Below are 133,109 nucleotides of genomic sequence, written 5' to 3'. Positions count from 1 at the left end.
TGGACTCTCTTCTGTGCTGGCCGTGCTTCCCCAGTTTCTGCCAGCACAGCTTAGTCAATACCTTCTCCCCAAACATTGTCAAAAACTGCATAACAGCACAAGCAGAGCCCTCTCAAATGTATAAAAAATTCCCACTGGACTCTGCTGGAGTGATGGCCACCAAGAGTTCGTGTTTTTCCTGCAGTTTTTCCACACAGCTGCCCAGCACAGTGCACCCAGGAGTGGCACCACAGCTTTAAAGTGGGAAGAGGTGTCACAAGTTACACCTTCTACATCATTTTATGTAGGACATCTCTGTAAGGACCGGCAGGGTGGCATCCAGGAGCCCAGGTGTGCTCTGTAACCAAGAGAGCAGCTATGCCTCCATTGAGGACACTGCCAAGGCCATGGAGCAGGAGCACTGAAAAACGCAGACAATCCCTTGCCCTGTGTCCCAGCAGCTGCTCTGTCCCAGGGCCTGGCAGCCTCTCCAGGGCATCTGCCCTTTGGGAAAAGAGTGGTGTGATGCTATCTGTGTGGGGTTTCTCTGGCATCATGGGCTGGGTTTCTATGGCAAGGATTGCAGTGGAAAGGCTGCAGGGGCGGCTTCTGTGAGCAGCACCAGCAGCTGCCCCCATGTTGGCCAGAGCCCATTCCAGCCAGCCCCAAGACAGAGCCTCTGCTGGCCAAAGCTGTGCCCATCAGCTGCCTGCTCGTGGCTGTGGGGAAAAGGCCGTGAGGTGGACAATGAGGCCCTGGGCAGCTGGAAATGTGAACCAAGGGCTTCTCTCCTCTGCACGCTGCCCTGCTAGTGTGCCTCAGCGGGCTGGGGGTGCACAGGAGGCTGTGAGGGGACACAGCGGGGACAGCTGAGCCCCAGTGACCAGAAGGATTTCCCACAGCATATGATGCCATGCTCAGCAGTCAAACCACAGGGATGGAGGTTGGCAGGGGCTCCGCTTGCTCAGAAACTGGCTGGGCATCAGTTTGTTTTTTTTCTTGGGTTTGGGGTTTTTCTCCCTCTCCCTCTTCCTTTTTTTTTTTTTAATTTAGTTAAACTGCCTCTATCTCAACCCACTAGTGTTTTGCCTTTCCAATTCTCTCCTCCAGGGCTAGGAAGTGAGTGAGTGGCTGTGTGGTGCTGAGCTGCCAACTGGGGATAAATCATGACAGTCCTCTGTAAAACCATAACAGCAGCACCCTGTGCACACAACATCTGAATGATGGGACACAAGGAGCATCTGCATATCAGGATTGCAGCAGGAAACGGGAGCTTTAGCCATGGATGTTTAGAAAAAATCACAAGTATGACAAGAAATCTCCACCCAGCAAAACATGAGTATTAAAAATGGAGAAAGTCACAAATACAGGAATTGTGGTATTTACAAAGACCACCAAGTGAGTCTTCCAATAGCCACATTAAGTATGACACAACTGAGGCTGATGTGAACCTTTCCTCTGGAGAGCTCAGTCATGGAGTTATGAATTTGTGGGATAAAACATGCAACTTTGCCATTTTTGTCTTGTTTGGTTTGACAGACTGGCAAACGGGATACAGGTGATGTATCTCCAAGACTTTGTTCTTTCCAAATTCAGATCTCTGTATGGCTGTTGCATACACTAACTATTCTAGCAAAACCTGCTACTCATGGTAGAATTACTTAAAGCAAATAATATATTAGCTGAATCTGGCCAGTGTGAGGAGATCAATTAAAAGAGGCTGCAGGCTTTCTTCTTTGCAAAGTAGCAGATCATACTGCAAGCTGAATGGTACAGAACTGTGTTTGGTGCAACTTCACAGATTTACTTGTTTTTATGCTCAAAATTAAAGCTTTCTTCTTGTTTCCATAGTTCACAGTATCCTTGGAGGCTGTATCTCTGGTTTGGGGCAGTTTGAGTTGCAACCACGTAATTCCTTAGCAAATTAAAGTTTTTTCTTCCCTTTTATTTTTTAATTTTAATATGATTGATTAACTTACTTGAAAGATGGATTAACTGGAATGCAATCACTACTCAAGCAACAAAGCTGGCACTTTGATATTTTTTCTCCTTCTTTTAATACTGACTGTTGTTGTCTCAAGGGATTATTACCAGGATTTAAAACCCTTGATGATTTTTAAAATTAGCTATTTTTTTTGTTCGAATGATATAAATTCTATCAATACAGTTCAGACTACACTGCTTAGTATAAGCCCATCAGCTTTTTCCAAATGGTACATTTTACAATACCCACAAAGGAGCTTTTGCATGCCCAGATGCACCCTTAGTGGATGAAAACAGTAGAAAACCTTGGTTATCACAGAGGTAGACAACAATCAGTGCATGGTATGTTAGGTATGGTATGAATTTTGTGCAAACTTCACAGTTAGACCCCTGTGGCAGAAAGCACTTGCAGGAAAATCAGATATGATGATTCTAATCAAGGGTGGACCAAGAAAGATCAAGTAATTCTTGACAGGTTTGTTAAATTTGAGCCGTGTATCACTAGGTTTAGTCAGCCTGACTAAGGACTTCCTTGCTCCTGTATTTCAAACTGCAGAAACTTTTAAGTATTTAGGTATGAATTGACCAAAAAAAGAATCCACATAAAGCTTAAAATCAGATTACATGAATTCCTGTGAAAAGTACTGTAATACGTGGTAGATCCTTAGGAATATAAGAGGAAATTAATGAACAGAGAAAGGGGAAAATGTTGAACTCAAAGCCACACTAAAATTCAAACAATTTGCTTTTGGCAACACAGCTTTAAAAACCCCCATGCTGTAACTATCAATGGAAAATCCTTTTTACTGGCGAGGCAGATACAAAGTCTCTCTGCAGCTTCCACAGTGTCTTCTGTCTCCTGCTGAAAGAAAAAGTCTCCTTGGTAAGAAAACACTTTCTGGACAGAATTTCAGGTAAATATGACAGAGTTACCAAGTGATTGACATGTCCAAAATGAGCCATCAAGGGCTGTCACCTCATCCCCTCCACCAGCTCAGAGAATGTCCTGACCAACTGCACATGGGCAGCACAGCCTGTGGAGGTAACCAAGGGCATCCCCCTACAGCAGGAAGTCAGAGCCAGAAAAAACTGTGTGTCCCTATGCTCGTGCACTTGTAGGGAGATATCATTTACAATTTACACACACTTGGCTCTTTCTACCTGACGAAAGCACTCTGCCTGTTTTTAATATCATCGGGGATAACCACAACTGACATAAGGATTAAGTAAGAGATGGGGGTTTAGGTACTTTAAGAAACAAATAGACATTGCACTTGTGGCCATGGAGGTATTGATATTCCATAGCTACAGCAATAAACTTCAGATTGCTCTTCACTGCCACATGAAGTTGGGATGTATGTGCAGGCAGGTTTCAAGGAAAAATGGTGCATCAGATTGAAATCTGCACTGGGGCTGCAGTTTTAAATGATGTTATAGGAGGAAACCTTCCCTAGGATTTCGTATGTCCATCTTTTCTTTTGGATAAGGTAAATAATGCATAGTCAGGGTGCAGGAACAACTGATTTTGCAAACTGTTAATAAATAAATACTAATAAAACATGGAAATTTTTACAGATTCTCGAATGCCAATGAAAAGCTGTTCTGAACCCAGTGCTGGGCATGAATGGAACTGCTGAGGGACCTGGCCTGAAAAAGCTCCCCCTGCATGTTGCAAAAACCAGCCTCAACCATGACTGATTTTAATCCAAATGAGCTGGTATAAATAAAGCAGATCTTTTTGTTTTCTCTTCCCTCACAATTTTATTTTTCTCACTTACAGTTAGTCCAGAACTCAGATCTAGAAGAGCATGAAAAATTTACCACTGAATGAAAAAAAAAGGTTTAAATGGAACATTTGATTCTTCCTGGCCTGATTACCAGAATACAAGTAAGAAATGATTCCGTGGAAATCAATGTAGCTGTAGGAAAGTAATCTCAGCATAACCATGAAAATCTATCAGCCTGCAAGTTACAAGCTTGCCATAAATAAATGTTTGTCTATTCCACTTGTTTCCACTTTCCATGAACAACACTGAAATGTGAGGTTAAACTTGGTGTGTTCTAACCCTGCATTGCAAATAAGGCCTTCCTGGGGCTCCTGGACCCTCCGCTGTCACAGGCACCTACCCAAGTGTGTGTTGGGGGAGAGAGGCACAAAGCCACAAGGTTTCCCAGCAGGATGGTGCCCAGTAAGAGGCAGGGGTGCCATTCCTAAGCAACAGCTATGGCAAGTAACTGGATGTGGTGTGTAGCGAAAGCTAATGAGGACAACCACTCTGGCTGGGCAGAGCAGAGCACTTAAGGGTCCTTGGACACAGGGGAAAGCCGTTCTCTCTGGGGGGAAAAACAACCAGCTCAGCAGCTTTTATGATCTTATGTCAGCTGACCCTTTCAACACAAAACAGAAAATAGTTGAGCCTTTATGTGCATCTTTGCAATAGGTAACATCCCAAATTCAGCCTGATCCAAAAATGAGGTGGGGGGTCACTAACTGCATGACACTGTACAGGATTAACTTTGTCTAACCATAAAGGCCCTTTGGGAATGTAGGTGATACAAAACTCTTCCCAAAACCTGAATTCTAGAGCATTTTTCTGACACCAGTTCTCTGAAAGTCCCCAAAGTTCGTTGTTCTGTTGCAACACTCCTGGTTCTATTAAGCGGTGATTGCCTTCTCTTAGTGGTGTTTGCTGTTAGGCAATCCAGCTGGATAATGTAAGGTAACTCCAATTATCCTTTACTAATTCCTGCCAGTAAGAAAATAACCTGCCCTGCTTTGTTATGCTGCAAGACTGGTTATTGATGGCTGCAACAATGGTGGTTGTTCAGGACATTCAGCTGATCCAAGGTAAATCCCAGGGCCTCTTGAGGAAACACCTCATTAGATGTTCAACTGGGTGAAATTTTGTAACTAGGGATGAATGAAATGTGTGGTGGAGCTTTTCTAGCAATAAAATTCTACAGAAAAGATGGATTTTTTTTTAATGTGAAGATAACAGATTATAGACTTAGTAATTTTAAATTCAGTTTTCATTGCCTATCAATGAAGGTTTCTCAAAAGTTGGTGAAACTTGAAACTGTCTGAATCTGTATTTGAAGTCCTAGTTAGACAGTTTAACTTCAGAGAAGACTCACACATAGGCTCTTGAAATTTAAGTGCAACACAACTTCCCTGAAAGCCTGAAGTGTCAGCTTGTGCCAGTGTATGCTTTAAAGTGAATGTCTACTTTGCAAAAGTGATATCTAAAACTGGTGGTGTAGTTTTCCAAGATGTAGGTGTGATACAACTGAACTTTAAAACAGGACCTCAGCTCTGGCAGCATATACTGAGATCTTTCACTTGAGCTTGATTCTTGTCCATCAAATTCTATTCTTATTTCCCTTTAACAGACTTAAATTTGAACCTTTGATACATAAACCTATTTAACAGCAGGCTTACTTAGTTGAGGGAGTTACTTGAGAGGAAAAAGGGAAGCACAGGAGGCTTTGCAGTTGGGACTCTGTTGAAGCATGAGCCAGAGGTGAATGCAGCTCACCCTCCCTGCTCTAACACTGACTTCTTGCAGCTCTTTGCTGCTAAAGCAAAACTGGTTCATATCTAAAATGTAACAGCAGATTTGCTGCTGGTGCTCCACACTGTTGCTGTTTAAGATTAATTTTAACTGGTTTTTGTGGCTTCTGACACTGCAAATGTCTTGTTGCTATTCACCACATCAAAAACAGCCATTAATCATGTGATGGCTTATGTGATGGAGTCTCAGTGCAAGGTAAGTAGAAGCACTGGGACAATTACCATTTTTAAAGTGATCCTAACAGAAGACACCTACATTAGTTGCCTCTTATCTCATGAATGTTCTACTGTTTTATCTTCAGGAACACAGAGATGGTAGAGAGAGCTCTGAGAGAAATGACATGGACTTTTTTGCGTGACAAAAGACACTTTGGGGTACAGGTGTTGAAGATCAGTTAAGGATACAGTGGATTTCTCACAACGTGCTTTTGCAAATAGTAATGAAGTTTCAAAATGTGACCCAAAAAGCGTCTCAACAACTAAACACTGATTGTTGCTGTTCCAATATACCTCTGATTAAAGTAATTTAATAGGCTAGGAGTGAATTGTTACCCACTTGTGGCACAACACATCTCCTCCCTTTGCCTAGCCAGCAAGATTTTAATATGCAGTAGAGAAAAAAACCACAATCATGGAAGAGAAAAGGGAGTTTTGTGAGGAAGAACATGGCCTCGGTGGCATCTACTGCTTTATTTAAGCTGAAGAGACAGCTGGAGCTTGTCATCTGATTCCCATTAACTGAAGCTCTTGTTTTCTGCTGCATGGCTCTTGGACCTGTCATTAGCTGATGATTCTGAGCATGGCAAACTTTCTTCTTGGGGCATTACAAAGGAATTCAGTGTCCTGATGTCCCTAAATCAGCCTGCAGAATCCTCTTTTGGTCTGGGCAGATGCAGATTTTTTTTTATTTAATTCATCAAAGTAACCAAATGGAAAAAAAAAAAAGACCTTTGGCTAACGGAAACATGTAAAATTTACCTATATTCAGCAAAGCAAGCAGTTTAACATTAATAATAGTGATCTTCTTAAATCTTGCTCTCCAAATTCCTAATTTTTGTTGCAAATTAAAGTGTTGGTCAGTATTCATAAGGAAGGTAGATTTGCTTTCTAGATCAACTAATCTAATAAAAAAAGAGACACTTATCCTAGTTGATATGCTGCTGCAGTAATCTCCTATGAGGTACTGAATATTGTCCTAAGCTACCCTTGGTTGCACATTTTTGGTTGCTAGTATGCCTGAAGAAAGTGAGGGGGACCACTGAAGAGTGGATTGTGTAAAGTACTATGCAAGACAACTTTTCTGGACAATGCTTTTGAAGGGCTGTCTAAATTATGCTTTTCCCTTATATTTTCACGGTAGTTGAGAAAAAGCATGTCCAAAATTTGGGTTTACATGGGACTGTGTGGTTTCTGGCAAGCTAAACAGAATAAACAAAACTTTCCAGCCGCTGAGCTGTCAGTTGACAATGCAAATCAGTGTTAACACTGTTGCCTCCCCTAACTCTTTTTCCTCCTTTTTTTTTCTTTTTCTTAAAAAGAAGTCAGTTTGAGTGCAATGGTTTAGACCATGGGAATATTTACAAGGGTAATATATCCCCCCAAAAGCTGTTTTCTCTCTCAGCTAGAGAAAACCCAGACAGACATACAATCACTGAAAGCAGACATTTCATTCATCCATCCACATGCAAATCGCCACCATAAGCCATGCCTGAGTCTCACAGGAAAGACTGGAAGTGACGCAACCTTCAAAGCAAAACCGGGACCTCAGTCTATTTCTGCATAACGTGCTGTGAGTGATTGAAAGTTGTGAATTTTTCATCTCTCTCTCTCACCAGCTGCTGAGTGTCTCATTTCCTTGGCGTTTCTCGTTTTTCCTAATTTCAGAATTGGAGAGTGAATTTGTCACTGTTCAGCTCCTGCTGTATAAACCAGTGGTCACACTCAATAAGTGCTCCAGCTAAGATAGCACGCTCCACAGGCCTGTCTGCACTGCTGGATGAAATATTGAAACTTAAATTATTTCCATTACACAGAACCGTTGTCTTATGATTACTTGGTTGCATATTAAGTGTCAGGATTTGAGAAAGTAATTCTGTGGTCAAAGAAGTGGAATTTATTCACATAAGTCATTCCCTCTGTTTTTTTGTTGTTTTGGTTTTTTTTAAAATTTGACTTCTCTTTAGAATCATATGCCCACTGGAGAGACAACTTCTACAGCTATGCTGTTTCTTGTTCATGTTCTGAATGACATCTTTCACTGAGGGCTCTCATTCTTTTGTTTCAGGTAAGGCTGACAGTACTGTCTAGGGGAGACTACTGTCCTGATTGTAGCACGATAAACCTTGGGAAGGAACAGCTATTTCCCTTGTTAGTTTTGATGTTTCACTGCAAGGCAGAAAATGCCCACACTGCCCCTTTGCTCACAGAGCTGTGCTTGTTGTCTTTCTCCTGATTTCCTAAGGAAGCAAAGCATAACAGAACAGGCCTGTGGTCAGCCATTTCTGTCTGGGTCATATCCACAGGAGACTCCATTCCCACCTTATCCAGCTTTTGGCAGACTTGGGCAGTCTTCTGCAGCTTAAGGATTGACAGGTTGTCTCTGGCTACTGCTGAAAGACGGATATTTTCTAGTTGTTGACAAAAAAGAAAGAAAAAGAAATTCTGGATCCCAGGTTATGTCCTTGTTAACCATTTAAAGTGTTTTTGCTGGAGAACACCCAGTGCTCTTCCATGAAACCTGCAACAAGGGACTCTACTGTGGCATTCCAACAAGCCTGCGCTAAGTGCTTTGACAAAAAACATGCACGCTCTGAAATGAAATCTTATTTACTGTGGTGTTATTAAAGTGCTAAATAAACAGGCAAACTCAGAAGGGCTGCTACGATGTGGGCGGGTGAATAAATAAGCTTTGATGCTAATGTCAGTCAATGCTAATTTCTATCCTTTGAAGAAAGTGTGATAAACACAGCTGTCAGAATTGTGATCTGAAATTGCTCTAATTAATTTAGATTTTTAGTAGAATGAAAGCAGCTGAGCACCTTGTTTTGTTTCCTCTTTAGCTGGATTACTTCTGAGAATAGTGACTTTCCAGTTCTTTCATGGCCAGGTAGGGAAGGTAAATTACACACAAGGATCTGAATATACACAAGACTATTGTATAAAATTCTGTCTTTGTATTCCTTTTGTTGTATTTTCTACCCACTATTTGCATCTTAATTTAGAATCTGAGATCTTCAAGGGGGAATTATCTGCACTGGCCATTAAATGCTTTCTTTGCAGTAATACGGGTAGATGATGTAACTCCCTCGTGCATCTCTCAAGTTTATGTGTTGCAGTAAAAGACAGCCAAGGGTGTGTCAAGGTTTGTGGATATAAAAATGCTGCTAGCAAGGATTTTCTTGCTATTTTCTAAGTCCGTGAGAGACTTTTCTCTCACACAGAAGAGGTAGCAGGGAATGCAAACAACCAAGCCACCTGCAACCTTGGAAAGTCTTGTTTATGGTATAGTAGAAAAATATTTTGACAATGGATGTTTTAGGATTTTGGCCAATCACCCCAAGGGGTGGCTGGTCCTTTGTCCAATTAGACTATGAAGAAAAAAGTCCATAAAAGAGTTTGTAAAATAATTAAATCAATCAATCTTGCTGCACGATTCCTGCCTGCTGGATCTTCTCTCCTCCTCCTCCCTATGGCTGCGGGACACGGTGATATACCCTAGGGCCCAGGCCGGCGGTAATAAAGGTTAAGAACTATTTAACTGCTGATGGAAATAATAACTAGCCATCACTGCAAAGAAAGGCATGAAGGATCGATAAAAGATAACAACCTGAAGTCAGATGATCTCTGGATAACCCTTCATTTTTTGTCTCTGCCTTGTTTCGAAAAGCACGTTGTTCCGTTCTGTAGATGCATAGAAAGACCTGTTATTCCAAGCCTTGCAGATTTACTTTGTAAATTAAATTGCAATTTGGCTCAGATCTGGGTTGCTACTCCTTTTCAGTAGAGCTGAAAATGAAGCAAGGTAATAAATTATTTCAGTACTTTTTTTTTTTTTTTCTGAGACCACTATTTTCCAAAGCAATCTAATTAGTTACAGAGGACAGCACAGCCAAAAGTAAATAACTGATATATATATATATATGTTTGATTTGTGAGTGTTATTGATTTTAATTTAATTAATGTAAAAGAGATCTGTGTCAGAATTTAGTGCCATAAAATAAAAACATTAATTTATATGTCGCTAGATTTATATAGAGAAATATTGTGTTAATATACCTTCTACCTGTGCCATCTACCAATTTCCAAAATGTATTAATTACGGCAAATCGATCTGATTAGAAGAAATTCGATTAGTTACAGTATGTCTTCCATGCGTGGGCACTAGATGGCACTGAAAGACAGGAGCTGGAGTGTGGAAAACAGGTATTTTACATTTCTTGACGTTCGTGTACTTCAGTGGAGGATCACTGCAACATAAATGATATCCTGTAATCTATTATGAAGAGAGAGAGAGAGAAAGAAAGAACTCATAGGAATTACAGAAGCTTTATTGCATGACTCAGTTGTTACTTGAGTCTATGAAATAAATTGGTACAATTAGAGATGAAGTGGCAGAACATGATATTAAGCGACCAGGGCTGGCAGCAAAGTCCCTTTGAAGATGGAGGGGGATGGAGTTTTCCCTCTCTCACTTGCTCATGTTGCTTCACAGAAAAATCTGCACCCGAGTTCATGTGCTCCCTCCCAGTCACCGCAATGCTCCTTGAGCGCAGTTCTAGTCCCAGACTTGACACTGCTAAAAACGTCAACTTCCACAGCATTTCACGCTCTGCTTCTGCCCTGTGTGACCAAAGGCAAACCCTTGGGCTGACGCAGGAGAGACAGCAATGGCTTGCAGGAGGAGGCCTGGGTCAGAACTGGAGATTACAACGAGCCCTCGATAAAAACCACACCAAGTGAAACGCAGAGGGAGAATGAGGAGGGAAGGAGCGGATTGGAGCCTGACTCAGGCTGCAGACTCTGGCTCTCAAGCCATCCGCAGCCTGACCTGGGTGTTTCACATGCTTTAGAAGGGATTTTAGAGAGCAAATTGCCCTCACGACAGGATGAAAGTGAAACAGCTCGTCATGTGCAAGGGATCACTGCAGATTATCCCATGTGCTACTACGGTTTTAAAAATTACAAAGACGTACTTTTTTTTCCAACTGCGCTCAAAGGAAGCACTCAAAGATTAGGAAACTCCACGTCTGTATTTCGGCCCATTCTGTGCACTAAAAGAGACAGACACCTTTCTGGACGCAAAGCTACGCAATCACACAATTAAAAACTGAGGCCCATGAACAAGTTGGCACAATTATGGCTGGAGCAAGCTTTTCCTAGAAATTCAGCACCGGGTTTATCCATATAGGTAATATTGTTTCCTATGTGCAATTTCATATGCAATATTGACATGTTTTTAGAGATGAAGGGTGGTCCATTGCTTGGACTCTGATCTGTGTCACTGCCTAGGATGAAACTGCCTGGGGGCCACTGTGGCCTTCACGGTGTAATTTCCTTAGACTAAAGGGGAATCCTTTCAACCCCAGACACGACGTTCCCACAGTTTTGATATATTTTTAAAAGTCTGTCTATTACACTATGGTTCTTTGGGTTGCTTTGGACACGCTCCGTTCTTCGCAGCCCCAGGAGCCGGGAGTGGGGCAGGAGGCGGGGCGGACCCTCAGGCGAGCACCGTGCCACGCTCAAGATGGCGGCTGGCGGGAGCCGGGCCGGGAGCCGCGCTCAAGATGGCGGCGCTGGCCGCCCCGCCTTCCCCCGCCCCGCCGGCGGTGACTTCCGGAGGGAGCGGGAGAGGGCGTCCGTCCCATGGTAACTGCGCCACGGTGGGGACGCCGCGGCCGCCGCTCGCTTCCTGCCGCCGCCCGGCCCGCGACGACGGGCAGCCGCCGCCTCCGGGGCCGCGCCGCCGGCAGCCGCCAGGTCGCGAGGTGAGAAGAGCCTGCCGGGGCGGGCGGGCCCCGTGGGGCGGTCTCTCCGCGCCGCCGAGGTACCAGGTCGGGCCGGCGGCGCCGGGGAGGAGGCGGCGGCGGCCGCCCCGCGCTCGTGTAGCGGGGGAGGAACCCCCGGTCCAGGGGCAGCGCCCCGGGGAGCCGCGCCCGCGGGACAGCGGCGGCCCCTCCGTAGGGAGAGCCCTGCTGGGGGCGGAGGTGCCCTTGTGTCGGCTGAACCGTGCCATAAAATATCTTGTAAAAATGAATTAATTCTTCACCTTCACTTCAGAATCTTTTGTGTTTATTTTAATGGGACCTGGGGCCTTTTTTTTTTTTTTTCCTTTATTTAAAGGTAGTCAAGCACCTAACTTTTTTCGTTCGTTACGGACTGAGATGTGAGCAGCCTTTCGTGTGCTCCTGCCCTTTGTTCAGACATACGCTGCTGGTAGTTGCCTATTTTATTTGTTAGGAGCAAAGACTCCTTGAGAGCAGGTCTACCGGCAGTGGTTTCGAAAGGGAGCTCATATGGCACCCTTTTGTCTTGGGAAATAAGGATACGGTAATTCCCGACATCTGTCTGCACAACCGATGTTGTGATAAGGTTGCTTAAGCATTGCTTCCAGTGGCGGTGGAAAATGCTGGAGGTGTGTTGGAGAGACCATTAAGGCAGAGGTCTGCCCAGAGGGATGTGGAAGCCTCTTCGGTTTCTGAATTCAGTGTGAGCAGCCAGTTCCCACGTTATTTGTGGAGTTGGCACCTGCAGCCAGTGCAGGAGCTCTCGCTGTACCCCACTTTGGGAATGGGTTAGTTCCTGCATCAGGGACAGCTCTCCTGCTGGATTCTTCACATCCTCATTCTAGTAGAGGTTGATAGGCTATTAGAATTAATGGAAAACTTTTCTGTGAGTAAGGCAATAGGATACTCCATCTCTTATTCTCAGCCTCTGGAGAAGATGGAAAAATACATTTTAGCAGAATGGTTGATGGTTCACGTTGTAGGGATGTAAATGAGAATCAGCTCTTCAGGAGAGAGATGAAGAGCTGTAGTTACTCAAAGTGTGTCTGTAGCATGTGTGTGATTTAAATGAACAAAAACTCTCTGATCAGAATTGCAAGTAGCTTTTTATAGACTATCTGGCTTGGTCAAACCTGTGAAATAGTAACAAACACTTAGGACAAGGCATCTGGATTGTCAGTGGGTTTATAAAAGTGCTCAGCTTTAAGAGTGTTGACTGATGGAACTACAGGCAAAAATAGGTGCCAGGAAGCAGATGGTATGAATTGAGACTGGAAGGAATAAGGGTGTTCTTAACTGGAGAGAGGAATAAGAGCCTGAAGCAAGCAGCCTGCAGGGATGGGTGTGGAAGAGATCTGGTGTCGAACAGCCAAGGTGGGGCCAGGGAGGGGTGTATTAGAAAAATATAACTACTTCAAACGTTGGCATGGCACTAAGGCTGCCAGAGTTCAAGAAATGTTTGGACAATGGTCCTCAGGCACGTGATGTGATTCTTGGGGCTGTCCTGTGCAGGAGTTGGATTGAATGATCCTTGTGGTTCTGTCCCAACTCAGGAGATTCTGTGATTTGTAGTCTCTTGTGGCAGGTATTTAAGCTTGTAATCAAATCTCCACACTATATTATAATGTATATAACATTTACAAATTGTATTTATTTTACGTGTATTTATGATTTTCTCTGAAATGTGAAATAAATGACTTGTGCTTCTTTAGTTTTTTCGTAGCTCCCAGAAACTGCAGCTAGTACTGGGGGGCTGCTGTGCTGATTGTCCATGTAAATTGAAATACAAATTAAAGAAGCAAACAAACATCCAGATAGGGGCTTTTTTGCTTGAGTAATTAAATGTTAAACTTTAAGTAAAAAAACAAAACGGCCTTTGACACTCATATTCTGTTTCAGAATGGAATGATTGAACTGTACCGCGGTTGTAGTGTAGGACATTGTGGTGGTCATTAAATAGAAAGAAAAATCAGATTGCGCAGAAAGATTTGGTTTCCTCTTTAGATTGAGGGGAGTAATATCCTGTAGTAATATCATAGCCTAGTTTGAGGACACAGTTATTTTGAGATTTGAAGCTTAAACGTGTATGTTGGTGAAAAGCAGATGGGTGTTGAAGTCAGGACCTGATACTCGAGTGGTTGGAAGTATGGAATTAGGATTTGTATGCCTTAGGATTTGAAACTTTGTGGCATGACTCAGGAGGCATTATTTCCCCTTTTAAGGGACACAGTATATATGTAGGGAATAAAACTCAGTGATTGCATTTTCCACTCTTTTAGCCTGCTTTTGAACTCATTGTAGCAAAGTTAAGGTTGCTTGTAGGTTATGTGAAGTGATAAATAAAGCCACAGCAGTCACAACATTGCTGAGAATGTGGGCGTTTTTCTCTTCACGGTTTTTTCTTCTCACTCCTTCTTTCCTAATCTGCTACCATCGCAGATTCCTGGCTCTGTTGCAGAATGCCACGTGAAGCTATTTTTGACTGCTCAGAGAATTACTGTAGCAGGAACAAAGGACAGTGATGGGGGAGAAGCAGTCCCAAGGGGCCTTGAGAAGAAAGAGATGGAATTCAGATTAGTAGCCTCCAAAAAAATCTTGCTGTAGAAGAGGTGGAAAGTAAGACTTTGAAAGAACAAAGGTAAAAACAACATGTGAAAGCACTTAGTTCTCATAATGTTACCCTTTCCCATGAGGAGGCTTTTTGAATGGCTTTCATAGTAATGTTTCTCATATGTTGACCATAGATTTATTTGGGCAGTAAGCTTGACTTTTTCTCTAAGCCTTTAACAGAGATGATTGATATACTGGCTTTGATAGAGGGATAGAATTACTTTCAAACTTTGAAATACATAATAAGCACCTCAGGTAATTAGCAACCCTACATCTATCTCTCTTTAAAGTGATCAATGGCATTAATTTGGTTTGGTAACCATGGCTATTTTCTCGTTCAGCAGCCATATGGTATTTCTGAGTTTAGTGTGATTTCCTGTAGGTGGTTTTTACAAAGTCAGCTGGGCTTTGGTGTGAAGTGCAGCAAAAATTACATACTAGGGGAAGGTGTGAAAATGTTCTTATATTAAAAGAAATAAAAGCAGGTTGCTTTAATTTTGGTGTAAGAGTAGATTGTAGCCTCTAAATCACGTGTTCAGGGAGTCTAATGCTAAAGCAGTAAAAATTTGTAAATGCTGCTTGTTTGACACTGATGTTTTTAATGCAAATAATGATCAACAGATCAGTGTTTTGTTGTAAACAAAATACTTTTTAGCTTTACTGTAAAAAGGAGACCCCTCTTTCAGTATCATACCCTTTTAAGGGGTTTTCTTCTTGAGGTGTGATACATTAATGCTGTTGTTAAATGTGTCATGACATTAATAGAGCAGCCACAGGAAATTTCCATCTGAATTCTGATTTTTTGAGGCCTGCAGCAATCAAAAAAGTGTGAATTTTATCTGTCACATGAGAAGTGGCTGAGGGAACTGGGGTTGTTTAGTCTGGAGAAAAGGAGGCTCAGGGGGACGTTACTGCTTCTATGACCGCATGGAAGGACGTTGTAGACAGGTGGGAGTTGGTCTTTTCTCCCAGCTACCAAGCGGTAGGACAAGAAGAAACAGCCTCAGGTTGCTCCAGAGGAGGTCTAGGTAGGATATTAGGAAAAACTGTCTTAATTAAAAGAGTGGTCAAGCATTGGAACAGGCTGCCCATGGAAGTGATGGAGTCACCATCCCTAGAAATGTCAAAAAACACATAGATGTGGTGCTTACAGATGTGGTTTAGTGGCAGACTTGGCAGTGTTTGGTTAATGGTTGGACTTGGTGATCTTAGAGGTCTTTTCCAACCATAATGTTCTACGATTTGAAATCAAGAGCTTCTGAGAAACATTCTGGGCTTCAAGGAACACAGTCCAGCTGAGCCGGTGAAAGCCAGGATAGCAGAGAGGAGTCTTTGGTTGGGAAGCTCTGAGCTGTATCTGAAGCAGCCTTAGAAAGGTGAAAAACATTGGGTTTTTTTTAAGCTGACCTTTACTCTATGCTTATCAATAGCAGCTTAAATTCTCTGTGGAAGATTCTCCAGCATGCCACATTAATTTATCTGGGAGAGTTGTGGGAAGAAGGACCAGTGTCAGATGATGATCTGGAAGTGCAAGCATTCAGGTCAGGTGAGTGGAGCAAAGAAAAGCAACGAAAGGGGTGTTGGGAAATGGAATGGGGCAAAGCCAGAGATCACAGAAGACTAAAGGTTGCTGATGGTGTAGGGTAGTGTAGACCTTGCAAGCATAAAGTTTTCTGGTTAGTAAAGGTGGCACTGAGGAGAAACAGAGAAAGAAACTGTGTGGTATAGAGGCAGGAAAGTGACATTTAAGATTAGGTAGAAATACATCTGAAAGGCACCTGAGAAAGAATTAGTGTCTGTAAGGTGCGTGTTCTTGGAGTATGTGGAAGGAAATGAGAGTAGGGGCATGTGGAGCCCATTCCTGTGAGGGGAAAACCTGAGTGCTGAGGTGGGGTACCAGAGGTCTTGTGGTATGGAGACAGCTTAAGATGTGCAGCCCAAAATGAGAGAAGCTGTATGGTAACCTCAAGAGGGACCTGTTAGTGTGCCATGCTGGATGTCCTCAGTGGTGCAGAGCCCAGAGTGTTGGTCACAGTGTGCACAGCTTACAGAAGCTGTGAAAGAAACATTCTTTCTGCCCTCCCTGTTCTGATTCCTCCACCCATCTTTATCCTCTATGGGAGCCATGAAAACCTTGCTTTCTGATGAGTTGGTACAGCCAACATATGACTGGAAATAACATCAGCTTTCTGCATTCAAGTCTCTGAAGAAAGGTCTTGCTGTCTATCTTTATGTATAGCATTGTTGTTTTTGTAGAAACAGACAAACACAGCATGATAAAAACATTCTTGTGCTGTCTATACTACAACATAACTCTTGTGCTATGTAACACAAATTAATAAAAATGACTGAATTAAGCCATAACTATTAGCAGATGGAAACTGTGGTTTAGTCTTGTGTAGTCTCTCCTTGTTAATGAACTTCACATGCAGATAAAATGGGAGGGAGATAGGCTTTAATAAGGGAAAATGTTTGCCTTGTCATCTGAAAACACTTATACTCCTGGGTGAAGCCTGCGTGCTCAGCAATACTTCTTTCTTGTGCAGAGCTGGAGTGTTTAGAAGTTAAACTATTGTTATTCCTGGGTTGACAAGAATATCTCCCCCTTCCAGAGCTTTAATTCTTATCTTTCCTCTTTATGTAACCAAGGTTGGTCAGGGGCTGTAAACAGCCTTGTTTTAGACTTCCTGGTATTTCTCTATGGCATTGCCATCCTTGCATGTGATAAGACATGCCTGCTGGAGCTGAACCAGGGAGTCAATCTCAAAGGCACTAAGGTTTATTGCCACAGCTAATACTGGGCTTGTGCCTTGCTTTTCAAAAGTATCCTGTTTGCTGTTTACTGAGTGTTTGGAGAGAGTCTCGAGGAGAATTGTTTCAGGTTTCAAAGTGTTAAGTACAGCATCATCTTCCTGTTACTTGTGCATGTCTGGTCAATCAATATGCTTGACAAGTAATTCAGACATAAAGTGACTGACTTAAGAAATTGTTTCTTTCAATGCAGATCTCTTTAAGGTTTCTTTTCCAATACCAAATTTAACTGTATGCGTAACAATTTTTCTGTGTTTTAACGTAGAGAAGATGCATTTGCCAATGAGCTGCCTTTCGTGAAGTGTTTGTCTGTGATTAAGTATTTTTAGACAGGATGGAGCATCAGTAGTGAGATTTGAGAGGACACATTTTGTAAACACAAAATCCATTCTACCTGGAATGTGAGTGAAATGGTACAGCTCAGATTACGCTTGTGCTTCAGGGTAGCGTTGGAATTAAAGCTGGGGGTTTTGGAGTTTGTTGTTTTCTTCACAAAGCCTCATTTGTGGTCTTCCGAGTTTTGCACTTTCCTATTAGTTGTTGTAAGACCTAGAGGGTGCTTGACACTTACAGGTTTAGCCTGAAAATGCTTTTAGACTCGATGTGAACTTAGAAGACTTCCTTTGGAATTTTCTCCCTGTTGTGTTTACTGAAAGTAGTTGCTGTGCTCAGCAATACAGCTGATAGGGTCCGTTTCTAATGGTAAAAGTATTTAATATTGAAACACCCCTCTTGGGCTGCAGTTCTTGAAGTTGCATCAAAACTGGGTGATGTGGAGATATCTTTGAGTGGGAGGAAGGAAGAGGGGGATTTTGAGAACTAGGTAATTAATTCAAGATTGCTGTGGTTATCATGTTTTGGGCTTAGAAAATTACAGAGTGCTATGCCACATACTTTGAATATGCAAGTAAGTTAAAATATTTTCTTTCATATGTATGCTGTTCTAAATAATTATATAAAGCTGAAGGGAATTTTTGCCTTCTGGAATAAACTTTACCCTAGTCTTAAACATATGTTCTCACTTACTGTTGATAGCTTCTTTAATACTATAAAAAACTACAGCAGGTATTGCAAGAATTCAGTAACTTAATCTTAACCCTTTGAAGTTAAGTCATGTGAAATGTATGTCATGCTGATAGCTTTATAAAAACATAATGGAATTAAAACCAAAATCCATTATTAAAACTTAAAGTCAGATCGTTAATATGGTTTAGAACTCATTCTGTGACAGTGAAGTCTAAGATCCTGAATGGTCGTAGACACTTTTTGGGCCTGAATTAGTCATCATGTATTTTCTGTGACAGTGAAACTTTACGAACTGAAAAAGCAAGATTTGCTTTAAGGGTTTTGGAAATGTCATTGTGTAATAATGTTCACACACCAAGACAGCTGAAGAAAGTAGTTGTGGTTGACTGTGAACTGTAAGTGGGGGTTTTTTGTGTTACTGCTTAACTGTTGCATCAGTAAACTGCTTTTCTCTGCTATTTTTTGCTGTCAAGCAAAGCCAGTTTGATCTGCTGCAAACTGAGTACTTTGGCAACTTGTTCTCTGTTAAAAAATGGTAGAGATGGCATTAGTGGGAAAACAATTACTTGCTTTGTAAGTAGTGCAGTTGAGTTATGACTAAGTATATTGATTTGCCTGGCCAACACAAACTCCAGACAGATTTCTTATTTTTTTTCATGGCCTTTCCGTAAGAGGGTCACACGGTTGTTTGTTATTGCCCTGTATATGGTTGAGTTCTACAAACCAAACTGCTTTCTGAGGAAATTGAAAGGGGTTTTAATTATTTTTTTTTAAATAGATTTTGATCACAGATGTGCGATATTGAATGGATTGGGGAAGGCTTGTCCCTCTCTTAGCTTTTGTTACTTTGTGAAGCTCTTTAACTTCTCTTTTTTTATGGCTTTACTGGTTGCATACACAGTAAAGTTACTGACTTCCAAAATTACATGATTTTCTGTTGTTTTTTTTTTTTTTTTTTTTTTTACTACCTAGGCAGGAGAAACTGCCTCTGTTTGCTTGTGTCAAACATGATTTTGTTTTTTCTTAAATTGGCATCTTATCCTCTAACCCTCAAAGGCAATTTGAATATGCTGTTTAGAGTTCCTTGCTGATTTTAGAATTTAGGGTGCTAAGTCTGTAGAACCTACAAATTGAAGGCTGCTAAATCTATAAAACCCACAACTGAAGCCATAATAATGGGATTATGAGACTCTGCGATAACTTCTTAGTTTTGAGACCTCTCTTATCTATGGTACCTCTCATCATTGCCCTCTCTGGTTCAGGGAAGGCTCTGGTGGTCAGTGCCTTAGTGTCAAAAGTATTAAGGTAAAATTTAGACAGCTGATGGGTCTGAATGATAGCTCAAAACAGGTGTACTGCTTTACTCTTCAAGGCTTAATACCAGCTCTTCTGTTAGCCCTGCTAAGAGGATGTTCTGTGGTATCTTGTTTGTCTTTTCTGGAAATTTGTATTCATGTTTGTGTTATGAATTTTCCCCATTGTATTGCAGCTTTGAGCAGAATGGAGCAGAGTAGAAAACAGAAATGCAACAAGTGAAAAGTTTGAATAAATATTTTGGTAGTTCTTAGTAGGATGTAGTTATCTCTTCTGTGAGCTGCTTCTGGGTAGCCCTCCATGGTGTGCTGTGTAGTGTAATAAACCATGGGCCAAAACAAGCACTCGTGGTTATTCCATGGAGAAGGGCAGGTGCTTTGTTCCACTGTTTAAATTCTTCTTTTCTCAGAGTTACCTCCTTCCAGTGAATTTAGACATGTACAGACAGCTTCCTGGGAGGCTGTCTATAATTAACAATATCAAGTAGTTTTAGGTGTAGAGGTGGCTGCCGTGTGCAGCAGCTGTGCTCATACTTAGTCCTTGTAAGGTCCTGGCACAGAATGAGCTCAAGGTGTGGTGGGATGTGCACCAGCATGGTTGATACAGCTCAACCAGGACAGGAGGCAAGAGTCCTCCTTTAGCACCAAGGAGGTGTTTGGTGGTCAGTGAGACCATTTACATCTGCAACATAAGACTTTGTTATCCCAGCTTACCAAACTGAACTGTTAACTTGAATGTGAAATGCTGCTGGGTGTTTATAAATCGTGCAGACAACTAATAAAAGACTCAAGTGGTGAAAATACTTTAAAAAATCAATTGGTTGCAACATTTTTGGAAAAGGTTTGAATGAACTTTCTTGCCTAGAACACATTTAAAAATTCTAAACTGTATGTTTAGCACACTTGCTTCAGACATACCTTTATTGCAGGATAAGCTGTAGTTATACCTGACACCAGAAACAGAAGCATAGGAATTTTTCTTTTATAAGGAAGATGAAGGACACTTACAAAAGGGCTAATTTGGAAAGCAGGTGAAACTTAAGGATAATTTGGTTCACCTGCTTCCTGGTCACAGAACCATTATCAGTTTCCATGCAGACAGCTAAAGTTCTTTAAATAGGGAGAGAAGCCAAGCCCAGCACCTGTATCTAAGTGGGTCAGGTGGAAAAGAAGCACAAGAGATCTGGAGTCCACTTGCGAAAACATTGCAACAAATGTGAACCATTAGGTAAGTTTTACAAATAGTAAGTACAACAAGTGTTAAATAAACATAAATTTGAATTTTCTCAAACCCAAATTCACAACCAGTCAAATCTCCTTTTATGGCACGGTATCCAGTCTTTTTTGGGAGGAACAAATATGTTCTTAGTTTAGCTAGTTATTCTAATGGCTTTTTCTGTGTTATAAGCAAGGATGTTTCACTAAATACCATAAAGTTGGTGAAAAGCCTTAAATAGTTTCATGGATTGCTGTCAGACTAGAGGATGTGGAGACTGAATGGTCTCTGCAGGGTTCTGTCACTAATTTTGACCTAAGTGAAACGTTGAGGCTGTGCAGTATTAGCAGCAGATGGTATCAAGCTTGGAATTGCTGTGAGTGTGTTGGACAATGTGGATAGGGTTCAGAGTGACTTGAGGATAGAGAAGAAGCAGTCTGGGAGGGAGAAAACCATGCCTTTTGGATGAGGGCAAGATTTGAGATCCTCCATTTATCATCTCTGTACAAGAAGACTGTGGAGGAGTAGAATAAGTTTTCTGAAAAGAGTTCTGGGGATGTTGCAATTGAAAAGCCAGGTACGATTCTGTTAACGCAGCTGCTGCAAACAACTTGGATTTACTGTGATATGTAAGCAGGATGAGTTTCTACATATCACATGATAATCTTTCATGCTAGGCTTAAGCATTTCACCCCAGGAAAAGCTAGATTACAAGACAATATAGAGGAAAGTAAAGAATGAAGTATTGAAAATGTAATTGTTTTATTCACAGAAAGATTGAGAAGTGTTTCCCTTACAGAATGGAAGATTACAGAGGGAAGGAAGAGTCTTCCTCAGGTGAGATATAAACATGGAGAGCATTTTTCAGCCTAGTCACTCTGACAACTGAACCACTGGTAAAGTGCTTAAACTGCAACAGAGGGAGTGTAAATGAACACTAGAAAAGAACTGTGACCCACTGAAACAGATTGCTTGGGAAGACTGTGGTATTGCCATTTTTAGAGTGCCTCATAAGGCACAGATTAACTCTGTCTAGACCATCTTTTTCTCCCCCAGTCCTGAGAGTCAGGATTAGTTGATTTATTGAGCTCCTTTCTAACCATTAGAGTATTAGAAAATCCTAGAAGGGTTTCTAGAAAGCAGGGACATTCAAATTAAAAAGGTATCAAAGTGGTTAATAGCACTGGGCCCATGTTAATCACCTTCTCATTTTGTGATAATGGGTCTTGCTATCAAAATTGCACATCTGTACTCCCTCATTTCCACTCCCTGCTCTTCAAAGAAAGTAATATTGCACTGGGGGAGAGGGGGAAATACTTTTATAAATCTTCTGGCTCACTTTCATCTCATGTCTGTAAATATCTTCCAGTTGATACACTAAGTGTATACTGATGGCTACAAACTTCCAGAATCATCTTACTTCCCCAGCTATATGTAAAATTGCTTTGGGGATGAGGGAGAAATTAGACTCTTCAAACCCCATGGTAAGTTTGATACCAGATTCTGAGATTTCAGACTGCTTCACACATTCCTCAGGGTCAGAATTAAGATATAAAATAAACCATTCCATCATTAGCAGATAGCAGCCTTTATCTTGCATGCCTTTTTTTTCTAAACCTGGCAATTAAATTGCATGAATAAGAGGCGGTGTACTCTGGTAGCAGGAACTTGGGCCTGGGAGACAGAACTGTCAGCATCTTAATCTTAGACATGTTGTTGAATTATGATTTGCTGAAGGGCATGTTTAATTCCTGGCTCTGTTTACCACACACAGAATGTAATGCTGTAAGGATTAATTTTTTTGTCTGTCGCTACAGAATTAAAACTCTCAGACGTCTTTTTGCATTAAAAGTTAGTATGTAAGCCCGAGGTTTTCATTCATGAATTCCTAGGCTGTGTTTGAATTCTTCTGCTACAGTATCCTCAGGTTAAAGAACAATAATTTAAAATTTTGATAGGTTAAAAATATCTAACCCTGTGGTATTTTCCTTAGTCTTTATTTATGGAAAATGCAAACTTTTTTCTTCCTTTGCTTTTTTTGGTTCCACACTGTTATTGAAGGCAGCTCCTTTCTCAAAGGCTTCAGATGTATGGTATAGTTGTTTTACTTCATTCATGATTTATAAAGGCACAGAAAGATTGCAGAATTTAAATTTTATTGGAATCCCTGTTATTTTCTAAGCAAGAAGGCTGCATTGGTATAAGCTGGTTTGTCTTGGAGCATTCATACAGCAATACAGCCGAAGGACTTATTTTTTAATTTAAGTTCCTTTGGAGGCTGAGAGCAATGCTGTGTGATGTTGTTCTGGTTCAACAGACCAGCAGTGTTGAAGAGTGAGAGGGCGTGTGGGGTCTTCAGGGCAATGAAATACCTTTTCCAAAGCTGGTAGCATCGGGTTGAAATCCCTGCAGGCTTCTTCCTGCAGGTGCTTGTTTTAAGTTAGGCCTGCACAGACATTTAAATTTATTATTACAGTGTGACCCTACAGGGTTTATAGTTCTTTCAGTGAATTCTTTGTAAAATAACTGGCATCATTTTTGAAAGGTTATGTTGAATTTTCGTTTCCACAGCACAAGTTGCCATGGATATGTCAGGTTCTTAATGTTTGTTTACAGAGGAATGAGGTAGACAAGGTTTACGGTAGCTATTTTCAAATGAATGTTCTGCTTTCAAGTGATGCTGTTCTCACTGGAGCTAACTGGCCAGTGAATGTAAATTCTACTGTCTGCTTTGAGAATGGATTAAGTTCACTTTGAAAAGAGTTAATGCAGAGATGTTCACGTGTATATCTTTACTTTGCACTAGCTTGTCAGTTGTTCAGGTTGCTTTATTCCCTCTGCAGTACAATGACCCTGCTGATTTTGTGTGCCCCGTGTTGTGTGTTGGAGTCCTGTCAGTCATCATTTAAATGGGGGGCAATGCACCCACCCAGAACTACGGAATTGCTGCTGCAAAACGTGCTGCATCTCATGCACCTGCGTGGAGCAAAGAGGTCCTAGACTTGCTGTGATTGGGAAAAGGGGATGGTGAATTTTTTCCAGCTAAGAACTGGCATAACAAGGAAATCAAGCCTTAAAATTCCTCCATGCATAGATGAAGTGCCCATGAGAGAGCATTTTTATGTTATATTACATAATACAACAGTTGAAGTATGTTTCTGGTCTGTTCTCTGCCTTCCAAGTCATCTCCTTTGCTCCTTCCTAGCTGCACACTTACTTTTCTCCCCTTCCAAAATAAAGACCACAAAGATAAATGTGTTTATGTAACCTCTCAAATCTTGATTCAGAAATACAAACTGCTGACTTTGGAGCCCAAGCAAATGACTTGCACAGCACCAGACTCTGCTATCAAGTAACCACAAGGAAAAGTATATGATTAAACCAGAAGTCAAACATTAACTTGTTCCTTTCCCAGGTCACACTGGAAGAGGTGTGGGCAGGCACATTTGAAAGCTGAGGAAAATGAACTCTGTGTTTGTCACAGTGAAGGTGTCACTAAGTGCTGCTCATGTCTCACTGTGCACTCCTTAAGGATGAGACAGACAACTGCTGCAGGACACTTGGTTCAGTCTGGGTCAAATAGCCAAAAGAGTAGCAAAAAGTCAAGAGGCAACATAGTGGAAAAGAATGAAAAGGTGAACATCCTGTTGTGGAAAGTGAAAGATAAGAGAGAAACGCTTGTTAAAGAAGCAGCTGTTAAAAATGCATGACCGCTCTTAGTGGAGTAAAAGAATTAGCAGCAGTTTTCTTGGTAAAATTGACCTTTGTGTACATTTTGTGATGAACTTAATTGTGAAACTCCACAGCCACAATGACTCTGTCCCCTTCCACTTCATAATCAAAGGCAGTTTCTTGAGTGGGGGAGAAGCTTGGGCATGGTCAGTCTGTGCCAGTCAGTTCCCATATGAGCTGTACCATCTACCTTTTAAAGTTACCTCACATTTAAAGTTTATTAAAAGTGTTTTCTTGAGAAAAGTGTGGTAGTCTTAAACCTTGTGTGTTCCAAACCCCTGAAATGTCTCTACAAAGAAGTGTCTTGTGTATTTTAAAAAGAGTAAATGAAATACCCTCAGTGTGCTAATTTTAGTGCAGTAGATCTGAGTTTCCAGGTGAAGGTGACAAGATGTTCTCTGGGTTTAGTATCCATAGCAATAGCCAGAGGTGCCTTTGTGAAGTGATAGGTACAGAGATAGCTGTGTTTGAAACTATTTGTGTTTAGTAGAAGAGCTCTTTCATTGCTTATATAGATGTAGTGCAAAATATCTTGAGTGGTTCATGCAAGCTTAATACTACCCCCATTAAACATCTGCATTTTCCATTCAGAATGAGAAACAGTAGAGTCTGTACTTCCTGCACCTCTTTGGAGATAGAATTTAATTGGGTCCTTCCTTTTAGCCAAACATCCTCTCAGCAGTGTGTGCCAGGGAGGGAACTCTTGCAGAGCAGTGAGGCAAGCTGTAGTCTAGTTTTCTTTGACACAGGTTGAGCTTCTTTGGGAAGAAAGTGGGCATGGATTTGAAGACATGTCCAGGACTAAATGAAGTTGTGAGAATCTGTACTGGAATTGCCAAGAAGTGGGTTTCTAGCTTCAGGTTGTGAGGCCTGATGTGGTATTGGCTCCATGTGCTGCTCTAATATAGCCCATATCCCACAAATGTACAAACTCAGCAGGATGTTAGAGCATGACAGTGCTTGGGGATGAATGCCTCTTTCAGTCCATGCTTATTTCATTTTATTAGATGTTGTCTTAACAATACCAATCTGTCTCTTTTGGTGATAATCATCAGTGACCAAATGCTCTTGGGCTAGAACACTTCTACGGTAGTTCAATCCAAATTTCCAAGTAGATTTCTAAGTAAAAAGCCATCATGTTTTTGTTTAGGGTGTTGGGGTTTGGTTTTTTTGTTTTCCAATCATCCCATATGTTGATTTCCCATACCTGGAAATTGTGCTGTGCACAGGCACTTGGCCCTAGTGACAGGGAAGAAAATCTAAAGTGCTGTGTACATCTGTTTGATTACCTCATTGTCCATCAATCCTCTTGGCCTGGCCCAACAGCCAGCTTCCAGAGCTGACACTGCCAGCCATAAAGATCCTAAATATTCACAGAGTAATCTCTATTAAATGCTTTCAGTTTAACCCTTACTATATAGTGAGAAAATGCCCCCAATGCTGGATGTCAGGATAAAAGAAAAGATACTCAGAATTTTGTTCTCTTATTCCAAAAGGGGTGACTGTTCCTATGAGTGTGTCAGTATGAAGGAAGCTGAGCAGCTGCCTTGTTCTTCAGCTCTCCTTGCTTCCATATTACTCTTCTGGAGCAGGTCTTGTGATATGGTTGTTTTGAACTAAATAGCCAATTAGATGAGGCTTTCAAGTGAGAATGCTCAATATATGGCAAGTGTCAAGTTCTGTTTTGCTGGAAAATACTTACTATTTATCTGTTTTTCTTCAAGGTGTTTTCACATAAAAGATCCCTTGTCTCATGCAAGAACTGAAGCTTGTTGTACGAGCCATAAAAATTAGTCTTAATATTCTGAATTTACGAGACCTAATTCTTAAGTATTGCTGTTTCTCTGTAATCTGCTTTTGGTGTAATTATTTTCCTTTGAGAGAGGAATGAATGTGTATTACTGTTTAAAAGAGTCATATTTGAGAAGTTTGTCCCAAACCATAGGTTAGATGTAAAAGTTTCCCTTGTGTGCAGATGTGATGTGGGAGTCTCCTGAGAGTTTTGTGATTTGCACTTCTATGCTGCTTTGTGCAAACAGTACTTGATAGCAGGAACTTATCTCCAACTGTGTTCTTGCAGAAATTTGTTATTCTTGATCTCAGGGGGTATTTCTTGTTTGCTCCACATGCTCTTTATTAATCTTCTGTGCTGCATGCCTGAGAGAAATTGTGATAGGCAGGTATGGTCAATTTAATAAATGAAGGCGTTGTTGTATCTATTTGGAATTCCATGAGAGGACCTCTTTGCTGGCTGGAGCTGTGACTGTTCTGTAAGGCTGCCAGGGTCTGACAAAATTCATACTGAGAAATGGTATTTTTGAAGTTTTTTGAAGGGTGTGGTTGAATTCATACTTCTCTTATCCACATAAGAGAAATAAACAGTATGCCTTGATTCTTTCTCAAAGTAGTAAAGAGCAGGTACGTGGATTTACAAAATAAAGGAGTAAGAAATGTGAAATAAAGGAGTAAGGAATGTGGATTTACAAAGTAAAGGAATAAGAAATTATTCTCAGCTTTTTTCCATTCTCATTTAAATAGCTGAACTGTTTGATCTTGTTAGCTGTTGCTTTTAGTGATAATTTAGCTGAAACTTTGACAAAGGATTCTTTGCTTGTGGTGCTCTTGATGTGATGTCCATCATCTATAAAGTCGTGACCAGGTCAGAGACCTAAGTCCTTGGAAGCCTTTTATGTTGCATTGGGGTTTTTTGTGAAACATAAGTGTATTATTTTTAAGTATCCCTTTTTTCCTGTATTATTCCTTTCTTCTCTGTTTGGGATTAACAGGAAAGCAATTATCAGCTACTTAGTACGAGAATTGTGTATTCTAATTTCTGGGAAAGAAACCTCTTAAATAGAGAAATCAATTGAATTACTGTAAGCATGTGATTTTTTGTGAAACTCTGAATTAAGCATATAAAAAGTTACTCTTTTCAGTATCTTGCTGTGCAAGAAAGAAAGTTTTTTTTACACAAGGAGAGTTCTGCATACTTTTGAAAGCATGGCAAGAATGCCAGTGTTCCTAAGTAAACTGCTCTTTCAAATATACTGGCAATGCACTTAAAGTGGATGTTATAAAGTCTACTTACTGGCCCATCAGTTATCTGTAACTTTTACTTTCTTGCTATATATCAGTTTTTACACATTTTAGGGAATAAAAAATTGATGATTTGAGATTGATTGATTTAAAATTTCTTTCTGGGTTGGTATTTGTGCACCTGGTGTCACCTCTTGAGCAGGCTTTTTGCTCTGTTTTCTATGTTTCTGGCTAAATAGGATGGATGTGCGTGTTAGGGATGTGTACTGGGAAGGCTCTGCTAGGGATTCCTTAGATCTGTAGAACTCTGGAAGTGTACAAGCAGCCTGCTCACCCTCCTGGCCTAGAAAGAGTTGTTGCACAGAGGCGCCGGCATTCCTGCAGACAGAAACCCTTTAACTTTAGTTATAATGGTGGTGAAGGGGGTCTGTGAAGTGCAAATACATGTTACTGGAGTATTGTATGTGTTATAATGACTCATATTTAGCAAAAGATCGTGGCTTGCCTCAATCCCGCATAGCTGCTGTTAAACTTTTATTTGTTTTCCCTGATATTTTAGACTTTTTAGCAGCTGTCATTAATTGTGTGGTTGAACAGTGTGAGAGCTAGTTGGAAACAGGTGGTGCATGCTCCAAATATCTTGAGATACAAATGATGGTCAACAGGATTTGTTACTGCAAATGTAGATATTTGTGCCAGCTTGTGTTGGTTTTGTTTCAGCAGACCTTCCATATTCTTTGCTGTGCAGAAGTACGTACAAAGTGTTCAAAAATGAATTAAGGGAAAAAATGTTGCTGAAACATCAATTTATTCTGAATTGCTAAGGCTGTACAAAACCAGCATAGAATTTGCTGGCTTGATTGTAGAGGGTATGGATTAAAGCAGCAGCAGAATGTCATGACTCTCAGCTGAAAGACAGCTTTGTATGGAGCACTTCATTTAGCACGCTGCGATTCCCACCCAGAATATTCCCATGTCCGCTGAATGTGTCGTGTGTATAACCGGGAGATACACCTGCATAGCACAGTGATATCTTTCACAAGCAGACACTTTGGGAAGGCTCAAACTCCAGCCAGGATCTGTTATTTTGTACTTTACTTGGTTTGCAGTAGCCTATCCTGTAGCACAGCATTAGTTTTGGGTCTTAAATCTGTTTGCAAATTGAGCCTTGTAAAGTTGCAGCTAAAAGTGCATAGTTTTGAGCATGCTGTAATTGAAGACTTTAGAGAAGAAGAAAATTGAGGCGATTAATTTGGCCTCCTTAATTGAAACTGTGGCTGAAAGACTCTTATTAAACCTTTTAAAAATATTATCTGTATCTCTGTACAATGTTGTTTTGCTAATCTGTTCGGTCAAGTAAATGAGTGTTGATTCAGAGCTTTCTTTTAAGTGAAGTCCCTAGACCATTAAGCTGGCTAAAATAAATGTAGACATTTGGTTTTCATTAGTGTTGTAACTGAAACAAAAACATTTTAATGACTGATCCCAGAGTGTTTTGAAGTTTGTGCAACTTTGCTAGGAAGGTATTTAAACTGTAGTATCAGTTGCAAGTTGGCCATAAGCCAGGTTTTCAAAGCAAGATGTTGGGTTTCCAGAGTGTTATGAAACAGGAAAACTTTGAGAGGGAAGAAGTAGTGGAAGGTAGTTACAATAAAATTTGCACTGGTGAAATGAAATTATCTGCTGAAAGGAGACAGTGACAATGTTCATGCTGTACTACAGTTTGCTGCTTTGTTAAAGAGATGTTTCAGTTATTTGGAAAGAAACATAATTCTGAGCTTTAGTACTTACATTAACAAAGAATTAACTTTGCCCAAGAAATAGCGTGCATTTTTAGGTGGGTTTTTGGTATGTTAAACTTGCACAAAATGAGATCCTGCTTCTAAGGGAAAGAACTTAATATATTGCTTACAAGATCTAATTTAAAAAGTACCTTTTGGGAAAATATTTAGGTTGGTCTTGATAGATGATGGCAGTGAAATCTGATAAAAATTAGAATGTGGACTTGGTCTTGGACAAATAAAATAATCTATAGCTTTACATTTGTGGGAGAAGCTGAAGATGGTTAAAGTGCTCTAAGATGAAGATTGCTTATTCTGTATCACACTGTAGTCACAATAATGTCTGGGGGCAATCCTGCAGAAATTGTTGAAATGTTCTGAGTGAGCAGGGGTCAGTTGGAGAGGCAGGGACTGGATATCAAGAGCTTCATCGTGTCCAAATTGCATTCTTGTGGCTGCTGCTTGGCTTGGGTACCAAAAGTGCTGTTTACCAGAATAATCCTAGGTTTTGGTGTGTCTGTTTTATTTTTTGTGTCCTTATGACTGGTTTGGGTCTAAGGGGCAATTAGAAAAAGGGTAGATGACTTCATTTAGGCTATTAGAAATGGTTAGTTATTTGAGCTAGGGAAAACCAGTACTTCTAGTAAATAAACCCCAGAACTTCTCAGATGGAATTACAGAACTGTCCATCTGAACACATCTGAATTTTGATGGGTTCTTTTGCATAGTTATAACATTTGTGGTTTATCTGTAGTTGACTAAAACCAAGTGTTCTTACAAAAATCTCTCTGTCATAAGCAAGAAGCAGTGATCTGAGAGTTTCATCCCAGTTTTGCAGTTGGTATATTTATACTCCATTTTATATATTCACCTTTCAGGAATAGTTGTTCTTATGTCGAGATGTTGCATATCACGAAGGTTTTATTTGAATGCCTGAATTAAATGTTTTTACAAATGTCAAATAATGAAAAGTTGCTGCCCTTCTGGGATGGGTCTGAAAGGCAGCTTGCCTTTCCTCTTCTCCCGTATTCTGTCTCCAGGATATTTCTTTTGTGGTTTCACTATTGGAATGTTCTGGATGAATTTTCCCATCTCCTAAAGCTTGTAGAGAATAGCTGCAATTCTGAGACTGAATTAAAGGAATGGTTTATTCCTCATGTGTGTCCAGGTGCTGAAAACATTGGTACTTACACCTTCATGTTCTGCAAACAGAAATAATGGAACAGATGCAGATGAATGTTTACTTTGGTGCCTTTAGCTACAGGTTAGAAATATATTCACATGGAAGTTGGTTTTGCTAGGCCATGTAATAGTCCTCTGACCACAAGATGATAATAGAGATAAAAATTTTTGCTGAAGATACCTTGCCTCAGCTGAAGATTTTTGGTAGTACCAGTTTTGTGTTGTTCCACACCTGAGAAGAAACAATTTGTCATAATTCAGTTTAAGAAAGATAACTTCATTTTGTGATCATAAAATGCTAGAAGCTCATATATAATTACACTTTGCTTTGAAACCACTTCAGTCAGTTTTCCTTTGTATCTTCCCCCATTCTAATAGTCATTAGAGGTTTTTTAAAATATTACTTTTAAGTCTAATTTTAGAACTTAATTTCTTGAGAATATTTAGTGGAGATTTATTACTATTTGGTAGCACCATAATCTTGATACTGAAAGGAAATATTAACTTGGTGCTAGTACTAACATGAAGAGAAACGTCTGATCTAGCCTAAGGCATCAGAAACCTTAGTAGGGGGAGAGCTATTCAGTACCTTTTTGCTGTTTCATTTATTCCCTACTTTTAAAAAATATTGTGGTGGCTTGAGGAGAGATGAGATGGAGATGGCAGAGGGCTGAATAGCTGTGAGAAGGCAAAAAGAAGCCAAGTCCATATTGGTACAAGGCCTGTCAGAGTGCTGGGTGTGCATAGGAGCAATGGTGCTTTTTGCAAGTGTGGAGGAACAGAATGAGCAGGAAGAAAGAAATTGCACCATTATTAAGCTGGAGAAAAGGCAGGTTTAGAAGGAATGTGGACTCTTACCATAAGGAATCTTACTGTCTCAGAGAGTGTGAAGTTATTTGAGCCAGAGGCATGAAAAGCTTAACATCTTAAAGAGCAGATATTTACCTCTCTTCCCACAGTCTTTCTGTTGGCATTAATAGTATGAGCAGCTAAAAGTCCCTGACAACCATAAAAATTTGCAGTGCACTAAACTTTGCTGTATTCCATGGTTAGCATCATGTGGCAGGGAATTTTGAGGGCTGATTGATTTCAAAGACATTAAGGTGCCAAATTTAGATTTTTATTGAATGTTCCCTTGTCAGGAGCAGACAACTTGCTTTGCTTCTGTTGTATTTCTCTCCGCTGTTAGGCTGCAACTGGGAGCAATATTCTTTCTAATGAGACTCCTGAGCATGGAGCTGCAGTAAGAGCAGCAACATCTGTCTGTAATAAGGCTTTGCTCTTTCTCCTGCTTTGTTATTTCCATATGCCAAATGCCTGGTGGCTTCATGCAGCTGAATCTTGCTCAAAGCACGTGAGGTGTGGGGAAGAAAATGAAGGTGCTGTGTGCAAACCCAGGAGATGCAGGCAGCTGAGGGGGAAACAATGTAAGTTGGGAATATAAATTGCAAGCTCAGGAATGTGTGAGGCTCCTTAAGTCTTTGAGACTATGAGGACAGTGTTTCCCAGTTCTGGCTAACTTCTCTGTGTGGTTATTCTCCATATAACTTTTACTACAGTGCACTCTTTTTCCTTGCAAGGGAAATAACTTCTGTAACTTCAATGTCTTTTGGTATGGATGGGTTTGTTTTCCCCTCACCACCTGGGAAAGTCAGAATGACAAGACTGTTGTTTTACTAGGGAGAGTTAGGATGGAGGGTAGATGGAAATTCTGTGATTGGGAATTGTCTTCTCGATGCTGATAGAGAAGAAGAAAATCACAGACTTAGGGAAAGATGCTGCAGTACTGACAAGAACTTTACTTTGAGAGAAGGACTTCAGGAATCAATCAATTACAATGGTGAAGAGGTCTTGGGTGGCCATTGCATTAAAGGTAAATTTTACAAGTACAGTAATTGACTTTTAAAGAAGAACTGGTCTAATGAGCCATTATTGTCTTGAAAGAACTGGAAACAGCAAAGTTGAATGTATGAGATTTAAAAGGCAATTATGTAATTGAGGATTCTTTTTACGGAATCTTTTTATTTTCATTGTTCTGCTTGTAATTGTTATTATATCTGCTTTGACTCTGTTAAAAAGCAGGTAGAAGAATTAAATTATTTAAAATATAGTGCAAATACAAGTGTACCCTGCTGCAGAAGCACAGACCTAATGGATGTGCTTGGGTGGGATGGAAGCTGGGCACAGGCTGTGGAGGGTGAGGTCCTGCAGTGGGGGAGGGTATGCCACTAAAATGACATCAGTGCTTAACTTAAACATTGATCCCGTCAGTGGAAGCAAAACAATTTCTGTGTGATTCATGGAATTGTTGACTTGTTGGGGTTTTTTTCATTTGGTTTGCCTTATTGCTTGGGTAAGTAATGAAGTCTGAAGGTGACTATAGGAATATTTACTTGAAATTCGGAATGAACCTTTTTAATTTGGTGAAAGAATTGGTTTGGGTGAAGATCCTGGCATGGATTCTCTATAGAAATTGAAAATTTATAAAGTTTTTAGGTGACAGAATGGGGAGTGAAACTTGCAAATAGAACTCGCATGTGTGTGCTTTCCTGTTTCCGTGTTCACATTACCCAGTCAACATCTCTAAAGGGCCAGTGGCTGGAAATATTTACCTTCTGTATTTCCAAGCAGAATTGCACCTGTATAATAATACCTAAAGATTAGAGAGATACTGTGTGTTCATGTAAGCTGTGACAGTTTTAATCATTTAATTGCAAAGTAGTTCTATGACAGGGAAAGCAGCATCCACCATTAACTACTTGTGAAAATTTATCTGCTTTGTAGAAGTGCAGAAATTGCAGTTCTTTGGTTATGAGAGGCATAGATTGGAGATCAGACAATTTGGCTACATGGTGCAGAATTGATGATGTAGAGATAGGGCCTCTGCCAAACCTGGAACTTAACTTAAAAATGTCATGGACTCCAAATGTGAAACATTATTCAAACAGTAAAAAAATAGTGAATAGTTATGAACTTATGGCTCAAATAACTTAATAGGGAAAGCATTCCCTGTAGAGTTGTTCATTTTGTGGTACTCATACTTTTCTCTGGAGAATCAGATATTTTGTTGGTTTTGAGGCTTAAAAAGTTCTTATCTTGTGGATTGACTCAGCACAATCATTGCCATAGTTCAATCACAATCACAGAAATGTGAACACCTACAGTTGTATAGACTGCAGTGTGTGGTATTACAACTGCCTTCTGCAAGAGAAATGATTTCATGAGCTGCAGAAAGCAGGAATGCCTTTTCTAATCCATAAATACATATGCTTCAGTGCCATTGCTAACTTGATAAGTATTGGAGAGAACTGTGTTATTTCTGTATTGATTTACATGTGATTTCTCCTACTAAAGGTGCATGCCTGTCTAAAAACGTGCAAATGAAGCTAACCTGTCTCTAAAATCCTCAAGAAAAGAGACTTTTGGCTCGCTTTCCTCCAGCAAGGAAATTCTTAGTTTTATTTTTCTTACTGAATGTTCACTTTCAGTGGGCCACTGCTGCCATTGATGACATTAAAGATTCCAGAAGCAAAATTTTAACACGATTAACCTGAGACATTAAGCAGAGATTAAATTAGAGTTTCTTAAGCATTCTTGGTTCATGGAAAGTAGAGCAAATCAGCAGACTGTGAAACAGCAATCGGTCTGCCTTGAAGTTTTAAGCTGGGAGTGGGAGTGCTGGAATGTCAGATTTCTGCCTCCTCCCTGACTTTTACTTTTTGAGACTTTGCACTGCACTTTTTCAAAGAAAGGTCATGAGTACGAACATAGTCCTGCTATTCCTGAGTGCTCAGAGTCTTCTCTGGGAGGAGAGTGAGTGGGGTGATAAACGGCTTTCCCTCTTTCCATTACCTCATCCTTCCACCTCCTTGTTTTTTCAGTATAAGCCAGTGTTGCAGACACTACTTTTTTTCATCCTCTTATGGTGACCTGATGGGCAAATTGCATGTTTTAATGGCTTGGTACAAAAAGGATAATTCGTGTTTGCACTGTGCTGTAAAATAAAAGTATGCACTTTCTGTGTTTCTGCTTAGCTTAGCAGTTACAGGAGGAAGTGGTGTTTGTATTTGTCTTTTCATTTCTCAAAGCTGGATGAGTACCTGTTCAGAGCTCATTTCAGGAGATGAGGGGGGAATGACAAACCACCTTGTTACTTGCATTTACTTTCTGTCCCATCCAGGTCTGCTGCAGTCCATAGGAGCAGGTCCTGCCTGGGGAATGGAGCAGAGTTTCTCAAATGCATTTTAGCTCTGAGAGTTATTTAGTAGCAACAGCTGCTTCCATCTGTGTCCATATGCAGGAAGAGATGTGCAGCTGAACAGGCAGCTTGCCTTTTTATTGTGGTGTGTATAATGTTCACATGTGGTCTCAGTTTGCAAAGCTACAGAATATGGCACATTTTTTCTAAAGCTCATTGAGCAAAATATGAGTGTAAAAGAGTGTGTATGTTTACATTTTAAAACAAAACAAACAGCTCCAAAAAAACACCCCATATCTCATAGTGGTAATTTGAAGATATGACTTGTTTGGTCATCTCTCCAAATAAATTTCTGTTGTAAAAGGCAGGTACATTATTTTTCTTTGTGTATTCCATGCTAAAAGCGAAATTCTGTTTTCTACCTAGGTCTCCAGAAAGAGAGCCAGGGCTTTTTGGCCTGTGTTCCCAGTTCTGACAGTGTACCTAGAGTCTATTTGCAGCTGGCTGATGTTATCACAGGCAAAGTTTCAGTTCATTGAGTCTGTACACCTCAGTCTACAAAATATATTTTTGATGCAAATATATGTTTGGGCATTGGGATATGTATGAATAGCAGATTTAGTTATAAAAAACCCAAACCAGCAAACTGAAAAGTAGAAATTCTATTTTAGGATAACGACACGTGAATTTTCACTTTTCCTTCTAAAAAAATCTGGATGTTGTGTAACACATGGAAGTCTTTTTTAGCTAAAATAGTGGATAGTTGCCCTACTACTTGTGTTAGCTATTGTTTTGCAACATCAGCTGACTTGGAGCACAGCAGCCAGTTCTTTTCTCAGATACTGTGATTAAACACTTATTTTACTTGTGCTTGCAGACAGAAATCTACTGACAGTTTAGTTTTTGTGAAGAGGAGCTGTGACTTGGAAATCTTCTGAGGGAGTCAGTGAGCAGAGAGGAAGAGCTTATTAAAAACAATACATGTTCCAGGCAATTTAGGCATGGATTGTAATTGTACATGTATGGCAATATATATATGACCCAGTACAGTGTTTCCCCTTGATTGTCACAAAAGCTTGGAGTTTGAAAGTAGAAAATGGGCAGACAGAAGAAAGAAGCTGAGATGTTGGCACAGATCATGTATCAGCAAAGGTAGTACAGTGTGTGATGTGGAGGAGAGACACTGGACACACACTTGTGAGTTCCAGCAGGACAAGTTGAGCTGTGATGCTGCCTAAGGTCAGCAAGAGGGAAGACAAACTGATCTGCAGTCCCCTGCAGTCTGCACAGAAGGGTTAGGAAGTATGGCTTAAATGAAGTTTAAAACCATTCTAATTATGTTAAGATATTTGGAGCCAACAGCTAAGTTCTGGTGCTTCCAAAGAAGCTTTTGATATGGGCATAAGTAATGTTGGCTGAAAAACACGAAAAGCAGACCTGCTTAGCTATTCTCTGTCTGTTCTTATGTTTCTTGTAGAGTACAGATTTTTTTTAAAAAAGCCATGTTTTATTCAAATGTTGATGGAAGTACTGGCTCCCCTTCTGCAATACTATGTGTGCCAGTGATCAGTATAGACATGTCCCACTTTGAAGTGGTCTATACCTAATTACCTTGTTGAAATTCCAAGCAGAGCTCCACTTAAAATTTTACACTGAGATTCCCTTGTGAGGCTGATCAGTTCAGACGGTTTATTTTCAATCCAGGTACAACTGCTTTTTCACTTTTTTCCAAACTCTAAGAAAAATTGGATTTCTTAAAAAAACTATGTAGAAAGTGTGGAGTGGCGTGGTATTCTGATAATGAGAAACTTTGTTCTCATCTTTCTCATAAGTATCCTTTGCAGAGATGTGATTTTCCTAAATGAGCACAAATCCTTTGAACTAGTTTATTTTCCACCTCAAATAAAGAATAGATAAACACAAGATCATATTCCTGATGTAAATCAGGTGTTAAAAGTATTAGAAATCTGCCATCAGTTGCACATAAATATTTACCTTTTGATTATTTGAATTACACAAATTTGTTTACATTTTGGATTTGAGTAAGGTACTTTATATTCATGTAGTAGGCAAGATCAGCAAGATGCTTACAATTCCTTGGGCTGCTAATTCATGTGGCTTTCCACACCCAGCACAAACTGCATCATAGAGGCCTTGACTGGAATATCCCTGGGAGTCTCCTGCCCCAGCGGTAATCTCTGAGGGATGCAGAAATAATGTCAGGTCATTTGTGAAGCAGGTCTGGTTCCTTCCCATCACTCCTGAGGTTTCTACTGAATAAAACTTTTTACTGTAGAGAAACTATTTTTTTTCTATTAAAAAAAAAAGAGTCATCTTGGTGGTTTACTGCAGTAAACAGGCAACTCTGTGCCTAGAAATTCTTGACTCTTTGAGACTGTCAGTTCTGAAATCAAGTCATTCATTCAATTTGCATGAGCAGTCAAAAAGTTGTCCGATAACTTTTTTAGTGGATACTGTCTGAAGCTGGCTATCAAATAGCATGTTATGGATCTTCCTTTCCTACTCCTAATATCTAAGCTTTGTAGTTCTCTTCTGAACCATTTCCCATGCATATACTTCATGTTTGGTATCTGTGTGAGTTCTCAATCTTTGTTTTCAGGTTAAGGCATTTAAAATTTTCCTTGATTTTAATACTCAGCTTTTAAAATATTTAAATAGACACTTTGTTGGTAATTGTTCTGGGTCGCTGGTAATGTCTAAACTTAAATATGGAGTGTAGATGATGTCTTCTTTCACTGCGTCATTTCAGACCTGAAAATTTTTGCTTGAAGGTACTGTAGATGAACTAATAAATCCATACCAGTTACTTTGTGGAGAGAATGAGACTGTGATGATACTTCCTATAATCTTGTTGTGTGAAAATTGCATCGTGGTCTAAAAGTCCCAAGATAACACAGTTCTGACAAGAAGTCATCATCCAGAAAATGTAGAAATTACATTTTAATTGTGTCAGACAAACCAAAAGAAGGGGTTACTAGTGAAGCAGCGTGAAAGGGGAAAAAAATCTTTGTTAACCTTTTTGATAGAGGGGTCTGCAGGGCAAATTTTAGGGAGTTGTACAGATGTTGGGCTAGTAGTTGCTGGACTGCCTGTGTAATGGCAGGATGAAGCTTTGTTTGTTGACAAAACTGTGGCTGACTAAAAAAGTCTACAAAAAAAAGTTTTCTTTTTTCAAGATTGACAGGTAAGGAACTTGATGTGACTGTTATTTTCAGGTAATGGAAATTATCCTCACATCTTGTCACTGTAAGTGACTTCTCCAAGACAGTGGTTTTCTTTCATAACCTCCGTGATTTACAACCGTTTACTTGTCTGCTGCATCCCTACTGCCATGGCTGTCACCAGCCAGTGTACATCTGTCCCATCTGTTGGGCATTCCAGCTGACACTGTGCTGCTTGAACTTAGAAAGCATCATCCCAATAGAAGAATATTTGTACTGAGCACTTGCCAAAAGTTGAAGGTAGCTGAAAGCCCAAGACAGGCAAGCTGCTGTTGCCCGCCTGTTCAGGTGGGAAATTTGGTTCGTGTCACTGCTGTTAGAGAGAACATGGTATGAATAAAAGAGTGAGGTCAAGAGCTGCTGTTGGGATTGGATGGAAATCACTGAATCCAAGGCAGGACATGCAGCTCTCCAAGCTCGTGGTGTAGCAGTACAGGGGAAGCAACAGATATCCTTTGTTCCATCTTTGTTGGAGTAAAATGTGTAGGTAACTGGTAACTTGGTTTATCAAAATTTTATGTACCCATGCTTCTCTGTTCTGTGTTTATTAATAGGTTTGTTTCTCTTGTCTTCTCTTCTTTCCTCCCTGCTCCCTGACATGGGTTGTATGAGGAGAGGGGAGTATCTGCCCTGATCGAGGAATTTCTAAACCTCATCTTACACTTTTTCTGTCAAGAGGGCAAAAGTTCCTGCCAACACAAACAAGATGCTGAACTCGGACACAGAACATTGCATGTGACAGCAATCTTTGCAGCACGTGGATGCAAACAGTGAATCAGCAGTGCCCAGATAGCAGACACCAGCAGTCTCATGGGATTTCTTAAAACTGCATGTCATGCAGTAGGATTTATGACTTAAAATATCTCAGACAGGGCATTAAGGCTGTTTCTAATGTGCAAAAAAACATGTCCAGTTTGCATGTTCAAGTGGTCAATAAGTTCTCCATGTTAACCCTTCTCAGGACAGTGAGCTTCCATGTACAGCAGCTGAGACACACCACCTCACTCCATATTCTGATTTAACTTCTCTGTTCTCGAAACTAAGAGCAGTGTCTTTGGATGTATCTCTGTGTTCCCTCTGCCTCCTGATGTGTTGGATTTGTGCTGCTTGTAACTTTTCAAGTAAAACAGATGTGACTGGCTGAAGACCCTTAATTTTTCTGCCTGCTTGGAATCCATTTTGGATTGCCTGGGATGTAGGAGGGGAAGTCAAATATTGCAAAACATTGTTTTAAGCTGTGACAGTCAATGCCTGATTATCTTAAGTCTCCAGTGAGTGTACTGATTGAACCAGCAAAATCCTTCCACAAATACCAGTTTCTCTCAAATTGATTAAAAAGTTAACTCAGCTTCTTACCTGTGACAGGCTGCTTTGGGGATTTTGGCCTCTTTTTTGACTTTTAAGGAGGGAAGTAAGTTTTGGGATTTTATTTTTCCCTTGGGTTCTAACTTGATATACATGCAGTCGTTGCTCTTCTGTAATGTTACTCTGGCTCCCAGACTGATTCACCCTCTTCGAGTCCTTTAACTTTCTTCTCAGAAAGTTTGTCCAAAAGGCCAATGAAAGGATTTTCAGATGTTTAACACTTCAGATGCACACTTGCAGCAATGCCAAATCTTTGACCAAGCCCATCACGTTAAGGACAAGTTGAAATCCTGCTTTGCCATGAATATCGTCATTTTTATTTGTCTGATCTCTACCTGCTTCTGCTTATTCCTGTGGCCATATCGAAAGGCTGTCCTGTAGTGGGCATACCAGTTTGGGTTGTTCTCCTGCTGACCTCCAGTCACAAATTCACAGTGAATGTCTGAGCTTCTGGCTGGCAAGCTGTATTTTTGATATCCATCTTGGTGTCTGTTTTGTGGGGTACTTCATTGAACCAGGTGCTCAGAATATGAGATACTTGTACACAAATAGTGGCTTGGGCCAAAATCTTCCAAGTACCTAAACATGGTGTAGTGAAGATGTGCCTGTAGCTGAAATCCTACCATTCCTTCCTTGACAAGAATCTGTTTTAATCATATCCACCATTTAGTTACATTGATGTTTAGGGTTTTCTGTGTATCAAAACGGCAGTCCTCAATTCCACTATGAATTGTCATTGTTCAGATTGTTTCTACTTGCCTGAGACCTATTATAGAATCACAGATTCATTAGGGTTGGGAGGGATCTCTGGAGATCACCCAGTCCAACCCCCCTGCCAAGGCAGGGTCTCCTGGAGCAGGTGACACAGGACTGGGTCCAGGTGGGTTTTGAGTGTCTCCAGAGAGGGAGACTCCGTCACCTCCCTGAGCAGCCTGTTCCAGTGCTCTTGTTTTAAAGAATATTTTAAAAAGGAACAATTCCTATGATACTTTAAAGCAATGTTCTCTTTGATTATGTACTGAAAAATTAAGAGAGTTTGCTTATGTTGTCGGTAATAATATTGATACAGAAGTTGTGACATTTATTTTTTCAGTGCTAAATACACTTTTAAAAGCTGTTTCAGAATCATGTGGTGGAAAACTGCTAATGACTTATCTGTTTTCTTTTTCTTTTTTTGTAACTTTGCTGTTGGAAACACGAAACACATAGGTAGCCAAATTGCATTCCAGCATGACCTGCTAGCAGGCACGAGGATTTCTGCTTCAGTGCTGCAGTTCATTAAAGAGTTGTAAGCAGAAATGCTGGAAAAGTTTGCTGTGGGCATGTGACGGGAGATTTCTGATAACCTCAAGGCTGCCTTCCAAATGATCTTATTAATTCTGTGAGTAATCCGGGGAAAACCAGTAGGGTTTCTTTGACTTTTGCCCTCCAAGGTTGCAGTTTTTACAGCTCAGAGCAGCCATTAGTAACAATAGCTCTTGAAGTGTAATTTTAAAAGCCCCAGGAAGTGTGTTCCTGTTTTTCTTTCTGGTGCACTTAAAACTGACAACTCCTCTTCCTTTAGCCCCTAATTCAGTGTGCTGCTGTTCCTGGAAACCTGTTTGGAATGTTCTAATGAAGTTTTTCACTTGCCTGAAGTACATCAAATGTAACACACGAGCCTGGTTTCCAGTAGAGACTTCGTTCTGTGTGCAGTCAGCTGCTTCTCAAGAGTCACACCCGTGGCTGGGTAAGGAAGGATGGGGTTGCTTTTTGCAGGCTCTGAGGAGTTCATGATTTTAATTCTGCGGTATTGAGAAGGTGCTGTTACAGTTGTCAGCTCACTTGTGTTTAAGGTAACTAATCCAGACCCAGAAGGTGACATCTTTCTTGCTTTTAGTGAGGAGTATCGATGGCAATTTCAATTGTAGGACATACAGACCTAGAATGTCATGTTCTGCATTGATGATTGGAGGAAAGGGCAGTAAGTATTTGCATTTCTTCTTGTGAACATGTTCTCTTTTTTATGTAGCTTGTGGTTGGATTTTTTTCCAGTTTCCCTTATTTTCATTATCATTAAAATCTTCTGTTGGAGAGTGACACAAAGAGCTATTTCAAAATGCTTTTCTCCTTATGCAGCAGCTTTCAGAGTGTTATCATCCCACCTAAAACTGGGCTACTTCTTTCCAGGTACCTTTTCTCTTCCTGTTCCCTTTTGCCTTTGCTCTCCAGAGTAACATAATCCACTCTGCACTGGAGAGGGCAAGATTCCTGAGAACAGCAGACACTAACTATTTTGAAAGGATTGTATCTGTGACCTGTTGTCTGGATGTTGTTTATAATATATACAGAACTGCTAACTCCCTCTCTAAACATTTCCCATTTTAACACTGTTCCTCACTATGCAAATTCACCTTGACTGCTCTTTAAAACTTGTTTCCAGCTGAAGGTAGGAATCTTACCTTGCTAGTCAGAGTTAGCAATGTATTTCTTTGCTGCATATCCATGTAACTTTGATGCTATTACAGTTTTCCAGTTTAGCTAGTTGTCTTATCTCTGCTTTTAATTCAGAGTTGGGGAAAGCATATCTTTTAAGTTAAAGTTTTCAGCTTTTAAAATTTTTCTCATAATCACTAGTTTTGAAGCCAGCAGCTGTGTTACTTGATGCACCAAACCTTCACTGTTCATCTATGAGTTTTAAATTGTAGAGGTAAAGAATTGTTCTTTTATTTTTTTTTCTTATGAGTTGTAAAGCAACTGTTATACCTATAAAAAAAAGTTAAGAAAAATAAGTGCCTACAATTTGTCAATATCTACTGTTATTTTCTAAAGTTCTATTTTAATGATTTATATTTCCAGCACTGGTTTTCAATATTTTCTAAAGATAGGGGCTTCTGTGATAAGTAGCTATTGCTTGTTCAGTGGTCTTTTGAGAGTTTAAAGTAGTCACCTGTCTTAATCTGAAATTGGTGAAATGTAATTGTATTGTAACTTACCAATTAAGTTAGGGTTTTCTCAAGTATTTTCTTGAAGTCAGTCTGTAAAATCAAAGTCATTTTAATGAAGACTTTGAATGTTACAGTTTCTCACTAGTCTCATGAACAAAATTTTGGATTGTGTTTTCCAGCTCTTTCCTTTAAGGGTTAAATAGCTTGGAAATAATCTTACACTAAATTGGAGAACTCAAGGAACACCTCATGAATGAGCATTATGGTGACTGGCACTTGAGTGCTGTGTGAGGTGCAAGTGCAGTGCAGGTCACTGCAATGATTAAAAGGTGAAACTGGTTAATGGAGTCTGTAGAACCTGTGTGCCCACAGCAGCTCCTTGGTTACATGGTCAAACTGTCCTGCACATCTAAACTTCTTGCAGTGATAAGTGGTGGTTGTGCAGACAGGTATTCTACACGGGGAGAAATCTGCAGGACAGAGGCAGATTTCCCCTTCCCTATCTAGGCTGCTGCTTCTAGAAATTATTCTCCCAAGTTTCTGGTTCTGCTGATTTAGAAGACTTTGTAATTAGAAATTCAGGATGAGAGGAGATAAAAACAGAAGCAGGAGATGAGAAAGAAGCAAAGGTCCATGTAAAGCGAGGAGCAATGGTGCAGTACCAAGAGGATACGGAGAGATGGCTTTTGATAGACTGGTGGAACTGTGTGAAATGGATTTGGTACTAACAGCCATTCCTTTGAAGTATTTTTGTCCTGGTTTTTTAAAAATTATGACTTGGTTATTTTACTGCCTTAAACTGAAAAGCAGATTGGGACAGCCTCTGTTCTCTTTCCTCCTTTTGGATATGCCTGTGTGTTCTGAGTTCGATCCTGAGAAACTGCAGCTCCCCAAGGTGCAGAAAAACACTTTTATTTTAAGTTTCTTTATATTCCTCTGTTGATTACTATGCATTTGTATGGATTCTTAAGGAATTTGGTAATATATGGGAACCATGATCTCATTTAGATTCTTATCCCTCAAGTTTTCAGCATCCATAAGGGGGAAAAAAAATCCAACTATCAGATGGAATAGATGCACAAAGAAATGTTTACTTTGATGACAAAAGAGGCTCAGTGCTCACAAAGATTTTTCTGGAAGGATCTTCTTTAGTTAGAGTGCATAATTTGACAACTTGAAAATAAAGAATAATATATTGATACTTTTACTCACAACTTCAGCTAAAATGACACAATCAATGGCTTTAGCAAGTTTTAAATAGCTTTCTGTCTACCCTTAGCAACAGATTTCTGTTAAGTAGGACGATGTAAGTCAGTGTGTGCTTACAAAAATAGGAAATCTGCTTTTGTCTCAGATGACTCCGTAGTATCTTACATGTTTACATCTCCTTTAGATTTACTGTAGCATGACTTTTTAGACTATGGGGTTGATTTAATAAATAAACAGTGTATGGAGCATTTCTCTTGTAGGTCCCTTTGTTGAATATGTGATGCCAGCAAAGACCAAGCTGACTTCCCTCTTTGATACCAAGAACTAAGTTGCCCCTGTGGAGACTCCAAAAGATTCAGTAGAGATAAAAATGCAGTTTTCTTTTTCATGTTGTTTATGCTTGCATTTTGTTAGTATTGCCTTCACGTTTTTGATTAAGCTTTTACTGAATCCTTGTCTGTGGCAGTTCAATTTTTCAGAAGATAAATTGAAGTGACATATACAGAAAAGTAATTTTTCAGTTACTTAGTGCTAAACATTTCCAGCTTTAGATGCAGTTTAATCACATCTACACTTCATGAAAAATGTAAATCTGCAGTTCTCTAAGGAATGTCTCCTAATACCTTTAATGTTTATCGTTGTACATAAGGAAGATATACATAATCCCTCTGTGTTAGAAAGACCTTTCAATTTAAATTTATTAAAGATTACTTTACCCTGTCAGGAGCAAAGTGTCCCCTAAATCCAGTTCCCTCCCATGAAAGCGTGAGAATTTCTCCACTGCGTGAGAATTTCTCCACTGCTTGGGGTCTGTGCAAATCATCTGCACTACAAAAGAGCCCCGGCTTCTTCCATTTTAGGAATCTGGGAAGGGTAAATATTTAGAAGTGCTGGCATAACAATAGCAGAAGTAGAAGGAAATTAAAGTTTGGGATCCAGTGTGGAGACACATTTGGCTTAAACCTTGGGTGAAAAAATAAAAGCTTTTTGGTAAATTGGTGAAACGTTACAATTTTCAACTTTGGAGTGTGGAATAAGCAGAACTGTTCTATGTAGAGTAAAACACCCAGTTTCGAAAATGTGTCTTTTTTGTTCTTGTTTAGGCTTTTTTACTTTTTCTTTGGTCAGACCAGAGTGTGTTGTTGTTCAGTTCCTTTCTGACAGGTTGCAGGAACTAATATTTCACTGAGCAAATACCAGCACTGTTAAGGGAACCAGGCTCTTTATGGAACACCACTGCTGGTATGAGAACTTAGTGAATATAAAGCTTAGAGGCTGTAGGTTGAATGAATATATGAAGTAAACTGAAATTAAGACCATGGCATAGAAATTGATTTCATTATAGGAACTCTGGTGTTAAGGTTGCAAAGTAATTTGCTCCATAAAAGATTTTTTGTAGACTCTTAGAGAATTTTCAGCATCTGTTGTTTCAACAGCTGTTCGATATTGAGCAGAAGGATTCATCTGTCCTCTGCATAGCAAGAAAAATGTATTCTTTATCTTGATAAATTCAGTTGAGCTTGAGTAACTCTTCGGATATTAAAACCAGTTTTCCTGGTGTGTTTCACTTATCTTTGGGAGATTTTTGGCACTATGTTCAAATATCTGAACGTGTCTAAAGACTGAAGTCTGTTTCTGCCAGAATTTGCCGTGTGACTTATGAGCCTACATAAAGACCATTATAGTAACTTAAGCTGGTACTTGGCTTGTGTTTATGCAAGACAATTCCAAATAATCCTTTGACTTAATTTTGAGCAGTGCTATGTTTTTCAGGAGGAGACTACATGGAATTGGCTGGATAAAGAGAACTATACTTTTGGAAGGAACTTCAGTGTTTTGAAATTAGATTTCTATTTTTTATCTCATTTAAAAGCTAAATCAAAAAAATTCTGCATTTCATTCTAGAAAGAAATAGAGTTTGATCTCCACAGGTAGGAGACTGCTTGGGTAGCCTTATGTGATGCCTCAGGGCTCTTAGCTCTCAGTCAGCTTGCTCTAAGTTGTATGGGTCTTCAGAAAAGGCGGGTTTCCAGTTAGTTCTGTTGGAAAGTTGTCAAGCTTTACCGTCACCACTGTATTATTTTAATAGTATTTTTTGTGTCCCTTCATATAACTTTTATTTTTACAGTTTCCAGATGGTAGATAATTCAGCACAGCCCCTGACAGAGTTTGTTGAATTTTAGATCATCTAATGTCTTGAAGGCTAGCAGGAGTTGCACTGCAAGAGGAGCTAGAATCCAAATATTAAATAATATTTGGAGATAGTTTAGACCACTCCAAGACTTCAATGCCTCAGTTTCCTTGCAAATTTCTCAGCATTTTGGTTACCTACTTAAATTAATATTTGTTACCTCTAAGTTTCTTTTGCAGGATGAGAAACACTTCAGTATTTAAGTGTCAGTCCTTTCTTGGCTTAATCTTGCTGAGAGTACTCTGCAAATGCTGAATACTGAGAGTATTCTGCAAATTTTGAATTGGAACAATTCAAAGAAATTCTTATTTCAATGAGGTCATTTGGTCAACCTAGACACCTGGAGGGTGTGGTCATTTTTTCAATTTAGACACCCAGTGCCAGGAGGAAGTTGAATAATATGGTCTTACTCTCTACTACAAAGATACAGAGGCTAACACAGCACAGAGCATGTTTGCCTTCCTTTTTCAGAATCAGATGTGTCCTATGCAAAAGGTGATACTGAGTCTTACAGCTGGTTAATCAAGCTCTTTTTCCAGCCTTTTGCCCCATTATCTGTTATGGGTATATCTAGTTGTTGCATGAGATATATTAGTTATTAAAGCAAAACCCCTTACAGTAGTAAGCAGAAAAAAAGAAATTACAAAGGGAACTGAATTTAGACCAAGAAACCTGCACTCTGTGGTAGGTTAGTCTCTTAATTGCAAATTAGTATCAGTCTACTTCAGATTCAGGGTCTCTGGCAACTGTGGAATTTTGGTAATAGTTCCAGGGAACTCATGACCAGGGTCAGTGGGATTCTGTGATCTTTACACAATAGTGTTCCACTGGTAAAATAAATCATAACAGAGCACATTTAAAATTTATTTAAGGCTTGTGAGACTATGGGAACTCTATTAGGTTCTTGTTCAATACTAATGAATGTGGCTCAGTTGTGACAGGTGACCCTCATTTTAGTGTAAGATTTACCATGACCATTTCATGGGGTGTTCTATTTTTTCCCCAGTAATTCAGTTATAGCACCACTTTACCTGTCAGTTCTTAATGAATCATCAGAATTCAAGGTGTTTATTTTTGCACTGTGTAAAAATAGGCATTTCAAAATGGATTTGGCTAGGATGGAATGGCATTACTTCTTGGAGTTCTTGAAGCAACCTGTGACAAAGTAGATCAGAAGTTGGGAGGGAAGGCAGGGATGAAGGCTCTCATTGTATGTGGGAGGGGTAGAGAGCTTGGTGTAAGCAAATGTAACATCCAGTCCCCCTGTGGTCCCAGCAGCTGGGCAAACTGGTGTGCTGGGCAGCAGAGCTGTGCCCAGTGCTGCTCCTGCCAAGGCCCCAGTGTCCGAGTGCCACTGCAGCAGCATCCCACCAGTGTCTCCACATGCCCTGCAAAGCTTGGATGTAATTGCTGGGCAGCTGTAGTGATAACCCTAAAAAAGGGAAGACTTGGATTTAATGCTGAAATCCAGCTGAAGGATTTGAGGCTGAGGTTTCTCACCAAGTAGCAGACTCTTAACTACTCAGCTGTTTACTGGATTGGGATGAAGGGCGTCCTTTGTACTACCAGGAATGCAAAATTTACAGGACCAGAGCGACGGAGAGCACCAGTAAGAGAAACAGGACTTTATAATCTGGTGGTGAGGTCACTTCCTTGGAAGGGGGAAACACAGGCTGGACTTTGAGGATCTGTATGTACTTTACATGAAACAGTGCACAGAGTTTATGAACTGTCTTGGAAGATTAAGCAGAACTAAGTGTAGCCTGTAAAGTGGTGGGTTGAACAATTTCTGTCTAAGGTCCTTCATCAATAATTGAGCAAAACTTCAAAATGGCAGTACTAAGCATAGAATGAAAGTAAGACTTTTGTACATGTGGTTTCTTTTTTTTTCAGATTCTCAATACTGCAAAATTGATACATTTCATAACAGAATTTTACGTGGTGAAAGCTGTTGTTTAATCCTATTTTAAGCCTCTGTATAATCTTATTTTAAATGTGTTAATCAAGCTGTGTTTTGTGTACTTGCCAGAAAAATCATTCTTGATTTGTATTATAGTTCAAAGAGAAATGAACATGTTTAAAATCAATAGAAATTCTACATCCACATCTGTGGATATAAAATGTTGATGTAATAGTGGTGCATGCCAAAACTCTTGTATTTCTTAGTCTATAACTTCAAAGTGAAAAAATGAAAATGTATTGTACTACAGTGCATGACTAAATTAGGGTATTAAAGCAGGTTCTTTATTATGTTTACCTCTAATTTAGGTGGTTTCAAAAACTCAATTGTTATTAGCTAAATTTACAGTGGCAGTTTTAGGTTTCTAGGAAGCTCCAGTGACCTCTGTAAAGAGGTAATTCAGTGAACCTGTCACTAATAATTTCATTCTGCAGCTAATAGTAATGGGTTTAATCCAGAAATTATGAACTGGGCCCCCCTTCCCTGAGGGAAATATTTCTTTCCACCTTTAAATATGAGGAGTGGGCATAGGAAATTTAACAAAACCTGTTCTTTTATTTCTGAAGTCATGAGGCTTTTGTGAAGAACTGTGCAGAATCCAGTAATGCACAGCAGTTTTCCTTGAATTATGTCCCTCTGAAGGTTTCACCGCTGCCATTTTAATGGAATACAGCTTTGTCTGCTGTCACTCACATGTTTACCTGCAAACTAGCTCCTGATGGCTAGAGTCTTTTGGGTGTGTTCTGTGCACAAGAAGTGTGACTGTTCTTTTCTCAGTCGTGCTCTGACTGATTATCTGAAGAGCCTTGATGCTCCTGCTCAGTGTTTACAGTAGCCATGCAAGTAGCTCAGTAATGCAGCACTTGTGAAGAAAGTCATAGCAGATAATGATGTTGTTGAACTGTTGACTTGTTTTTTCTGAAAGAAAAAGTGCAGTCATTCAACAAGAAACCTGGGAAAATGCCCATCAGTGCCTTTACCAATTGTACCCCACTATGTTTTAGTGTTGAATTAGAATGCTAATCGCTGACTTGTTTTCCATCTTGTCCTAATGAAAGAAAGTCCTGTATGTAGGGAACTGGAATTTCAGTTTGTAAGCATTTTGAACACAGCCCTTTGTTTCTGCTTTGTTATTTTGTGAGAATTCAAAACTAGTTCAGCAATAACTTGTTTTACAGAAAACTTAGAGCCAGAGATTGTGCATCATGCTTATCCCTGTGATTTGCATTTCTGCCTTTTAGTTATATTCTGTGTACTGCATACTTTTTCTTAAGCATTTTTTTAAAGTTTCTCTTTAGTCTTGTAAAGCCTATTGCTTTTGCAGTTGGTACTCTGATATATACATTATATGCACATGTTCTCCTAAGTGAACCTAAGTGGTCAATGCCACTGAGAGAAATGCATCTCCCCCATCTGGTTATCCTTGCCTGCTGTAGCCACCATCCTTATGCCAGCAAACAAGCTCGTGCAAATATGTGGGGAGTTGCATTTAGAAAATTTTTTGGGATTAAAACTAATCTCTGAAGAGGAAGTGTGTGGGTGAGCATGATGAGCACATGTTTGCATGATAGGCACTTGCCTCTCAAAATTGCCGCCTAGCTCTGAAATTCTTTGTCCTCTGACCCTGGGCCAAGCATTCCAGGTTCCTTTCTCTCCTTTCTTCCCAGCCCCCTTCTCCTTGATACATGTGAGCAGCTTGCTCTCACCTCTAGTTTATAATGTGCCAGTAACCAAGGAGCTCGGGGTCACTTACTGTGCACAGTGTGTTGGTCCTGCTCACACTCAGCTGTACTGGAAAGGTGGAAAGAACACTGGCTGATATTAAAGTCTCTTCTAATGCCTAGCAATAACTTTGTGTGCCTTTGAGTACTGTGACCAGATCCATATGACACTGTTTTTTGTCCACTGTGAGGAAAAACATGGATGTGTCATTCAAGTATGAAGAACAAGTCACGCAAAATTCATTGGGATGGTTCCCTCAAGGTTAGATTATTTTTGGCTTTGTTTCTAAAGGAAACTCTTTGGGAAAGATTTTTTTGCTGGTAGATTTATACTTAAGTTGTTTTGGAAAGGGCATATGCAAAGATTAATATCTTCTGACAAATGGAGCAACCTTTACTGTGGCTGGTCTTATTTTTTTAATAGCTGGACTGTGAGTTCTTGCTGGGAAGGTCAGTATCTTTTGCATGCATTGCTCTTTAAAATGATATCTGCCAGTGACTGTTAAATCTGTAGACTAAACAAGGCTGTTCTGTGAAATAAGATTTAAAATTATAAATAGAATGTTGAGGTTTTAATATCTGAAAACTTGCTATAAAGGTTCAAAGGCTTGGTAGTAAACAGATTTCTCAGGTTCATTAAAATTACCAGTGCCCATGCCCTGGAACAGGTACATGGCCCAATTAAGGGAGCAGGAAGGGAGGGAATTGCAAAGGGACCAAACTTTCCTTGGAGCCTTGGAAGGGGTGTGCAGCTGCTGCTGCCTGAGGCTGTCAGGAGTCTTCCACAGCTGCTGTTTCCTTGTCTCCATGTCTGATATGGAGGTGCTTTGCTGGTGTTGACTTTGCACAGCTGTGGTACTGCTGGCATATACCAGGCACTCCTCTTCATCAGGATATTAAAAAAAAAAAAAAACAACAACTCCACAGTTGTAGTCTTTAAGGACCAAAAGTGACTAGTGTTCTCTCAATTTCCATAGCTTGGTTTCCTTTGCAGACTGGTATCAGTCTTGCTGCTTCAGAGTCCTGATCCTGAAATCCTGGGTATGGAAAGATACTGTACTCCTAAATACATTTCAGCAGCTGATCCTCTTAAGATTCCTTAATTCTTGTGCGAAGGGAGTTAATCTGATACTGGAGTTCATGTAACTAGAGAACCAAATCCTATTCCAATGAATCTCCTAGAAACTGAGCATGTGTAGCCTGTATTGTAATTGGATAAAATGGTAAAAGCAATATTGTCCAACTGAATTTTTACATGCATCACAGAATATGTAGTCTAGTCGAAGTCTGTTCTTGAATTCCATCTTTAAGTAGGTATCCAACTGTATTTATTGAATGTAAATCTCAAGAGGTACCCTTAGGTTTGAAGAGCACTCAAGTACATCACCTTAGATGTTTTGGTCAATACCGGGTCATTTTCTACATAAAAATCTGATTTGTTAAATGGACCTTATGCAGGGAAGCAATTTGTCTGGGTTTGTATTACAGCTGTAATGCAATGTTTGTGTACCTTGTCCTTTTCTAAAGGATTTCTTGATTTGAGCATTGATCAGGAAGGTATACCATTGCAGTTTTGAACTGACAGCACAAGTTTTGTACTGTACAGTCAGAACTGTGTGGCTCCAGGGAACCTGTGCACAGTAGAAAACGCCAGATCAGTTTTTTGAGAAGACATGCCTCAATACCGCTGGGCATGATACAAAAGGAATAGAGATAGCATTAAAAAAAGCAACATAGGGGAAGGTTATGTAGGTGTTTCATAGTTTAGACTTGTCTCAAGGTTTTGCCCATGGAGTAGCAAGTGAAACAGAAATGTGTCAAGCTTGGTGAACAGTTTTGGAAATTATGTGGCTTGCATATGATGGGCAATAACTGTATTTTAGTCAAAGTAGTGTGAAATCAGAGGCTCCCAGAGAAATCTGACATCTCCTTCTAAAGCCATGGAGACTGGGGCTCTGAACGGTCTGGTTCTTGATTTATCTGAGTGTATGAGGAATTCCCAGGCTCACATGTGTTTGCTAAGAGACAGCCAGAAAAGACTGACTTTGCATTTCAGGGGCTGTGTTTGGGTAAGCCTGTGGCAGGCAAGCAGCCTGGTGAGCAAACACTGAGGTTGTGCTCAAATACCATTTTCTCTTGCCTTGTCTGTCAGGCCTTCGTTCAGTGTGTCAGTAAAGCTCACTTCAAATAAAAGATCCTCTATGGGCTCTAGCAATGCTTGTTTACTCCAAACACTTAGATCTTTCTTTTTTTCTGGGGGAAAAAAAGAAAAAGATCAGCTCTGGTGCTTGTTCCACTTTCCTAATGAAAAAGGTGAAGGTGTGATGTTGGTTGAGCACAAAAGGACAGGGAGCTCTTTCATGTATTTGTTTGAAAGTTTCAGCAGTTAGTTTTGAAAATCTTCTAAAAAAAAATTAACAACTAAGAGGCTGGTAGGGATTCCCTCTCCTGTTAGTTTTACTAAGCCAAGGGAGCGAGGCTAGGTTGGAAGCTGAATGTGCAGTAGGTAGAAGAAATGTTTCAGAATTACTATTGTTACCTAGTTTGCTCTTAAAAGAAGAGCAAGAACCTTCTACTTAGATGTGTAAGTGAATGAAATGAACAGCAAAATGAATAGTTTTCTGATATCTGCAATATAAAAGTTTATTTTGCACACAGCTGTTTATATTGCATAAGCATTATATTGCATAAGCATTATATGGCAATACTTATGCAGTTGCAATAAATGCAGTAGTTACAATTTTAGTTTCCCTAAATTAAGTTCAAAACAGTGGTCCCTATCTTAAAAATAATTGATATCTTCTGAAAGAATCCCATACGTTGCAAGACTTTGCTGTTTCCTGAACTAAGAATATGAATCTGAAAAAAGTGACTTTTCCTTTGCTTCCCTAACTGAAATGGAAATAGTGGTATTTGTGGTTTCTGGACTGTTGCTATATGAATTTCTCCAAATGATGGGAGAAATGCAGTTCCTTGTTATTTCTTTGATTATAGATAAGTTAATGTGGTGGTTATTAAAACAGTACTAGTAAAATACATTTCTCCTGTCCTCAGAAAAAAAAAGTTACACTGCAATAGTGGCTTTCACTGCCATCAGGCTGGTGGTTGTAATTTAAGTGCTGGTGTTGTACAAGTGGTAGAATTACTGCTTTTTATGTCACTTGTTTATTTTATGTTCAGATAAAGCATTCTGTTAGTTTTTCCCCCTGGTCAGTCTGGACTATTTTACAAGTGACATTATACATGTGTACACTTATATAAGATACACTTAAGTTCAGTTACTTCATAGTGGAAAAGGTACACCTGTGAGAAAGGAATGTGAATGAGAAAATATAACTGTGTGTAAACATGTTTATGCAGCTGCATTTTAATGTAACTTATTATTGGAGCACTCTGTTTAGAGAATGAAAGTTTTACAGCTGAAGACAAGCTATTAAAAATTCCTTCAAAACATTGTAAGCTGTAGATAAATCAGTAGTATAGATATGCAATTCTGCTTCCAGATTTATTTGGTTTTTTAACAAGTGTTCTTCATATTAGTATCTGAAAACTATTTGAGATGCTAATAAAACTGTCTAATAAATTTTCCATATTAAAGCTTTTTTGCAGAGTATTAAATCTAATGCTTTTTTCTGTTTTTCATGATTAATACACAACTTTCAGTTTTATTTTAGTAATGTAAATAATTTCATCCAGTGTGGGGAATTTTAAAACTTAATAGCTTTTCAAGGCTTTTGTGTGATGTGGGACTTGAGTTACTGCGGAGCCTCAGATATGCATTTCAATTCAGAGTACGTGTGGTTTGAAAACATGGGAAATAAAAGGTTTATGTCTGTTAGATCTCCACCAAAAAAAGTCATTAAATTTATGTTAGTATTTCTGCTCTGTGAGTAGATAAAACAAGACAGTCTTATATGTCATAAAACTCAGTCTTCACATGATGTGATTTAAAATCTCAGGATCTCAATGAAAAAAAGTTAGAGAAATGCTGCTCGTGTCTTGTTTCAGTTGGGGGAGGAGGCACGGCTGTAAAATGTCATTATCATAATTTGAGAGCTTTTTAAAAAAATCAATGAAGGACAAAAAAATCAATAAAGGAAACAGTTTAGAATCAGGCTGTATTTGTTTGCAGATTCATACTGAACTGACTCTTTTATTACACTTGGGACTGAGAGGACATTGTTCTAGGCACTTCATGGACAATGAAAGACCCTCTTTGCCCCCAGAAATTTATTTCTGTGCTTTGACTTTCAATGTTTTTTAAGCCAGTGTGGCCTTAAATGTCCAGTTTCCAGCATATTAAAAAGAATGCATTGGTATCTGGTTTACTGAATGTAGTGTGTGGAATTTAAATTTTCCAAATCCAAGCCAGATGTCCTTTGCATATCTTAAACCCAAACAACCAAAACAAAAAATCCAAAGCCCAAAAAACAACCACAATGAATAGAGCATGAGCAGAGAGTATGTCTTAACTTCTCCCCTGTCACTAGTGCTGGAGAAAGACTGCTTTGCAAGGCTTAAAGAATTTTCAGCCTGTAAATTCACTTAATTCTCAGCCTTTCTCCAGGTTATCAATTATGAAAGATTTTGTGATAAAGTCTGGATGAGTGGAAGCTGGAGGAGGATACTCAATTTACTTCACGTCCTCTATTGATCAGACAGTATTTCATCTTTGTGGAGGCAGCAGTCTGTAAGTGGAGGACTCTGCTTAAGCCTTCTGCCATAGATATATGATGATACTGAATCAGTTTTGCTTATATTGCAACCTATATTTATAAGAAGGTCAGTCTTCTATACTTCAAGGGGGAGAAAAAAATGTATAGAAGAATAACAGTGTAAGAGGATGGAGATTTTAATACCTTGAATTTCAATCACTTCCTTTTCTTCATCCTGTATCTCAGATAAATAAACCTGCAGACTGAAGTGCCATATTTTCATTGCTGTGTGCTTTTGTTTTTATATTTTGCAATATTTTCTTTCATCTCTGGATGGGTAACACAGGTTGTGAATTAACTGCAGTATTCAGAGGCTTCCAAATGCCAGTTTTGAGAGTTTCAAACTCCATTTCCTTATGGACACAGCCATTCTCTTTTCAGGTTCAGTTTATGCTTAGGAGCAGACAGCTCACGTTTGCATGGCTGCAGTCTCAGGTAAGTCACTTTGTGTCTTTGCCTCATATTTCTGGAGCCAAAAACACTTGGGAACACCGTGTAGGCTCTTGGATCTCTCTGCAGGTTGTCAGGTGTGAGGATCAGTGGCAGTCTAGACCTTGTAATCTCTGATGGATCAAGCTGACTCAGCCCAATTAACTTCCTCAATACGGTGCTGGCATGTCCCATGTGCTGCTAGAAGCTGGAAGCTCCTGATCTGTGCTCTGTGTGCCTCTGAATAATTAAAGTAGGTGCTGCTATCTTAGTATTACCTCAAGTGTTGCACAAAAATGCACTTTAGTATGAAAAGTAGTAAATGAGTGGTTGGTTCCTACCATATTTTTCCTGCTACGTTGTTTATTTTAAAAGGCATTTGGTAAATTGCCTACTGTAAGTACTGTGCTATGGCATCTGAAAGGCAACAGAGACTTTTGCATCCAAGAAAAAAGAAAACACCAGCCAGGAAATTCTGTAGGTGGATAGGAATTGTAATAAAAATTCAGTGTGGCTGTAATAAAATATGTGGAGAGTACATGTGCCACGTGCAGAACTCATTTTGCCATTTTAACCTCTAATTGGCTCTTTTATTCCATATTCCTTTATTCTCCCCAGTTCATTAGCAATTCACCAGAACTTCTACAGTACCTCTTGTGCCTTCTGTCTGGCTTACAAGGATTTTGGAAGCCTGTGTACTTTTTTCCTGAGCTTTTGCTTAGTCCTTCATCCCCAGAACACCCAAGACTGCCACCAGCTCTCATATTAATGTTCAGTGCTCAAAGTCTTTCAGCTTCTTCTGAATCTTTCTCTTTGAAGGAGTGACACTGTGACAAGAAATTTGATTTGTGATTAATGTCAGATTAAGCTCAGAGAGGCAGGTGAAGGCATCCAGCCAGGAAAAGGTACAAGGTGTAGTTGCACCTCCTGTGGTGGAAGGGTGGCAGCTCTGTCACAGCTCTTGATCACAGGCAGCCAAAGGTTGGAGAAGTGGCTGGCACTAAATGGCATTGCCCGATGTCTTCAGCTTAGGAAAGGCTGTGAAAGGGTCCCAGCCAAGTATTTCAGGTCTTTGTATCTTGTGTGAAGAGAGAGAATGGTCAAGCTTCATGCATTACAACACACTGTCAGTTCTACTTCGTAAATACAAGCTTCAGGCTTTTAGGCTCATCTTACACAGACTACAGCTCTTTTGAGTCTCTGACATGGTTATCTTTGTAACAGTATTTACCTTTTTCCTGAGTATTGTATACAGAAACCTGGGAACTGTATTAGTATTTTTACTACTACTTGATTTTACTCATGAAGTATACCGTGAAAAATGTTACTTTAAAATCTCAGTTTTAAAAGTACCACTTATGATAGAAAAATGCACAAAGCATCTCTTATGATAACTAAGTTAAAGAACTTTTCTTTGGTTGGAACATACAAAATACTTATGAAATGTATTGGTAGATCCATAGGTAGGCAGAACTTCCTGATGCATCAAGGACCATACTGACTTAAATTAAGGCTGAATTAGTAGTGCAGATGTCCTCCAGATTCCCTGCATAGACACATTTCCAGGCAGTGAATAGAGCAGAGTGTTGTTCATTTATCCTTTTGAGGCTTCCACAGATCAAATCTGACATTCCTGGTCTGCCTTGAATCACTCTAAATTCTTCCATCCTTTTTCACTTTGCCCTGGTTTTTCTGTACCTGCATTCCATAAGCTGTAGGGCTCAGTTGTATTTTCTAATCACTTGCAAGTAAAGAAGTCAGGATTTGTCTGATATTGCTGGAGATGAATGGTGGGATAAGTAGCAACAGTAGAAGTGATGCAGAAGGGGATGTTAAAGAGTGGATGATGGAAGTGTCCAAACCAGGAATATGCTGGGGGGGACCCTGGGCAACCAAGGCTCTGCAGGGCTTGAGGGTAGCATAGTGAAAACTCAGCACTTAGTGTTGAGTTTGGTTTTCAGATACTGTAAAGGCAATAATCTACTACAAGTCTGTAATTCAAATACATGATACACTATTTAAATCCCATTTGGACAAATACTTTTATCAACCATATCTATGAACATGCATTGTTCATTTGTTTTACTTCATCCTTGGGAACAAAGTATCTGCATTAAATTTATGTGCTAACAAACTAACACTATTTTCTGCAGTACATACCATCTAAGAGTTTTAATGGACTGTAATCCTTCAGATTTTTATCATCCTTTTCCTCCTAGATATAAAAGCAATGAGCAAATATTATATGCCTTTTGTCACTTCTTTGAGGTGGTTAGCAAATACAAGGGATACAGTATCTGCAGTGAATTGATACACAATAATATTTACACATTTCAGAAATACTTTTATTAGTAGGTATGTTTTTCAAAAACACATGGAGCTGTGTGACTTTGGAAAAGTAAATTTGAGATTATTCTTCTGGTGCTTCCAGGCTGTATTATGTGTTTCAGATATTCAGAAAGTGAATACTGTATTGCAGTCCTACTTTCATTTTGAATTATGGTTGAAAGTTACCTGCTTTGTAGTAGTGCTGTTTTGCTCAGTAAAAACATTTGAGTTTCTTAAATAAAAACTGTCCTAGATCATTAACGCTGACTGGTTCTACCTTGGATGGAAAGCAAGTTTTCTGTTATAGAATCCATTAATATTAGGAAACTGATGTTTTAGATAGGATGCTGATGGTGTGGGGGGAGGTGGAGATGGCAGCTGATGCCAGTGAAATTTCCCAGTTGAAGCTCAGTGAGAAAGTCAAGGAAGATGGGTTTTTAAAAAAAAGTTTCCTCTTAGAGGTGAGGAGGCAGCAGAGTTTCTCACCACTTGTTAAAGACCAGATCCAATTAGCAAGAAGAGCTGCCTTGTGTAAAAACTTGGATAGCAATTGGAATGCATAATTCTAACATCACACTAAGGGAAATTGAACCTCAGTGTTTCCTTTGGTTAAATCCTTTGCTTTACAAAGAGTAAAGATGCTTATAAATGAGGAATTCCTTTTGCTTCAACCAGTTCAGCTTGACCCTGAAATCAGAGCTCCTGTATTTCAATAGAGAGTAAGGAAAGCACTTCTGTAAGCCAGTCAGACAGCTGTGAATTGTGATCTACTTTGGATTTACAGGCAACTGATTCACAAGATCTGATAGGAAGATGCCAGTTCTGAGGTTTGTATCTGAGATACCCAGAGCTGAGGAAAAACCAGGAGTCAGCTCCCAAAACACAAGGCTTTGTGAGCACATGAGCTTTAGAAATGAGTTTGAACATAATATAATATTCTGGTGTACCACAGATTGAGACCAGTTCATAGCACTTCCTCTGGTAGGGTTTTAAGCTCCTCACAGAACAGCTCTGCTGAGTACCACGTTTCCCACATTAGTACTGAGCTCTTTCAAAAGTCAACCTGCTGCTTTATTCTTGAGGTCCTAGAATTGAGGGGTTTAGATATCCCCAGATTTTGGTAATCTCTGTTTTTTCATTTGGAGTTGTGAAGCATGAAATTTTCAGGTTTTTGCACTGTCTGTAATAATTACGTTTGTATTTATAAAGTCGTACAAAAAAATATTACCTGAGACGTATGTGGAGATGAACTACCAGATCCTCAAGTACTCATGCGTGGAAGAAGCTTTTTTAGGTACAAATATCGTAAAATCTGGTGGGGTAAAAGCCCTTAAATCCCAGCAGGTATTTTGTTGCTGGAGACCTGTTAAGATTTGTAGCCACGCAGCAATATTTTGTAAGAAATGCCTGACAACCAAAGGATGAACTAAGAGCTTGGTGCTGGGGGACAAGCCCTTTGCCAGGAGCTAATGAGGGCTGAAGTGAGTTTGAAAAGCACTCCGAATGACCCCCGGTGCTGTTTTCAGTCTCCCGCCTCCCTCGGCTCTTTCCCTTTCCAAAAGGCGGTGCCAAGGTGATGCCACTCGTGCTCTCCACGTGGAAAGGCTGGCGCGGAGCCCGCGGTGGCGCGGCCCCGGTAGGCGCCGGCAGGTGAAGCTGCGGCGCTCGGCTCAGCCCCGAGCCCGATCCGCGGGGGCCGGGAGCGAGGGCGGGGAGCGGCCCGGGGCTCCCGCGGCGGCAGAAGGAGCAGGGAGGAGCCGCCGGGCGCTGCCGGAGCCCGGACCTGCCGCGGGGAGGGGCGGCCCCGGCTCCCGGCGCTCTCCGCTCGGGGCCAGTGTTGGGGCGAGCGGAGCAGCGGCTGCGGGAAGAGCGGGCGCGGAGCCGCGGGATACTTGGATCGAGACAGGGCTGCCGCCTCCTTCCTGCCCATCTGCCCCGGCTGGTGAGTGGCGAGGGGCTGGGTTGCTTCGGACCTGGCCGTGCCTTCGGAAAGCGTGAGGATGGAGGTTTAACTTAGTGTGTATTAACACTGCAGTGCAACTTTGTAATGCAAGTGGGCTCCTGGGCTTGTGAGAGACTTTTCAGCTGGGTAGAAATGCCGGAGAGCTTAGCGCAGGACCCTGCTAGCGCTGAAGAGCCTGGTGAGAAAGCAAAACACCCCGGGCTCGAGATCCGGCTCTTTGAGCAGATGCGCTGTGATAAAAATGCTGTACGAGCTTTATCATTTGACCTTCAGAGCGCGGCTCATGCTTGGGAAATGAAGCGGCAAACAACAAAAAAAATTACTTCTCCCATGTTCAGCTTTCAAAGAAAATTATTGCTGGACCAGTAGGGTAAAAGTGCTTTGCTGTGTTTTCTGTAGCCAAATGCAAGGAATGCTCTGTGTTTATCAAATAGGTGTGACTCCCAATGTGTACCTGCCTGATGTGCCCTGGCATTCTCACTCTTTGCCTTCTGTAATGTACTGTAGTGGTACAATTATATTAGTACTTCTGTTAAAATAGGAAGAAAAATGCTAATATTAGTAACAATTCTTGTTACTATGTTTAAACATAGCTTTTAAATTTGGACAGAAAAAAAATTGATTCTAAGCAGATGGTGGAGAGGTTTCTTAACCTCTTATGCAACACTGATAGAGCCAGGGTGATGGTAGGTATAGTTGGGGCTGTAGTTAAGGAGTGTTGCTTTTATGTCCCTTTACAGCTGTAATAATTTCAGTGTTAATCCCACGGCATGATGAAGTAAAAACCTGTGAAACTTTCAATGCAAGTAACTCTTCTTACAGCCAGAAAGAGACATATTTTATTTTTTCCCCCTTCTGCATGAGCAGGATTAGAGCTATTTTGGATCAGAATATTTGCAATTACAAAAACTTTAAAGTCTTTCATATGGTAATAGAAGTCAGTAAGTAGTATGAATAAGATTTAGGGTGATGACAGTGAGGCAGTTGTAAGCAATGTTTGGGGTTTTTTTTAACAGCTTTCTGGGCTCTTAAACTGTGCTGAGGTATACCTGCTTTCCAGCACTACACACATTTTTTCTTGAAGTAGTATGGTTCCAATAATTTCTCATAGTAGCTGTGTTTCATTCCAAAATTCAGAGTATTTGAAGCTTTTTCAGGCTTTAATACATTTTTTTTTTCATTTTCCCTAAATAGTTATGATTTTAATTTTTTTTTTTTAATTAAAACTTTAGAATCATACAAAACTTCTGGAAGAGAATTCAGAGCTTCTTGTTGTCTTCTATCTATAGTCTAATTATATCTGTTGTAGATTTTTACTTTAAAAGGACTTTGTAGTTAAAGTACTGCTATTGATATCTATACTTGAAGCCCTGCAAATGATTTCTGGGAATGGTCTGCTGTTGTTTTGCTGTCTGTGCCAGGAGAAGTAACTTTAGCTTAAAAGCAAAGCAAAATCTGTTTCTGAGGGTCTGAAGAATCCTTGTTTTCCCACCCTTTGCAGTCTTTCCCAGCTCCATTACCCCATAGCTGTCGCTGCTGGGTCCATTCTTGTGCCAGCTTGGCGACGCTGGTTTGCCAGTGCCCATCTGTACGTGAGCTGTGGTGCTGGCACGGTGACATCTGGAAACTCCCTGTCACAGGAATTGCGGTTCCCGAGCCAGCCTGCGACACAGGAAATGAACTCATGGAGTCTCAGGTTCAGGACAGGACAGCTTCACAACCTCACAAGCTGTGGAGAGGGATGGCAGGGACAGCTGGCTCTCAAAACACTTGGAGGAGGTGAAATTTCCCTTCTACAAGCCTCTTCTGCTTCGTAATTGTCTGCTAACTACTACCTCAGGGAACAAGGACTTAGATTGATGAAAATCTGCTTGTTAATAGGGTGACATTACTTGAGAAAGTGGGTATTTATAGACTGTGCAGAAAATAAGCTGACCATAGTGGCATTTCTCAAAAATAGGAGCTGTGTTGTACCAATCCTCGAAGTGAAATGGCTGATAGATTAATAAATATAGCAGGTAAACTTGCTTGCGGATGAAATAAGAATTTGAGACTTCCTGAAGCCCTGAAGCTGAAATGCATGTATTTAATATACTTGAAATACCTGGGGGAAAAAAGGAAAGCACAGGGATGGCTCGTTCTGGGAAGTGCCTGTGTTTTGTACAGAGAAAGCTTTTCAGGGAAGACCTAGGGGTTAACAGCTAAAATGGAAAAGAAAGAATCAAGGTATTGAGAGAAAACAAGCACCATGTATGATAGCATTGGAGTAAGAGCTGGAGAATGTGAAAAATGTCTAGCTGAGAGCCAAAATGGAGATCAACAACCATAAAACATTAAAAAGCAGTTTGACTTGCTAAAGACCATTGCAGTGATAAGTCGACATCTCCCATGAAATGCAGTATCAAACACCAGGCACCACCTGTTACTCCTCTGAGCACTGAGAAAAAGCAAAGATACAAAGAATTCTGGTAATGTGAAGGAGGAGCAAACCCTCCTTAAGAGTGGCTGTGCACTGGCTGGCACAGCAGGCGAAGCCTGGAGAGGATTTAACTGAGTTTACAGACTGTAAGACCATACAACCCATCGGCCACATTGGAAAACTTCAGCATCTTAAAGGACTTGCATGGCCATTATAGTATTTCATCTGCAAGGAGCCTTAACAGGTAGTACTGGGAGTGTTAAATGTTGCTTATTTCAGAAATGCACTGCTTCTAGAATCCAGGTGGTTTAGATGAATTTTAACGAAAAGATGTTTTTGTTACTTTGGACATCATGTTCATCTCAGAACGATGATGCTTTGTAGCTGACAGGTCTGCAAAGTCAATAAAGCCTAGACTGGCCCAGCTGGCTGAGTGATGCAATGCTGACTACAGCTGAAAAGCGTTAGATAACTTTGAAATGAAATTGGAATTTTGTCCTACCTTAAATGAAAAATATAAAGCCTGACAGCAGTTTAGTTTTGGTTTTGTGCATGCTGCATATTTTGGGTATTTTTTTTCTTATATGGTTAAAACAGCCCTCAACACTTGGCTGTTCTCTGTTGTCTTCTAAAGATCTATAAATTATCTGTACTAATATACTAGGTTGTACTAAATTTCCACTACGTCATTCCTTCTTGGATTTGCACTTCTGTCATTCCCAGTTGCAGGCATTATGAGTCCAGATGGGATTTGTTGAATCAATGTTTTTTAAGTCTGGTTGGGGGTTTTTTGTTGGTGTTTTTTTTTGTTTGTTTTGGATATTTCTTTTTAAGAAACTTAAAGAAAAATTCTTTCAGTTGCAGCCAAAGGAACAGGTGAACTTAATCCAAGTTTTAAAAGAACATGCTAGTTGGAGAGCACCAAATCCTACGTAGTTTGTGTGGTACACCATTAATTTATTTCCTGAAGGGCTTGCAATGCAGATGGCAGCTGTCTGCTGGGTGAGTTGTGTTCACTGTTAACTCTACAAATAATAGATGGATTACTCCATAAAACTGTCACGAAGGAACATCGCTGCTCAGACCATGGTACACTCCAGATATGACACTCTTCCAAGACTTGTTTTGAACTGCGTGGCTCAAGTGCTTTCTGAGCAGTTACTGCTATCAAGAGTGCAGTAATTAAAGACAATTCTGGTTTTCTTCCCTTAGCAGTCCAGCTGGCATAATTCCTAAAGAGATGATCATGTTTAAGATACCTTGTGTCTAGCTGGAGATGTGGGTACCTAAGTGGGATGTATTAAACATGTAGATTAACACTTTTTCTAATTGTATTTAATCTTCTGTTAAGTAGGGCTGCCTGCATTAAAACCTGTATTTTCTACAACTTCATTATTCAGAATACCTGTCCACTGCTTCAAAGCTTTTCAAAGCTTCAAAGCTTTTCATTGTCATAAATCTGAAAACCCCGTTCTCCTGGAGAATACCAGATCCTAAAGCAGTGTGAGGAGTGCAGCAAAAATAAACTTCAACATTGAAAGAATTCAGAATTTTAAGACTGAATTTTCGAAGATTCTTGTTTTTAGATTTTTTTTTCATTATCAGCATGTTCTTAGATTTCCCATGCCCATGTCATTTTAAAAATTGTACTATGCTTTTACGTGTCACATTTTAATTGGCTTATTTATTCATCCTCTAAAAAAAAGACTCAGTTAACTATTTCATTGGGACATTATTACATCTAAGTTCCCAGTCACTGCGATTATGGCAGAGGAGACAAAATGCAGTGGAGAGATAAGAATATATTCTAAGAATATATTTTGGTGTGACAGCTGCAGGTGAAGTTTTGCTGTCAGTGGTTCATAGTCAATTCTGTAGAGAGGGACACAAATGAAATACCACAGTACAGATTTTTTAATACCCTCAAACCCGAGTGAAACAAAACTCAGATGCCATTAGCCTTGTCAAATTCAATGACTCTCTTACATTTGTTTAAAAAATAGAAAAGCTACCAAAGCAAATGAAAATGTACAGCCCCACTCACATTCTAGACAATTGGGTTGAGTCCCAGTTCTTAGCTATGACTGAATAAAATATTTAATCAGATGTCTACCTTAGCATGCAAAGTAGTCTTGGTTTAATGTGTCATTGAAAGAATTTCAAGGCAAGCAGGTGCTTCCATTGCCTTTCTCAAAGACTCCATAAAAATGGACAGAACTCAAAGAGTTCCTCAAGCCTTAAGAAAAAAGAAAGAATCAGCTCTATCTGTTAAAATTTTTAGAGTTTGAAATGGTTCATGAATTGCTTGTTCAACAGGAGAACAAAAGCAGAATTATATCTTGTGGTACTGATGATGATGTTTTCTTCAAATGTAGTAGTTCTAAAAAGTTTCTGAACAAAAGGTATACAGGTAGATATTGTATCTGTGGGGAAAAAAAGCATTTTATCTTAGATCGTATTAAATGGAGGCTGCTGAGCTGTCTGGACAGAAGTTACAATTCCCATGTCATTCCCTGTTCTCAAGGGGCACAGATACACTGAAGGGCCAAGCCTGTGTGTCTGTGCTGGGATTGCCCAGCTGCTGCGGGCACAAGCTTGGGCATCTGTGTTTGGCACATGTGTGCCTGGCACAGAGATGTGTGGTTTCCTTCATGAAGTGGTTGAAAACAGCTACTAAAAATTATGTTGCAAGTGTAGTAAAGCAAAAGGATGGTATGTCTGTCTTCCTGAAATGTCAGATACTTGCAGTCTTTCTGTCCCTTCTGTTCGATTACCACAGTAGACAGTAACTTTGATCAGTCTAGAGCAGTTTCAAGTGATAATATGGATGGGTCTGACTAACGTAGAAACAAGTGTAACAGCATCACTGTGCAGCCTCTTATGTGAGTGAATGTGAAAATAAGCTGCCAGAAATTCCTGAGATGTTACCAGGCACCTGGAGAGGAGCTTTCTCTGCCTTGGTGTCCAGCTCTCGCTCTGTCCACTGAGGTTTGACGTTGACTGCAGTGGGGGAGAAAACCAGACTGCTCAAACACAGTGGAATTTCACATAACTAGTATGTCTCTTCAGACCAAACTGAAGCTTAGCCAGCCACTTGAATTTGCTCTCTGTGCTCAGCAGAAAGTCCTCCTTGGGCTTGACTTGCCTGGGCCAGGGGAGGGGGTACCCAGCAAGAATGTGTGGAATTGAAGGCTGGAAAAATTTGCTTGTCAAAGCAGCATATTCTCCTGTTCTGAGTGGTTATCTAAATGCAAGTCATTTCCCAGGGCATCTGGCTCTGCACATGATCTAGAACAAATAGCAGAGGATTAATTTTCGTTTCAGAAGTGGAGGATTTAGCTCTGTCTCAGGGAGATGCTGCGCGGGGGGCTGTCAGGGGGAGCATTCCAGTCAGCAAAGCACTTTCTGCTCAGAATTAGCATTCAGGCAATTAAATAGCTCAGCTGGCTGGGCAGGCTTAACTCTCTGGGCACTCAGCAAAGGTATCAGGGAAGAAAATGAGTTAGAAACTTCCTTGCTTATCTGCTTTAATCTGTATGTTGTGTCTTTCTGCAAAGTTCAGTGTCTGTAATGTGAGCTTTGCAATTTGGACTTGCAATGCTGTTAATTAAATACGGTATTAAAATGTCAAAGCAGTTGTAATTAACTGATTCTGTTTTTTCAGCAAGTGTTGATTTATTCTACTAAGTAGTACATAATTAGTGTTTTACTTCCTCTTTCTCCTCCTGCCTCCCCCAGGCCCATGTAAATTGGGTAGGAAACTCTTATCTGAGTGTGGTGTTTGACCTTTCATGTTATTTGTCAAAATAATGATCTCCAACTTACCTTTATATCTTACTAAAACAAGGTTATGGTTAAGATGGGAGAAATTGGCTGCTGTGAGCACCTCACACAAGTTTTGATCTTGAGCTGTGGTCACTGCTATGATGTTAATAGTTCTCATTTACCTACATATTGCTTGAAAAACTTTAGGAGAAAATCTTCTAATATCCTTTATTGACAGCATAGTACATTATGTACTGCCTTTAGAATACGTGTCACTGAGAAGCAAGAGCTTCTCAATCAGCAGTAACTTAATCCCGGGATTATTCTTTTGTCAATTTGGGAAAAACATGTGGTTGTAGTCCATCTCTTTAGTATTTATAACAGTTCATTTTGAGCTTCTGCTAAAGATCTAGTCTACTATTCAGATTGATATGTCTGCTGAAGTGGCTTGATTTATTCAAATAAGGCATTTCAAAAGAATTTCTTTATAAACATGAATATGCCTCGTTTTCAATAGAGATTGGAAAGGAGATTACTAAAACCAGCACATTAATGGTTATTAAACTGTGTGGGCCTGTCTCCTGCAGGTTTGCAAAGCACACAGGTAAATTGCAGTGCAAGGTGTGGATGGTTATGCCGTTTACACCAAAATCTGTTTTTATATATAGTGGATATAACTCAGTCCTGTGCACAATGAGCTTGTTCTGTGCATCTCAGCCATTACATGTAAACTGTGACACAGACACTGTCAAATCTCTGTTCATTTGACTTACAATTTGGTTTAATCACTGGGAATTTACATAACTTCACTCTTAACATTTTGTTGAACAGATTTAAGTACTTTGAAGCATTCCTGGCAGTGTGTGTGTGACTCCTTTCTGGTCCCCTGTGTTGTGAAAGGCGAAGCTCAGAGCAGAGTTTTACTCACTTTAATCTAAAGTTATTTTTGAGCATCTGAGAACACTGCAGCTCTCTAAACTTTGCTTTATTTGTTTCCTCAGGAACATCACGTATCCACTGAGAACTTGGAGCATGGCTATGAGCAACATCACTGACTCTGTGGTCCTGAGCAATGGCAGCATCCTGTCAAATGCTGCTGGCCCAGGGGTTGTTGCAGCAAATGACGGAGACATCACAGTCCAACAGCTCCCATCCAAGGAAACACCAAGAACAAAACCAAGTCCAAATGGCTGCCTGCAACTTAATGGTACAATCAAACCATCCTTTCTGCCTTTAGACAACCAAAGAACTCAGCAGATGTTGTCGCAATGCTGCCACCCTTGTCCATACCATCATTCTTTAAGTAGCCATAACAGCAAGCAAGAATGTCATTCAGTGGTTGGCAGCTCAGCACCATCTCCTATGACCTCGTGCTGCATGCAGCCACACACTGAGTACTCAGCCTCTATTTGCCAAAAACACACCCCTGTCTATCAGCCTGCCTGCTGTCTTCAGCCCTCCCCGTCCTTCTGCCTTCACCATCAGTGGCCTGACCATTTCCAGCATCAGCCTGTGCAGCAACACATGGCCAGGATAAGGTAAGGAGGTTGCATTATTTCTTAGTTGTCAGGATGGGTAATCTTTCCCAGAACTATTCCATTTTCTTACAAAAGTAGAAGATCTGAAAGGAAGATGAACCAAATTTCTTCCCCAGTGATTTTACGGATTAATCTTTGATGCATTACCATGTTATTATTTCCTTAAGAAACCAAGTCAGATTAATTTTGCTGGGCTCCATTAATATTCCTGAAGTGAATTAGTTCTTTCTTGGGGGACAAAAAAAAGGCTGGCTTTTTTTTTCTTCATATTGGGGATTGTTTGGTAGCTCATTAGCTCTTTTACAAGACACAGAGTGTACCTCTGTTGTGTAAAACAAACCAATACAGAGATAGCTAAGAATACACTGAAAGATCTGGTATGTCTGCATAGTCCAATGAAAACACGTATTTCCTTAAAAAGATGCATTGAAAAACACTTGCAACAGTCCTGTTCTCAAGTGTACAGGGTGTTTTTTCTCTGTTGGGTCAGCAGGTTCAGTGGGTTGCCCTCATGTCTTTTCAGTGTAGGTCATCTGCTAAACTTCAAATTCGTGTTCAGATTCAGAAATTCTGGATTGTTACACGTTGTAATCCTTTCTCTTCTCCACTTCATATGAACCTGCCTCTTTGTTAGCTTTGGAGTTCCAGTGACAGTAGTCCTAGCTTCAAGGAACAACAAACAGAAGAAAAGCCTTCTACAGCCTCCTGGTCCTGGGCAAAATCAGTCAATTAAGAGGCAGTTTCTAAAATCCAAATTCCCCATTGAAGGAAGATACTTTGAAGCTTTTAAGCAAGGTTAATTTCTTTTTTCTGAGTTGCAGCTGGGCTAAATGGGGTGGATTTTCATGGGAGCATTAAAAACTACCCTTCTCCCTGTTCTCCAACATCTGCAACCTTGTTCAAGAACTTGGAGCTACAAGTGTTTCTCAGTCAGTTATAGTGATTTTGTCTTGATAAAATATATGAACTAATTTTAAACTCCTAAAAATATCAGACTAGGAAAAGCATCTAATGTGGAAAAACTCAAAGTGAATAAAGCTTTTTTCCCCTAAGGTAAAAGCAGATGAAAATAGGGATGATGATAATACAGAGTGCAAATCAGCTTTCTCCTGCCAGTTATTCCACTTACGAATGGAAAAAATCTGAGTTGTCAGAACTGCTTACAATCAGAGATGTTTTTTCCACCCCATACTTGTTTAACTGTCAAGCAAAGATACTGTATAATTTTGTATGCAAAGGTATGCAGGAAGTTGAACTATTGTAGGATCAGCCATACTTTTCAAACTGTCGGAATGGCTGCACTGATTTCACGGTTTTTCTCCCTGTGCAGCAGGGCTGTTAAACTTCTGTATTCCAAAGTCATGAGGAAGGGAACAAATGCCATCCATAGTCTGGGCTTCTGGTTTTAGTGTAGAAATAAAAACAGTGAGAATTTCTTCTGGATACGGTAAAATAATGTTTTCTGTCATGCTTCACAAATACAAAAACTGTTTGAACTGCTCTGATTGGGCTCTTGAGCCAAGATGCTGGTTTTTAATCTTGCACTTCCTTGCCATACAGTACACTTCTACAAAAACATACAGAAATTATGAATAGTGACTTATGATAAATGGTTTGTCTTACTGCTAGCAGTCAAAACAACGATGCAATAAGCTATATAAAGCTATATGTGTTAGCAAACTCTGCATATCCCTATCAAATGATTACTGGACTGCTTCCATACCTTTTCACTCCTTCAACTGCCCATGGCTACATTAGTGGACAGTGTATGCATCTCACTGTGACTTAGCATGGAACCAAAGACTTATTTTCTCTCTCCATACTCAACAAGGTATGTCTAAATCAGTCGTCTCTCATTGCATTGTGAAGTTATCACCCAGAGAGGCCACTGTCAGTGTAGACATGTTGGGAGATGGTAAAAACTGGGAGCAACTGCATGCAGCATTGCAGGTGGATGGATGTGCACTGAGGAAGAAGCAAACTGCCTCATTTGTAGCTACTTGGCAATGCTATAAAGGATAGGTGGTAAATGTGTATTCATTTTTTACATGCTCAGGTGAGTTCCTGTAAACAGAAAAGTATCACTTAGATGTGTGATATTTTAATGTGATCGTTGTTCCACACTCTAATTTTATTGCAGTTTGAGCTTAAAATATGCACATCAGCTTCTTCTCCAGGTATTTTTATTACAAGGTTCGTTGGAAATCATCCAGCTTTATAAAATGTGCATGTTTTAACAGGGTTATTTTAAATGCAGGTTCTGATACAATACATTAATTAAATTCAATATGTAGTCAAACAGCACTTAATTTTGCTTCCTTGTATTTTTAAAAAATGCATTCAAATATTGTTATGATTTTAAGAAGGGAGAAAATATGTGATTAGGGAGAGGAGGATGAATGCTCTTTGCAAACTGTATCACTGATGCTTATAGCTCTGGGCAGGTAACCAATTGTTTCAGCACAACAGGTTTTGTCAGGTTTTGAAGCCCAAGGCTTAACATTTGTCAGTGACCTAATATTAAAGGAATGTGGCTCTGGTATATCATTGCAGATTGGAGTGTGTAAAGACAGACTGAAATAATGCCACACTTGTCCTATCCTCTTAAGTTGGCTGGATCTGGAATTTTGTAGAGGGTTCAGCTTTGAAGTTTAACTAAATTACATGGAAACATCATCTATCCACCATATCTTGAGAGTCTGGACACCTGTTAATTTTTTTAGGTTGGTGAAAAAATCCTGTAGTGTAAAAGAAAATATTTTTAATGGTTGGTGTTTCGCAGCATGATTGTGGTCAAAATTCTCTTGTAGAAGTAGGTAAAATAGTTCAACTATTCGTCGTAATGATTATGATGATCTTTAGAAGTTTTGCTGAGGTTGGAAAATCTTGAGTAAAGTTTCTTGTGTTAATGTGTGCACATATTTAAGAAGTAGTTCATGTAAACATGTTCATACCTCTTTCTTCAGTGGCCATAATATCTTGACGACACAAACACTCCCTGGGAAATTCTAGCCATCTCTCCATATCAGCATGCAGTTGTCTGGGGGTTTGATTGCTTTCTAACCATTTCTGAATTTACCTGTTTGGAGCATGGCATGTTTAGTTCTTTTCGGTAGTGTTGGATGATTTTTTTTTTTCCCTACCTCACCCCTCTGGAGAGCTCATGCTGAAGTATCCCTTTTTGTTGGAATGCATTTATGTATCTCAAGAAACCTGGGGGCTTAGAGCTGCTGGAAGATGGGTAGTTATTGCTCTTCCTTTGCTGCCCCCTACTTCTGTAGTTATCAGCAGCCTTCACTAGGGTGGAGTAGAAATGGGGAAAAGTAAGGCTGTGAAAGAAGCATGAAGATTGATCCACAATGACTGGAAGCATTGAGTTAGGAGTCACTAGGGAAAAGTAAAACTGTGCAGCCCAGTAGCACGCTTAGTGGATTGAAAGGAGGATAAAATAAATAGTGAACAGTTGCATAGTTCTCTAGGAGAACAGAATATTATTTTTAAAAAAGCCAGAAAACTCTTAGAACCTTTCCTGGTGTTTTTCAAAACTTAATCTTTGTATAGGAATGTATGCATATAAATAGGAGTGGAAGAGGAAGGATGTGCAGAGTTCATTCAGGAAGTCGTCTCAGGATTGTGAAAGGCATGGAATAACAGTGATGTTGTCTCTGGTACCAAATTGGATTGCTTCCCTCAGACACGTATGGGAAGATTTTAATGGGAAAACACCAGTTGAAAGCTACCTGTATGCTTGTTAATCTTGACGCCAACTCTGCTGGAATCTCTCTGGGGTGATAAAGTTTAGAAAACTTAGGTCTGTGGACTCAGAGGCAAAAGGTAGGGCAGAAGAGGTCAGGGAGCTGTGAAAGAACTGCTGGTGCTGCTGCTAAGGCAAGTGCTCCAGACTGCCAGTTTGTGTAGTGCTTGCACTTTTGCAGTATCAAACCAATAAATTCAAACAAGCACTCTTGGCTCAGGGTGAACCTGCTTTTTGTCACCCACTGTTATTTACTTTTTTAGACTATACTGTTAATGCTTTTGACTAAAGCAGACAAGTAAGGAAAACAGTTCTGAAAAGCATCTGAATTATCTGTGGTAAAAAAAACAGGCCGAAAGGATATATGGGATGATCTCTCCCGGATCATGCACTCATCTCAAGCTGGAACAGGAGAATAAAATCTGTTTAAAACCTCACAGAATCCTTACTTTGGCTAAAATTTAAGACTTTGGGATATATGTAAATTGTTCCTGTCCCCCACCAGCCTACTTTGGAGATTTTAGCTCCAAAGCTTCATTGGTTTAAATTGCTGGATTCAAAGTTTTTGCTTGCTAGACCGATTTATATTCTAAAGAAGGCAAAAAACAGCATCAGGAAACTGGTAAAGCATCCAGACTTACTGTACATCTTCCTTTCAGTTAGATTTAAACCTTCTTTTGAAGTGTTTTGGCACTGCAGATTGATGTGGTGGTTCTGAGATTCTGGGTTCTGCTGTGTCTCAGAGTTCTGTGCCACACACTGTTTAAACAGTACTGCAGATATACATGAATACTTACACTTTATTTAATACTTTAAAAAGAAGCTCTATAAAAATGAAAAAGCTGTGAAGTGAGGATAGAACACTACAGCTGCCTCTTACCCATTTTGTATTTTTCCTTCTAGTTACTTGGCATTTAGATTAGAACCAGGAAAAAAGAAAAGCTTCTGTTTTTTTCAAAAAGCAAGGGAATGTTTGCCAAATACCAATCTTAATAACAAGACTTTGTTATGAAACAGTTCCCCGCTTGATTCCAGGAAAAGGATAATTGTTATCTAGTACATTCTGCGTGGCTTGCAGAGCTGATTATGTGTATACATGTGTATAAAATATTTTCAAATATCCTCATTTCAGCAACGTGAACTGTTCACAAAAGTTTTTCCGCTGAGCTTTTAAAACAGCCTATCCTGTTTTGAAAGTTGTTAGCTTCTGCTTTATTTGATGTATTAAAAGATTTTTGTTTTCACTTTTTATATGAATTGTATACTAGTGTCTTTTGTACAAAATACATATGCATATAATTACTTAAAAAGTAGTCAAGGAGACTTTCTGCCTTCCTCTAGGAAGATTAAAGATAGGAATCTTTAGGAAGAAACCTTCAGTCAGGTTTCTGAAAGTGGGATTTCTGAAATGTTTTATCAACCTTAGCAGCTAAAAGGTGAAAGCTGTTAACCATCACTTCATTCAGTGTTCAGGCCATTGCAAATCTCTTGGTTCGTGCTATAGATCATGAGTTCCTGAAACAATACAAATTCTGCCTCTATTCTCATTTAAGCCATTTATTCTATGCCAAAATAAGAGTTCTTGTCTTCTTATTATGAAGCATTATCAACCCAATGGCATACTTGGGATTTTGATGGAGTTGCAGAAAAGGAAAAGGAATGCGAAGCTATCTCATGCATCCCTCTGAGTCCAGATGTGGGATTCTCTGTTGTGCACATGTGGAGAAGTAGGTTTTCCCTGTGACCAAATGAACTGGTTCTTTTTCTTTCTTTGAAATAATTTTTCATGTCAGTCTAATTTGAGCTGTGCTTCCTCATTTTCACATATTTTTATTTTAGCCCTGCATTATTTCTGAGTGTGATACCTTAAGAGTTACATTCTGGTTTTGTTAATTCATTTATTCTTCCCATGATAAATATTGTGCATTGTTGGCTGTGCAAACAACTTGCTGCACTTGCTGGAGCTGAAAGCAAAGGGCTGACACACAGAGACAAGAATACAAATAAAAATGCCATTTATAATTCAGTGGCTGACCAAATAAAACCAGCACGGTTTGGAAAGTATTGCATAGAAGTGCACTTCAAAACACCTGTCTTTCTGGGCTGTCCAAGGGATTTTTGCAGGCTTTTTAATTGCACTAATTAAACATTAGTTTGTCTAGACTTCAGGTTGTTTAGAAACAAGCATTTTTGCCATAGGAAGGAGGTGCATGGAAGGTTCCTGCTTTGGTCTGAGTGCAGCTGAGTACCTGCCTGGCCCTATTTTGCCATGGAGATTCTGCTCCTGAGAGAATTCAGGTCCTGTGTGTGCTTGAAGATGAATTTCCCATGCCCTGTATCCTTCACCTTTCCCTGAACAACAGAAGAGCTCACTCATAACTAGCAATCTGCTGGGCCTTTGAACTGCCATCTTCAGAAGATGTAAAGCTGATAATGGGAGGGAAACCATAAAAAACATGGCTCCTTTATTTTGTACTAAATTGACTGGAAAACCAGCATCAGCTGTGCTCATTCTGGAAAAGGACTAATTGGTGTGGGGTTTGAGATGACTTTTAAAACTGAGCATTTATGTACACTTAGAGAAAAAAACCACAACATCCAAAACTGTCAGTTTGTTGGAATGTTTTGACAATGTATAGTTGTTTTCATATACTTTTAATTTAGTAGGAGGTTGTAGTATCTTGTTGACTCCGGGAAGGGAAGACATGCAGACTATCAGTGTGATCGATAATGCAAGCTTCAGTTTATTGGAATTAGGATTCTGCTTTTATACACTCAAATATGCATACTTGTCACTTCTCTATTGTCTGTTGATGCTGGGTAAAAAGCTACACTTTACACGTTTTGCTAATGTTGCGATTCAGGGTTCCTCCTCATTCCTCATGGTCAGTACATGTTGTCAGCACGTCCTGTTGTTTATCTATAACAGGATTGTCAAGAACACTGCGTTTGTGTCCTTGCCTTCTTTCTTTGTTCTCATGATTTCTGTTCTCACGATTTCCTTATTCTGCAGCTAGCAAGAGGCTTACAAAGGCCTGCTGATTTCTGCAGTTAGCAAGAGGCCTACTTATGTCAAGCTAAAAAGGTGTTTGCTTGTACAGCTCTTCCAGGGACCCATGTCCCTGATCCTCTAACCATTCTTCAACAGTAGTAAGATTCAAATGTGGATAAGAGAACACCAGACAACAAAGAACAACAGTCTAAACTATGCATGGTGAATGACCTGATTTACATTACTCTTAAAGAGATGGGTTTTGAGAGATTTGAGTATTCCAACTTAAAAGTTTTGAATCTTCCTTATGGTGGGGGAAAGTGCAGAATGATGAACACTGGCTTTGGAAAGCTCTTTATGAGTTACCATTGCTTTCTCTGTCTCTAACTCCTTCCAAAATCACGTTCTTCCTCTCTGATATTTCAGTGTTGTCTTCATCTCCTAGTGGATAATAATTGATGTGCATGCTTTTAATTAGTCAGTGGTGCTTGAACAGCAAAACAAAACGCCAAACACAGTGCAAGAGGGAAATACAGAGGGTGCCTGAGAAGTTTGGCATTGATTTTGCTACACAAAAATTGCAGTGAGATTCTTCTGAATAAAGAAATCTCTTAAAGCCTGGACTATCAATGCAAAATAGAAATGAGTTGGTACCACTGACAGATCAGTGCAGGTAAGGGAAGTTACAGGTAGAAATCCTGATGATATTTCAGAGAGCCTAGCCTCACTATTTGCAAATTGGGGTGTGATTTGGTTCTTTTCTACTAAAATCATAAAGAGATTAATGTACTGGACTAGAAAAGCTTACTTGCATCACTTCTGCCACTTCTTCCATATTTTCCAGCACGTTAATGGGATAGCTTCCCTCAAAATTCTTATGTTACATTTCCAGTTTGTGGGATGTTTAGTTTGTTCTGTCAAATGGATGAACTTTTGCAAATGTTTTGCTGAACAGCTTTGGTTATGTTAAATCTGTTTCATAGTCTCTTCAATCTTAAGAGTGTTTCTCTGGGGTCTTAGCTACAATACTCTAAACCTTAAGTGTTCAGTAAATATTTCCTTTTTTGCTTGCTTTTTACTGAGCATACAAAACAATTTTCATGTCAGGAGTTACAGAAGATAATGTTGCATTATATATGTGCAAGTTTTCATTAGCATCAGGAAAAGCTAAAGAGCCTTCATTGTGCAGTTAAAATATTAAATCCTTTAAAATATATTGTGTTGACTATACATTTGTTTTATATCACTTGAAAGTTACGAGATTCTAAATGACTAAATTCACAGATATTGGAAGAGTTCAGCACTGAAATATATATGTTTGAAGAGAGATACTTGACTAAATTTATAACAAAGATGTTAAGTAACAGTATTTTCATTTGCTGCAAGAGATTAAATATGGAGAAAGATAAAAACTGGTGCTTATCACCATAGTTGAATGAACAATTTGGAGAACTTGTAAGTGCTTTTAGTCTATCTTTAGAAAAGCTTTCTGGTCAAAGGAGGTTTTGTGAGAGCAAAACTGAACCCCCTGGTGACTTACAATCACAAATTCTTCCATCTGCACAGGAAGGAAGACTGAAGTACCAGTTGAGGTGTGATTTATGACAGTCCAAGTCTCCCTACTCTAGAGCCAAACTTTGTGTGCTTAATGTCAGTCATTAATGCCTGTAAGAACATGCACTTCAGCCTGTGTGGAGAGATACCATGATAAAAATAGGCACTCTTGGACATCTTTTTCATTCTCCTTGGTATCATGAGATGGGGTTTTTCTTCTGTGTATGTTGTGATTCCTTGGGTCATGTTAATTTCCTGTCTGTCAGAGAAATACAAGACGTGGCCATGACCTTGTGTTGCTCCATTCAACTGGGAAGTGTAATAAAAACAGCTTTGAAATAAAATATTTCTAAGGAAGGGACTTTTTGCCAGTAAAAATGTTGAAAACTACTCTAGTCATCATTTAAATCCCAGAACATATCTATTAATTTCACTGTAATTACCAAGAAAAGAGAAAAGACTAATGGTTTTAGACTTGTGAAGGATCTTGAAATAATATTAGTCTGCTCCAAATTAGCTGTTGGCTTGTTTTCAGATAATGATTCATGGTGGTATTTCTCACAGAAAAGCTTTTTTTTATTCTCTTAAATAGTTCAGAACTTTTGTTTAATTTGCCAGGCACTGCTCTATGTGGTCCTGCCTGCAGTGCTTCAAAAGTTAAAGGAATATATATATATAGCCTCAATTAAACCTTTTGAAGAAGTATATACTTTAAATTGTGTATAAACTTTTCCATTTAAAGCAGGGAAAATCCAGTTTAAGTGTGCTTGATGGCAGTTTTCTTATTGACAGTTTTGGAGCAGTGTTTAAAAGTGGCTACACTCGTTGGAGAAAAGTTTAGGGAAAGAAGAATACAAGAAAAGTGTTTGGAGGGTCTTGTATGACTTGGCTCCTTTATATGCTCTCAGATTTTCCTACAGAGATGATTTAATTCCTTTTCAAGACGAGTGAACCAAGTAGATGCTGTAAAGGAAAAGAGCCAGCTTTCCCAGTGGTTGATAATATTTAGTCAGTTGTTGAAGATGAGAGAGGAAAGACATTAGAAGTCAGTATTGCAAAAAAGCATTTCTAAGGAACCTTAAACTGAAGACTCGGTAAGTCAATCCTGGGCTCTTATGTGGATACCATCCCTATGGAGCAGTGAGGAGAAGGAGAGGGGGGGAAAAACCCAACAAACCTCCAGCCCTGGAGATTATTATAGTAGGATCATTTCAATTTTAAATCACCTGTATGTTAGAGATTTATAGAAGTTTTATTTTTAGCATATGATGAGTTATATAGGGATAGAATAAAATAGACTATTTCAATTGGAAGGGACTGGCCAAGGATCACCTAACCCAACTGCCTGACCTATTCAGGGCTGACTCAGTTAAAGCATCTTGTTAAGGGCATTGTCCAAATGCCTCTTGAACACTGACAGTACTGGGACATCAGCACCTCCCTGAGAAGGTCTGTTCAGGTTTTGACCACCTTCTAGATAAAGAAATGTCCAGTGTAAACCTCCTCTGGCTCAGCTTTGAACCATTCCCACATGTCCCAGCACTGGATCCCAGGGATAAGAGATCACCTCTCTGCTTCCCTGCCTCAAGGAACTGTAGAGAGCAATGAGGTCACTGCTCAGCTTCCTTTTCTCCAAATAAGACAAGTCCAAAGTCCTCAACCCATCTTCCTAGGACATTCCTCCCAGTGCTGTTACTAAACTTCCAAATGAAAATACACATATGTAGGATGTTAGTAGGATTGTATTGACCTTTTCCCATCTCTGGTGCCTTAATGGAAGCATACTTCCCTGTTGTACTCTGGCACGAGCCTCAAGTTTTTCTGTGGGAGATGTCAAAACTATCTGTTAATTTGCAGAGTAGGTTAGTAAAGTTTAATACTGATTTCATAGCAGAAAGGAAGTGAGTGAAATTCTTAGTTAAGTCTATAGGGTTTGCCCCTTTTCATAGGATTTTATCCAGTGGGCACGCTGTAAGTCAGTAAAGCTTACACTTTCATGCTAAATCTAAATCAGACAGAGCAAGAATCACTCAGACAACGATTTTATAGTTTTTAACACCTTCCTCACAGTTGCTTTCCTCACAGAAAGGCAATGTTATTTGCTCACATTTGCTGTGAAAATAGAGCAGATGCTCAGTTGGAATTGAAGAGGTAGGTAAGAACACAGGAAAAGCAGACAAGAACCTTTATAAAGCTTGATGTCTGAACTGTAAAAATGTGAATTGACATCTGTAACACAGTTGCCAAATAGCATATTGATTTTTAGTCTGCTAAATTGCATTTTGCTTAATTTTATGCAAAGGATAGTCATATGTACACATTAAGAAAAGCTGCAATATTGACATTTCACACATTTTAATGGGATGAAACAGAAGTTAGTTTCAGATGATTTCACCTTGATAATCTAGAGATTAAAAAATATAAAATCCTTTTGGATTATTCCTTGATATTTTATGTGGGAAAAAAACCCATGAAAATTAATTGCATTCTTCTTGCTTTTAATAAAACCTTAAAAAAGCAATTTACCAGAAAACTGGATTCTCTATCTCCTTTACAACATTATTTTGCTGTGGGTTGTCCTATTCCTTAGAGATGTAAACAAGTAAAGCTAAGTCCAGACAAATTAAATTAACACTGCATGTTTAAAAAACATCTAGATAGAGTTCATGGTTAGAATCATGGGAAACTGTTCATCGTAGCAAAAAAAAATTTAATTGGGAGGCTTATAAAGACTTTTTTGGCAACTTAATCTCTTGGATTTGTTGTCTGAGTGTTAAAGTGATAAAGCACATAGGTGTTATATCTGATATAACAGCAAAAGCTAGCTTGATATTTAGGAGCAATTCAAATTGTTCTCTTGGGTCAATAACATTCTGAAAACATGAGGATTTTCTTCCTGTGCAAGGATTTAGGTTGTATTGTATGATCTGATGGAGAATGTACAATTTGATGCATATCTCATTCTATCCTGCAGGGATTTAGCTTATGCAGGCATGTAATAATGACCAAAAGCTATGTTTTATCACTTCTGGTAACCAGATCTACCGACAAAGGGAATAGTTTCCCTCTGGCAAAGTAAAGCATTGAGTGTTGAGGTTAAACACCTCATAATCCTTGGACAGGAGAGTCTCTCTCTCTCTCTCTCTCTCTCTCTTTTTTTTTTTTTTCAGTAAATACAGCTATTTATTGCAACTGACCATTTTTTACTCCAGTGAATCTTTAAGTGAAAAGTGAGAGTGCAAAATGAATCTGTTGTCCTGTGCGGGGCCAGAAGTTGGACTCCAATGATCCTGATGTGTTCCTTCCATCTCAGGATTCTATGTTGTATAAGGCCTTTATGATAAATGTCAGTAAGGTATACATTTATTTTCTAATTTTTGTGCAGCTCAGCACCAAAATGATGGAGATCAGCTACCTGACCAGTTATCTCTGAATGATTGTTTGGAAAATTGAGCTTTTCCCAAATTTCTCTCAGTGACTATTTCCACGTTACCCTTGTGCCTGGGTTTGAGCCCTGAAATTATGGTTGGCTGTCACTGTTCATATCCAAATGTCGCTGAGCTTGGATCTCAGCTGGATTTGCTGAGGGATGGCATTTGTCCAGCAGTCAGTACTTTTTTTCTGTCTGACACTGGTTCCTGCAATTAAATAGGAAAAATGGGTCAAGGACTTTGAACCTTGCAAAGGTGTCTGTGTTTTTGAGATGCTTCTGGTCCAGTCAGCTGGAGGTTCCTAATAAAGTGTTTCATGGCAGGCAGTGGTGTAAAGAAGAGCAGAACTTCTCTGTTAGTGCTGGTTTCAGCTGGGAGATGGTCCCAGCTGCAGCAAAGCACCAGAATCAGCTGGATATCACTGCTGGGGGAGCAGCTTCTGCTTCCCCTTAGCTCCTGTCTCCCAGGAATGAAGCAGAGGAGAAGCACTCTCACTGACAGTTTTGGGTTTATCCAATGCTGTTTATTGTTTCCTTACACCTAAAAATAGGGCACAACAACCCCAGGCAGTGCCTTTGTGCTGCCCCATGTCAGGCTGATAGGCATTAATTTCAGCTTAAAGTCTAACTGGCTTGTTCCTCCCAGGAAAAAAGGAGGAAAAGCCCTTCTATATCTGAGTTCCAGTCTCTACCATCTGCATGTGGTGAAATAAAAATTAATTGCAGTTAAGTGGCATGAAATAAATCAGAAATCAAATGTTTAGCCGGGGCAATATCCAGAATTGTGATAGGAATTTTAGCAAGGTAATGTTTGGATAAATTAGTGCAAAGATATGATTTGGAATGTGTTATTGCTTTTTAGCTGACTCGAAAAAAAGACCCCCAATGAACGTTACTGTCAGTGTAAGCAGGAATGTTCCTATTTAAAATCATATTAATATCTCTTTCAACCTCCTAGGTTATTGATAGCTGCCTTTTTAACACTTTTTTGAAATGGTGGGTGCTTCACAACAACTAGAAAACTCTCCAGAGTATGCTTCAAAACACAGCTTGTTTTCCTAGTTTCCTATTTCATGGCTACGTTCTGCAGGGTTTCTTGCACCCACTAAGAAAGCAGCAAATACTGATTCCTTGGGGTTGCTTACTTTGGTACCTTTCTCACAGCCGACGTTTGTGAAGAAAGCCTGGAAAAGTGTCTTGGAATATCTAGATACTCTTATTGTCCTCTGACACATTCAGGTTTGTGTTTCCCTGAAATACATTAGATTAATGAAACACGCTGCATGTGCAGTAAACCAGCCATAGTGTTATTATTAAGTGTTCAATTAATTTGCAACAGTCCCACGCTGAGGAACATGTTATGAAACATTGCTTTGTGCCGTGTGATGTCCAGGTGACATGAAGGTTATAAACTAGATTTAATACTACATAGGATTTCCAAAAGCTTGTTTTCCATTATGATTCTTGAAATTAGGACCAAACTCCCCTCTCTGATATACCCTGTCCATGAGAAAACTCATTCAGTGCTGTAATCAAAAGGAGACTTTGGCTTCCCTGGGAACCCAAAGTCAGGATATTGTCATGTGGCACAGCATGTTCCTCTCCAGAAAGCTCAAGCACTGATCATTGTCTTTCTCAGATTGAAAAATATGTAAAGCGATCCTATTTTTTATACCTGTGAACTGCCCCTATTTGAGTAGGCATGTACACAAAGGAACAAATTACCTCACTGTTCAAAATAATGGTAGAAACACTGAGGTTAAGTGCTTATTTAGGATGGAAAGGTGAATAATTAGAGCTGCAATAGTCCAGTCCAAACGTGATCAATCCTTCTGATGCTCTTTTATTTCCTGGAGTAAACTTGCTGGTGTTACAGCAGCCCTTTTTAAAGACACCGCTCCTCCTTTTCACCATGTTACACAGAAGGATGCTGGTCATCCAAAATACATTTCAGGCTGAGAAACATCTGGGGGTTTTAACCAATCTATTTATCTTTTCTTTTTGTGTTTCTTAATTGTGTGATGTTCAGACAAAACTTGCCATTAGGAAAGGACAAGATGAAGCAAAGCATCTGTTGAGCAGGGTCTGACACTCACAGTGAATGGACGTAGAACAGAGCTGGTCCTTGTCTTCCTCTTTTCCTTTTCCCCTCTTGGTGCAGAGTATTTATTAGATTTTAATCAGTGACTGCAGTTTATGTAGTAACTTGGTTGTGCTCGTCTTGTCACAAACAACTGTAATAGTCACTTTTGCTATCAGACTGGTGAGAAATAAGTACAAAGGTAATTTAATACGCAGATCAACTTGGCTTTTGTCCCAGCAAAAGAATGGAATTCACCATTTCTTTCTCATGAAAACTGATGAGGACTCTTTTGTCCACACTTTTTTTTGGAGGCTGATGGTGTTACTTAAACTTGTTCAATGAAAGCATAATACTTCAAAAATTAGATACAGCAACATTAATTAAGTGGGAAAGATCAGGTTTTGCCATGCATTTCTGTATTTTAGAGCATAACTAAAGAATTTTGGGGCATAGTTTTCAGGGATAACTTCTCCTACTGACCAATATAATAGAGTCATCACAACAGCTGCAAGGGATTGGTTACACTGCTGGAATTCACCCGGGTGTACCCAGGTTTTTTCAATGCATGCTTTTCGAAACAAAACAGTTTGATAGCAGGTGTGACCTTTAACCCTCCTTAACTTTGAAGAACTTAATCATCGTAATTTGTTCAGCCCTGAATATTTTTTGCAGGTGGAGGAAACAGAGGGAAATGTACTTTGGTTTTGATGGGAAAGGGGAGGATGAGGAATGATTGTGTTGGTATTTTTACCCATTTTGTGTAAACCAAATTAGGCAAGTTTAATTTTAAAGTAGCCCCTGATGCCTTGAGAAACAGAGACTAGACCAGGAGTAAGGGGATAAGGTAGGTATTTATTTGAAAAAAACAATTTTGCCTGCTAATATAAACCGGAATTGTCGCAGAAACCTTTATAAAGTCAGCACAAATACAAAGCCTGCATTAGTCATTGTCATTGGGTGGCTTTGCTTGTGCCAAAGAGTTGTCTGATGTTATTGCTCATGGCAGAGCCCATTAAAGCATAGACAAAAACAAGTGACTGAATGTATATGGAAATTCAGATCTTTACAAATGAAAGCTAGAAATCCACGTTTGAATCACAATAGTAACAGTAAATATATCTGTTTATATTTCTCTCTCATCTGTAAACCCAGGAGTGTATGCTGCAGTTTAAAAAATTGTTATTCCCAACTCTGTGGCTTTGCCCCCTTTTCCATACAGTCGGGAAGGCACATTTAGTGAGTGCTCTGTGTTGGTCCAAGTCTGTGAAAGGGACTCTTCATCCTGAGTCCTGTTACTAACTTGAGATTCAGCTTGAGTGAGTTCTGACTTCAGCACGTGGTTTCTTACCCTCCAGTCTAGGCTGAGTTGGGAAAAGTTGGGTTTGTGGCTGAGGCTGTAGATCAGACAACAAGCAGTCCCCCGAACCTGCCTCAACTTCTTTTCAGCCTCGAGGAACTTACTGTTCAAAGTCATTTCAGAACTCAGTTTAGTTGGATTTCTCTACATTCTGGCTGCTGGTGAGTCTTTTGTAGTGGTACCAGCAGTTTTTGGGATTAGTTAGGGAATTGGGTATGTTCAGTAGATCTGAAAGTCAGATTTTTGCATCTTGTGAGCGTTGGTGACACTTTATAAATTTAGTCTTAATTTTTGTGGCTGAATTTAACAGAGAATCATTGTCTGTACCTTTCCTTAATCCTTGAGTCACTGCAACTGCAGATTGGTTATTCTGCTTTTCTTCAACTTCCTCATGGCTGTAAGGAGCAAATCTTACTACTGTGTAGTAGTAAACAACTCTTACTACTTTGAAGAACAGCAAATTTCATTTCTATGAAGTGGATTAAGTTTTTCTGAAAATCTCTGAGGAGTCTGAAGTTTGAACTGTTTATCTGTGTGTGAAGGCATACAAATCTATGCTTTTGGCAACCTTGGTGTGATGTTACTAAATGGTCTGTTTTATGCAAGTACCTGCTTCTTAATTCAGGGCTTTCTGTACTTCTTTAAAGAAATAATATTAAATATGTCCTTGGTGGTAAAACAAATCCATAACTTAAGTGAAGCTGTAGTATGGTTACGCCTTTAGAGTGATTCTATGTCACATTCTTGAAAGGACTTGCAGATTCTTCATGAAGTTTTTTTTTAAGTGGAATTTATGGGAAACTTTGTGGTCCAGTAGCTAATAAATTGAAGTGCCCACTGAACAGTGTCAGATAACAATAATTTTCACTTGGGTTTGCTATCTCCTCCTCAAAATAATATACTTTATATTACATTTTTAAGAAGTAACAAAACATTGCATAAAAATATTTTATAGAGGTGCCCTAAGTCATTCTGTTTCCTTTATTATGGCAAGACAGAATTTATGGTCAAACTAATTCTTTTTAATGGAATTAAAAAGGATAATTAAGAGGTTTTGTGAATTACAGTCAGAACATGGTGTTGTGGTTGTCTGTTCCCATCATATGCAAACTTTGTCATGATTTTCAATAGTATTGAATTTTTATCACATTAGTTTATTTGGTCTCTTGTTGAAAACTGGAAAAGCCTCTGGAGTAGTAATCCCAAAAATTAGCTGCATAAAATTCCACTTTTGAAAACCCAGCTGTCTGTAGCTGTAATTATTCTCTGAACTACTTGTTTGCAAAGACTCAATTGAATATGATTGTGGGCCTTTCAAAATAATTCATATCCTAAAATATCTGATTTTTATAATTTATTTGCTTACCCATGTATGAGAATAATTAAACAAATTGATGTGTGCATGCGTATTTCATGCATTCTCAATTACTCTCTTTTTTTCCTTCTTTCAGACCAGCCAGACCATTCAAGTTACCAAAAAGGTAAGATGCAATGCTGTCACAGCTGAGGTTTGTGGAATTGTAAAGATGGTAGATGACATGATGGCAAAGCTGTTATTCTCCATACAAAGCAAGAATAAGGAATATTCAAAGAAAATAATAAGCATTCAGTTTAAAGCAGATTTTAAACATATTTCTTTAGGCAGTGAGTAGTAAACTTCTGCAACTGCCACAGGAGACTGGGGAGGCAGGGTCCCTCTGCAATGGGTCCCTAAATCAACACTGAAACAAGGAGCCAGGGATAAGTTCTTTACCATCCCTAATAACTTATCTGTGAATCCTGGGGGAGCAGGAAGGGGATAGAACGCACAAGACAGCCAAACTCAAGCTCTATTTACAGACAGAAAAGCAGTCTTCTCATTAATAATAGGCCCGAATTTTAAAATCTATGCAGATTTCAATGCTTCTTGTTTTCACCTATTTTATGGCATTTTTATTACAATCTCTGCCATTCTCTTTGTGTGTATGTACACTACCTCCACAAGCGTGGAAACTCCATGCCTCAGTACTTTTTTGATTAAGGGTTGCTCTGAGAAGTGGCTTGGTTGTATCATTAATAGTGATAAACAGACCTGACAGACAAGTTAAGAAAATTTCACCATAGTAGTTTTTAATTCTTCCTAAAACCCCATGCAATGTAGAACGCTGGGTTTGGATTGTATAGGCTCTGTAGCGTGGCAGGGTCATAGAAAATAACAGAGCATTGTGTCAAAAACTGTCGGCGCATCAGTAATGGCAACAAGAAACCATCTCAAGTGAAATATGTTAAAAACACAGTCCATCTTTAGCATTTGCTGTCAGTAAAGAGCAGGCCTGTTTGTTAAGTATCTGTTTTGAGTTACAGAAGTCTGTGTGTTGATGCGATTTGGGTCACACAAATCTCTCTTGCTCAGAGTGAGCTTTTTGCAATACAGAAACTGTATATGGTACATTTCTGTCTCTGTATGAGCCTGAGGAGTGGTTGAACCTGAGGACATCTGTATATAGGAGCTGAATTGAAAAGTTTAACTCTAGCCACACATTATACTGTAGCTTAAAATGGGAAGAAAAACTAAACACTAGCTTTTTTACCTTCTCCTTTTGAAGAAAACATCTGAGGTCTTGGATCACCTTTGGACAAACTGCTTGAAAACAGTGCTGCTTTTAGTGGTGCTAAATATAGATTGAATTATTGTATCTCCTAAGCATTTTGAATTACTTAAAACATGAAGGGAAAAAAACTAAAAACAAATCAAACCTCTTATAGGTGTGTGGAAAACATCAGGAGGAAATAAATTAATGAAAGCTATATGCGTTTTAATGGTACATAGCTAGTTAAAATTAGTACCATTCTAACAGACTGAAAACAGGGCAAAATGGCATAAAAAAGTGGTATTTCACTCAGTGTCAAACTTACATGAGTTCAGCATTCAGTACTGGAATAGTTTGGATGAAAAAGAAAGAAGAAAAGGTATCAGTGTGGATATATGTCTAGGTCACTGCACAACCAAAAAACAGTTTTAATGAGGCATCCAAAAGTGGGAGGTTTTATCCTGATTTAGGAAGGATGTGCTTAGCACTAAGGATATCCTTTCTGAATGTGATTCCTCCACTGAGGAATTGATTTAAGCATTTTCCCCTTAAAGTCAGGCATTTTGAGGCAAGTGGTCATTTATGCTGAATCTATCAGGGCAGTGGCTTCCTCTTCAGAGGAAAGAAGAAGTAATTAAATTCATGTAATAGCTTTTTAAAGGGTAAAAAATTTAAAAACCTGCCATCTCTTTAGCCATGTATGTTGGGTTGAGATTGAGGCTGCTTTTTAGGCAACTTGGTGGGAGCCAGAGCCCTCAGCAGCATTAAATGATGCTCAGACAGGTAAAATTAAACATGGAGTGGTCAGTCCTTTTGTCAGCCCAGGTCAGCTTTGCTTATCAGAATTTCAGTCTGTGGTATAAGAAACAGAAGAAATTTGCAGGTGTAAACAAGCACTTACTGTGTTCTGTATGTGGCTTATTATCACTTTAGACACTTAGGACAGAGTTTCTTTTACAGCTGATAGAATTTACCCAATTTAAGACTGCTCATCTGAGAATGGAAGTGTAGAGACAACATGTCAAAGCAGTAAATCTGGCACTAGTGATGAATAGGAAAATAAAACTTTGGGGTATAACTTTTATGACTTCAGAGCAAATGTCTGTAATGGCTAGTCAGTCTAGCTTGGTGTTTATAAAAACATTTAGTCCTATAAATAGGAAAATTCTATTAGGTCATTTACTTCCCTTCACTTCTACTTTGTACAATTGCTCATTTGGCAAGCTGCCCCTTTGTGACTGACTTTAATGAAAACTTTGACTTCAGATTGCTTTTCAAGCTTTTGCTAATTAACCTCTTGTGTGAACATGTCAGAGTTTACCATGTTTACCTAATGGGAAATGGTGAAACACCCAGTGCTTTGGATTTCCTTGCTCCCTAAAGCTCTACTTAGACCCCTAGAGGTGCCTATTTCCACATGCTATGGAAAAACAGGAATAAGCTTGCTCATGCCATGGATTTTGCAGTCAGAATGTTGGGAAACCACTGCTGGGGTGTGGAGATGGACAATCCCTCTCTTCTTAGCAGCAGGACAGAAAATTCCTGTCGAGCTGACAATTGTAATGTGATTAGTTAGGAAGTTGCTCTTAAAACTGAAAAAGAGCCATAATCTTTTAAGACAGTAGAAGTAAGTAAAGGAGCTTTCTGCTATAAACTTTCATGTTATGCTGCTTGTTAAGTTGAGGAAGTAAGAGTGGAGATCTTCTTGATCAATATTTAGTGTGTACAGAGGCCATTTGTATAGAAGGATTCATAGCCTGTAGTTTCTTTTCTAATGCCTCTGTGAGGCTTCCTGTACTCTCTCTGCTCCCAATATTAGACAATATTGCTTTTGAAACATAAACTCTATGAATTCGAGTCTTTATTGGAAGAAAAATAATTTAGAAATGAAGATTTCTTGGTTTCACTTAATTTTCTGAATTTTGCTGTCGAATTAACAAAAATAAGAATATTTTTTAAAAATAATAAAAATTAGCTTTGTATTTTTAGAATATAATTTCTTCCACTCATAAAATTTAGAATGAACTAGGTGTTAAAATCCAAGGATGGATGTTATGCTGTAAAACTAGACAATTAATGTTGATCAGTTTATGCATCATGTCGCCAACCCCTTGCATCTTTGAACTACAAAAGATTTCATGGATCATAAGTACGTAGGGTTTGAATTTTTTTTAATGGCTGTTTCAAAAATAGAGTAAATGTTTTCTTTGGGTTCTACTTTAAAAGTGATCTTTTTCTTTCTTTGATTTTTTTTTTCTTTAAAATACTTAAGTTTTTAAAAAAAAGAACTAAGGATGTTTTTTCTCATTAAATTTCTAACAAAGCATCTTTTTCTAGTGGTCTGCAATAATGGATAAGCTTGCATTTTTGTCAGAATCCTGGGGAAGAATAATAGTCTGCTATGAAAAGCTCTTTAGAGAAGTATAGATTAGTTTTGTGTGTGGCTTTCGTTGCTGTAGCACCTGTCCCTGTTCCTCTCTCGTAGCTACGCCGCGCTCATTGCCGACTGGCCCGTGGTGGTCCTGGGCATGTGCACTGTGCTCATAGTGGTGTGTGCTCTCGTGGGAATATTAGTTCCAGATCTTCCAGATTTCTCTGATCCACTGCTGGTAAGTCAATATTAATCAGTTGTACTTTCAAATAAGTATTTTTTGTTTGCTGTTTTTTCAGTGGAACCAGTAAACAGCAAATGCAAGTACAGCAGTTGACACAGTGTTGACAATTGCCCAACCTTGACATCGGAGCAGCAAATGATAACACAAAGCTGCAGTTGCCATCAGAGAATGTTATCCACTAGTTTCAATTCCCTGTGCATTTTTCTAAGGTCATGTGTCCTTCAACAGAAGTGCTTCAGACTGAATAATGTAAATTCATCTGAGTTGTAGATGTACAGCACAGACCATACATTCTAACTCAGGTTTCAAAGGGTGAAGGCCAGGAGCTGTTAAAGGAGAAGGGGATTCTAAGGGCCTTCTGGGGATGAAGTGATAGCCATATTGAAAGACTAAAAGTAATTTTTATCAGATTCTATTAAATGCTGCACTTATTTTTCACTTTCCATGAACGCTCTTAAGCATGAGTAACTTTCAGGACTTTTTTATTGAAAATGTGGCATTTAATTATTATCCTCAAATAAAAATAAACTGTTTCTGTAAGTTATTGTTATAGTATAGTATAGTATGTGTATCTGTACATATCCATATGTAATGGATATTTCTTGAAAACAGCCAAGTTAAAATTGTTTCAAAGTCACTTTCAAAATTATTTAAAGATTTGCCTTATTCTTGGAGAAATAGAGAAGATATACTTGACAGTTTTTAATCATATTTAATCAATAGAGAGTGATAATTGAGATACAGAAGAGGACTTCGTAAAATGCCCTTCCTCTGAAAACCAAGTATTGAACATTTGATGGACTAAATCATCATCTCTTCTCAGAGAGAGCAGTAGGACGTGCAAGAATTCTTAATCCCTCGTCACTCTCTACAGTCGGTCATTATTTTGTCTGACCTGTCATAAAGCATTTTACCTCTAAAAGTAGATGCCTGGAGTAATTATGCTTCATAATGAAAACTATCCATCACTTTGATCGTGTTTCCGCTCTCCCGTTGGAGCCGAAGAATGAAAAGCATCAATGGAATTTTGTGCTTCTCTCCCCTTAGGGTTTTGAACCGAGAGGGACGGCCATAGGACAGAGATTGGTCACATGGAACAACATGGTGAAAAACACAGGGTACAAAGCAACACTTGCAAACTATCCTTTCAAATATGCAGATGAGCAAGCTAAAAGGTAAGACTTTGTAGTAAAAATGCACTTTCTTTTATTGGTGGTTTTTGTAGGTACATCGTGCTTTCACCAGGACCCTCTGAAATTAATATATATACTGCCACTGATTTCAATAAACACACAATCTAATAGTCTACAGCCTTTCATATCAGGCTAGATATTTCCCATTGCAAGCTCTTTTAAAAAATGTATGATTTTACTTTTCTCTATGGATATTTTCTGTACTGGACTCAATGTCCTTTCATTTGAAGTCACTTAATTTAAACAAAAAATTAAATTACTGTTTCAGTTATTGTATACCAAAATCACATCAGTAAAAATATGTTTTCTCATGTCTAAGAGCTGTTAAGGTGTGACTTGTCTGGATGGTGCCTCTTTTAATAATTTCTTTGCTAAGGTAAAGTAAAACTTTATTCTGGTTTAGTCATCAAGATGACAGATGGTCAGATGATCACTATGAAAGAGAGAAGAGGCAAGCAGACTGGAACTTCCACAAGGATACCTTTTTCTGTGATATTCCAAGTAAGTGGGGAAATGATGGAAGGAAGGCTAAAAACTTCTGCCAGTTCAGTGTTTCCTGAACTGTTCTGTATATTGTAGGCCATATTAGGAAGATATTTTTACTTAATATATACACACAATAAGCACCTTCTTTCTGTGTGCAGAAATCTTGAGAAAATTGGGCTGAAATGTTGTGTTCTATTGGTTCTTTCTCAAAATAAACTGTGTTTACCTTAAAGTGCTTCCTTTAAGCGTTTCCATTTCCTGTAAGGAATTTTACTAGTTCTTGGTAGTGCTGAACATTGTAAAATCAGTGTTTTGTGTGTGACTAGAGAGGTAGTGCTTAATTCACATTAGGGAAGAAGTTGTATTTTATCTGGGCCGTTAGCTGAATTCTAAAAAACCTAAATCAAAATACTTTTCCTGTATATGTCCTAAAAGGCATCCACTGGTTTTATTTTGTACAGAATTTAGGGGTTTGTTTAGGGAAAAAAAAATACACACCAAAAAAAAAACCAACAAAGAAAACATCCCCCTCAAAGAAACAAAAGTAAAAATTGAAAATCCCCACCTTAAGGCACTGTAGGCTTATGAAGCTGACTAAGTTAAACTTGAGGACAAAAAAGACCAAGTCTTTTGACTTTTTACAAGTCACACTGCAGAACTTTGATAAGTGCTATTCTGGCAGAAAGTGCATTTGAGATGTAGATCTTGCCTCTATTCGTAGAATGACCTGAGCTCTTTTGTGGCTACTTCCACATGTGAGGACTGATAACAGAGCACAAAAACACAATTATGAAATTATTTGTTTAGATTACTTGGTCTAAGAGAGCAATGACCAGGGGAAACTGGGGTGAAGAACAGATTTTTATTCTTTTTTTCAATTACAGTATGGTCTTGAGGAGGATGGGAGCAAGGTCATCATTTCTGCTCCTGTGAAAAGAACCAAATTAGACTGAGCATATCATGAGTAAGGAAGAGGAAATGTTCTGGGAACTCTGCTGAGCATTAACTTGAAGCAGAATTAGCTCCTCTTATCCAGGCCACTGTTCCTGCACAGTCTCACTATCATTCTTTCCTCTAGTGTTTCTGTGTAGTCTCAGTTGCAACAGGCATGAAGGAATCGTGCTTTTATGGGAAAATTTGCCAGTCCATTATGTAAAGAAAACAGTTGATTTCCTCTTGACCCACTTTTGTCATTCCTGGTATCTTTCTTTGTCTGCTCCAGGATCTCTACATTTCAGTTCCCTTGATCCTAAGGCATGGCTGGAGATCATAAAGCACTATCCCTGAGTCTTTTCATTGCTGTCTTGTGAAAGGCAAAAATTCTGCAGCTTCACAGCAGTGGGAAAAGTTCAGCTTTTTGGGGTTTTGGAATATTTTAATTAATGTGATAATGTTTCTTATCCTAAAGTACCATACTGCATTAGGCAGTACTGTATATTTGTGTATTTGTTTCTCTTGTGAGCTCTGCAGACAGATCTCACTGCCACTAAGTAATTATTTCCTTTCCTAAATCTGTCTGCTGATAAATGCGATTTAATTTGTAATTTAAGCTCCATGTGTCTGAACTGTGGAATTCTTGAAAATGGCCTCAAGGATATCACAACAATTTCCACTCCAGTCATTTGCTTCTAAAGCAAAAACATTCTTGTAGAAACAGCTTTATAATTATTATTTATATTCCCAAATGACTTACTAAATCAGCCTTTGATTACTATTATCAGTGTACTGCCATTATGCTGTGCCAAGAATTTCATAGTTTGCTGATTAGATCTTTTGATTTTTGTTTGTCATATTTCAGAAGATAGTTTGCTTGAATAGAAGTCTGTAGAGCTTCTGAGTGGTATATAGTATTGAAGATGCCATATTTACTATAAGCACTTTAAGGAAATAGAAACTTTCATGTGGAGTGAGTCTTACAGATAAACAGCTCATGTTGAAAAGGAGGTGAATTCCCATGACTCGACAAAGATTTCGTGCGTGTCATTGGAGTGGTGGGATTTTGCCTCAGCCTTTGATACCAGGCCCGCCCAAACAATCAGTGAAAACCCCCTCCTGTAATTTCAGGTGATCGCTATTCACGAGTGGTGTTTACATCAACAGAAGGAGAGAATTTATGGAATTTGAATGCAATTAAGTCAATGTGCAATGTAGACAACTTGAGGGTAAGTAAATACAGCATTGGTTTAACTTGCAGATACAGGGTGTGTATTTGAAACTTTGTTTTGCTGCCCACTGCCATCCAGTAGCATTTGAGAGGTCTTTATGTGGTTCACCTCCTGCCAAATGGTCATGCATATGAAGTTAGAAAACAGCTTTCAATTTGTAAATCAGATTGTATAGGGGGATTTCTGTGGATTTTCTAATCCTAGCATCCAGAATGGGGTAGAAGAGGGTTGCCTCAGGAAAGGACTGTCTTAATTTTTACTGTGTGTTTCCTCATAGAATATTATTCCATGGAGTTTTGTTCTTGTTTTCCAGCAAATAATTGATTTTTATTGCTTTTTCACCTTCAGGTGAACTAGCTGTAACCTCATAGTATATGCAGTTTTCCCTGACACCCAGTGGGTCACTCAAATTAGTTGGGTTTTTTTTGTTAGTTTAGGCTGCAAATGGACAGCAAAGGAACATAGGTACAGTAGCTAGAAATACAGCCCAGTTAACTATATGTGGATAATGATATTTAAAGAGTAATAATAATTTTCTATTTAAACTTTATTTGTAAAATACAAGCTTGTCACTTGCTGGAGTGAACTCCTTTGAACTTCTGAGTATGAAGCAATATGTTTTTCTTCTGTTAATACTGAATGATTTATTTCTATTTTGCTCTCCTCCAAAGCAAAAAAATTGTAAACAATTTAATTCATATTATACAACATTTATTTAATGAGAAATATCTTCACTATTAGATTGATCATTTTCTTTTAGACAACTGTATTAATTGAGCAAATTCCCAAACTGTTTTCTCTACAACAGCCATCGTTGGCTTGCTTAAAACGTTGAGGTGTAGTGGAACATTGTATAATGAATCTTCCTTGGCAGTCTGCTGACAGGCATTCTGTCCTGGTTGGCCTCCCTTGGTGGAAGTGGGTTTTGTCCTCACACGCTCATGAAATGTTCCTTATTTCCCCATCAGAGATGATTGCATGATGGCTCATGTGGTTATCCCTTATCTCTTGCAATCAGAACGAGCCAGGTGAGCAAAGTACAGTATCTGAAGCAGCCCAGCTCAGTTTTGAATGAGTCCTCACATCACCAGTTCCATCAGGAGATCCAGGGGAGAGTAACCTTTAACGAGGGTAAAAATTGGGACTGAGGGAGGAGATGCTAATCTGTGCATTTAACTGTAGAGGTTTAGTCACACAGGCAGCTGATGCAGCTGAATCCTGGGCAGTGTAGGTCATTGCAAAGCAATGCAGTCTGAATTAAAAACATCATTCTGTTTACCAGAAGACAGTTAATTACCTCTGAAGAATATCTCTGCAATGATTGCATTACTCCTGAGGAATTTTTCTTTTGTTCCTCCCCATCTGCTCACCTTGATAATAATGTGTTATTTCAAATACTGCTATACTTTGTGAGGGAAGGATGAAACTACTTTACTGCAACAAACAAGCCCCATAAAACCAGCTCTTCCTTCGAAATAAGAACACTTCAGAAAATGAAATGTTGCTGCATCACCTACACCCACAGTTGTGTAGATATTTATAGAGAATGTTGTTGTAAATAATGTTTTTGTAGATCTTTATTTGTAATTTACTTAAGAATAAAGTAATTGAACACCTCAGCTGGGTAGAACAACAGTGCATCATGGTAGCAGCATTGATTTTTAGTTAGTATAGAAAACAATATGGTTAAGTTTTGCTATTACTACTGGTCCATGCATGTAAATTTATTATCAAAATTAGGTATTCAGGGCTCAGAAAGGGATGAAGTTTTTATCATGGTTTATTTTTTAAATGCTTGTTACTTACAAATAACATTTTGAATTATTTTAACACTTTCTAGCAGTTTTTAAGTACTTCTAACACTTCTTAGAACTCACAAAGTGCTGTGCCATGTCCCATTTCTGAATGCTAAGTTCTGGTAGCAGCCAGTCCCTAGGGAGGGAGAGGATGCTGACTTGCACTGCAGCCATAGCAAGAAATCCATGACTTTGGTGACCTCCTGAACTTACAAACTCTTTTCTGGCCGTAGTTATTTTTGGTTTTGAGTTCATGCTTGCTTAGGGCCACAGTTCTGGTGAATTAAGTGGCAAAACTTTCTGTATTCGAAGACAGGAAAATCAGGCAGTGCTTTCTGGAAAGTCAAACCTTAGAATTTAAGTATTTTCCTGGTGATAAGCAGGATATCAGCACCAACTACTGTTGGCTTTAGTATGGAACAAACAGCATATCCTCTGTGTGTTTAATTGTTTTCCCATCTGCTTGTAACTACTTTAACTATAGGTTTTACTGACACTTAGGGGCTCTATCCTGCAGCTGCTCAGCATATGCTAGTCCTAAAATCTTCATGGAAACTTTATATACAAAATAGTTATAGGAGGTGTTCTCATTTTTTACTACTTGGATAAGAAGGGTTGGGTTTTTTTTTACCTGTTAATTGCAGAATGTTTTCCCTATAAACTGTAAACAGTTATTTTATAAACTTCAAAGACTGTATATTATGTCTTCAGAGTGCTTCCCCAAAGCAGTGGATTTGTGATTTTCTGTTACTGCAGAGACCCATTTGGGCAGATCTGCCCACAGATGTATGCAGGTTGTACAGTTTAGTTTCCTTACTTGTTCCAAAATAAATTAAAATGGTGCCAGTGGCAGACCAGGTCTGGAAACACCAGAATGACCTTTCCAGTTCCTTTGGATCACCAACAAAGCCCAATGCTACAATCTATTAACATTTTACGTAGTATTTTAATGAGCTATCAGGAGCTAAGTTTTGTATTTTACTTTCTAATTTCCAGCTGCCAGCTCATGTTACTTTATCTTTGGCAGCAGTTATTTTGCCAGTGAATGTTTATGGCCTGCAGCAAGTGTAGAAGAACAGTATATAAACCTCATTGTCCCATCTTGAACCTGAATACATAGAGAAGACAATACAATCCTCTCCTCCCAGTTTGCCTATTATATCCTCATAGGGCTAACCTGGAGATGTGCCATGAAAAACACCCATATGCTATTCCAGTGCTTCCTTTTATTTAGTGGGTTGTTCCGTTTTTCCTGAGTTTGCATGTGTGAGTGTTTTTATCTGGAAACAATCAAATGTGAATTATCCTGTTTTTTTGGAATGCCAGTTTGTTATTGTTCAGAAACTGGTTGACAAAATTTGGTCCATATTAAAGCTTTTATAACTGCTGAGAGAATCTCCGAGTGGATTTTTTTTGTCTGCATTATGAAGGATTACTAATAATAAACCTGTGCAATTTTGCTGAAGAAAAAAAATGTAAAAAGAGGCTAAGTGGTTTCTTACAGATCACCTAAATTTAAAGCATACATGGACAACTGTTTCAGGGCCCAGTCCTATAAAATCTGAAGCACATGGCTTTATTAATGTGACTGTATTAATATGTGTTCATTCTGTGTAACTTGATTAAAACAGAACTTTTACATATATAACTATAATATTTGAAGGACTAATTCTACTTTGTCACATATAACAGAAGTTCTGTTTTTTGAGACTTTTATTCCTTGTGCTTTCCAAAGATTGAGTTTTCTCAACTTGAGAAAATTTCCCTGATCTAACCTTGTTACTTAAGAGTTTTGCTTCCGGTTTACAGTTACTTTCAGTTTGCGTAGAAGTGTCTTGTGGAGATTTAGCGAAGTTGTGCTCTTGCTGTCTTTGACTAAATCTGGAGTATTCTAGAAGCGAAAGAAAAATATCCCCATAAGGGATTAAGACTCATTTAGTTCAGGAGAATCTTTAACCAGAATGTTAAAATTGCTATCATTTCTGTAGTTCTGGGCTTTGGGCAGTTGGCTTGAGGTGACAACAGCAGTGCTCCCCCATGTCCCAGCTCCGTCCCCTCTGCGCTTGCCACTGTTGCCTGCTCATCCCTTTGACTTCTCTGGCCTTGCTGCTGCAGCTGCCTCCACTCCACTCCTGAGCAACTCTTGGGACTTTGTCCCACCGTGGGTGCAGCATTCAGAGGCGTGACCTGTTGTTCTGGGGTGCTTTATGACAGTGAATCATCCTGTGCTTGCGCTTTGGAAATCCTGCATGACTTAGGGACGTGCAGTGCCTGGGCGGCAGGCAGAGCTGTTTGGGGACAGCGCCTGTCACTGTACAAGAGCTAAAAGAGACTCATAAAATTGGGGTTGTAGAAGAGAGGAGAGGTGATGGAAGTCATTGTAAAGCTATCACATCCTTCTTTTCTGGATGGTTAGTTCCTACCTCTCCTAGGAACTTCAGGATATGATTCCAAGCAGAATGAAACTTCATTCATGTATGGCTGATTGTTTATTCTCAGGAGTATAGCTTGAGATAATAGAAGAGAGTTAACAGTCCTCAGTCTGGAAAGAAACAAAACACCTCAGTGGATCTTCAAATAACGCTCTTAACGCTTCTGCCAATTCTGTGCCACTGTGACAAGTCTGTATACTGACTGGTATAGTCTCCTGCATGTAAGAGGATGCTGATCAAAAGGAGTGTGTGTGGAAGTAAGAATTTAAAATGTTGACACCCAAAGGACTGTAAACTGAATTTTCATAATTTTAAGTCATTTTTTGGGTTGGCTTTTTTTTTTGTTACTGAATGTTTCAGACTTTAAATTGGATTTTTCTCCCTGCCTGTCTTTATATAGATCAGATCCCATTCCCAGTTTGGTGATCTCTGCCAGAGAGCCACTGCTGCTTCGTGCTGTCCCAGCTGGACACTGGGCAACTATATTGCTATTCTAAACAACAGGTCATCGTGTCAGAAAATTGTCGAACGGGATGTCTCTCACACCCTAAAGCTGCTTCGCACATGTGCCAAATACTACTACAACGGGACCCTGGGGCCGGACTGCTGGGATATGAATGCCAAAAGGAAGGACCAACTCAAGTGTACTAACGTGCCTCGCAAATGTACCAAGTACAACGCTGTTTACCAGATCCTTCACTACCTAGTGGACAAGGATTTCCTAAGCCCAAAGACAGCTGACTATGTCTTACCAGCTTTAAAATACAGCATGCTCTTCTCCCCGACCGAGAAAGGGGAAAGCATGATGAGTATTTACCTAGATAACTTTGAGAACTGGAACGCTTCCGATGGTGTAACAACCGTCACAGGGATTGAGTTTGGAATAAAACATAGGTTGTTTCAGGATTACCTGTTGATGGATACTGTGTATCCTGCCATAGCCATTGTAATTGTTCTGTTAGTTATGTGTGTGTACACCAAGTCCATGTTTATCACGCTGATGACTATGTTTGCAATAATTAGTTCCTTGATTATTTCTTATTTTCTCTATCGGGTAGTATTTAATTTTGAGTTCTTTCCGTTCATGAATCTCACAGCATTGATTATCCTCGTTGGGATTGGAGCAGATGATGCTTTTGTTTTATGTGATGTGTGGAACTACACAAAGTTTGATAAACCTCATGCTGGAACCTCGGAGACAGTGAGCATCACATTGCAACACGCTGCTCTTTCCATGTTTGTCACGAGTTTTACAACCGCTGCTGCCTTCTATGCTAATTATGTCAGCAATATCACAGCAATCAGGTGTTTTGGTGTTTATGCTGGCACTGCCATTCTGGTGAATTATGTTTTGATGGTTACATGGCTGCCTGCTGTAGTTGTATTACATGAACGATATCTTCTCAATATTTTCAGTTGCTTTAAGAAACCTCAGCAGAGGGTATACAACAACAAAAACTGCTGGACAGTGTTGTGCCAAATGTTCCACAAGATTATTTTTGCAGTCTCAGAAGCATCCAGGATATTTTTTGAGAAAGTTTTGCCATGCATTGTTATCAAATTTCGGTATATTTGGCTTTTCTGGTTCCTTGCCTTAACAATTGGTGGAGCATATATTGTGTGTGTAAATCCAAAGATGAAACTGCCGTCACTGGAGCTCTCTGAGTTTCAAGTTTTTAGGTCTTCTCACCCATTTGAACGATATGATGCAGAATACAAAAAACTTTTTATGTTTGAACGTGTCCACCATGGAGAAGAGCTCCACATGCCGATTACAGTAATTTGGGGTGTCACACCTGAGGATAATGGTGACCCTTTAAACCCTAAAAGCAAAGGAAAGCTGCAGCTGGATACAAGTTTTAATATCGCTAGCCCAGCCTCACAGGTTTGGATTTTACGTTTCTGTCAGAAGTTAAGAAATCAAACCTTTTTTTATCAGACAGAAGAACAAGACTTCACAAGCTGCTTCATTGAAACATTTAAGCAGTGGATGGAAAATCAAGACTGTGATGAGCCATCTCTTTACCCCTGCTGCAGCCACTGGAGCTTTCCATACAAACAAGAAGTTTTTGAATTATGTATCAAGAGAGCTATAATGGAGCTAGAAAGAAGCACAGGGTACCATTTAGATAGCAAAACCCCAGGGCCTCGCTTTGACCTTAATGACACCATCAGGGCAGTGGTGTTGGAGTTCCAAAGCACCTACCTCTTCACACTGGCTTACGAGAAAATGCATCAGTTCTACAAAGAGGTGGACTCGTGGATTTCAAGTGAGCTTAGTTCTGCTCCTGAAGGTCTTAGCAGTGGTTGGTTTGTGAGTAACCTTGAATTTTATGATCTTCAGGACAGTCTTTCTGATGGTACTCTGATTGCCATGGGCCTTTCAGTTGCCGTTGCATTTAGCGTAATGCTTCTTACAACTTGGAACATAATCATAAGCCTTTATGCAATAGTTTCAATAGCTGGAACTATTTTTGTCACTGTAGGTTCTCTGGTTCTTCTTGGGTGGGAGCTGAACGTGTTGGAATCTGTCACAATCTCAGTGGCTGTTGGCTTGTCAGTGGACTTTGCTGTTCATTATGGAGTGGCTTATCGCTTAGCCCCTGACCCTGACCGAGAGGGGAAGGTCATTTTTTCTCTAAGCCGTATGGGTTCTGCTATTGCAATGGCTGCCTTGACTACATTTGTAGCTGGGGCAATGATGATGCCCTCGACAGTGTTGGCATACACGCAGCTTGGCACTTTCATGATGCTTATAATGTGCATTAGTTGGGCTTTCGCAACGTTCTTCTTCCAGTGCATGTGCCGATGCCTTGGGCCCCAGGGCACTTGTGGTCAGATCCCACTACCAAAAAAACTGCAGTGTAATGCCTTCTCTCAGGCCTTTTCAGGAGCCCAAGGGGGCAGAAGTCAAAACAAATCACATCCTGTTAGCAAGTATCAGCTGGACTCCAGAAATCAGAAACCAGAAATGGAGCATGAGCACTATGAGCTTGAGCCTCTGGCATCACAAACCGGCATCTGTAACCCTGCAGAGAAAGTGACATATGAAGAAACTCATATCTGCTCAGAGCTCTTCAGCAGCAGGCCCCAAAACTCATGTATGCCTATGCATCCAGCCTATAATAGTGAAGTCAGTAAAGGCATCAAAAATGTTGCTAGTTCAGCTGTGCTGCAGACATCTATTGACCAACCCACCATATGCCCAATTTTCTCTCAAAACAGGCAGTGTAGCTGTCCTGATGCATATAAGCAGGTGGCAGTGAAGTGGAGTCCGCACTCCTGTCAGCAGTTAAGCGACACCTTCTGTTACCAGTGCTCTCCTTCCCCGGGCACCGTGCAGATCCAAAGCTCTGTAGCTCCGATAAATGCTTTACAGCAAGCTGCTGAGGGTTACGTGCATCCAGTCCAGCACGTCCTCCATTGCAGCTGCCTTCAAGGAAGGCTGAAAAGAACGATGACACAAAACTCTCTGCCTAAAAATTTTTTCCACCAGTCCATGCAACAGTTCCAGGCACATCAGAGAATAAACAGGACAGATACACATGCTCATCAAAACCCAGAGGAAAACGTAAGAACTGTTCCAAAGGTGATGAGCTCCTCACAGTTCCTCTGCCGAAACGCAGCACCTCTAATAGTGCGTTGCTCTGAATGTGAGAACAGTGTCTCAAATAACCAAAAGGGATTCTGTCAGCAGACAGACAAGTGTGATGAAAAGGGTGGTACAGAAGCGAACGGGGTGGAAAGCAAGAAAGCCTCTCTGTCAAAGCAGAAAAAAAAAGCTGAGAGCAAGATAGATCAGCATTCTTTGCAGAATGAGCGAGTTTTGAAGGCTGACCAAAATGATAAAAAGCACCTGCTGACCAGGTCAGGGAGAGAGGCTCGCTCCGAGGGTTGCCATGAAAGTTCACACTGTTGTGGCAAGGCTATCGCAGTGAAGTGCAATTCTGTTGACTGTCAAATGCCAAACATCGAAGCCAATGTGCCTCCTATGTTAATGCGCCCAGAACTTTCCAATGAAAGTTTGTTAATAAAAACACTATAATAAACCTTTAATTTGGCAATCCTGCGTCTTTCTTTTAAAAGTAAATTTAAAGCACTAGAAAGGAAAGTCCTGAATAAATATGAATTATAATTTGCCTCTTGGAATGAAAAATGTATTTTATAGAACAATAACATTTATACATTTCATAAAGCCATTACATGTAGTAAAACCTGATGTTGTCCAGAATGTTTTTTTGCTATAACTCATAAGGTGGATTATGCTTCATTTAGGTTTTGTTCCAGGGCTTTAGTGTTTGATTTCTCCTTATAAACCATCTCAAGAAATAAAGCATTACGAAGAAACTCTCCCTGTTCTGAAGCCAGGGTTCGTGAGATCAATATCGTTTGGGGCAGACTGAGATTGCCACATTTCCTGAGTACATAATTTACCTTTATTCTACTGCTGCCTTGGCAGGCTTCTGCACACCTTGGAACAGCAACAGGACTGTAACTGTGTTCTTTCAGGATTGTTTGACAGACCAGCTCTGCAGGGTAGCCTGTTTGGGGAATATTTTTAACTATTAATCCTAACAAAATCTTAAGCTCCTGGAGGTCTGCAGCATTTACACTGCCCTTGTTGCATTTCTGTGTGTCTAGTGCAGTAAAACATTTTAAACTGCCTTTCTGGCAGTTACTGTATAGACTTTACCATTAAATACCAGAGAATACAGGTGGAAACAATAGTCAGTGAACATTACTGACTTCTCAGTGATGACAACAAAAATACAGTTTGTACAGCTGACAGATGTATGTAAAATCAAGAGTTATAAAATTGGGCATGAAGTGGCTTGCAATACTGAACTTTTTCCCACAGAGTTAATCTACTGTGGAGAAAGGCATAGTTAATGCACAGGTTCTAGATTTACTGCCAACAGGATCAGATTAAGTCAACTCAGAGGGCTCAGAAACATAAATTAAAGTATTGTGTTCGGAGTGTTCCTATCTGGAGAAGTTCCAAGATGAGTTACAAATACTGAGCTAAACCATGTAACCAAGACATTGGATTTCAGATGATGTATCTGTGTAAGGACGGGGTTTAGTCACATGATAGCTGTGGCTAGTCATGGGAATACTTGCTGGTCTTATCATTCAGGGAGAGTGGATTTGAGAGCTGGAAGCGTGTAGCGTGTCATCATTGCTATGTACCTTAATGACAAATCTCTCTTCATTTCATCGCTTGGTTGTGCTGATGACGTTGATTTATGAAACACAGAAGATAGATTTCATGGGTTGACGTGATATCAGGTACTTGGCGTGTAATGAATCACTGGAGGGAAATCCTGGCTAATTCTGTCCTGGTGTTCACGTTGAAGGCATGCAGAAGGTTCACATCATACCAAATCACTTCGGTTTGGCTGGGAGTAGTGATGTTTGTGCTTCCATGTCCCATAGACTGGAAGAGGCTGAAATCTACAGAAAAGCCTAAAATAGTTTTACATGGTTTAAGAAGAGTATCATTCTTTCTTAGTTATGAAATAAAACTTGGATTTAGTTACCTTGGAACTTGTCACTCAGTGTAGAGCCTGATTCTTATGTTTGTAATGAGACCTATGCAAGGCTTTTCTGTGCACTAGAGTCTCCATTAATTGTAAGCTAAGACTTGCAGTGCTAGCAATCTAAAGAAATTTAAGGGAATAAGAAATAAACTGGGCTCTTGCTGTTGTCCAGCTTTTTTTCTGTCTGCCACATCTGCTTGCGTGCAGTCTATCAGACTTGTCAAATGTAATGCTTACATAGTGCCTGTCACATGAGCTGTCATTCACAGCTTTGAGACAGGGGCCTTCGGGGAGGTCCCCAGCCAATGCATCTCAGAACACAGGACTTTCTCAGCTGATGGGCTCAAAATTAGATTTTTTTCCTAAACCAGTTTTCCATCCTGTGTCCTGCATAAGGAAACCACCTTTGACTGCTTATATTAATAACTGGTTTTGTAATGGTGATGTGACAGATTAATGTTATGCTTTCATTATGATTTATATGTTCTTAAAGGCTGATACAGTGAGAAAAATGGGGCAGATAAGGAGTTGGGGTGTAATGTGCTCTTAGGAAAGATTAAAATTAACTAATGTGCTTGGCTAGTGAGCAGGATCACTGCTGTATCTGCCTTTTGTGACTTTGCTATTTCCTCCCTGCAAACTGCTTTATCTTTCCCAAATCAGTTAGCTGACAAGGAGCAATCACTGACTTACCTAAGTTTGATACTTACGGATGTAGCACCAGGTGTATGTGTGTTGCATCTGTGTCAATTCATGTGTAGACTCTCAAATGCAAGCCACTGCAACTCCTGGGGAGTGGAAGAGATGTGGAGTTGGTTCCAGTGACAGGTGAAGGCTGATGAGGCTATGCATTATTCTATCACCAGAAAACTCAGGAGAGAAATAAATAAATACTAATAATTAAGTTCTTACATACTGTTGGGAGCAAGTGAGGATAGGTGGAATTCTGTTCCATTCCAGGAAGTCTTAACAAGAACCATTACATCCTCCTGAGACATCTCTCAAAGACTTGCCAGTGATGGCCAAGTCCCAAGGGAAGCTGATGAGCCTAAAATACTCAAATTTCCATTAAGTAATTTGCTGTCACTGAGGTCCTCCCTTGCTTTGGGGCTGCATGAGGGATGTGGATGTGCACACACCACACAGGTTGGCTCAGTGAGGTGCTTCTCTTACAGGCTGCCCAGGTAGGGGGAGGGCCCTGCCACTGGCTCGTGCTTCCTCCAGGAAGCAACGTGATCCTGGCTTTAGAAGGTGCAGAGCTTTATTTCTATGGATAATCCATGCTGGGCTGTTTGGGAATTGTTCTGCCAGTGATGACACGTGTAGCTTGAGACATGACAGGTGAGCCTTCTGCCTTTCCAAAGTCTAGGAAAGACTTGACAGTAACTTGTACATGTAGAGAGTCTTTAAAGTGACATCTCTTCGCTTATTCAAGGAAGGAAAGAGACTTTATGTGAGAAGACAGTGGTCTCTTTGTGGCTTTTAAGTTGCTGATATGCTTTCTTCAGGAATAAAGACTACACGGCAGAATTTTCCCTAGAGTGGGGCTTGTATCTGAGACCAACTCACTCAAATTTGCTTCACCCAGGGGGAAAAAAAATTATGTTTAACATAATAGATACCTTAGTTGTCTGTCTTGTCCTTAGGGTTTGTGTTTTTCAGGTCATAATCACATTTATAGTGTGGGTAATACATTGATTAGTTTAACAAAAAAGATTAAAAAATTTACAGTAAGTCCCTTAAAATACTAAACCCGGCTCAGTAGATAGTCACTGGAAATGCAGCACCTCATACAAAGAATTGGTGGGTGGATAGGTAGCTGACAAAGTAACATAAAGGAGTTTTAAATTACTGTTTCATTGTTTGTGTTTTTAAAGAAAATTAAAATTCGTCTTATTACAGTCACCCATAATCACTTTAATTTGATCTCTTTGAACTGATGTGGGAGAATTGCTTTGAAGTGCTTTGAATTAGGAACACCCCTCATTTTGCCAGATGGAGTCCTGGCAGTCAGTCCAAGAGGGTTCTAAAAATACAAGTTGACAAATAAAAATTTTAGCACTGTAAGAAATGTCAAACGTGATAAAAATTGAATATATTTTATTTATATAAAGAATGTTATACTACTTAATATAGGTAGTAGATAGGTGATTCAGGCCAGAATCACACTGACTTCATTGAATTGGGCCTTAAATTTTTTCCACATGCTGGCAAGGTGTATTAAATTTTACTTCTGCCAATAAGATCTGAAGTGCCTATACATGCAGCATTTGATTTATGACGGTGAGCTGGGACACCGTCCTACGGAGTGTTGCATATTCCCACAGTGTGAAACAAGGCTTGCCTTTGCAGTAAAAAGCTCAGCCTGTAGGAGTTACAGTCTGGAAGAAAGGTAAGAGCTTCTCCGAGTTCACAACGGATCTCTGCAGACTCATGAATTTGGATGTGGTGTCACCATTGCACAACTACCCTCACTTTAATGGTGTTATCCTTTGACTGTTTATTCACTCAGATTATCAGAAAAAGGTCTCTGAGGTCTGCAGAGCCTGGGGCATAGATCACGCACAGCTTAGAGAGGCTGCACGCTTTAGGCACTGCTGTTTGAGCACTAGGTTGTCTGACACACCAAGGACTGTTGACTTTGCTGTTTCCCTTTACTTGGCAGCCTGTGTTCCAAGAGTTTTTCCTAAGATCCCCACTTCAGAAAGTTCCATGGAGTCAGGTGTTTCCTGGAGACATGTAATTTTGGGTATTTTGGTACACCTGAAATGTATTAAAGGTAATATGTTGAGCTTGGGTTTGGATTCAGTTATTTTAGGTTTTGATCAATGTCACCGTACCTGCAAATGGATAGACATATTCCAGAGGAGCAGCTGCTTGTTGCTTTTATTTAGGTTCTGTTAGTTAGAAATGTATGTTGAGTCTAGTTCCCAAGCTGTTAATTTAAAACTGATGCCCATCTGTCTTCTTAAAAGCAGCAGGATAACACTTGCTCTCTTGCTGAGGGCTGGCCACAATGGTGGCAGTGTTCAAAGCTGAACCCTTACAGCAGTGAGTCTTTAGAGCAGAGGGATGGCTTTGCTTTGAGGCCTAAACAAACTTACTTAAACCCTTGTAAAGCCTTAACCAAAATTGTCTGTAGATTAATCTTAATAGCAATTCTAGCATGTTTCTCCATGGCTTAGGAAAGGAGCAGATCATTCATGGCTGACTAGTTAGTAATGCTGGCTTTATTACAGTGCCCTGATCCTTGGAAAACAGTGGGACTAAAATACACACTCAGTAATGGCAGACCCTTAAAAATGTGACCTAAGCTATGTCTTCTGCGTACAATAATATTTTTACAGTATTATTCAGTAATTGGAAATGTCGTAGTTTACATTGTAAGATGGATGGCATACTGAAATTATTACTGAGTTTGTGCGAATTTGAAGTCATTTTCAGGACAAGTGAAGGACAGGTGAGGACAGCTTGTCTGACGACGTGGCCCCTCTGGTTGTCTGCCCTCACTCAACCCTTGGAGCAGGTCACCTGAGATCACCTGGGTGAGGTGGCAGTGTTCAGGAGCTGACAGAGGAGCAGCCAGGTATCTGCAGTGTGGTGGGGAGCAGAGGGGCAGCACCTGCATCGGCTGCCTCTTCTCCCCTTCCCTTGCTGGCGAAGTTCTCTATTTGGTAATAAAAACCCCTTCAGTGTGTTGTGTGCTGGAGCAATAATTCACCTCTTGCTTTAGTGGTATAAATCAGAGGTAAGTTAATTGGAGTTATTTGAGCTGTGTTAGTGTAAGAAAGAGAGGTATCACAACTGCTGAGTTATTGGCTCTCGTAAAAATTCCAAAGTGTTTGGCCCAAAATCCACTTTTGAGGGGAGATGTTTATGTGCAAAAGCAGAGCCCATCGAAGTTCCTACAGTCCAGGTAAAAATGAACAGAAGTTGGGAACTGAAGGCATGTGAACTCACTCCTGAAAAGGTTTGACAGCACAGAAAAGCAGGTTTAGCATTGCTTTGAGTGGAGAGATTTGTTGGAGCCATCCCGCAGTACAAAATGAGATACTCTCCTTCACTCTTTCTTACAAAAACAGTCTGTTTCAATATATATTTTTAAATCTATGTTTTTAAAATGTATGTTTTAAGTATCTCTTTTATAACATATGATAGTATTGTCCCAAAATTTTCCAAGTGGCCTGATATGCCATGGTTGAACATCAAACCTTTTCCCTAAAAAATGCTCTTTTCAATCTGATGGACCTTGAACTCATGGCTGTCACATCAGCAAGGTTGTCCAAGTCTATTACTCACCTTTTCTTCTGTTCTGTGTTCTTATGGACCCTAAAATTTTGGGCCTTCCTTAGATGCCCTGAACAGCTTGGTTTGTTTCCTGACATGGTACTGAATCTGTTAAGTGCCAAATGGAGCTCGTTCTGGCACTGGTGTACATTACAGGGAACCAATTTGCCCTGTATTCCATGCATTCATGAAACTGCCCTCTCTCCTTTTGTTGGTTCTTTTTGTCTCGAGCTCCTGAAATACAGCTTCTGTAGTGGTGTAGCATAATCTCTTTGAGCCTTTCTTATTAGAGAAGCTTTATTTACCTTTGGGGAGTATGATATGTCAGCTTTTTAAGACTTCACAGCAGTACTGCACCACAGAATAGGGCAGAAATAGAGAGGGCTGTGTAACACTGACACTGGTTTCAATACTTGGAGCAGTAGGTAGTTACATTACATGGAGGTGTTTTATTTGGCATAGCACTGAAAGGATATAATCCTCACAAAGACAGGCATTATGAGTCTTGTAACATAAATGACAGATAATAACTTACTCTCACCTTCTTTTGTGTAGCATAACCTTCACACAAAGAAACTTAAAAGAAGTAATTCAGGAAGTATTAAGCAAAACAACATAAAATTTAGAAGTGCTTGGATTACAGTGGCTTGCCAGGAGGTAAACTCTGCTGCTTTTTCAATTCTGTAAGGACTCTTTAAACCACCTTGCTTAATATGTCCCAGGTGAACAACATGCTGTTGTTGAGTGAGAATTCAAGAAACTTTCCTCTGATAACTCTAGAGAGCATCACTTTCCAGACAAGTTTGAGTATGTAAAATAAAAGGACTGGGGAAAGATACCTTACCAAAATAAGGTGTCGTAATGAAACTATCATTCAAGTGTTAATCTGGCTTTTTCATCATTTGCAGCTGAGAAGTATTATGGGACTTGAACCAATACATTTTGACTGCAAGGTACTCAAGCCTGTATGCAAGAATTTGAGACAGCTCTGTAGGTGCACTGGATAACTTAGATATATAACCTTCAAGTAGCTTAGAGCAGGGGAGAGAGAGAGAGAGGGAGAGAGAATCCCAAATCCTTATTTGTATGGAAATACTCTTGTACACAACACAGAGGGACAAAATGTCTTGAAAATGTGTGTAAGCCACAATATTTGAGATGACAATAACTTTATGATCTCAGAGTAATAAGCATGAAACAGTTACAAACAATAGCATGTGTAATATGGTTGATGTTTAATTAGGGAACTGTAAATGCCTGTGCATTCGAAAACACCAGTATTTGAAAAGGGAGCATTCTATGAACCTGCAGTAAGTAAATCATAGAATCCTGTAGGTTGGAAAAGACCTTTATGATTGTTGAGTCCAAGTGTTAACCCAACGCTGCCAAACCACCACTAAACCATGTCCCCAGGTGCTGTATCTACATGTCTTTTAAATACCTCTAGGGATGGTGACTCAACCACTTCCCCAGGAGCCTGTTCCAGTGCTTGACAACCTTTTCTGTGAAAAACATTTTCCTAATATCCAATCTAAACCTCCTGTAGTGCAATTTGAGGCCATTTCCTCCTGTCCTATTACTCATTACCTGGGAGAAGAGACCATCCCCCACCAGGCTACAAGCTCCTGTCAGGCAGTTGTAGAGAGAGATAAGGTTTTCCTGAGCCTCCTTTTCTCCAGGATGAACACCCCCAGCTCCCTCAGCTGCTCCTCACAGGACTTGTGCTCCAGACCCTTTGGCAGCTCCACAGCCTTTCTCTGGACACACCCCAGCACCTCAGTGTCTTCCCTGTAACGAGGGGCCCAGAACTGGATGCAGCATTTGAGGACTTACTCCCCTCATCCAGATCAAAGGTAGAGGCAATAAACAGGGCTGGCCTCCAATACAGAGCCCTGGGAAACCCCCCCCAGTGACTGGCCACCTGCTGGATGTGACTCCAGTCACCACCACTCTCTGGGCCCAGCCATCCAGCAGGGTTTTACCTGGTGAACAGTGCACCCATCCAAACCATGAACAGCTGGTTTCTCCAGGAGAATGCTGTGGGAAATGATGCCAGAGGCTTTTCTGGTAAGTACATCCACTGCCTTCCCCTCATCCACTAAGTGGGTCACCTCATCACAGAAAGAGATCAGGTTGGCCAAGCAGGACCTGCCTTTCATCAGCCTGTGCTGGCTGGGACTGATCCTCTTGTCCTGCATGTGCCATGTGATGGCAACCCAGCTGATCAGCTTCATGATTTCCGTGGCACTGAGTTCAGACTTCAGGTCTGTAGTTCTCTGGAGACTCCTTCAGCCCTTCTCGGTGATGGGCTTAGTCACATTTGCCAACTTCCAGAAAACTGGGACCTCCTCAGTTAGCCAGGATTGCTGGTAAACGGCAGAAAGTGGCTTGGAGAGCATGCCCACCAGCTCCTTCAGTACCCTTGGAGGGATCTCATCCAACCCCGCAAACCTGTGTGTGTCTAAGTGGTGTAGCAGGTCTCATTGGTGCTTGTTCAGGTACATCCAAATAGCTTTTAGTGCTGTAACTTTGATGTACTCCACTTGGAATCTGTTACACAGGTTCATAGGTCATCAGTGCAGTGAATTCGGCTGTCACCATGGGGAAGTGGATGTGTCCATGGATGGAAATGGATCCCCATGAGGAGGGGAACTGAAGTGCTTCCTGCATGAGCAGCTCAAAACTGAGACCACCTCTGAAAGCAGAATGTGAGTATGCCTCTTTGGCTTATGCCAGACACTGGTTTATTATGGGCAATGGAGAAGGGAGGTTGAAATCTTTACTTCTGTTCGTCCCCTCAATACAGGAACTGATAACTTTGCCCATCATAGATATTTCAAAACTCAAAAGATGAATCAATGAAGTCCTTGTGGTGCTGTATGGCTGAAACTATGTGTATGGCTGGGATTCTTTGGTTGTTCCAAATAAATACTTAGACTTTTGTAGCTAAGAAGTTACTAATGTTCAAACTTACTTATTTTTCACTTCATCCTGTTAAAGTGTAAAAGGTGGCCCGATCGATTTCTTCTTTGGTGCTGTCAAAGAAACACTATGCCCTTATGTTTCAATTCATATTTATTTTAAATATATAAAAGCTAGAATAACATGCCTGACTTAAACTCCTATTATTATAACTGATGTTTAATGTTATTACTACTTCTGTATTTTTATAAATGGGCAAGACCAGTAGAGACATATAAGCTCTGCTTTAATTTACCAGTTTTAGTACTTTGTGATTGCATTCAGGAGGCCTTTAAAATAATGAATTCAAAAGGCTAGGCCTGGATGCATAGATGATTCAAAGCACCTGAACTTGCATCCTAAAGGACAAGAGCTGGTTATGATGCTGCAAGGGCCCAACCAGTTCCAAGGGGCTGCACTCACACCAGTGTGTGCCTGCTTTTTAAGTGTGTTTCCAGACATGGAGCTTGAATAGGACCCGCTATTATATCTCTCCTGGTGCTTTGAGCAGAGGGAGGGGTTGCTCTCAAGCAGCAGAGCAGGTGGTGTGGCCTGTGCAGCAGGGGGGCACTGGGCCATGCAATCCCTGAGGATTAGAACTCTCAGCAATTTATCTGTCTGATACTAGGACTAAATTTGCCTTTTGTCCATTGCCATTGTGCTACTCTGCAAGTTACTCCCCTTCCTTTGGGCAGTTGAGAGTGACTCCCTCCTGGTGCTCACGTTCCTCAAATCCCTGCAGTTGCTGCTGCCTGCAAAGAGGCCCTGTTGAGCAAGAATCCCTGCTGCTCTCAACATTGTGTGCAGCCTTGTTAAGTGGAGGACGAGCTGGTGGCATTCATTTATTTCAGTGGCCTTGCCCCAAAGGTTTGTACGGTCACCTCCTCTGCCACCTGGGGTCTGGCAATAGAGCAGGGGTGGTGTGAGCTCCTGAGGTGGACTGCAAACGTAAGGGCTGTGGATTTAAACCTCTTGTGTCTTCTGATCTCAGAAATCGTCCTGACATCTCACATTTGCTGTCTCGCTCCGGGGTTTTGATAGACTTTAGCCTGGAAAGCCTGATTGATGTGAAACCCTGCTGGAGTGTTCAGTTTCTGCACTTGCTCTGGTTTCACATTATATTTTAAGATCAGGAGAGCACAGATTCATGTCAGATGTTGTTGTTTCTGGTGTTTTCCCACTTCCCTCCACCCAAGCCCATGGTATCTGGAAATGGGTCCACCCTTCCTTAAGAAACCCAGACAGCAAGGAAGCCACGGCCTCTTCATGTTTTTAAATTTAGGTGTGCCTGGCTGAATATAGATTTCCTCAAAGCTATCGCAGTTCTCAGACTGGTTTTTTTTTTTATTTCACAGGGCCTGAAGTCGTATTTCAGTGTATTGAACCAGATGCAACTCTTGTTTGTAACCTCTCCTACTGCAGGAGGGGAGATGGGAAAGACAGAAACTGTGTAAAAAGACCCAGTCCTTCCATCCCTTCTCTATAGAACAGTGGCTGATCTGTAGCTGATGGTCTGAACTGAGAATTTGACTCCCAGCTACCAAATTTTGCCATATCGTGAATTAGTAAAGGGAGATCTTGGAGCTCCAGCCTGCCTGGGTATAGATGCAGCACCTAGAGCTGATTGTTGACATAAGGAAAAGGATGTGCATCCTGGGCTGTGCTGTCCTGCCTGAAATCCCTGTTCTTACTACAAAGTACTCCAAATTAAATGTGGGACAGGAAGCTACTGACTATGGAGTAGTAACTTGAGATGTACCCCTGCTGTCTTCTGCAGCCAGCCAATCCAGGTGCAACCCTCTGGAAGCACACGTGTCTTCTCACAGAGACTGTCCAGAGAGCCCAAGATCCTAATTCAGGAGCAGCAAATCATACCTAACTTGGAACATCACCCTCTGAAGGTTTTCAGAGGTTGCAGTGTCATTTTTTTTGCTAACATTGCAGCAAAGGCTCTTTCCTGTTAATTCGCAGACAAGCAGATTGAGACCTGAAACTGGAATAACATGGGAAAGTTACAAAAGCACAGGAACAGGTGACACACTTCTATCCTCTTTGAGGTTGCAAGTATGGGAAAGGGGCTTCCATAAATCATTCTGTTTGACCAGGCAAAAGAAAAGGCAGACAGCCTCACCTGAGATAAGTGCTCTGCTCCCCTTAGCCACCAAAGGAATCCAGCTGGGACAACACAAGCTCTGACCTGGTTTATTTACCCTGCCTTCCGTACCCAGCTCCCACAGGTATCTCTGTGCTGCAGAAATTAAACCATAAGCCAATGTTGGCTTCTGTGGGAAGTCATCCTATGCAATGGTCTTTAGGAATTGTCTTTTAGGGACAGATCATCTCCTTTTCAGGGTAACTGGTTACTGGTGTCACAATACGGTTGAATCAATGGTTTTGGTAGTCCCTGGCTCTGGGCCCAGCTCTTGTCTCTTGTCTTTCCTGTGTTGATGCTTCAAATCCAGTTCATCTGCCTCCCAATAGTTAGCCCTCAGCCATGTGCTGGCTTGGGAAAGCTTGACTCAGTTGGCCAATCTATTGTTCCCATTTGTTTGTGTGTGTAGTTTTTAACAGGAAAAGGCGTGGGGTTTATCTGTGGCATCAGAGAGCACTCACCCAGGACAGCTGGTAGTGCTGCTCTGTGTGCAATGTCCATATTAATAAAAACTTTATAAATCTTGTGTGCTCTTTGTAAACTAAAACATCTTCCAGTGTGTAAATACAGATGTTAGGAAATACAGGTGATCTACTCTTGTTCTTAGGAATGAACACTTTTCCTGCCCACCTCTGTACTTTTATGTCAGAGCCATCATTTGATTTAGATTTTGAACAAAACCTCTCTGACTCTGGAATTTACAGTCATCCTTTCCTGTGAGGAGAAATTAAATGGGAAACAGTTTTTCTGGTAAAGTTCTATCCTTATATACACATACGTAAATGTGTGTATAAAAATAAAAGCTAAATGAGTAGGCAAACCCCTGGATTTCTTTAATTGTTAGATCTGGTCATGACAGCTGAGAATGTTTTAAAATAACAATTAAAAAATCTTGTTCTCACAGTGTTTACTTACAGTGTTTAGGCCAGCTGAAGTTTTGAGACACATCAGCATACTTACTTGAGGAAGTGCAGGTTTACATTAGTTTCTAAAATTGTAATCTTTCACTCCCAACTTTCTAAGAAAGAAGGCACTACATGGTATCTGCTTCATTTCTGCAATATTACAGATAGGGCAGTATTGAAAAGAATGCCAAAATAAGACAGATAGTTTGGTTGTCCAGCATTTTTAGTTCTGTGTTGCTTCTGCAGCCTTTTGTGGATGTTCCAGGATTTACAGATAAATATAAGGTCAACTCTGGAAGGAAAGGTTATTACCAGAGGAGTAGATGAAAGAATTAGGGAGAGCCAGGTGACTAATATTCATGTTAGCTACTCCTGATTCAGAACTTGCAGAGATCCAGGAGAAGGCAGCATCTCATAAATTACATCTCCACTGTGATTGAATGATTATAGTTATTAAAAACCATGTATGAAATAAAAAGGCAAGCCTAATTCTCAGATAATGGGTTAAATCTATAGCACTGGCAGCCAGATAAATCCTTCTGCCTGGTAAATAAAGCAGAGACAGAAGTGACTCCTCAGAGGTGTATTTAATAGCAACTGAAGGAATAAAAGGGGCACATGTAGAGACAGAGGAGGAGAGCCCGAGTTGCAGATTTGCCTCTGAGAGTGTGTATTGCTGTCCTGTTGGGTAGGGGCCTTTAATGTGTTGAGTTAGGAAGAACTGCCAGACTTTATGAAGGCAGCCTGACCTTGCAGGACCAGTGATTGGAACAAGTGGAGTTAAGCAGTGTGTGCAGGGCTGTGACATGGGGCCCTGGTGGATGTGCAGACAATATGCTGCAAAGTAACTGGAGTGCTTTCACAGACACCCATTCCTGTGTTGGCATGAATTGCAGCAAGCAGCCATCTGTGGCTCATCTGCCAGCATTTCAAGTGGAAAGGAAAAATTCTTTCATTATGTTGGTCTGGACTGTTCTGCCTGGTTTTTGCGCTGCTATACGTACAGAAGGGGTGAGTGAGTTGTCTGGTCAAGATTTTTCCTGACACTGCTCCCAAGTGTGGCTGTTTCAGGAAAGGTTTAAGTGCTGATTTTGTTCCCACTGTAATCACACTGAAGTGTTGTATGGCTGAGGGTGGGCTAGCTGGTTTTTTATCCCCTTGAAGCACGACAATCAATATCTGGCCATTTTTCATTAGCCAGTGTAAATACTATTCTTATTCCTACCAATGCCTAATCCAGCTTTTGTTCCCTTAGCTGGCTCTGCCAGAGGATATTTGTGCAGAAGGGAGAAGAAGAAGGAGGAAGACACTGTACTGATGTGGTGTGACTGATGTTACTAGGAATGCACAACAGTAATTGCAGGGTTTTCCTGCTGTAGCTTCCTTTTCCTGTTGGTACTGAAGCTAACGAGGATTTGAAATAATTCTTCAATCTTGTGCTTGCATAATAATTATTGATATTACAAACCATGAAGGCAACAGATTGATGTGCCATCAGGATATGCTAAGTTTCTGGGGGGCTGAGAGGGTCACACAAAATACAGTGCAAACAATATTTCTGCAAGTGAGGCAGGAAGTCAAAACCTTCCCCAAGCCTTTATAGCTCAAGAATTTGTTCTAAATTTTGCCAAGAGAACAACTTGTCTAAGAAAGCAGTTTCTGGAATAAATCAAAGTCCTTGTTGCCCTTAGGGCCTCACTGAGATGTTCTTCTCAGATATCAGCTGCATGAGAGATGAAAATAAGTGTGTCTTTCTGACTGGCTGCTGTTCTACCTTGTCCTTCCGGCAGCCTGGATAGAATTAAGAGAGTCACAGGCCTGGAGTGAGTGGGGTTGTCAGAAACTGCAATATTTGTGAGTCTTGATCTTTGAGCAAAAACCTCAGAGCATGGCTGAACTGGAAAACTCTAAAGAAAAACAGAAATACAAGATATTTAGCCATTTAATGAAATAAACTCTGTTTATCAGCTCTGGAAATTTTGTCTATAGCTGTATCTGGCCATGGATTGGCAGTAGCAAGTGTTTTGTTCTGCTTGCCATTCAGTGTGGGGCACTAGGCAGGAATAAGAAACAGCAAGCCCTGTACCACCCTAAATGTCATTTTTAAAAAGAGAAGGTGGAAAGAAAATAAGAAATAAACAATCATGTTTTGCTCTTTGTTTTCAAACTGATGCTGAGTGATACCTGAATCCAGGGACTCAGACCTCCAGGATTATTGTTTGTTTCAAATGTTATTGCTATGATTTTATTCAAGTGCAGTTTGGACAATTTTGAAATGTCAGAAATGCTTCATAAAACTCAGAGTGTTATTACAGGGCTTGTGGAGTGCTGAGGATAGAAAAATGATCTTTAAAAATGTTTTTGTTTTGAAGGCCTTTACATACAGCATAAACATTATTAATTCAAAGTATTTCACCAGCATTTATACAGAAAATGTCCACATTTCTTTGTGGCTGCTTGGCATTTTCTCTTTTTATCTCTAAGTCTTTCCATTTTGTTACTGAAAAACTGAAAGAAGACGAAAAGGAGATAAAGGAAATCATTCAAACAAAACAAAAAGACAAGAAAACTGAAGCTTCTTTAATCCAGGGTTCATTTTTTTTCAGAAGATGATTCTGAATGTATGATTTTTGCTGGAAATTAATATTTTAAATGTTTTCTGAAATGAAAAAGCACCTCAATCTGATAAGAAAAGCTTGTTTTGTTTAAGACTTTGATCTCTTTCCTGCCCCTGGCCTTTGTGCAGCTTTGTCTTCTCTTTTATAAATCACAGGCCGGTCTTTTCACTCAATTTGGGAAGAATGTCAGGTATGCCTGTGTCAAATTGCCCACATAACCTTTTCTGCTTTAAGGCACACACCGAAATTAAGTTGTCTCTGTGTAACAGTGCCCAAGGTACCTGCTTTATCTCTGTCACCTCAAGGTGAAGTCACCTTCCACACTTTCAGGTAACAATTAAAACCAGTAACTGCCCAGACTTCTCTGGCTCTGCCATGTGTGCCTGATGCTTGGCAAAGCGAGTCCCTGTGAGTAGAAGCTACAGAGGATATCTAGTTCCAGTGAAGTCTGGGTTCCTGGTCATTTTAGCACCAGAGGATTTGAAAAAAAATGCATTTCTTTCTCCTATATTGCTGATCTTTCGATGTGAAGATGCCTGGATCTTCAGAGCCCTTCACTTTCTTTCTTTCTTTTGTCTTAGGAAAAGTTGCAGCTTCGTTCAGGTGCTGGCATCCACACAGTTTATCAGTGCTAAAAAATATCTGAGATCCCTCTGGTTTCAGTGAATTTTTTGGGGCAGTTGTGATTCTTATCAAGATGTCCATACAGCATTGTGCCAATGCCCCTTGCTGTATTCCCTCATTTCTGTTTGAGTTTCCCTCCCATCTCAAATTAGTCTATCCCAGTAATTCTTAGTTCTGCTTCTTTGCTTATTTCCATGTTTCACAAAAAACCCATTTATTATATTTTCCTTGGCAAAGGCACTTGGAAATTAGGGGTGTTTTAAGAATAATTGTGCAATGCAATGACTTTTTTTAATCTTGACCAAACCTCCCTCCCTATGAAGCAAAAGCTTTTACAAGTTGAAACGAGACTGGTCATCAAGACTGTACAGTGAAACTGCAATCACAGAAAGTTACTTGTATTTCCTGCTGAGGTGTTCGGTGTGTCCAACCAGTCACTGGGCAAAACCTGAGTTCAGTGACTCAGCTGAGAAAAACTGGAACTATTCCATTATTCTTTGAAAAGATTTTGGATGGTCCAAGTGGTGGTTAAAGCAAGAAACATAAGGATTGTGATTACAGCCCAGACTCTGACTTTTCCAATGACGTGTACTATTCAATTTCTCTGTGCTCTCAAGTCTGAGCAGTGGAGGGAGGATAATGCTGATCCTTCAGAGAACAGAGGGAAGTTTACAACGTGCTCAGGAGCTGCAGCCTGCTGTTACATGGCACAAATTGTCAGACATTCCTAATCTGCTCCTGGAAGAGACTACCTGAAGCCGTCTTCCCTAGAATCCCAACTGAAAAATATCAGTGGGATGATATGGCCATGAAAAAAAGGAGAGAAAATGTGCATACACATGAGCAGAATTTCATCTTGTCCTTGCACAGCTCTGCTTCCAGAGCCAGCAGGACTAAGTTTGGGTCTTGTCTGTATCTTGGATTTGTCTTTTTTGGAGCACTGATTCAAAAAATAGCCTGAATTTTTGAGGTGGGATTTTTTTTTCCCCCTGTATGAACTCTTTAATTATTCCCCAAAGTTTTGTAGCTGATTCCATTTCACGCCTCTCACTTTGCAGCTCTTCAAGAGCTCTGTACAGTGTTGTCATGCTTGGAGAGACTTCACCTTAGATACATCCCATATGTCAGATATTGCTTGGAAATGAGACAGAAAGCAATGGGCTGGAGTGTGATGACTTCCACATGACATATAAACCTTATATAAATTTTATATAGCACATGATAATAATGCTATATAAAAAGTTATCCTAGATGCTGAAAAACTTCCATGGCCTAACTGAACTCTCAAGGTACTGGCACTTAAATATCTACTTTGGTATCCCAGTGGATACTCTGTCGAAGGTCAGTTGTAGATGTGCTTAGGTTTTGGAAGAAATTCTGGTTTGTAGCATATCACAGAAGCCACCTGTGTATAATCCAAAGCCAAATGCTGTACTCAAAAAACTGTTAAGAATTTTGCCTTTAAAGCGCCCTTTATCGATTACCTAGTTCTTCCTGTCCCAATAATAGCTTTTCTGATTCTTTCTCTGAAAAGTGAAATCACATTATGAAATTACATTAGTGTATCTCATCTGACATTTTATGTATTGATTGAAATGCTGAGAGACAAGAAAGTAATGATTTATAAGAGTACAGTGAAAAACTGAGAAACAGGTGAGGGAAGGTCACAAAACATGAGCAGTAAATGGGATCTTAGCACACTCAGACGAGTCTGACAGGGCTATTCCATGATGGGAAGGAAGGAATATGGGGGGGGGGGGGCTCTTATTCCCCAATCCAAGTTTGGTTTGCTTAGCTGTTTTATTTTTCTAGGTAGTCTTACCAATCTATATAGAACAAACCCCACTGATCGTAAGAATATATACTAATACTTGATGCAGAACTTCTTATTTACAGGTCTCAAAAATAGTTCAGAAAGTAGAGAGATGCCCCAAGGTTATTACCTTCCAGGCTGCTGGGGAAGCCAGGACAGCCCCCAGCACTCCTGAACCCCAGTCAAGAAGTCTGTCCTTTTTGTTGAATTGCCTCTAATCGTGAGACCAAGAAAGAGTGACATCAGGGTTGTGTTGTCATCTGCAGCCTGAAATAGCTAGGAAAGTCACATTTAACTTGAGCTGGTTTGTGGAGCATGCTTGGCTTTGTCAGCCCGCCTGTCTCGGCCACTGGGGAAGAGCACAGAGTATCTTTTAGGGGAGGGTTTTTTAAACACAAGATTTTTGCTTTAATTGCTATTTACATGTTCCACCCTTCACCCTTTTTCAGCTGCAGGGAGATCTATTTTAAAAGCTGGGGCAGGAACTTGAGGCTAGAGACTGCAGCCAAATCAAACAGGAATCTCACCAACCCAATAGAGGGTTGGCTGATAATAAAGGCTATCTTCCCAAGCCTTTAAAGCTCTCTTCTTCCAAAGACACTCCCTTATCTGAAGCCTCTGGCTTCCCATGAGAGGGTATAAACATCTTCCTATGCGGCAGGGTACCCTTTGACATTAAGAGGAAAGCACAACTCGAGATAAGTTGAAGAGGCTTTTATGTTTAATCTCAGTAAGCATTCAGAGGCCGTGAATGTCTTTTTATCCTGAGTTGTTGAGGTTTGTTTTGGTTTTTTGGCTGGGAGCGCATTTTGCTTGGAGTTTTATTACATCCCTCATGGCGTTTTTTTTCTTTTTCCAGATGAGCTGTCAGTGCAGTACTTGTTTGGTCAAGACTTGTGTGTTTACTTGGCATCTTCAGTACATAAACCCAGTGCTGTTCGCATGGCTTCCATGCAGCCAGTTCTGCTAGTATTTTAAGGCTCTGACTAATGTGGCTTGAGGGTAAATGTTTTCTGACTTTAACATTGTGTCTTGCTCACCAGAGCAAAGTCTGATGACTTCCTTTCATTGGCAAAGGTTGCAACTTTGTTAATTCACTGCTATTCCTCATTAGAGGTTTTTTTAGAAGGTGTCAAAGATTTTCCTCTATTTTTTCCCATATATGTTGGGATCTCATCATTGAACAGCTCATAGAAAACCCAGCTCACTTCATAGAAATGCACCAGGGTATCTGTGTGACCGCTGAAGGCAAGACCCCTGTACTCCCCTTGCAATAACAGTCTCCTCTTCCAGGAGTGCTGATCTCCAGTGTGCTCTCCAGGACCTCTTCACTGATCCTTGTTTTATGTCCATTCCCAGCCCTTGCATCCCAACCACCCTTCTCCTGGCTAAGGCAGAGCAAATGAGGTCTCTCATTCAGAGCCTGGCTGAAGTGGCCTCACTGCTGTCCTGAAGCACGGGGGCTGAAGGGTTTGTGAGGTGCTTTGTGCCAGCCCAGGGCTGTACACTCTGCTTCTGCTGCCCTCCAGACTTGTCTGGCTGGGAAGATTCTGGAACTGGCCTTCTCCTCCCAGCTGCAGTACCAAAGGCCTCTCTTCTGTTTGCTGGGAGCCAGCTAGAGAGAAAGCAAAGACATTTCAGCGTAAGATTCACCCCTGTGACTTACCAGCTGTGGTGGCTTCACTCAAAGGCCATCTTGAGCCTTCTCCTGTCCCATGAATAGAAGGGAGTGCCTCACATGTTCCCAGTAACCACTACAGCCTTCCACACTGGATGTACCCTCATGTTCCAGCCACTTTCATTTCTTTCAAAAGGGAAACATCCCTCGAGGCTCATGGTGGGAACGTGTTTTTAGATTAAGAACATGTATCCAGCCACCTTAATTAACCTTCCATTTTAAAACCAACAGTTCCAGATCAGCTCCCTACAGCCCAATTTTTCTGTTTGCAGGAATGCATGAGTGATGCACACATGCTCTGTCAGGACACTTTACCTATTCATTAGGCTTGATTAGATAGCATCTGCACTCTGTCATCTAAGAGTGTGCCACTTTCTGATATAATTAGTGTTCTTCCAATTAGGATAAATGGCTGTTTCATTACTTTTAAGTGGATCATTAAAGTGCCATTCCTGTCTCCTGCCTCTGGAGCTGACAAGGATACCTGCACACTCCTTTCTGCAAAGTCAAACCTAATTTCAGGAGGCTGCTGTACCAGGGCAGATGTTGCTCAGGGCTCCTGCTTAGAGCAGTTCCTGAGTAGTTGATTTTCCCATGTGCTTATACTCTGACTTGTGAAACAGAAGTGCCTCATTGCTAAGACACCTTTTGAAGAAGTTCCTAGAGGCATCAAAACCTGGGAATTATTTATGTATTAATAAGCTTCTATTGCCAAATGAATTCCTGCTATGACTGTGGAAGTCTGTGGTTGTCACGGGGAAAACACAGAGATTGTGCCTTGTCAAGAGCAATCCTTGTATATTTGTTTTCCCATCCCACATTCATCCACAAGGATGTCTTCTCCCCAGGGGTCATGCAGTTTGGTTGGAACCTGGGTGTAGCAGCCCTTTTTGTTTCTCCAAGAGGCCTTGCAATTCCTTAATCATTAGATACTGCTGTGTTAAAAACACCATTATCTGAGAACTAGAGGGCAGATTTCTGGCCCATGTCAGAGAATTGTGACTCACATTTTGGGAAGGGACAGAGACATCTCTTTTTTTAAGGGGGATTTGAGTTGTGAGCCACTGTGTTGGTCCCTTTCTGTAATTTTTTCCTTCTTATATGTGGAATTCATAGACAGCTGTATATTTTAAAAATGCTTAAGGCCACATCTGCAGAAGAATAACCTTGATAATTTTGAATGCTGTAAGTCAGAAGCTGGTCCAGCTCTGAGATCATCTGATTTGCCCCATCAAGATCTAATACTGTTTTATAAAATTTCTCAATAAGGGCTAAGATTTTGGAAAACAAAGATTATACTTCTTGTTGTAGGATTAATCTACTCAAGATGTAGTAAAAATGCATTTTTAAAAAAACCTAAGGTATCTGTGGATTTCCCTGGGTATCTTTCTATTGATGAAGCTGGGTCAGATCTTAGATTGCTTAAAATGTAAAAAGCCTATTTGTTTTTCTCTGTGTTTTTTTGTTTTTTTCTAGTTTTCTCTGATTTTCAAGCCCTTTTGTACTCTTCTGACTTGTGGTCCCTGGTTCTCTTTTTACCACAACATAATTGTGTAAGACTTATCCTCCCCAGTTCATGCAGCTTACAACCATCCAGATATTTCTCAGGTTCACATCTCAGATGACTCATCAAAGCCAAAACATTCATTAACCAGTCACCAACTTACTGACTGGGTTTATTTCTCATAAATCTGAAAGCAAATATCAGTCAAAGATGTTTTTCCCATCCTCCTCAAAGTCAGTGGATATCACCCAGGCAGGTGGGCTGCAACCTTTATCCCCTTCAATGACTTCTCAGTGGGTAGATTGAAACATGCAGAGCAGTCACAAAAGCCAAGTGGGAGCTAGGCAGGAGGGATTAGATCTTGAGGAATTTTATTTAATTAATCTTTCTGCTAAAGTAATCACATCTCACTTCTCAGACTCTTACCCTTCTAGGTCATGTTTTCTCTATCAAACTGTGAAGTAACACCCAGAATTATATAGCCTTCTTGGTATCTTTGATTTAAAATAAAAACATAAATAATTCTGAAGTGACATGAAAGTATAAATAGATGGAGTAAGAAAATATTTACTGCTGTGTAAACAGCTATCAGTCTGTCAGAGATGCTTGCAGCTGCTGGATCTCGGTGGGAGGCAGCCTGAGCCTTGCACCTTGAGCCACTTGTGACAAAGGTTTGCATTGATCCCAGACGCTACTTTGAAAACTGAGGCTCGATACATGTCTAGTCTTTGCAGGAAGTCAGAATAAACCCAGCAGCTCCCGTCTGAAATCTGTGCTGGTTTTGCTGTGCAGGGTGTTTGGTGGTGTAGCAGCTCTAAGTGAGGATTCTGGCTCCAGACGCACATTCCAGGAGAACAGAGCGATATTTTGCAATGCTGCATTTCAGTGACTACGGCACCAAACACATTGGGGTAGATCATCAGGCATTATTAATGCATGTATCCTGGAGCTCTCAAGATGAGGCCTGGCCTCAGGTTCATAGGTTCAGGCAGGATGTGCTGCTTTGTCATGCCAAGGAGGCACAGTCGACAGGATATGGGGAGATCTCCAACCTCAGTAAGGGCTACCAAAGGGTCGCTGGAAGAAAAGCTGCCTCTTCTCTGTAGAAGTACAAGGGGATCCCTTCATAGTGTCTCCTGCTAAGCTTTTCCTTCAAAGGGGTAAAACCAAGGTCAGGGAGCAGTAAGTTACTGAGTTAAAAACTTGGGTTCTGAGGCCATTTGGGAAGTCTACAGCACAGCAGTAGTGAGGGTGAGGCTTTGCTGAGAAGAGCTGCTGTTGTGCTGCTGTTGATGCAGGTCTGTTCAGTGAATTTCATCACCCATTGCTGTGTCTCATGAATGTGAAGCACGAACCAGTTTCTGGATAAATGTCCTGCTTCCGTGGGAGAACAGACATCCGAGAAATACCACATTTCTCTGAAAATTGGGAAGGCAGAACAGCCCAGCCATAATGGTTACTTGCAGCAACCTACTTTGCAAAATATTTTTTCTTCCAGGTATTCCTGATAGGTCCCTAGTTTGTAGTGTCAGGCCTCTTTCCTAAGGGCTTGCAAATACTGAGTACATGCAAACCTGAGGTGAGTCATGGATCCTTCCTAAACCCTAGACCCTGCAAGGAGCCTATGGAGAGTAACTTGAGTGGCAGAAATGATTGTTTGCTGAGAGTGTCCCTGGTGCAGCTCTCTGAGGTCAGTCAGTGGTGTCTGTGCAGGTGTCCCCGGCTGCCTGTTGGATGAGAAGGATAAAGCTTGTAGAGTGTCGCTGCTGCCTCCTCACCACAGGATCAGCAGGATGGACTACAAAGGTGCATCTCTGGTGCCTCTGCAGCTCCCAACAAGTATGTTGGAGCTCTGTAGAAAACTGCAATTATTGTTCTTATTCCTCGGACTTGAAACAACTGGGCAGCCCTTTTATCTGTCAGTGATTTTAGGACTGTAGCACATGTGTCGGCCTGGTGGAGTTGTGCAGAGGAGGTGGCGGGCTTTGTAGCTGTGTGCTCTGTAGTGCTGTAACATGAACAAGATAGTTTAATTCTGTCCTTTCAGCTAACTCCAAACTGTGTTATAACCCATCCTCAGGCAGGACCACCTTTCCTGGGTGCCCTCCCTCCTCGCAGGGCACGGATGTGTCCCCAGCGTGTGTACCATGGTTGGCCACCTGCAGCCTGGCCTGCCTCTCTCTTCAGGGTCAGGCTGTTGGCTGACTGGGTCAGTCTTCCCCAAATCATTTACTACAGCCACTCTTAAGCATTTTATAGGCCTTCTCTTCATGGCTCAGCTTGCAGGTAGCTTATTCCTCTCTCATGAGGCGTACGCTCTGCATTCTGTCGGCACACGTGGCCTGGTGTGGAAACAGTCACGGTGCCAAATCCTCTAAATATTGTAAAATTCCAAGACCCAGTCCAGGTCTCCTAAAATAGCATGTCTGAGCAAACTTCCTGGGGCTTTTTAAACAGCCTTCTGATGTGTGTGCTGGAGTATGAATGGAACTGCGGATTTCTGAAGTGTCAAGGGGGCAAATGTGTGTGTACCCAAATGAGAATATTATGAATGAGTCTCTTCAGAGAAGAACACTGATGAAAAGGACACTGTTAGCAAAAACGACCACAGAAGTATGAGCAAATACTCGAAAGGAAGAACACCCAGGGGGAGTGGGTTCCCACTTGCTAGTGAACTACATGATTTTCTTTTCAGAAGTCATGCTAAATAGGAAAGATTTTTCAGTTTTAGCAAAAACTTGAAATAATGTCTGTCCTTAGAGTTAAGTTCTTCTGGGTGTGAAGACGAGTCCCAGTATACTTCCACAGCCATAGGATAAGCCTATGGATTCGTCTCTTAAGAGGAGTTGAGTAAATTAAAAAAGGCCAAGCTCTTATCTGTCTTCTGTGTTTACATTGCTTCATCAGCATGTTGTTTAATTGTCTCTCAGTTTTAATATCTCTACAATTACAGCACCCTTATGATACAGGGCTTGTGCTGTCTTCTCACGAAAAAGATGAAAAAGTGAGGCATCTTTGCACAAGATTCTTTAGAAGTTGAATTTGTCTCCATTATTTCAGGTTATTGGCCTCTCATACCATTCTTTGTCATTCATATGGTCATCTACAATATGAATAGACAGTGAGCTGACAGGGACGGTGCCCTCTGTAGTAGTGCAGCTCCTCTTCCTTCACACTGAAAACATCTGTTGACTTCAGATATACCTTTCCTGCAGCTGTTGTTGGTACTCCTGCTTCTCTGGGTTCTTCAGCTCTTTCAGACTAAAGATCTTTTCTAATCTTTCTTTTCTTTCATGAAGTAATTTGTTTCCATCTTCAGCAAGGAGGTGAGGAAAATTGCACAAAAATAGAAAACAGGGCAGAAAACTGCTTGGGCTTTTCTAAAGCATATCTCAAGTTCAGGAACAAAAAAAGAAGAAATTCCCCCTTTATTTAAACTAACCAAGCTCTGTCATTCCCAGCTCAGGTCTGTTCTCCATCAAGTCACATTCCAAAATTGCTCCTGATAAAGAATTGTAAAGACAGAACTGAGTGAAATACCACTGGCTTTGTACTAACTGACAGCCAACATTTTTCCTCTTGCTGGATGTGTCCCTGAAAGGTATCAAGGGATTTGGCAAAGGTGATGTGTGTTCTGGATTTCTCTTTGTTCCACACCAGCCTGTATTTTGCCTCGTGCCATGAGGTCTGTCAGGGGCAGCACTGGCTGCTACAGCTGAAGACTGAGCTGGCGTCTTCTTAAAAGGTCTTGCCTCTGGCAGGAGAAGTGCAGCCCAGACTTCAGAGACATGAGGAAGGGCTTTGATTAATCCATGGCTTTTCTCTGAAGCCTGGGTAGTGAGTATGGTGGACATACCTTGGTAAATGGTTTGCACATCTTCCCTAACTTGTATTTAATCACACAGACGTTCATGGTACCTCTCAGCTGCTCTCAGTCCTCCCTTACTGCACAGGATGGGCTTTTCCTGGGTGGCTGCACATCCGTTTGTAACAAAAGATGGTCCAGGGATGTTTGACGGTGTGGAGCAAGGGAGGTTACAAAAAGGAGATGCAAATCAGTTAAAGTTTGAAACTAAGAAAGCTGACACTGAAAAGTGCAAGATTGCTTCCAAGAGGCAGCTGGAATGCAGCTTGAAGGCTGTTCTCCCTCGGAGAGGAGTGAGAAATTCAAGGCCTGCTTTTTGGGAGTGTTGAATGTTTATGTCAGGAGGGCTGCAGGTGCTAAGGCTCTTACACAAAGCAAGTGGCATTTCTCACCATCCCAAAGGGAAAGCTGGGTGTATGGGCCTGGGGTTTCCCTTTTAGATGAGTTAAAGGGAATAAAGTCCAGAACATCAGTTCTTTGGAAAAAAAGGAGGTTATAGTTAGGATAGTTTTGTTCATTTCTCATACTTTGTACAATTTATTGTTTAACCTTTTTTTTCTTATTGATGTTAAATTCTTAGGCTTCATTGTACTGAAGCAACATATCCAAATGGCCCATTCCAAAGATTTTTCATGATCATGGATGAATTTTAGTATCTGAAAGTTCTCAAAATAGAGTTAATGTATTTCAAATTACCTTGCCTTCTTCCTATTCTCCCTACTCCATTGCTCACATTCCCACAGGTCCATCTTCATGAGGACAGTGTGCTTATGGTGCCATATGTCTTCCATGGTTTTTCCTATCATTCATAATTTGCAAACCCTCATCAGAAATACCAGACCATGTGGGTACCAGAAAAGTGTTAGCAACTTCCAGTGAAATGCCCAGTGGGTTCTTGCTCCCATCCTGAATAGGCGCAGATCAAGTTGGTGATGCTCAATGACTCCTCAGCTGCCTTCTCCTCCCTGTAAAAGCAGTTCTGCCCCACATGCGCAGACTGGTAGCACACTAAGTGGAGGCCTTACACTGTTAATTAGTTCTGCAGATAAATAGAAGACTTTAATTTCCAAGGTAATAAAAATACCTGTTGTAAAACTCCTACTAAACCGAGCAAACCGACCTAAGAGCCTTGACAAACCTGAGCTCTCTTCCCAGTGCTGCCCGTGACCAAAGGTACATAACTTCATTCTCTCTGCCTCAATTCCTCCATCTTTAGAGAGGAGATAATTACATGCACTCATCTTTGTACAACACTTCGAGGTTCACTGCTACACGGTCCCACATGTGCCAAATATGTTTTGATACTGCACCTGATCTCTATGCTGAAATTACATTGCCAATCCAATTTTTAGGAACAGTGTCAACAGACTTCACGACTTGAAGTACTTAGCTTTAGGTAGCAGCATGAACAGCCTGGTAGATACAACCCTGATTCAACACTCCCCCTGCCATCTCAAAGTGTTGTTTTGCATGAGGATTCTCCATTTGCTCCCCTCCTGTCCACTGCCCTCCATGCAGGCTTGAGGCAGCCTGATTTCTTACACTGCGGGATCTTGTAGATGGTGATCAAACCAGTGCAATGACTGCTCATAAATTCAGCTTTGGAAGAGACTGGTGAATTGGTAAAAATACTCTAAACAGTATTTGGGACACACTGAATTGAGTGAAGCTTTCTTTGATACTTACTGATGTTTACATACCATGTAATTATTATTATCATTGAAAATCCCAACTTCCTCTCTTTGAACATAATGTCTAAACAGGAAAAAGCTAACCTTCCTGTTTGGAGAATTGTTAGTTTCAGAAAAAATATATATTTTTTTTCTCTCTTGCTTGCAGGTCTCAAAGATTTTATTTTTAATACAAATGAAAAAGACAAACAATAGACTATCTAAAAGGAAGGAAAACCACATGTCTGAAGCAAGCAGAGTCTGCTATGAATAGATAGTCTTTGCACTATGAAATAAATCATGTCATACCTACATTCTGACTTTTGCATATTGGGAAAGGAAATGTAGACTTATCTTTGGCACCCACTGCACTGTATATAGACAATACAGAAAGCAAAGTTAAGGTTAGAGAGGGAAGAGAAGCCTCCTGTCAATCTGTACAAACAGAGAGGAGGAATCATGTAGGGAGTCAGCCTGGCCCAACAGTAATTTCTAGATGTGATGCAAGGCTGAATTTAGAACTTCTGGTACCTGCTTGGCATATAGCATTCTCTGGTTCAAGTCAGTGCTGACAGTGGCCTTTTTGGGTAAATCTCAGCTCCTAAACTTTGCTTTTGCAGCTTTTGTTTAGTTAAAGGAAATACTGGTGGAGCAGCACCTGCAGCTCTGTTCCAGATGTGTGTGGAATCTTTGATGGCTGCCAGGAGCAGCACAATGAGACTGAAGACTGAGATGCTCAGCTCATCTTTGGGAGGCAGAAATCAGAAAACAGGTAACTGAAAGGTGAGTATGAAAAAGTGCTCGTACCAAAGGCAGAATGAGCTGTTTGGCATTCCAAAAGGGTTTTGTACCTTCCCAGAGTCTGACAGGCAGCCTAATGGAACAGCCACCAGGAGAGGCCTTGTGAGGACTGCTGATGTGAATTTGTCAGTATGGGAAGTGTTCATATTGTCACTTCTCCTTCACGTTATTTCATCGTGGTCAAGGCTCTAGTCTTGCTGATCCTATTTAACAGCAACTACTAAACATCTTGCATGAATGATATATGATGTAAGATCACTGCCCACAGATGGCTGGGAAGCTGGAAAGGCCTGTCTTTCCTCCGTCATCTTCCTAAAGTTCTTTATTCCAGGCCTGACTAATTCAGATCTTCTTCACAGCTAAGCAGAAGTCCTGAAATAACTGGGTGATTTCTTGGCGCTTATATTCACAGACTGCATGAATACCCACCATCTTTTGATCATGTAGAAGGTGTGAAAATGTGGTCTTACAGGGTCAAATACAAGACATTTACAATTGTTTTCTATTCTCTGGAGTTTTTTTACATCAGTCTCTGATTTTGGAAGCCTTATTTTACAGGACTGCCTGCTTACTGTTGGCAGTACTGTATAAGGGCAAAGAAACCCTGCCAGTATTTGCTCGAGGTATTTTCAGGTGAACCTCCTTACTCCATTAGGGCATTATACCTGCTCATGTTTTTAGAGTCAAACCCTAAAGATCTATCTTGATCCTTGTCTGTCTTTTCTCGCTTCATCTTTCCACTTCTCATGGAACCCAAGTGTGCACCCTTCCCAACTTTGTGCTTTCCCAGAGATTCTCATGTGAGGCTTCTGCTCCATTTGCAACCACTCACTCCTGCCACTCAGCTGTGTCCTGCTCTTCATCTGTATTTTCCCAGGCATGGGCCTTGCTTTGTGATTTACCTGGACTGGAGCTCCAGCAAGAAGAGAACGTGTTAAACACGTTGTAAAATAATGGGCACCACACGAAATCGAGAAGGTGGGGTTCAGTGACCTGAAATGCAGATGGTCACTGGCAGGGAGAAGAAGAGCTGTCATGCTGAAGAGAAGACCCAGAAGTCAGCAAATGAGCTGAGTTAATGATGTGACACAAGAAAATTAAAGGCAGAGTTTTCACTGGGTTTCTGGGCAATGTGTGTAGGAGTGTCCCACTCAAGATTGAGTTCTCTGTAGTCTTATCTATGCTCCTGTCCTCCCATATTGGGGTGGGAGCAATGCTGGATACCAACTGTTAGTAGTTAGATCTATCACCTTGTTAATTAATAACATGATATATCTACCAGCAGGTGGAACAGTCTCTCTGATCAAGATTAACAAATATAATTGGACTTCACTGAGACTACCATGCATGTCAGATAGGAGGGGATGCTTGATTTCACTGTGTGTGAAATAGTAATAATAATGTAAAATGTGAAATAATAAGTGGGCACACAGTTATTTGATTCTGTTAGTCTCCACAGGGATATGTTTGTAGAATCTGGGCTCTGGTCCTGAGTGCCTGGACTTCAAGGAGGAGCCCATGCAATCCTTGGACTCTGACAGGCTGGCTAGACGTCGCTGTTGAACAACAGTGCCCACTTGACCAATTGGTGCTTATAATAAACATTGCAATGGCAGGAGTGGGCTTTTGCTATTGAATATCTGAGCTGATACCATGGGGCACTGAGTTACTGTCCTCCCCTGTGCTGCTACTGCAAATAAAGTCACCAGCTTCCATCTTAATATCTTGCTTTAGAGCCAGTGCCACACTTCACACCCTATTCTGGACCCTCTCCAACAAGTTAATGTTTTTCACTGAGGAAGGTGAATAAAACTGATGAGAGTATCCTTGACTAAGGAGCCATAAAATTCTAATAGATCAGTAATGTTCCCAGTGAGCCTGAAGGAAATCGGATCAATAGTTACGAGGTTGAGGCTCAATTTATGGCCTTAATTCATCAAGCATAGTCATTCTCCATTTTTGTACAGGATGCTTTTGTGGTTCCTGCTGAGCAGAGGGGTATAAAGTCAGCACAAGCCCTTTCTCAACAATTGCCCAGGTTTTGTCATTTTAAGAGAGGTGACTTTAGAGAGGTGGTGGTCAGGGTCTTATGATCTATTTGAAGGCAATTTTTCATCATATAGGACAGACTGTATCACTGTTTGTGTTCTGAGAGTCTCAGGCTTGGAATGGTTTCACGGAGAGCAAAAAAGAAAGTTATTTTGGATCTCTTTAAAATTTGACACTGCAGTTATTCGTTTGCCTGCAAGCCATTCCACAGTCAGGAATGGTTCAGTAGCGTTGTTCTCCAAAAATCCTTTTACTGCTTTTTGTAGACACCTTGCAATAGAATTTGCAAGATGGAGGCTGGATTCATTCTACATGTCTAAGCTGCATCTGTGGGAGAAAGAAGTTTTCCCATCTGCATCCAGCACAGGTGTGATCTCTTTAAGTTTTGAAATTGGTTAATAAGCACAGAGTAAGACAATGAAACTTCATCCAAAGGTTTTATTAAAACCTGTATGTAAAAAGTCAGACCTTTCCAAAGCCTGAAGTAAATGCAAACCTTATGTCCTAAGCATGAAATAGCCAGAAGCATTTCAAATGAAATGGAAAAGCCTTGGTTTAACCCATCTCCTGTATCTACTTGTCATTCCTGAATACACAGGTTATCAGGAGAAAGTTTTATGTATCTGAAACGATAGGAATGTTTTGTAAATATACAGTAGGGTCCTAAGTGGAGAGGGCCCTAAATTTACACTTGACCAAAAATATATTGTGATAACTCAAATATAATTTCTTAAGGGTGCTTTTAAAATCCCCAACTCTTAGACCATGCACAGATCCATAGACTAACCACCTGGACCTGCAGATGATCTTCTTTGTACACATTCATTCCTGCTTTGGCTATCTGCCAGTGGGTTTTATGTGCAATACTCCCTGGTATAGCCTCTGCATTTCGAGGATACCTATAAATATCTGCACTGGTTGACGGGACAAAAGGAGAAAGAGCTGGACATTTTCAGAGAAATGTAGGAAGTGCAGAGAGCTGAAATGCCCGTGGTGGCTTTTCTGACGGCTCATGGGGGGCTCTGGGAAACCTGGGCTGCTGGTGCTTTCCCAACCCTCTCCTTGCAGCAGGATTTCCCCCCACTGCCAGCAGCTGCAGTGGCGGGAGGCAGGAGAGGCTCAGGAAAGCCGGGCTGTTACCTGAGCCAACAGCGACACCCAGGGCTCCTCCACCAGCACAATCAATCCCTTCTTTCATCTGCAGCAACCCCGTGTCCCATGCCGGCTGGAAAATATTCCAAGGTTTAGCTCTTTTTGCCTTCCTGAGTGACTACACCGATTGAGAAGGAAGAGGTATTTTTCTGTAGTAATTTTATCAATAGAAATCATGTATACTGTGCTGAGAGTAAATTAGATCAGCCACAGGCACATCTGTATTGCAACGACTGCATTCAAACAAAGTGGATTATACTCTTTCATCTCTAGCAAAACAGTTAAGATGATGTTAAATGTTTGCAGCTAAGGTTGAAGCAGGCAACTTATAAAACCTCCCATTCCTGATTCATCACTACAGCAAAAAACCCCACTGAAATCACACTGAAATTATTTTGGTAAGCTTTTGTTGAATAAATGCACAAACCGAGATGAACAGAACACTCAGGGAGTATGCCACTATCAAAATAATAGGTGCAGGTTCTGCAACAGTGAACACTGGGTCAGATTTTTATTAAAATGACTGTAAACAACCCCTTGAAGACACATACCTGAGCAGTGGTAAAATAATTAGAGAAGTAAGAGAGCACCAGGCATTAATGGCTCTAGAAAAACATTTCAATAGAAGCAGGAAAACACCTTAGAATTGATCAGAACACAGGGTGTGCTGAGGATAACCCAAACTACACAGGACAAAGTACCAGTGTATTTCCCACTCCCAGAACACAAAAGCCCTGTCACCAGGGTACAGCCTGCACAGCTGTTGAGCTAGTTTCTTATTTGCTTTCCAAGCCCAGGCTTCCTTCAGATCCATAGGGAATACCTGTTCCTCTCTGCAGGGCAGGAGGCAGCTCAAGTGAAAAAGCACCAAAGCTGAAACAGCAGCGAATGGTGTTGAGCAATGATTGTAGTTTGACCACCAAGCAGAGAATTTGTGGAGAGGAAGGGCATGAATGAAGTCCAAAGTTTGTATGTTCCAACTGAGCTGAGGTTATTGAGTAGAAAACAAATGAAATCTGTTTTTCACCAATATAAAGCATAAAGGTGCAAAACAGTGATTGTACCATGAAACAGAGCATGAAAAGTTACCAGTGCAGCAAGCACAGGAGTGGGCAGTCCAGGAACCACAATGGTCAGGCTTGGCAGTGCCTGAGAGCACTTTTGGTCACTCCTGGACAGTACCATGGGCTCTCTCTGAAAAAACAATCATGAGCATCCTTCTCTAGCTGAAACAGATCACTAAGTAAGCAGTACTCCAAAAATCAGGACTAAAATGCCTGAAGATACACCCAAAATGTGAAGCATCTGTTATTCATTCAATTCTTCTGAAAACGCATGTTGTAGTCCACAAAACAATTGCAGTTTCATATAGTTGCTGGTTGCTTTGTCTGGATGTTCTGTAGGATTTACACTGAAACAGTTATCATTCTGCATGTCCTCTCAAGGAAAGATGAAGCCAATTTCTGTTTATTCCTGCCATGGCACAGTTGGAAATGTGATATTTGCCAGGCACTCACAGCGTCAGTGTGAGACAGTTGCTACAGTCTGCAGCTCTACACCAGTGGTTTTCCTTTGCACTTTTTTGTCCTTCAAAATCTGGCAAGAAAGTTTATCTAAAAACCAGTCTACATCTTGATAATCTTCAGGCCACTGCAAATACTGACTCCTCTGTAAGAAGTTTCGAATTGGTTTGTGTTTCATCAGCTGATACTGAGGAAGTGACCCAACCACTACCATAATGAGGACATCTTTCAGATCACAGAAGTACCTGCTCCGGGCAAAATTAAAGGCTTCCACACACCACCCATCTTTGAGAAACTGCCTGGTCACAACGCAAATTGTTTTCCTGCTGTTCCAAATGGCATCACGAATATTGTTGATATGTTCTTCCCCAGGCAAGAAATCTCTTTCCTCAAAACACAAGGTAAATCTGTTTTTATCAAAATACTGTGAATCCAGGTGCTTTAGCAAGGAATTCTGGACCCATTCAAAGTCATTTTTGCTGTAGCAGAGATATGCATCGTATTTGTATTCACTTTTATCTGCTACTCGTGGTTGGCTGTCTATCACTCTTCTGGTGATGGTTTTATACCAGATGAAACAAATCCCCCGGCAGCGAGTAAAAATGATGACTGCCACCAGAAACATGAGAAGAGTGACAGAGAAGAAGATGAATAATGAGAATCTGAGTGTCTCCTGGAGTTCGTCCTCATCACAACCATCGTATGTCAGATGTGACAGTGGTACCCCTTCAAAGGCAGGGGGGTACACACAGTACCTGTCAGATGGGGAGCCAGCCAGGGTTACATTGGTTTCATTCAGCCACACCAGCAGGCTCTTTAAAGAACAGTCACAGATATAATTATTATGTGTTATATCCAGAATACTCAAAGTCATAAAGACCTCAGGCTCAGGGGAAAACAGCTGGTTTCCAGATAAGTTTAGGTTTGTTAGGCTTTGTGGGAAAAGCCCAGGAGAAAGATGAGACAACAGGTTGGAAGCCAGGTTAAGTCCTTTAAGAGATGTTAGACCTCCAAAAATCTCCTGTGGAAGAGCACTAAGGTAGTTGTTATTCAGATGTAGAACTTGAAGTTTGGGCAGTGCCCCAAACACATCCAAACATAAATCTCTCTCCCACACCAGCTGTAACATATTTTCACCTAGATCCATGTATATTAACTGACTGTTTCCTATAACATTAGCACTTTTCACACAGTAAGAGAACCGGTTCTGTTTTAAGAAGATATACTGTAGATCTGGAATTTGGAAAAGAATATACAGGTCACCTAGGTTTGCCAACCAATTTCTTTCTAAATCAAGGTGTGTTGCAGCTATTGCTCTGTCATCCACAGACATTAGCTTATTGTCACCTAATAAGGCAGAGGTCAGATGTGGAAAGGAAGGGAGTCTTTTAATGGCATTGTCTCGGAGATCAATTATTTTCAGATTTACTAATTGCATGAACGATTTGTCACCAATCATCCCAATATGATTTTTCTGTAAATCAATATACATTACACTACGTAGACCCTCAAAGGTATAATCGTACAACTCACCCAAAAGATTACTTGAGAGATTGAGAATTTTTAGGTTGCCCAAGCCAAAAAATGCTTGCCTTTGGATTTGATTTATCTTGTTTTTGAAAAGGTTCAGCGATTCCAGATTACCAAGACTTTGAAACACTAACGAATTGAGAGAGAAAATGTAACCTTTTGAAATATCAAAGAAACTAAGATTACTTCTTCCTAGTCCTGCAAAAGTAGAATTATCTGGATTTTTTAAGTTATCAAAGCCAAATCCCGAACCCATTATATGACTGCTAAATGTTAAAGAACCAATTTGAGTCCCTTTAATGGCTGTACAGAGATACTGGACTCTCTCTGTGCTCCAGCTATTGTCACTAAGGTCTAGTGAGCTAAATGTAATGTTTTTGAAAGGATTGGGGCACTTGGCCCAGGCCACATGTTCTGTCTTGTACAAAGGATTAGAACCAAAGTTAAAAAATGAAAAGTGTTTTCCTTGGAAGCTGGTAAGATTGGTTTGACAAAAGTTGGATATCTTGTTAAATTTCAGGTTCACACTTTTCAAGGCTGTTAGATTATAAAATAAGGGATGAGGATGAAGTTTTGTGATTTCATTCGCTGAAAGATCCAATTCTTCTAATGACCTCAAATCTTGAAAGTAACGTTCTTCCAGGATGGAATCTCCAAGGTAGTTGTGAAACAGACGGAGGACAGTCAGACTTGGCAAGCCCACAAAAGCATCAAGATCCAGTTGAAGAATCTTATTGTTTCCCAAGCCTAAGATACGAAGGTTTGGCAGGTTCCTGAACGCTCCTTGTCCTATGATAACAGGATAGACAAACTGGGCTCCCATTTCCAACAGCAGCAAGTGCTCCAGCAGTGGAAACGAAGTCGCAGTCACTTGTCTGATATAGTTGTAAGTTAGGAAAAGCTTCACTGTATCCTTTGGCACAGGTGGAATATCTGTGAGGTTGCAGAAAAAATATATGGCGACTTGGGCTTCTGAGTAGCACATTCTAGAAGCACACACCCCACTAGCTAGTGACAGGCCAAAGACAAGGAGGAGCTGATGGCACAACATCATGAACCTATGTGAAAAAAAGTGACAGTAGTGAGAATTAGTTCTGCAGTTGGCTGTCTTTGCAGTGAGTTGTGGGGCACATCTTTGACAGCTGTAGAATAGAGGAATAATGTCACACTAAGAATGTGATTTGGGATTCTCTGAATCTAACAGGCATCACCTGACAGGCTGTTTGGTCAGAACATGCATCCCAAAAAGATGTGAGGACCTCTTATGACCTAAAAATTAACTCTCCTTTATGTTCCTTAAAACCCCACCAAGTAAGAGTAAAAATCTTGGCCTAGCTATTTAATCTGCACCATGGAACTGGTAGTGCTGGTGTATTAGCTTAACTCCTTAATTAGTTTTTCCAAAAGGGCTAAAACAGTTTGGATTGTCCAAGTAAAGTGCAGCCACCTAGTCATCTCAACAGATCAGGCAAATGCCACTCCTTCCATGAGTGCTCTCCTTGTCAGGGCAGTCACCTGTTTGGAATTCAGATTGTTGTCACACAGAGGTGCCTAACAGCCATGAGTTTTTAAGAAGGGGAACCTCTTGTGGGGCTCCTCGAGCCTCAGATTAACCTGACAATGTGAAATTGCTCTGGAAACGGCTGTAAAATAGTTTTGAAAGTATAGGCAGGAACAAGGCTAACAGTGATGGAACAAAAACCAAAACAACAAAAACCACCAAGAAAACAACAACAAAACAAACAAAAAAGCGCAGTAGCCTGAAACTGTGCTGCAAGATTTCATGCTTTACAAA

The 133,109-nt window shown here is 40.2% G+C and overlaps 2 protein-coding genes across 2 annotated transcripts; one reads left to right on the top strand and one right to left on the bottom strand.

Annotated features, from left to right (window-relative positions):
• Positions 1-11,419: 11,419 nt before the first annotated feature.
• Positions 11,420-98,687, top strand: DISP1 (dispatched RND transporter family member 1; the record flags this gene model as incomplete). The annotated part of the gene is made up of 8 exons (XM_082302709.1): positions 11,420-11,520; positions 65,679-66,215; positions 82,837-82,866; positions 86,441-86,564; positions 87,618-87,745; positions 88,167-88,264; positions 90,314-90,411; positions 95,043-98,687. The coding sequence occupies exons 2-8, from the start codon at positions 65,710-65,712 to the stop codon at positions 98,685-98,687; spliced, it is 4,629 nt and encodes a 1,542-aa protein (XP_082158835.1). The 5' UTR covers positions 11,420-11,520; positions 65,679-65,709.
• Positions 98,688-129,782: 31,095 nt separating this feature from the next.
• TLR5 (toll like receptor 5) lies at positions 129,783-132,368 on the bottom strand (the record flags this gene model as incomplete). Its single annotated transcript, XM_082276958.1, has 1 exon — positions 129,783-132,368. The coding sequence occupies one exon, from the start codon at positions 132,366-132,368 to the stop codon at positions 129,783-129,785; it is 2,586 nt and encodes an 861-aa protein (XP_082133084.1).
• Between the last annotated feature and the right edge of the window lie 741 nt (positions 132,369-133,109).

This window comes from Coloeus monedula (genome assembly GCF_965178545.1).
Source record: "Coloeus monedula genome assembly, chromosome: 2".
Classification (NCBI taxonomy): Eukaryota; Metazoa; Chordata; class Aves; order Passeriformes; family Corvidae; genus Coloeus; species Coloeus monedula.
Note: the sequence above shows the minus strand (reverse complement) of the source record. Positions and strands in the feature narration are given on the sequence as shown.